We start from the raw sequence: 144,179 nt of genomic DNA on the forward strand, positions 1-144,179 counted from the left end.
AGAATTTCTTCACTATGACTTGCGTGTATTTGTGAATAAAAAACTGAAATTTGGCAAAAATGTTGAAAATTTTGTAATTTTCAAACTTTAAATTTTTGTACCATTAGATGAGCACAATTTTGGAAACATAATTTTTTTTTGTTACGAAGTTAAAAGTTGACCAGCGATTTCTCATTTTTCCAACAAAATTTACAAAACCATTTTTTTAGGGACCACATCACATGTGAAGTGACTTTGGGGGGTGAATATAACAGAAAATACCCAAAAGTGACACCATTCGAAAAACTGCACCTTTCAAGGTGCTCAAAACTATATTCAAGAAGTTTATTAACCCTTCAGTTGCTTCATGAGACCTAAAGCAATGTGGAAGGAAAAAATTAACATTTAACGTTTTTCACGAAAAATTACTTTAGACCTACACTTCTTTATTGTCACAACGGTAACGAGAAAATGGACCCAAAAATTTGTTGTGCAATTTCTCCTGAGTACGCCGATACCCTATATGGAGGGGAAATCCACTGTTTGGGCGCATGTCAAGGGAAGCATCACCGTTTCACTTTTTGAATGCAAAATTGGCTGGAAATGAGAGTGTCCGCCATGTCACGTTTGGAGAGCCCCTGATGTGCTTAAACAGTGGAAACTCCCCCACAAGTGATGCCATTTTGGAAACCACACCCCTCAAGGATCTTATCCAGCGGTATAGTGAGCATTTTGAACCCACAGGTACGTCACAAAATTTGATAACATTAGGTCGTCATATTGAATGTGCCGTCATTAGTGATGAGCGCAAGTGATCGCTACTTCAGCTTGCATCGAGAGCTCGGGTATGCACCGAATATTGTGGTTGCTCGAATTCCTGCCCCTCAAGTTTCACAGCTGTTAGACACCCAAAAAAACCTGCTGGGATCCGCGATACTCCGTGCCTAACCGAGCAACCAATGCAAACTCGAGTAGCGAGAGCTTGCACTTAACACTAGCCGTCATATCATCGTCATCGCCTATTATTGCATTTTATTGCATTGTTGTGGTGACCAAAAAAAAGCTTAAAAACTTCATTCTGGAGTTTTGATTTTTTTCTCGATACGCCGTTTACTGATCAGATTAATTTACTTTATATTTTGATAGAGCAGACATTTATAAATGCAGAGATACCAAATATGTGGGCTTTTTTTTATTGTATTTGAGTGGGACAAAAGGGGGTGATTTGAACTTTTACATTTTTTTTAAACTTTTCTTTTTACCTTTCATTTGCTGCAATATTCCACTTAGGAGACTTGAAGCTGTGATCTACTGACATCGGCCCTGCTATGTGTAGAAAAAATAATCTGCTATGAACGCCGACCATGGGGCGACACTCATAGCATATCTGCAATGACAAGCACGGGCTTCTCCTGCAGACCCCCAATTGTTATGTCAACGCACTGGCGACCCGCGATCATGTGACAGGGGCACCAATGGGCTTGGTTTTGTGACATGCTTCCAACATTCTCATGTTAGATGCGGCTGTCAGAGATTGACAGCCGCATTTAACATGTTAACAGCCGCGGGTGGATCGCAATTCCACCTGCGAATGTTAGGGGCACATAATAGCTGATCAGATCAGCTGTCATGTGCGGGAAGAGATGTGGGTTCAGCGCCGGAGCCCGCATCAAAAAGAGAGAGGCGACCTATGACGTACAAGTACGTCGTAGGTCGTGAAGGAGTTGAAGATTATGTTATTGATGTGTGGCGCTCCAGGGTCCTGGTCATCACAGTAGCATTGCTTTCCTCCTGGGGAGAGTGATGCTACGTTTGGAGGCAAGAAAGGATAACTGTAACCAGGTACCACAAACATGCAACACATTCACACTCCAGGCCACCAGGGGGAGCTTTTAATCCTATTTACTAGGTGACTCCCCATATATTTAACTGTTGGTCTGTGGAGAGGGTTGGTAAGTTCCGGACATCGGTCTGGGGAGGACGGAGGGTTTGCGGAGCTGTGCATGCCGTGGAGCTGCAGCTCCCGGAGGGAGACATTTGGAGGGCGGGGTTGATTGCGGTGGGGGGGCAGGGCATGGGAGGGGATGCCGGAAGGGGGCCAGCCTTGAGCGGGCTGCCTCCTTCTGAGGTGCAGAACACCAGTAGCCAGAACACCGAGGTTGTAAGGACCTTCACGCCTTATGTCAGAGACCGGCAGGACAGCTAGTTGCGCATTGCCTGTCTGCACCCACACCCAGGAGGCGCGGTGACACCCTACAGAGCCGGGTCATCTAGGAGACCCTATAAACAGGCTCAAATCACCAGTCATACGGGTTTTGTCCTATCCTATCCAGGGGACAGAGAGAGAGAGATAACATCTGTGAGGACCTTATGTGAAGCTTCCAGCAGTAAGGGACTACACCACTACAGCGCAAAGGAAGCCTTCTATTTTCCACCTAGATAAGGGGACTCTGGACTTGCCTCCGAACTGACCGGAACCTACCTGCCCTGTGATCCAGTGCGCTGGACTGTGGCTGCTGAAACCAACAGTAAACAAGGTAAAGAGACTGCAATCCTGTGTCCTCGTTCTTCCCTGCACCTCTCACCACCTCACCATCTATACATCGGGAGCCCTGGGGATATACTTCACCTGTGGGAAGATATACCATCTAGCTGCCATAACATCACCCCAGCGGACCCCTTAAAGCAGCGTCGGTCACCCTGACCGAATACCACAGGTGGCGTCACGAACATAAACTTTATCTCTTTAAAGACCTTTCCCTTTTACATGGGCGCCAAGGGCCACGGACTGGGTCACAGCCACCGTGACATTCCCCTGTGAACACCGGACCAGGTTCCGAGTACCCCACGGCCCTGGTGGGTGACTCAGATCCATGCCTGGCAACTAGGAAAACCCGATGTGGAGCACAACAGAGGGCAGAGGACCCAGAGGAAGGAAGCAGAGCCCGGAATACCATGGACAGGTGAGTAACATTGATTACATAGCTTTGTCACTAGTGGGATAAGGGTTATTCCGTGGCACACCTGCCCCAGTTTCCGCTCGCTGGTATAAGCTGTACTCATAATAATAAATGTATACTGGGTATACACACTGATTTGGTCTCAATATGGGGTAATCTAATAGAGTCTTGCTGATAATTATCAATACTTTACCATCAAAATGTAATTTTTCCACCTCCGGTCCAGACCTTACTAATTTTAGTCACTGAAGTCTGATATCTTAGCTGCCCACATCGCTCGCTGGCACAGTTTTTGAATAAATCTCCATTAATGTCACTATGTTCCTGGAAGTGGCTTGTCTATAATAAAGGAACATTTAATGTTAGAAGAAGAAAGGCCAAGCGGTTGGGGAACGGCGTGGAAATTACTAGGTGCATATGGCATCGTGTACAAAACTGCAGTTTAGTCGCTAGCTTTAGAAATAAAGGGTATAGTATTAATTACTAGTGACCAGATATTTTATGTTCTCTTCTATGTATTCAGTCACTAAATTCTACAGTAGTTAGTAGTGGAATCTTACATGCACCCGGGTCACCTCTAACCAAATCCTTGACCCATTTACAAAACAAACTAGGAAACTGTAGGTTAATTACACTGGTCAACAGCATTTTTGGTGCCAAAGATATTTCATCGAATTTGGGGTATTTTTGGGGTGCTGATTCTGAATATGTCATCAGTTTTGCCAGATTGGCTCAAGTTTTTGAGATTTTTGGTATCTTATTTATAGCACTTGTTGGTAAATGCGACGCATCATCTCATTAATTTCTTTGGATTAGTACTTGAACTGAGCAGTTCTCAATATAGTTTTGTGTTAATTAGTGTTCTAAAAGTTTGTTCATAGCTTGATTTTTGCACTAACTTTATGTTGTTGTCTGTTTTCCAGTGAAAAGCATGAACTCATCAAGAAGAAGTTGTCTTAACGATCCAGACTCATTCTGTTACATTTGTGGTGAATACACACTGCCAAAACATAGAAGAAACATAACAGACTTCGTAAAAAAAGTGTATTTTGCCTATTTTGGGGTTATGCTTGGGGACCAAGACAAGTTTTGGGCACCACACATAGTGTGCAAAGCATGTATCGAATTATTACGAAAATGGAGCAAAGGACAAAGAAAAAGCTTCAAATTTGGTGTTCCAATGGTGTGGAGAGAGCCAAAAAATCATCATGATGACTGTTATTTATGGTAAACACAGGTACAGGCACATCTTCACAATGAGGGACAGGCCTTCTTGCAGATTCCATGTTACTCCCATTTTCGTTTCTTATGCTTATTAAATCCTTGCACTTGCACTGCACAGAAATAACAGTCATCATGATGATTTTTTGGCTCTCTCCACACCATTGGAACACCAAATTTGAAGCTTTTTCTTTGTCCTTTGCTCCATTTTCGTAATAATTCCATACATGCTTTGCACACTATGTGTGGTGCCCAAAACTTGTCTTGGTCCCCAAGCATAACCCCAAAATAGGCAAAATACACTTTTTTTACGAAGTCTGTTATGTTTCTTCTATGTTTTGGCAGTGTGTATTCACCACAAATGTAACAGAATGAGTCTGGATCGTTAAGACAACTTCTTCTTGATGAGTTCATGCTTTTCACTGGAAAACAGACAACAACATAAAGTTAGTGCAAAAATCAAGCTATGAACAAACTTTTAGAACACTAATTAACACAAAACTATATTGAGAACTGCTCAGTTCAAGTACTAATCCAAAGAAATTAATGAGATGATGCGTCGCATTTATCAACAAGTGCTATAAATAAGATACCAAAAATCTCAAAAACTTGAGCCAATCTGGCAAAACTGATAGCATATTCAGAATCAGCACCCCAAAAATACCCCAAATTCATTAAAATATTTTGGACACCAGAAAAAAATTTTTTTTTTGTTGACCTGTGTTATATATTAAATATAACATTAAGTTTTTTTGCCCCATCAAAACAAGCCCTATTGTTTCTTCTCATGGAGACAGGCAGTCCCTGAAATGCACCTTGTGGTGTGATATGCAAATTAGCTCCCTCCCTAAAAGGAAGAGTATTGTTTCTCTAGTGCCACCTACTGGAGGTAGCGACCAAAGTTTGACCTTTTTACAAGTCTTCCAACATGCCAATATAGTAAAAACGACCAAAGGCTCATTCACACAAGTGTACAGCGGCAAGCCCACATAACAGCAGCAATGTCTGTCCTGCTCACAAATTAACTGCCTCGGATTTGACTTTGAGGCTTTTTTTCCAGGTCTGGACCAAACATCTGCTATACGGTCTGTGAACAAGTCTTAAGGATATTGGCCTTTTCCAAAAGGAGGAAACTATTCTATTCTTTTTAGAGGGGAGCTAAGTTGTATATAAATTAATAGAATTAATGCAATAGTGCAGGGGCATCCGAAGTGTATTCAGTGGAACCCTGTGTTCTCTGACCGGGATACTGGGATTTTTTTAGACACTAACCTAGTGATGACAGCCTTTTTAAAGGAAATGTGTCATCAGAAAATTTCCTTCTGTTTAAATTAAAATTTGGTGGTTTTTTTTACATTTTTTAAACATTTTTTTCCCAATTTTCCACATCAGTATCTACATAAAAAAATCATTAATCTTGCTATTTTCACACTGGCTGTCAAACTATATATTAGGCTCATAAGTCCTGTTCTGTACACATGATTTTTCAACAGTGTAATTACCAGCACAGACAGGATTACAATGATTGATAACACCTCTACATGCAATAGATAACACAGGATCCACCATTAACAATAGGTGATGTCACAGCTCACCTCCTCCTCCTGTACAATGACTGATAACACCTCAATATAGAGTACATAACACAAGATGAACCGTTCACAAGAGATGTCACAGCTCACCTCCTCCTCCTCCTGTACAATGACTGATAACACCATATAAAGTAGATAACACAGGATCCACCATTCACAATAGGTGATGTCACAGCTCACCTCCTTCTCCTCCTGTACAATGACTGATAACACCATATACAGTAGATAACACAGGATCCACCATTCACAATAGGTGATGTCACAGCTCACCTCCTCCTCCTGTACAATGACTGATAACACCATATACAGTAGATAACACAGGATTCACCATTCACAATAGATGATGTCACAGCTCACCCCCTCCTCCTGTACAATGACTGATAACACCTCTATATACAGTAGATAACAAAGGATCCACCATTCACAAGAGATGATATCACAGCTCACCTCCTCCTCCTGTGTGATGACTGATAACACCTCTATATACAGTAGATAACACAGGATCCACCATTCACAATAGATAATGTCACAGCTCACCTCCTCCTCCTGTACAATGACTGATAACACCTCTATATACAGTAGATAACACAGGATCCACCATTCACAAGAGATGATATCACAGCTCACCTCCTCCTCCTCCTGTGTGATGACTGATAACACCTCTATATACAGTAGATAACAAAGGATCCACCATTCACAATAGGTGATGTCACAGCTCACCTCCTCCTGTACAATGACTGAGAACACATCTATATACAGTAGATAACACAGGATCCACCATTCACAATAGGTGATGTCACAGCTCACCTCCACCTCCTGTACAATGACTGAAAACACCTCTATATATAGTAGATAACACAGGATCCACCATACACAATAGGTGATGTCACAGCTCCCCTCCTCCTCCTGTACATTGACTGATAACACCTCTATATACAGTAGATAACACAGGATCCACCATTCACAATAGGTGATGTCACAGCTCACCTCTTCCTCCTGTACAATGACTGATAACACCTTTATATACAGTAGATAACACAGGATCCACCATTCACAATAGGTGATGTCACAGCTCACCTCCTCCTCCTGTACAATGACTGATAACAACTCTATATAAAGTAGATACCACAGGATCCACCATTTACAATAGGGGAGGTGATGTCACTGCTTATCTCCTCCGTCTCCTGCACAATGACTGATAACACCTCTATATACTGTAGAAAACACAGGACACAAACCCAGCTTTCTGAAACTGGGCACTACATTGCGACCAAAAATCTATTGGTAATCTTCAGATTTCAAGATGCCTTGTACACATTCAAGACACCCAGTGCCAGAGACAGCAAAACAACCGTAAAACATCTTTGAATCTCCACCATACTTTACTGTAGGTACTATGTACTTTTCTTTGTAGGCCTCATTCTGTTTTCGGTAAACAATAGAAGGATGTGCTTTACCAAAAAGCTTTATCTTTGTCTTATCTGTCCACAAGACACTTTGCCAGAAGGATTTTGGCTTGCTCATGTGCATTTTGGCAAACTGCAGTCTAGCTAGATGTCACATAGATTTCTCTTTTATAAATCACTTTGCCTTTTGATAATTTATAAAAGTAAACAATTAACATTTCTAGTTTTAAAAGCATTTTTTCAACACTCGCCTAAAACTTTTGCAAAGTACTGTACATTTAATATAAAAACTTGATTGAACCAATGGGTTATTTTCTGATGGCATATCTTCCTTAAAGAAAGCATTTCTCTTTAGGAATGTCCTAGTTGGCAATTCACAGCTTGGAAGCGGCAGCATCTTACTGCAGTATCCTTACTGAGGAGTCAGCCTGTGTTCTGGCTCACCATCTTCCTACTTGGCAATGAGAGCTGCTTGTACAATGTACCAGATATTCTGGCTTCCTGCAGAACTGAGATGGCTGAATGAGATCTCGCTGCTGCAGTACCTTATTTTATAACAATTTTATGTTCAGAAATGGTGAGTTCTTGTCTGGGTGATATCTTGTGTGAATGGTTTTTACTAAAATAAAAAGCTCAAAATATTACAAATATTCTAAAGTCACACATTGGCCGAGGTACTCATCTGCTTCCCGGTGTAAGGGTATGACAGAGACTGTTGTGTTCCTGAAGATAACAATAGTGTAGCGGGAACACTCAGGCGTTTTTACTCCATTTTATAGTGACAAGTGAAATGTAAAATGTATAGAGTGCAACTAATGTACAGTATTATAGGTACTGATACTGCTGCGTGGGTAATGCAAAGGTAACGCCTAAGGTACCTTTGGTTCACTCAGCTCAGGTATAGGGAAAGTGTACGATATAGTTTAGTGCTTAGGATAGAGATAGACAGTTACGGTATGTACAGTAGGGCAAGATACAGTTAATATTTTAGGAATAGCCCAGAATTGGTAGATGGCTAGGGCAAGTAGAAAAGGGAACTTCTTCCTGGTTTAGTTAGTAAAAAGTTAGAGGGTTCATGAGAGACAAGGCCAAGTTCAAGGTGCAGTGAGCCGGAGGAAAATGAAGCACATATTGCTCTGGAGGTATGAGGTGACACCAAAAGTCCTGCTGACATGTTAGGGGTCGAGTTCCCACCTCTGCACAGGGGGAATCTCGCTCCATCTCCGCTGCGGTCTCCCATTCTTCAACTGCCGCAGTGGAGCCTGCTCAGCGGAGACGTCGGTCCCAGCGTCTCGCTCAGTCTGACTCTGTACAAAGAGTTACTGCTGCCTTTCCTGCTCCTGCCATTGAAGTCAGTGCTAGGCAGCAGCGAGCAGACGCTTCTGAGACTAAGTCCTGCTTTTCTCGTTCTGAGCATGCCCAGAGTAAGATCTCTCAGTGGAGATCGAGGGTCACATGATCAGATACTGCAGCTTAGGCCATTGGTCCTTCAGGAAGGTCCTGTAGGTGCTCACGCTCTGTGGCAGCCTCTCATTGGTCCTTCTAGGAAGGTCCTGTACGTGCTGCAACTATTTAAGGTTCGCATGGCCGCACGGCCATGCGCTAGTATTGTTATTTGTTATGTGCTTTGCGCCAGTGTGGTCACGTGAGAGTGTGTTCAGGGACCCGGCTGAAATAAGCCCCTAGAATGCTGGCACCTCCGGCGAGGAGTTTGTGTTTGTATGTATTCAGGGACCTGGCTGAAATAAGCCCCTAGAATGCTGGCACCTCCGGCGAGGAGTTTTGTGTGCATGCGTGACCACTGACTGCTCTCTGTTTGGGCAGTTAGCCTGTGCCTCTGTGAAGTCTAACAGGGCACAGTGCTTTGCTTTCACGGCTACTCGGTGAATTAACTGAGTTAGTCCATACCGCCATATAGTGCTGCTGTTTGCTAGCAGCAGGTACTCCTGCACGGTGGACCCCGGGCTGCGAACGCACCAATATCAATAAAAACATCTCTATTTACTCGGTGCATTCCGCTAGCCCTAACATGACATTCCTGTAAAATCTGGGGCCTATGGCCTGAAATAGGCATTGAGGAGAGTGCCTTAATCCCTTCCATATAGAGGAAGCTGGATGGGTAACCGTGGATCTCGGAAATACTGCGGTGCCGGATGGGGAATACCTAGGGCTAACAGCACCTGTTAAAGTAGAGATAGTCCGAGCTGAACATAAGAAAATGATTGCAATGTGCTGTGTTGATGAAGCAAGAACAGGAGGCGCTGTGCCCGATACTGCTTGTTAAAGACTAATGTACTTGGACTGTCCAGTAAAGTTGAACTTGTTAAAATGAACCTGGTGTCCCCTGATGTGTGTGCGGCTGGGCCTGGAACTGAGAATGTGGAGACAGTGAAGGCATCCAGCCTGCAAGTTTGTAAAGTGCCAGAGGGTAATGGAGCAGCAGCTTGCCCACAGCTACCGTCCTGCGCACCTTACACCCGCACACTACATGAAAATGGGGGGTCCTAGTTGAGCATGTGGGCTTTATCTATAGGGGCGCTACTCCCTTTTAAGCCGCTTGATGCTGGTGACTTCGGCTTACCAGGACTAGATGTTGTAAAGTTAATTGAGGGAGATCACCACTCAAAAATAAATTATTATTATTATTATTTATTATTATAGCGCCATTTATTCCATGGCGCTTTACATGTAAGGAGGGGTATACATAATAAAAACAGGTACAAAAATCTTGAACAATACAAGTCACAACTGGTACAGGAGGAGAGAGGACCCTGCCCGCAAGGGCTCACAATCTACAATAAATAATTTGATTGGGTTGAAGGGCAGACGGTCAAGTCCTTCTACATCAAACTCCCCCATCTACGTCTGTATGGGCACAATCATGAAGAACAGAAAAGGATATTCCCCAAACTGTTTCTACAAAGCTGGAAGTGACCATTGTTCAAAATATCTTGTATGTGCAAACAATAAGATTTCTCTTCACTGAAACTACGAGGCTGACCCTTTAAAAAAGCCCATAGTTTCATCCCTCCTCCAGCAATCTTTACAGAGGGCATAATGCAGTCAGGAGGGTAAGGTTCTACTGTCAATCACCAGACTCATCCATCAGATAACATAGATAGAGAAGTGTGGTCCATCACTGCACAGAATACGTTTCCTTCAGAGTCCAGTAGTGGCTGCTTTACACCACTCCATCTGACGCTCGGCATTGTGCTTGGTGATGTAAGACTGTTTTACACTAGGTGCAGGGGAGACTAGGGGCTGGATGTGATATACCGAGTGGGGGGGGACTAGTGGCCGGATGTTATACACGGGTGGTGAGGGGCTGGAGATTATACAACAAGGGCAATGGGACTGAAGGAAAAAAATAAATGTAATGTTTGAAATGTGTGTCCAATATTTTTATGAACGTAGTGTGTCTCCTGTCAAACAACAAGCACCATGATGGAACATGAGGGAGTGGGGAGTGTAAGTCAGTGGGGTCTCTCTGATACCCATATTATTTGTCAACGGTGGATCCAACAGACCATTTGGGATTTTTTATTATGAAAGGCGGTCACCACGGATGGATAGAGAGCGCCCTACAGCAGTTTCATATGAGCGTATTACGGACATTATTTGTATTACAGGTGCATGTCCTGGCCCAATCGTGGGTGGAAGGATCTGACCTGTCGAATTCGTAGCTGTGCATTTTGGTGGTATAAGTTTGCACCGCTCCTTATTTTCCTGTTTGCATCTCGTTACGTTAGAGCACTCGGTTTCGTCCCTTCTTGGAAAGCGTTGCACACATAGTTGGCACCGATACAGATAAAATCCACCCGTCCAGCTAGTTGCTCTGAGTGATATCTGGCAGAGCTCCCACTTTCCCCAGACAGACATTCCTCCTGTAATAAGCAGCAGCTGGAGTGCTGTTTCCGGGCCTGCAGCTGAGGAAGGTGTGCGGAGGGTGTGCTGGATCTGTGAGGGGGACTTTAATCTCTGAACGTCATTAAATTCTGCAGGAGGAACCTTTGGGAGGAAGGGTGGGAGTGATGGGGGTCAGCACCTTCTATGATGTAGGAAGCATCTCAAGTGTCAAGGCCTCCCTGCTTTAATTTAGCAGTTCTGTGAGCAACATGCTGGAGTGTGAGCAGGGAGGTGAGAGAAAAAGACTGGAAGGGAGGAGGCAGGAAGATGCTCATGAAATCTGAGCAAGGATATAGAAGCAGAATAGATTAGGTCCGCTATCTCTGCAATTACCTTTCATTTCAGGTACTACCACTACCATCCATTCATCCAGGTTTATTCCACCAATATGTGACCGTAATGAAAAAATATTAGAAAAATTAACCAAATACATTAGATCCGTTCACCTCCTCATCAACGCAAAAACTTGACACTGCAAAGAGGGACACAACAAAGAAGAACCAAAGGTGGCCTTATGTAACACTGCACAAACCTCTTTAACCTTTAATTCATCACAAAGGGTCTATTGGACCCCAAGCGAGTTTTCATCATATTTCCAAAAGTATGGAAGATAGGTAACCAACTAACCATCCATTTCGACACCTTCCTAGCTCAGGCACCACTCCCTCCTTGGTGCATCGTGAGACGTGGTATCGACTACATGTGCTACAGTGATGTGCGAACTAATAGTGTAAGTATTTTGGCAAGACTAACTGTGGGTTAAGCATATGCAAGGGTTTTCCAACAAACCTAAACTCACTCTGATAGCCATGCTGAAGGCCCCCACAACCATTGTATGAAAGTCCACCAAACCCTGAGAATTTCAGTAGTTTAGTAGTATGGTCTACGGAGAATGTTAAAACGTTACAGGTTGATTGGACAAACCAAGTGTTTGAGCATTCACTTTCCAAATGAGCTTCAAAGTTGATAAATGTAAAGCTTTGCACATGGACACTAATAGTTTGTGGGCACCATGTGTTCAAGGGGGAATAAAACTAGGAGAGTCACTTGTAGAGAAGGATCTGAGTTATTTGTAGATCACAGACTAAATAGCAGTATGCAGTGCCAATCAGCGGCTTCTAAAGCCAGCAGGATATTGTCATGTGTTAAAAGAGGTATAAGCTCGCAAAACAAGGACATAACACTAGCACTTTACAAAACGTAAGTGCACCTCATCTGGAATACGCAGTACAGTTCATAGAAAGGACGCCCTAGAGTTAGAAAAAGTACGAAGAAGAGCCACAATACTGATAAGGAACATGAGGATCTTAGTTATGAGAAACGATCAAAAGAATTAAATTTTTTTGGTATTGAGAAGAGATGTCTAATGGAAGACATGGTTAACTTGAAGAACCATATAAATGGCCCATACCAAAACTATTATTAAAAGATGCCTCATCTAAAACCCCATCAAAAGGCAAGAGGGCACTCCCTTTACTCGGAGAAAGAATGGTTCCATCTCCAGAGGAGACCAGGCTTCTTTACCATAAGAACTATTCATCTGTGAAATAGTCTACCTCAGGAGCTGGTCACATCGGATACCGTTGATGGTTTCAAAAGGGGTTTTGATGCTTTTTTTTTAGAAGAAAATAACATTAATAATTATGTAAAGGTGTACAGTTTTTTTTCTGACTGATTGGTCCATTAGATCAACAATTTGGGATCAGGAGGATTACGTCTTCTGAGGCAGACTGGCCCATGCATTGTGGTATTATATATACCACATTCCCTTTATCATTTCCCATCCCTCGGTTGAACTTGATGGACGCTTGTCTTATTTCAACTATATTAACTATCTAGCTGGCCAAGCATCTGAAGTGTTTTGGGTCTTCTCAATTATTCCACCATGGATGATGTTGGGGATTGTAAGGATCAAGCTATTGAAACTTCAACATCTGAGTCTTTGGTTTTCAGGAAAGATAAGATGTTGGCATAGGATCCTGGCATCGGCTTACTCCATTCTCCACACTGAAGGTGAATAAACCAGGCGCTCATGCGAATGGTGGTATCTCATGAGTAAGGGCCAGATGACATATGATTTTACTTTCTAGGCCACCAAAGAAATATCTGAAGTGTATCACGTGGTCCTTCTTGCTGATCCTAAATGCTGAAGTTGTCTGAACATATATGTTTAGTATTTGTAGCACCTTCTCAGATGCCCTCTTTTTTACCTTGTTTAGGGCATCTCTCTGATGTTCATGTAAAAATGTCTGTAAAACGGAAATTACTCCACCGGTCAGTTTTGTTTTCACAGTCAAGGATCAGTGCTGATGGTTTTTTGAGGCCCATTTACTGTCTGACCAGAGGAAAGCACAGATCAGTCACGCTTTGTTAAACTCTTAGCCTATCGATCCAGTCTTGCAACACAAGTAACTTGGAAAAAGGGCAGTCATATCTTTATGCCAATATTTCTGGACTCTTTGTGAAAATGAATTATTCATAACGTTATGACTTTTGAGCTGCTCTCAACTTCATTGTTTTTTATCGTTGTGGTGCCTATGACATAGGGAATTGAGATGGCCAACCATCAGCTGAGGCCTGACCCAGTGTGCCCCATGCTTTCATGGGTAATATGCTTTTTATTGTTGGGCATAGTAAGTTACTGTGTTGCACTGGCTTTATTATATGCTCCTCAACATTGAAATACAATTGTAACACCATGAAGGAAAACTTACGGAATTATGGAAATCACACCATGGATAGACATCTTGATTGCACGTAATTGATCAAACAAATGAATGCAACATTTTCAAAACAGGACTTACATTCCTTGACTGCTATCAGTGAGGTTATTAGTCATTGTCTGAGGAATGTTCTGCTACGCTTCATGCACTTTTGCAAGAAAATCATCAAGATCCGCTGCTGGCAGCTCCTTTTGCTAATGTCAACCAATGACTTCTTAGATGTGCTCGATGAAAGACAAGTCCAGAGATATTGCAGGCCATGGTAGCACTTTTAGGCCATTCTTTGAAGAAATGGCTGTACCACTGGTTGCACAACCAAATCAATGTAACACCAAATTATTACATTGCAAGGGAAGCCGCCAGCAGCAGATCTTGATGAGTGCATTTAGCGTGGTCGAAAATTCCCCACACAACCATTGATAACCTCATTTCTACACATGGCGCTGATACTGCATACTGAACAAATAGAGATGTTTGGAAACTTTTGCTTCCATTTTTTCATCATTTGCACATCAGTAACATGTCTATCCATCCTGTTATTTCCATAGCTCCACCGCTTTTCCTTCTTGGTGTTGTAATTTCAATGTTAACGAGTGTAAAGTCTGCCCTTTTCTTTGAATGCTGTTTGTGGCGTGAGGTTTATCTAGGCAAAAAGTAGAAATCAGAGTCATAAAATGGTCCCAGGGGTAATAGAAGGGTCATCTTTACATGGATTTAGTGAATATTACTGCAAATCTGTTATGCACACTTCCAGCTTCTCCGCTTGCTGTTTTTCCAGTTTAGTGAAATTGGATAAAACTTGTGAGGAGGGACACAACGTGCCTCTTTTCCTTCCTTTCCTTTCTAATCTCTTTTACTTCTGTCCATGTGAGCAGGGAGGGCTTAGTCTGCTGTGACGACCTTGTCAGGGAAACCGTCAAGGGAAACCGTGGCTCACTTCCCCGTGTACACAAGGAGTGGGGGCTCACACAACCTCACCCTTGGCTGCTGACCAGCGGCTAGACGGCTTGGCAAGGAAAGCGTGAGAAACAAGGGGGCGACACCCAAATGTCATCACAGCTGCAAAACTGCTGAGCAGAAAGGGACTAATTACAAAAATATGCACCCTGAGGCCGCGGCACCGCGAATACAGAGGCACATTTTATTCAGCCCCGCCCAAAATCTGCAATGTAAGTTATTTTCTGTCGAGCAGCGTGGGATTTTTCGACTCTTCGGAACTTGGCCGCAGCCCTCAGGAGTGTGCCTGGTACACGTACAAAGCACAGCTGGTTACATTAACCCAAGGCTGTCGGTGTAAAAACAATCACAAGTCACCCTTGATCTTCACACATAACACAGCAGAACTGAAATGAATAAGTTATCAATCATTTGGAAACAACATGGCTCCTGAAAAGGCGTGCAGAAAATCTCACACCGTGCAAGGCTGAGGCAGCCAATTCCAAATGTAAAATATTTTACCTGGACTCTCATGGACTGACGACAATCCTACAAAGTCTACTAGAGATGGTAGAATAGATTTTCGGAGTGTAGGATTCAATCGGACGATTCCTATAGGGTAGACTAAAGCTGTTGGCCAGAAGACTAAATCAATGCCCTAAAAAGTTGTAGTTGCCTCCAATCGAATCACATTAAGGGTAGGATCACACAACCGTTTTCTCCACATCTGAGGAAACAGTCTGATTATTGTGATCAGACTCTGATTAGAGTGGCATCAGTTTTTCTCAGATGTGGAGAGAAAAAACAAGTTTCTTCACCTTCTCCATTCTGTCAGTCCACGAATAGCAGACCACACTCAGATGTCACCTGAGAACACTCCATTTTTTTCATGGACCCATAGACTTGCATTGCCAATTTTTATCTGACACTCCTATCTAAATCGGACATGTCTCCTGTTTTTTCCGCGGACCAATAGATGAAAATCGGTCATGTGCACAGGCCCTTAAAAGGACAGAAATCTTATCGATGGTCTCTTGGACACATCTGTACTTGGGATCACTTGAATCACTATAAACATATATTGAACCTTCGGAAAAACATATCATTTTTTTTTAGTCGATGTGATGTTAGCTCTGCAGTCAATCAGTGATCTTAGAGGCTCTGAGCTGCTTGTGCCGTAAACTTGTTCAGAGCCTCTGAGCGGAGTTATTCACTGCAGCACTGTTGACGTGACACTGCTGTAATAACAGACAAAGGGAACAGCGGTGAAGACTCAGCACCATGCCCCAGGAGGGTGAGTAAAACAAACAAAAAAAATTTTAAAACACACTGCTGCCAGGGGAGAGGGGTTTTCCAATGGAAGAATTTCAGATTTTAAGATACCACCATACACAATACTCTACAAGTCTGTATTGCATACTGTGTAGACTTGCACTTACAAAATGTGTATATCGGTATATCCTCCCTTAAGAGCAGGTCTAGCGTTATGAAGGCGGCTGCCCAATTCCCAGGGCCCCCAGTATCTACAGCAAACATTCGATTGATAATAGCTCTACATTGTCAATCTAAGGCTAGGTTCACATTGCGTTAGGGCAATCCGTTTAGCGCTAGCGCTAGCGGATTGCGCTAACGCAATGTTTTTTTAGGGGCCGCGTTAGGGGTCGCGTTAACGTCCCCGCTCTTGCAGATCCCCGATCAAGCAGCGTCCGAGGCGCGCCACAGATGAACGGCACATCGCTAACGCGAGCCGAAAAAGGCACGCTCTAGCGATGCGCTACAGGGAAACTTCACATTGCTGTCAATGGGTGCGCTAACGGACCCGTTGCACGGCGTTAATTGCGACATTTTCGCCGTGCAACGCTGTCCGTTAGCGTGCACACATTAACGCAATGTGAACCTAGCCTAACTTCCAATGCTGCGACTGCTTAAGGAGCTTCAATAACATCACAGTCATGTGCCGATCATGTCACCACAGGTGCGGGACTTCAGGACCTTTGGTGATATCACGATCATGTGACCGTGATCTCACCGCCCAAGTCCTGTACTTCTGCTTCTGTCTCTGTATGTATGTACATGCATGTGTCTGTATGTATTATTATTACTTATTATATCGCCATTTGTTCAATGGTGCTTTACATGTGAAAATGGGTATACATAATAAAAACAAGTATGATAATCTTAAACAATAGAGGTCACTGACTGGTACAGGATTAGGGAGCAACCTGTCTTCGAGGGCTCATGGTCTATGGGGGATGGGTGGGGGTTTGGTGGGTCAGTGGTTACTGCAGGTTGTGGGCTTTACGGAAGAGTTGGGTTTTCAGGTTCCTTTTAAAGGTTTCCACGGTAGGCGAGTGATGGGCGTTGGGATCTTCCCACTGCGCGGGATGGATCCTGAGCCTTGTCTGCCTCTGTGGTCTCCCATTCTGGCTCAGCCACTGCGGGTGCTGCTGAATATAGACATCAGTTCCAGTGTCTTGCTCATGCGCAGGCTCAGACTCACAGTGTTCGTTTGGTTACTGCTGACTCCAGCCAAATCTATAGCAACCAGCCATAGGCAGCTGAAGCCTGGAGCTCTTGAGTTTGTCCAGAAATCACCTTACTGAGCATGTCCGTGAGATGGCATCCTCTCATTCTCTTTCATTTCTGTGTGCGAGCGACACAGCTCAGTGCAGAGTGGCTCTTTCATTTCTGTATGAAAGTGACACAGCTCAGTGTTTAGAGCTTCTCTTTCGTTTCTGTACTTTTCCTCTCTGTGGAGTAACAGAGGTTGGAACTCAGTGTCCTGTTCACACTGAGCGGTGTTAACCCAGTGTCTACAGGCAATCGCTTGCCGTCTGTTCCGTCATTGTTTACTAGCAGCAGTTTTCCATCTCTGCAAGGTGGACCCCGGGTTGCGCTTTATTATTTTACTAGCTGAAGAGCCCGGCGTTGCCTGGGCATAGTAAATATCTGTGGTTAGTTATAGCGCCTCACTTCTCTTATTTTCCCATCACGCCTCTCATTTTCCCCATCACATCTTTCATTTTCTCCCTCACATCTCTCATTTTCTCCCTCACACCTCTCATTTTCCCCCTCACTCCTCTTATTTTCCCCCTCACTCCTCTCATTCCCCCCTAACACTTGTCATTTCGACCTCACATCTGTCATTTTCCGATCACTCCACTATTTTCCCTCACTCCTCTCATTTTGCACTCACACTTTTTCATTTTCACCTCACACCTCACCATTTTCACCTCAGTATATACATGTTTGTCATCTCCCTTATATATAGTATACACCTGTATGTCATCTCCTGTATATAGTATATACCTGTATGTCATCTCCCCTGTATATAGTATATACCTGCTGTATGTCATCTCCTCCTGTATATAGTATATACCTGTGGGTCATCTCACCTATATATAGTATATATCTGTGTGTCATCTCCTCCTGTATATAGTATATACCTGTATGTCATCTCCTCCTATACATAGCATATACCTGTATGTCATCTCCTCCTGTATATACTATATACCTGTAGGTAATCTGCTCCTGTATATAGTATATACCTGTGTGTCATCTCCTCCTGTATATAGTATATACCTGTATGTCATCTCCTCCTGTATGTAGTATGTACCTGTATGTCATCTCCTCCTCTATATAGTATATACCTGTGTGTCATCTCTCCTGTATATAGTATATATCTGTGTGTCATCTCCTCCTGTATATAGTATATACCTTTGTGTCATCTCCCCTGTAAATAGTATATACCTGTGTGTCATCTCCTCCTGTATATAGTATATATCTGTATGTCATCTCCTCCTGTATTATACCTCGTTCACACGTTATTTGGTCAGTATTTTTACCTCAGTATTTGTAAGCTAAATTGGCAGCCTGATAAATCCCCAGCCAACAGTAAGCCCACACCCTGGCAGTATATATTAGCTCACACATACACATAATAGACTGGTCATGTGACTGACAGCTGCCGGATTCCTATATGGTACATTTGTTGCTCTTGTAGTTTGTCTGCTTATTAATCAGATTTTTATTTTTGAAGGATAATACCAGACTTGTGTGTGTTTTAGGGCGAGTTTCGTGTGTCAAGTTGTGTGTGTTGAGTTGCGTGTGGCGACATGCATGTAGCGACTTTTGTGAGATGAGTTTTGTGTGGCGACATGCGTGTAGCAACTTTTTGTGTGTCGAGTTGCATGTGACAGGTTAGTGTAGCAAGTTGTGTGCAGCAAGTATTGCGCATGGCGAGTTTTGCACGTGGCGAGTTTTATGTGTGGTGCCTTTTGAGTATGTGCAAGTTTTGTGTGAGGCAACTTTTGCATGTGTTGCAACTTTTGTGCATGTGGCAATGTTTCCGCGTGTGCAAGTTTTGCGTGTGGTGGGTTTTCCATGAGGTGAGTTTTGCACGTGTGGCGAGTTTTGCATGTGGAGAGTTTTGCGCGTGGCGAGTTTTGAGCGGCGACTTTTGTGTTTCGACTTTTATGTGGCGAGGTTGGTGTATGTGTGGTGAAATGTGCGCTGAGGGTGGTATATGTGTTCGAGCATGTGGTAGTGTGTGGCGCATTTTGTGTGTGTGTTCATATCCCCGTGGTGGTGTGGTGATTATCCCATGTCGGGGCCCCACCTTAGCATCTGTACAGTATATACTCTTTGGCGCCATCGCTCTCATTCTTTAAGTCCCCCTTGTTCACATCTGGCAGCTGTTAATTTGCCTCCAACACTTTTCCTTTCATTTTTTCCCCATTATGTAGATAGGGGCAAAATTGTTTGGTGAATTGGAAAGCGCGGGGTTAAAATTTCACCTCACAACATAGCTTTGACGCTCTCGGGGTCCAGACGTGTGACTGTGCAAAATTTTGTGCCTGTAGCTGCGACGCCTCCAACACTTTTCCTTTCACTTTTTCCCCATTATGTAGATAGGGGCAAAATTGTTTGGTGAATTGGAAAGCGCGGGGTTAAAATTTCACCTCACAACATAGCCTATGACGCTCTCGGGGTCCAGACCTGTGACTGTGCAAAATTTTGTGGCTGTAGCTACGACGGTTCAGATGCCAATCCCGGACATACATACACACATTCAGCTTTATATATTAGATTTAGCGCAATCCGCCAACCCCAACAGTGAGATAATATGTTGGGGTAGAGAGTTCCAGAGTAGGAGGGATGCACGGGAGAAATCTTGTATGTGATTGTGGGAAGAGGAGATAAAAGGGGAGCAGAGAAGTCAATTTTGTGAGGATTGGCGTTGTGTGCAGGTAATTACCGGGAGACCAGTTCACAGATGTATGGAGGAGACAGGTTGTGGATGGCTTTGTATGCCATGGTTATGGTTTTGAACTGGAGTCTCTGGGTAATGTGGTACCAGTGAAGGGTTTGACAGAGGGGAGAGGCCAGGGAATAGCGGAGACATAGGTGGATTAGTATGGAAGCAGAGTTGAGGATAGATTGTAGGGGTGTGAAAGTGTTAAAATGGAAGTCACAGAGCAGGAGGTTGCAGTAATGGAGGCCAAAGATGATGAGGGCGTGCTCTAGGGCTTTTGCAGATTCTTGATTAAGGAATGTACAGATCCAGGAAATATTTTTGAGCTGGAATTGGAAGCAAGTAGAAAGGGCTTTTAACATGTGGTATGAAGTCCAGGGTTACTCTGAGGCAGCGAGCTTGTGGGACTGGGGAGAGTGAGCAGCCATTTACTGTAATGGATAGGTCTGTTGAGGAGATTGAGTGAGATGGGTGAAAGGTGATGAATTCTGTTTTGTCCGTGTTAAGTTTTAGAAATCTTGGATAGAAGAAGGATGACATAGCGGACAGACATTGTGGGATTCTAGTTAGTAAGGAGGTGATATTGGGTGCAGAGATGTAGATCTGTGTATCGTCAGCAAAGAGGTGATACTGAAAACTGTGGGATTCTATGAGCTGTCCCAGGCTGAAGGTGTAGATGGAGAAGAGCAGGGGTCCTCGAACTGAACCTTGGGGGACACTGACAGATAGGGGGCGAGATGAGTAGGTGGTGCATAAGTAGGAGATGCTAAATATCAGTATGTATGAAGAGATCCAAGATAGAGCCAAGTCTGTGATGCCAAGAGATGGGAGAATCTGTAGTAAGAGGGAAGTGTCAAAGGCAGATGACAGGTCCAGGAGAAAGGAGGACAGAGTAGTGTTGCTTGGATTTAGTGGTTAGTAGGTCATTGGAGACTTTAGTCAGGGCAGTTTTAGTGGGATTATGCGTTCGGAATTTATGTGCATGCATGTGTCTGTATGTATATGCTTGCGCATGCATGTCTCTGTTTGTATGTATATGCATGTATCTGTATGTATGTGCCTAAATGCATGTCTCTGTATGTATATGCTCTTGTACATGCATGTCTCTGTATGTATATGCATGTTATGTATGTATGTGCATGCATGTCTCTGTATGTACAGTATGTGCTACGTGTATGCATGTATCTGTACATATGTGTCTCTATGTCTGTGCTCCATGCATGCATTCATTTGTATGTATGTGCTCCGTGTATGTATAAATGTATGTATGTGCTCTGTGTATGCATCCATCTGTTATTTGTATACATATAGGTGTGTGTGGATATGCTTGGTGTATACTTTTGTGTGTGCTGTGAATATATACGTGTGTGTAAGATGTTGTGTTTGTGTCACATACATCCACATTTATGAATCCCGGCAGTGCAGACAAGAGTTTATAGGTGTAACCATGCAGCAATTGCCCAACAAACAAGCAAAATGTTGCTCATTCATCAGGTGATTGAATTGTTTATGCTGGAACAACAATCATAGCTCTCAGCTCAGCAGCACATCGCCCAGTGTAAACGGCAGATATGATGCTGATAACATGATACTGTATGGGGACTGATTGATCTACTAGTGATCGTTCTGTGCCCATCGTTCTTCCTCCGTCGCTGTGAAGAGTCAGGTAAATGATAACCTGAATATTGACGATGGCGCTTGTTTAATGTCCAGAATTCAGTGCACATAAATGCAACCGAAATGCGCCCTAAAACTGACTAATTACCTGACGAAGCAAGACGCAATCGGGTAATGAAGGAAATATGACTCTCGTATAAGACCTACCGGCTGGTATGAAAATTGCAAGATTTCAAGTTTTTCAAGGATGTATTATTTTATAGGTGCCAAGCGAGGGGTATCAGGAGAAGTTGACCAAGTAATGAAAAACTTCTTTAAACTGAGAGCTCTAGAGTTACTGTATCTCCAGAAATACCCATCATACAGATTTTTCTCGCAGTATAGATATCCTCTCCTAAAGATGCAGAAAATAAATATGTGCTGCGGATTCTTCTGCACATGATGACTATTGGGGCTCATAGTTCTGCAGGTGCAAGTTCCCTCTGTGATACAAGTAGCCTGAGATGTGAATTTATTACCTACATTTGACACTAAAGGGGTATCCCAAAGCTGCAACGTTTTGCATTTTTATGGTCTCCTAGCCCGCTGGAGAACATGCTTTGCGGGATGGATTCAAGCTGTATTGTAAGTAGTTTTCCAGATACTCCAAGTGTTTCCACATAATCCTGTAGACTCTCTGGAGCACCATTAATGCATTCTTCTGTTACTGTCTATGGGTATGAATAGAGGAATCATCCGCTAACTCTTTAACCTCTTTTATGGCATTTTTAATTCTGCAGTTTTCCCTTCATTGGCGTCTAGTTGGAGAACTGACTATTCACAAGGTCGTTATCACTTCCAAAGCACTGCTTATGTCATTTGTCTCTTTTTAGGACATTACATATGTCGATCACTTGAAGCAAATCTGATACTTATGGTCTTTTCATATGTACTATACATAGTTAACCATAGAGCTAAATAAGACCCAAAGCAGATGTGTTAGGGTCCCTTTCCACTTGCGAGAGAAAAAACGGTCCGTAATCTGGACCGAAAAAACGGATGTAACGTATGCGATTGTCATGCGAGTGTCATGCGAGTGCAGTGCGATTTTTAATCGCATTATCCTTTTTTGTAATCGCATCATCCGTATGACATCCGTATTACTGTCCGATTTTTACGCACCGGTGTCCTTTGAAAAGCCGGCAAATCAGTGCTGTGTACAGTAAAATCACACTGACAGGTTAGAATAGAGTAGATATATACACATAGAATAGGTATATATACATATATATCTGTCAGTGAGACACCTATATATGTATTTCTATATTTAATGCAGCGCTAGATAGCATAAAAGCCGCTAATTCAATTGCCGGCTTTTGCTCTCTCCTTCACAAACCCGACAGGATATGAGACATGGTTTCCATACAGTAAACCATCTCATATCCCTTCTTTTTTTACATATTCCTCTTCACTAATGTAACAAGTGTCTGTGTGTCAAATTTGGGGGCTCTGGCTATTAAATTAAAGGGTTAAATCACGGAAAAAATTGGCGTGGGCTTCCGCGCAATTTTCTCCGCCAGAGTGGTAAAGCCAGTGACCGAGGGCAGATATTAATAGCCTAGAGAGGGTCCATGGTTATTGGCCCCCCCTGGCTACAAACATCTGCCCCCAGCCCCCCCAGAAAAGGCACATCTGGAAGATGCGCCTATTCTGGCACTTGGCCACTCTCTTCCCACTCCCGTGTAGCGGTGGGATATGGGGTAATGAAGGGTTAATGTCACCTTGCTATTGTAAGGTGACATTCAGCCAGGTTAATAATGGAGAGGCGTCAATTATGACACCTATCCATTATTAATCCAATTGTATGAAATTGTTAAAAAAACACACACAATATTGCAAAGTATTTTAATGAAATAAACACACAGGTTGTTGTAATATTTTATTGCTCTCTCAATCCACCTGAAGACCCTTGTTCTGTAGCAAATTAAAAATAATAAACCAACAATATACATACCTTCCGTTGATCTGTAATGTCCCACGATGTGAATCCATCTGAAGGGGTTAAAATATTTTACAGGCAGGAGCTCTGCTATAATGCAGCTGTGCTCGTGCCTGTAAACCCCGGGGAATGAAGGTAATGTAGGTCAATGACCTGTAGTTACCTTCATTCGCGGTGATGCGCCCTCTGCTGGATGTCCTCATGAACTGGAGCCTGGGAAAAGTTCCCATGCTCAAGTTCATATGAGGACATCCAGCAGAGGGCGCATCACCGCAACTCAAGATAAGTACGGGACAATCCCTGTTGTGAATTCCGCTCTTGGGCTCCCTCCGGTGGTTGTAAGTAGCACTTTTGTGAGTTCTGCTCTTGGGCTCCCTCCTGTGGTTTTGAGTGGTATAGCTGCTTCTTGGATTTAGCATCAGCAGCTGCTTCCACTGATCGTCTTTCTGGCTCGGCTATTTTAGTCTTGCCTTATCCCTCAATCATTGCCAGTTGTCAATTGTTCCTGCTTGGAGTCATTGCTCTTTTGGATTTCCCTGACACTCTGACCCTTTCAGCAAAGATAAGTCCTTGCTTGTCCTTTTGCAGTCCACTTGTTGTGGACTTATTGTTCAGCACATTCTATGTTTTGCTCATTTGTCCAGCTTATCAGTATGGATCTATTCAGCTAAGCTGGAAGCTCTGGGCAGCAGATTTTGCCCTCCACACCTTTAGTCAGGTGTGGAGATTTTTGCATTTCTCTGCGGTGGACTTTTTCTAGTTTTTATTACTGACCGCACAGTGTTCTTTCCTGTACTATCTATCTAGCTAGAAGTGGCCTCCTTTGCTAAATCTTGTTTCATACTACGTATGTCATTTCCTTCTCCTCTCACAGTCATTATTTGTGGGGGGCTGTCCTATCCTTTGGGGATTTTCTCTGAGGCAAGATAGCTTTCCTGTTTCTACCTTTAGGGGTAGCTAGTTCTCCGGCTGTGACGAGGTGTCCAGGGAGTGACAGGAACATCCCACGGCTACTGCTAGTGTTGTGTTAAGATCAGGAACTGCGGTCTGTATAGTTACCACCTGCTCAGGGCTAGTCGCATGTCGCTCCTAAATCACCGGTCCATAACAAATCCCCTGCTTTCCATTCAGTACCCGGGGTTTTACAGGCACGAGCGAGTGCATTAGCACAGCTCCTGGCTGTAAAATAATTTAACCCCTTCAGATGGATTTACATCGTGGGACATAACGACAGAAGGTATGGAATATTGTTGTTTGTTTTTTTAACTTTGTTTCAGGATGATGGTCTTCAGGTGGATTACCAGTATAATAAAATATTACAACACCCTCTGTCTTTATTTCATTAAAATACTTTGTAATAATGTGTGTGTGTTTTATTAACCATTTCATACTATTTGATTAATAATGGATAGGTGTCATAATTGACGCCTCTCCATTATTAATCTGGCTTAATGTCACCTAACAATAGCAAGGTGACATTAACCCTTCATTACCCCATATCCCACCACTACACGGGAGTGGGAAGAGAGTGGCCAAGTGCCAGAATAGGCGCATCTTCCAGATGTGCCTTTTCTGGGGTGGCTGGGGGGCAGATGTTTGTAGCCAGGGGGGGCCAATAACCATGGACCCTCTCTAGGCTATTAATATCTGCCCTCGGTCACTGGCTTTACCACTCTGGCGGAGAAAATTGCGCTGGAGCCCACGCCAATTTTTTCCGCGATTTAACCCTTTAATTTAATAGCTAGAGCCCCCAAATTTGACACACAGACACTTCTTACATTAGTGAAGAGGAATATGTAATAAAAGAAGGGATATGAGATGGTTTACTGTATGTAAACCATGTCTCATATCCTGTCGGGTTTGTGAAAGAGAAAGAAAAAGCCGGCAATTGAATTAGCGGCTTTTATGCTATCTAGCGCTGCATTAAATATAAATATACATATATAGGTGTCTCACTGACATATATATATGTATATATACCTATTCTATGTGTATATATCTACTCTATTCTAACCTGTCAGTGTGATTTTACTATACACCGCGCTGAATTACCTGCTTTTCAAAGGACACCGGTGCGTAAAAATTGGACAGAACTCGCATGGTGCGAGTGCTGTGCGATTTTTTTCTTGCACCCATTGACTTGCATTGGCGAGTCTCGTCCGAGAATCGCAGCAATACGCAGCATGCTGCGATTTTTTTCTCAGCCGACCCAGATTTTTCTCAGTCCGATTTCGGCTGAGAAAAAAATCGCAAATGAAAAGACACCTATTAAATAACATTGGTCCGAGTGCAATCCGATTTTTTATTGGATTGCACTCGTCCGTTTTCCTCGCAAGTGGAAAGGGGCCCTTACAATGTATTGCGCTAGTATACTAAATATAATAATTGGGGATGTCAGAAAAAAGATCTCTACTTCTTTTCAGAAACAGTGTCGCCTCTGTCCATAGGTTTTATCAGGTATTGCTGATTTTCCCCCTTACAAGTAAGTAAGGCTTAAATTGGTTGTTAAGGTTTGGGGTATAACTCTTCAATCAGTGACTGCAAACAGGCTATGTTACTGCAAACTTGTGAATCTTCTCAGAGCGCACAGTGTATGCTGTCAGGATTCTCCAGTGTTGGGAGCACAAGTATACAATTTCCATATTTCCGACCACTTTTCCACTAGACGTATCACTAGTATTGAGCAAGGCATTGCACGTCTAGTCTACACGTGACTGCATGTCTGCAAATTGCATACTTGTGGTCATGCACTCGCCTAATCCTGGCACAGATGAATCCCATGACCGTCAGCTCCTGGCAAAGGAACCGGAGAATCCTGACAGCGTGTACACTGCGCGCAGTGAGAATTCACAAGCCTGCAGATGTTAGAATCTTTTTAGTTTGTGACTATCCACCATTTTCTTGTGGAGTTCTGGCTGCTGGTCTTTTTCCTCTGGTGCTGGGTTTGTTTTGGGTCAGGTGTTTGTTCCACTCTTTATTAACCAGTACCTGCCTCCCAGTCCTTGCTGGACAACAGTGTTAATCTGCTTGAGCTCTAGCTTGGTGCTTTGCTTTGTGTGTGTTATTTGTGCAGTGCTGGTACCTCTGGTTCTGCTAGCCTTAGTTTCTGTTTTATATTGGTTTCTGCAGCCTTCTCTCTGTTTTCCACTAGGAGGTGACCCGTTTTTGTACCCACTCCTTAGTTCTTTCCCCTTATCTATAGGTCTTCGCTTGAGATTAACCTAGGATCGTCGTTGGGTCTATTCGCAAGGAATGGGTCGCCCACTCCATCGTAGGGTTTCAGCCTAGTCATAGTGCAGGGTCAGTTTTCCCCCTTATACCTTAGTCCTGTGTTGCAGATCCGTAACAGCAGACATAGACCCCAAGCCTGGACATCCCCTTTAGCTGGAATCAGGAATGCTAGACACAGACTGTGGAGAGATGTGGTGCTGTTTCTGGGACAAGAAAAAAAATCTGATCTGTTAACCCCTTCCTGACATCGGACGTACTATCCCGTCGAGGTGGGGTGGGCCCGTATGACCACCGACGGGATAGTACGTCATCACCGATCAGCGGCGCTCACGGGGGGAGCGCGGCCGATCGCGGCCGGGTGTCAGCTGCATATCGCAGCTGACATCCGGCACTATGTGCCAGGAGCGGTCACGGACCGCCCCCGGCACATTAACCCCCGGCACACCGCGATCAAACATGATCGCAGTGTACCGGCGGTATAGGGAAGCATCGCGCAGGGAGGGGGCTCCCTGCGGGCTTCCCTGAGACCCCCGGAGCAACGCGATGTGATCGCGTTGCTGCGAGGGTCTCCTACCTCCTTCCTGGCTGCAGGTCTCGGATCCAAGATGGCCGCGGCATCCGGGTCCTGCAGGGAAGGAGGTGGCTTACCAAGTGTCTGCTCAGAGCAGACACTGGTAAGCCTGCACCGATGTAAGTGAGATCGGTGATCTGATAGAGTGCTGTGCACACTATCAGATCATCGATCTGTGATGTCCCCCCCTGGGACAAAGTAAAAAAGTTAAAAAAAATTTTTTCCACATGTGTAAAAAAAATAAAAAAAAATTCCTAAATAAATAATAAAAAAAATATATATATTATTCCCATAAATACATTTCTTTATCTAAATAAAAAAAACAAAACAATAAAAGTACACATATTTAGTATCGCCACGTCCGTAACGACCCAACCTATAAAACTGTCCCACTAGTTAACCCCTTCAGTAAACACCGTAAGAAAAAAAAAAAAAAAACGAGGCAAAAAACAACGCTTTATTACCATACCGCCGAACAAAAAGTGGAATAACACGCGATCAAAAAGACTGATAAAAATATCCATGGTACCGCTGAAAACGTCATCTTGTCCCGCAAAAAACAAGCCGCCACACAGCATCATCAGCAAAAAAATAAAAAAGTTATAGTCCTGAGAATAAAGCGATACCAAAATAATTATTTTTTCTATAAAATAGTTTTTATCGTATAAAAGCGCCAAAACATAAAAAAATGATATAAATGAGATATCGCTGTAATCGTACTGACCCGTCGAATAAAACTGCTTTATCAATTTTACCAAACGCGGAACGGTATAAACGCCTCTCCCAAAAGAAATTCATGAATAGCAGGTTTTTGGTCATTCTGCCTCACAAAAATCGGAATAAAAAGTGATCAAAAACGGTCACGTGTCCGAAAATGTTACCAATAAAAACGTCAACTCGTCCCGCAAAAAACAAGACCTCACATGACTCTGTAGACCAAAATGTGGAAAAATTTTAGGTTTCAAAATGTGGAGACGCAAAAACTTTTTTGCTATAAAAAGCGTCGCTGGTTTCACACTTGCGTTTTTGTCTGCAGCGTTTTTTGCACAAAAAAACGCATGCGTTTTTTCCCTATATTTAACATTGAAAACGCATGCGTTTTTTTGTACGGGTTTGGTCGCGTTTTCAAACGCATGCGTTTTTTTTCTGCATGCGTTCATTTTCAGAAATACAACCTGCAGTATTTTCTTGCGTTTTTAAGCACATGCGTTTGCGTTAAAAACGCATGCGTTTTTATCGAAAAAAAACAGAAAACACACTGAAAAGCCACCCACCACCATCAAGGTGATAAAGAGATCCAAACCCTAACCCTAACTCTACCCCTAACCTCACCCCTAACCGTTTAATGAACATTTTCTGACAGTCATAGTGCCACGTATTTCAGTGCCACGTATTTCAGTGCCACGTATTTCAGTGCCACGTATTTCAGTGCCACGTATCACGTATTTCAGTGCCACGTGTTTAAGTGCCACGTATCACGTATTTCAGTGCCACGTGTTTCAGTCCCACGTATTTAAGTGCCACGTATCACGTATTTCAGTGCCACGTATCACGTATTTCAGTGCCACATATTTAAGTGCCACGTATTTAAGTGCCACGTATTTCAGTTGCACGTATTTCAGTTGCACGTATTTCAGTGCCACGTATTTCAGTGCCACGTATTTCAGTGCCACGTATTTCAGTGCCACGTATCACGTATTTCAGTGCCACGTGTTTCAGTGCCACGTATTTAAGTGCCACGTATCACGTATTTCAGTGCCACGTATTTCAGTGCCACGTATTTCAGTGCCACGTATTTCAGTGCCACGTATTTCAGTCACGTTTAGGGTTAGGGGTAGGGGTAGGGTTAGGGTTAGGGCTAGGGTTGGAGGTAAAGTTAGGGTTAGGGTTGGGGCTAAAGTTATGGTTGGGGCTAAAGTTAGGGTTTGGATTACATTTACGGTTTGGATTAGGGTTGGGATTAGAATTATGGCTGTGTCAGGGCTAGGGGTGTGGTTAGGGTTACCGTTGGGATTAGGGTTAGGGGTGTGTTTGGGTTAGGGTTTCAGGTAGAATTGGGGAGTTTCCACTGTCCAGGCACATCAGGGGCTCTCCAAGCGCGACATGGCGTCCAATCTCAATTCCAGCCAATTCTGCGTTGAAAAAGTAAAACAGTGCTCCTTCCCTTCCGAGCTCTCCCGTGCGCCCAAAAAGGGGTTTACCCCAACATATGTGTTATCAGCGTACTCGGGACAAATTGAACAACAACTTCTGGGGTCCAAGTTCTCTTGTTATCCTTAGGAAAATAAAAATTTGGGGGGCTAAAAATCATTTTTGTGGGAAAAAAAAGATGTTTTATTTTCACGGCTTTGCGCTATAAACTTTAGTGAAACACTTGGGGGTTCAAAGTTCTCAAAACACATCTAGATAAGTTCCTTGGGAGGTCTAGTTTCCAATATGGGGTCACTTGTGGGGGGTTTGTACTGTTTGGGTACATCAGGGGCTCTGCAAATGCAACGTGACAGCTGCTGACCAATCCATTTAAGTCTGCATTCCAAATGGCGCTCCTTCCCTTCCGAGCTCTGTCATGCGCCCAAACAGTGGTTCCCCCCCACATATGGGGTATCAGCGTACTCAGGACAAATTGGAAAACAAATTTTGGGGTCCAATTTATTCTGTTACCGTTGTAAAAATACAAAGCTGGGGGCTAAAAAATCATTTTTGAGAAAAAAAAAATAATTATTTTCACGGCTCTGCGTTATAATCTGTAGTGAAACACTTGGGGGTTCAAAGCTCTCAAAACACATCTAGATAAGTTCCTTAGGGGGTCTACTTTCCAAAATGGTGTCACTTGTAGGGAGTTTCAATGTTTAGGCATATCAGGGGCTCTCCAAACGCAACATGGCGTCCCATCTCAATTCCAGTCAATTTTGCATTGAAAAGTCAAATGGCGCTCCTTCCCTTCCAAGCTCTGCCATGCGCCCAAACAATGGTTTACACCCACATATGGGGTATCAGCGTACTCAGGACAAATTGCACAACATTTTTTGGGGTCCAATTTCTTCTCTTACCCTTGGGAAAATAAAAAATTGGGGGCGAAAAGATCATTTTTGTGAAAAAATATGATTTTTTATTTTTACGGCTCTGCATTATAAACTTCTGTGAAGCACTTGGTGGGTCAAAGTGCTCACCACACATCTAGATAAGTTCCTTAGGGGGTCTACTTTCCAAAATGGTGTCACTTGTAGGGAGTTTCAATGTTTAGGCATATCAGGGGCTCTCCAAACGCAACATGGCGTCCCATCTCAATTTGAGTCAATTTTGCATTGAAAAGTCAAATGGCGCTCCTTCCCTTCCAAGCTCTGCCATGCGCCCAAACAATGGTTTACACCCACATATGGGGTATCAGCGTACTCAGGACAAATTGCACAACATTTTTTTGGGTCCAATTTCTTCTCTTACCCTTGGGAAAATAAAAAATTGGGGGCGAAAAGATCATTTTTGTGAAAAAATATGATTTTTTATTTTTACGGCTCTGCATTATAAACTTCTGTGAAGCACTTGGTGGGTCAAAGTGCTCACCACACATGTAGATAAGTTCCTTAGGGGGTCTACTTTCCAAAATGGTGTCACTTGTAGGGGGTTTCAATGTTTAGGCACATCAGGGGCTCTCCAAACGCAACATGGCGTCCCATCTCAATTCCAGTCAATTTTGCATTGAAAAGTCAAATGGCGCTCCTTCCCTTCCAAGCTCTGCCATGCGCCCAAACAATGGTTTACACCCACATATGGGGTATCAGCGTACTCAGGACAAATTGCACAACATTTTTTGGGGTCCAATTTCTTCTCTTACCCTTGGGAAAATAAAAAATTGGGGGCGAAAAGATCATTTTTGTGAAAAAATATGATTTTTTATTTTTACGGCTCTGCATTATAAACTTCTGTGAAGCACTTGGTGGGTCAAAGTGCTCACCACACATCTAGATAAGTTCCTTAGGGGGTCTACTTTCCAAAATGGTGTCACTTGTAGGGGGTTTCAATGTTTAGGCACATCAGGGGCTCTCCAAACGCAACATGGCGTCCCATCTCAATTCCAGTCAATTTTGCATTGAAAAGTCAAATGGCGCTCCTTCCCTTCCAAGCTCTGCCATGCGCCCAAACAATGGTTTACACCCACATATGGGGTATCAGCGTACTCAGGACAAATTGCACAACATTTTTTGGGGTCCAATTTCTTCTCTTACCCTTGGGAAAATAAAAAATTGGGGGCGAAAAGATCATTTTTGTGAAAAAATATGATTTTTTTTTTTACGGCTCTGCATTATAAACTTCTGTGAAGCACTTGGTGGGTCAAAGTGCTCACCACACATCAAGATAAGTTCCTTAGGGGGTCTACTTTTCAAAATGGTGTCACTTGTAGGGGGTTTCAGTGTTTAGGCACATCAGGGGCTCTCCAAACGCAACATGGCGTCCCATCTCAATTCCAGTCAATTTTGCATTGAAAAGTCAAATGGCGCTCCTTTCCTTCCGAGCTCTGCCATGCGCCCAAACAGTAGTTTACCCCCACATATGGGGTATCAGCGTACTCAGGACAAATTGTACAACAACTTTGGGGGTCCATTTTCTCCTGTTACCCTTGGTAAAATAAAACAAATTGGAGCTGAAATAAATTTTGTGTGAAAAAAAGTTAAATGTTCATTTTTATTTAAACATTCCAAAAATTCCTGTGAAACACCTGAAGGGTTAATAAACTTCTTGAATGTGGTTTTGAGCACCTTGAGGGGTGCAGTTTTTAGAATGGTGTCACACTTGGGTATTTTCTATCATATAGACCCCTCAAAATGACTTCAAATGAGATGTGGTCCCTAAAAAAAAATGGTGTTGTAAAAATGAGAAATTGCTGGTCAACTTTTAACCCTTATAACTCCGTCACAAAAAAAAATGTTGGTTCCAAAATTGTACTGATGTAAAGTAGACATGTGGGAAATGTTACTTATTAAGTATTTTGCATGACATATGTCTGTGATTTAAGGGCATAAAAATTCAAAGTTGGAAAATTGCAAAATTTTCAAAATTTTCGCCAAATTTCCATTTTTTTCACAAATAAACGCAAGTTATATCGAATAAATTTTACCACTAACATGAAGTACAATATGTCACGAGAAAACAATGTCAGAATCGCCAAGATCCGTCAAAGCGTTCCAGAGTTATAGCCTCATAAAGGGACAGTGGTCAGAATTGTAAAAATTGGCCCGGTCATTAACGTGCAAACCACCCTTGGGGGTGAAGGGGTTAATCTAATATTGAACAATCCCTTTCAATGATATGAAAAACAATATTTTTCCTAATAGGTTTAAAGCTAGAACTTTATTAAAAGAAACCTGTTGATTTTTATTTATTCGTGTCTCAGATTTCAGATTAAAACCAAAAAGAAGAAGCAATTTCTAAGTAGAGTATGCAGTAGGTATATCAATGTGGGCGAGGAACTGGTAATCTGTACATGTACATGTACATGTAGGAAAAAGTAAAAGTAAAAAGGGAGTAGAACTATATATGAGAAAGACAGACCAATTAGAATCCAGTAATGGACCAGGTTTTTTTTATTTATTCACTAATAGTGTGAGTGTAGTCGAAGTGTTACCTAAGTGAAGTGTGTCACCCCCCCCCCCCAAAATGCAGTTTAAATGAGATATACAGTGACATAGGGAACTCAGCCCCTATAGATATCATACTAGCCCTGTGTCTGTTACTGGTACAATTCCTGAGAATAATACTTTTAATCTGAAAGCATGTTTGGGGGCTTCCACCACTCCTGATTGACAGCGCTCGCTTCCCATAGCGAGTGCTGCCTAAAGTCAGCTGGCATATGTGTGAGTGCGCACTGACACTGCCTGTGCCCAGCCATGCAAGCACACAGTGGTCGGAGTGGTCATTCTCTCCCTTGGCTTCTTTCTGCTGATACCGTTCTCTACACTGACCCACATGGAAGTGTAGCAAGTGGCATCAGCAGCGAGGAGCCAAGAATGAGAATGTGCCCTACCACTGTGTGCAAACAGCCGGGCTCAGGTAGTGTCACTGTTCAGACACTGGATGACTTTAGGCAACATTTGCTATGAAGAGATAAACCCTAGCTGGTCTTTCGCTGACTGGATTAAACTATAGTAGTATGGCTGGACATCCAAATAAGACTATCACCAGCAGGAAATACCAGCAAGGGCAAAGTATATAAAGACGCACCCGAAAGATGAGAGGGCAGACAAATACGTAAATCAAAACATGTTACCTTAAAAAGGTTGAAGCAACAATAGCAGAAACTTAACACCTGGAGAAAAAATGTATCTGCTGTGGCTCAGCGGACAGAGAAGCTGACCACAAAGCACAAGTTCAAAGGTTTGAACCCAGACGCATGACAGTCGAGTTTGGTTCCAGGAATGTTGCAACATCGAAGGAAGAGATTTAGAGCACCAAACCATAAACATGAATTGATTTGTACTGTGTGTTTAGTTTGTCCCAATTTTGAGGTCCTCAGAGTTTAAACATAATGAGATCAGTACTATATATCTACTTTTGGGCCACCTGGTATAAATGAAAAATCTCTATGCAATGATACAGTTGCTAAGACTGTTGCCTCTAATGCTAAACCATACATGTAAATGACATACTGTCCATCTAAATTTTCTTTAAAAATGCCCTTAGTACATGAGTTTTGGGGGGGCTATAAGGCTAAGAAATATGTAGACAGGCTACAAATGATATTTACAACCATTTATATGTCTAGCATTGGCTGACGTTGCCTTCTCTGGAGGATTTCAGAGTAGCGGCATATGGAAGACTTGGCATCAGAGCTACAACACAAGGAAGGCAAAAAAGACATGACTGCTGGATACAATGTGCTTCTCCATGCATAGGAATATTATATACTTAATTATACGATCATTGTAATTTTCACAGATATCTTAAAAGGGATGGAAAGGTGTCAGATCCATGAAGAGCAGACACAGGATCTTCAAGACAGCTGCTCCCAAACCTGACTCAAGTATGGTGTCCCTCTTAACTTTTGATTCGACATGCCACAACAGGAAGGAATATGTTTGTCTAGAGTAATGATTTTCTGGTCCTAGTAATGCCACTTATGTGAGGTACCATACTGGGTGATACCATCTTGTTATATCTTTAGCACAAAAAAGCAGTACATTTATACATGTACTACTTTATCTTAATTATGAAAAAAAGATTTGACCTGTTAGTCTACCCCCATTTCCTCTAATCACAGCTAGACACGTACAAGCACATTCCACATGTATGCCTAATTCTGCTGCTATTACCTACAGGGTAATTATTATGCAACACAAATACATATCTGGCATAGTATTTGGAATTCAAAGTCATGGAACAAGTCTAATCTTTATAGCATACCTCCCAACCGTAGTGGATCCAGAAGGACAGTCCAGAAGTTCTGGAGTTGTCCTGCTGTCCGGAAGGTCGGGAATGCCCCAACTTTAACTGTATCTATGTCTTGAGGTCAAACCATGCCTTTCCAGATAGAGTCACCGTATGCTCTCTCGTATATTATTTTTGTAGTAGAATGAAAAAAACGGTCAGAGAAGCGCTAGGAACTCAAGGACACAGGTGTATTAGATGATTCCACAACGCTTTTCAACGATAACCCCGTCTTCATCAGGTGGAGATCTCCACCTGATGAAGACGGGGTTACCGTCAAAACACATTGTGGAATCATCTAATACACCTGTGTCCTTGAGTTCCTAGTGCTCCTCTGACCGTTTTTTTCATTCTACTACTGCACCCATCCTCCATCGGAGGCACATAGCTGGAGCTGCGGTGGACCTTTCATTCCATCCAACTTACCTGCTTCCTCTGCGCTCCCCAGAGACGGCAATACACTTGACTGGTACATCATTTTTGGGCTTATATGCCTACTGAAGGTGAACACTCAGACATAGTAGACTGCGTCTGGGTGTCCATCTCCAGTAGGCATGCACGCCCCAAAATGATGCACGTCAGAGCACATGGTGACTTCGTTTGCACCATTATCATCAAGATCTCCATCGGCGCATCTGCCCTGAATCCCGTTTTGTGGGGGGTTCAGACATAAGCCCAACGAGACCACTGAACATGGTGAAGAACCCAGTGTGAAAGCACCATTGTTGTTTACAGAGCTGACATTTCTTCAAAAGCACTGCAGCGAATAATTGAGATCAACGGTTTTTTAGCAGCTTGTGCAGTCAACTGAGCTCAGTTATCTCCACAGCCAATGCCGGACACCGGGATCAGCAGTGGAAACCCAACGCTGGACACAGGAAGGTTGAGCTTGTAAAGTTTGTTTTTCTTTAAAAAAAAACAGCAATCGAAGGCAAGGGGATACTAAGAGTGGAAAACCCCTTTAATTATGTCCAATATTGCATATATTATAAACATTGCAAAGAGCATGCAAACATTGATATAGCCTATATATTGACTGAGATGCTTCCAATTCAAGCAATATTTACCCTAAAGGACCAAAATAAATATACTTGTCTTTTACCCTGTCCCGCCATGTTAGCTACACTACATTGATGACATTTCATCATGAAAAGTGACTATGGCAGTAAATCAATGGCCAGAGCTGTAATATCAGTAGGGCTGACACATCACTTTTGGCTTTGGCCAATGATTGGTCTCATTTCTGGCAAAGATGTCATTACTGCTGTGTTGTAAACAAAGGCTGGGAATAATCAAAGAACCAACAATGATGGGAGATAGAGAAATTAAGTCATTATATGCTATGTATACCCATATTGAGCATTTTTTAAAGGGAATCTGTCAGGTTTTTGCAATCTAATCTGAAGACAGCAGGAGATAGGGGCTGAAATACAGAATTCAGGGATGTGTGACTTGTCAAAGTGTGTGCTGTTGTTTACTAACTGTGAAGGATTTATCACTAAGAGATTAGCATTGCTGGACTAGTCAGGCAACGCCCCCTCCTGTGATAAGCACCTCGCTATCTATGGACTCCGTAAAGAGAGCCTGGGGTGGGCGGAGTTAGCTTTCTCAGCTCTGCTTCATGCTTAATCTAAAAGCTGTGATTGTGTCAGAACGGCTGCACCCAGTAAACTAAGTGATACATTGTTGGATTCAGCTTCTCTTTTCCTATATTATGCTGTTCTCAGATGAGGTAGCAAAAACCTGCTGACAGATTCCCTTTAAGCCTGGAAAACCCCAACATAGTGAAATAACATGCAATTCGGAGACAAATAAAGTTTCTTCCTTTGTCAGTTGGCTGAAAAATAGTTGGAAAAATGCACAGAATTGAGTCATCCTTCATTTCTAAAACCCCAAAATGTAAAATGCTGATATTAAACAATCCTGTCTGAACGGATACATTTTTTTTTTCCGAATGGAACGGAACTTATCAAAAAGCGCCATTTGAAATAATGAAAAAAAAAGTTCTTTTTTTTTTTTAGCAATGGAGCTGTTACTGATAAAGCTGAAAAAAACAGATTTATATGGGTGCATATACAATATATATTAAAAAAAATGAGGAAAAAATCCCAAGCAGTAGACTGCGAGCACGGCTCTCACCTTCTTGGATAGCACGAGAGCAGGTGTGGAATGCACATCTGGCTGGAAAACTACACGACACAATTCTCTTGCTGACACAGGAGATTTGAGGAGCAATTTCAGTGTAAGGGCTACAGAGCCATGTACTCTGCTGCCTACCGCCAGATGGGAAGGAAAGTATATTGCTAATAATATACAGGAAACACTATTCCTCTTAAAGGGATACAAAATCTTCAAGGTAAAATGGACATCAGTATCGGGGCGCGATCTCATGAGGCTGATTTTCCAATATTGTCCTATACATCCGAATGTGGTTGGTAAAAACCAGTAGGGGACAGATTCTTATCCTTAGATGTTTGTGCAACAAATCCAATGGGTGTGAACCTTCTCTTAGTGTGGCCATCTATTGGCTAACATGGTACAAAGATATATTTTTCCTGTATAAAAATGTTAGTATTTTTTTTGTTTTACAAAAGACACTTTTTTTTAAATTAGAGACAATTCTTCCAGATGGTTTCTGTATCTCCTTTCACGACATTTTTGAGACATAGGAGAGGAGAGGCAAAGATCTGCTGCAGAGCACTTACAGGGCATGTGCAGTGCGAATTATTCCGTTTTGGATGGAAAGTGTTCACACCTAAAAAAAATATGGCACCCGCACCTTACACGCTTCATTACTGCCAAAACTTTACGTTGAAAGGTGAACCTTAGCTTGGTTCCTTAATCCTTATCATTTACCGATACTCCTCTGCAGACACGATGACCTCAGAACAATGGGTTTGACACTGCAATGTTACTAAACGTGTTCTTCCTATAAAGCTTCCTTGTTTGGCATCCATTCCTATATGAATCATCTAAATCAGGCTGAAGTTACATGGCTGCCCTACTTGGCTAATGTTCTAATGTGCAAAATATTATAACAGGCAGTTATCTAATATATTATCTAATTTCTAGTATAGTTCCCTCAAACAGATCGGTTCTCAGAAGGTGATAACATTTTGTGATATAACAAAACGATTAATCAGTCTTAGGTCTAATTATTGCAGTGATATTGGTAAATCACTATGTAATGTTATATGTACAGCAAGGTACAGCAGCTAAATCTAGCGTCTCATCTTGAGGTTGTCTGGTTTAGAAAACCCAACTAAATTAAGAAATTCTGGGTTAATAGAGTCACGTTCTCTATGGAAAATGCTCATCTATTTGGGTAGAACAGAAATGGCTACATAGATTTTCTTTAAGTTTGGAGGACCCAGCATGTCTGTGCTTCACATGGACACCCCATTCCTTGTTGATGAGAATAATGCAATACTTAATTTCTCCTGTGGCGGCACTGCAGGGAAAATGAACACTTGCTATCATGCTCCTCTGCAGATCGTTGATGATCACTGGAGATCCTAGCCCCAAATGATTCATTTTTTGTTGAGGGACATTCTAAAAATAAAGGTTTTCCTAATTTTAGTAAAATTGCAATGACCTGTCAGCTTAAAGTGGGCTTTCTTAGTCAGGCTTTGCTTTGCAAACTCTATTTAACAGGGTTTGTCTGGTGTCCACTTCTTTCTTTCAGAATTCATCTGCAGGGTAGTCGCTGACTGCTAGACAGCCCTGAGGAAAAATCAAAACCAGTAAAAACAATAAGGCCAGAACTAAAAACTGAAGGCACCTATATACAATAAATGAATGTTGGTCAAACTCACCAATATCAGCAGTCTCGGACAACAGTCTAATGTGTTTGGGGGCTCCAAACTCTCTCCCGCCATGATCTCGGAGGAGATAAGCATCTAGCATGTCTGAATTAGAAATGTCGATCCTTTTCTAGATAAGCTTCCACCTGAGCACTCTGGTAGCAGCTCTCTCGTAAAGAACATAGGAGCGCTCGCTCTGCTGGGAGGAGCTGGCAGAAATAGCTGCCAGCTGAACCATCGTTCGTCCGACAGCTATTTATTGTTTATGGAACCCCTTAGTTAAGAACGGCCGAGTTATGGTCCAAGAGATCAAGCAGCACGCATGAACAAAGTGTGGTGAGATGGATGGTCCAAGGTCAATGCAGAATGGGCATCCATGGTTAATAACCAGGGGAATTGTCAGAATTAATTTTTAGTTTACCAAGGTGGTATAGAAAATAGAAGACATGTCACTGACAAAGCCAAACATTTGGGGTAGTTTAATATGACATCAGGATTAATGATTATCCCGTGTTGGGCCAATAAGTAGGATGTTTTCAGCCTGGATGGGGGAGAGGAACATTGACCATGCACAACCCTGCATCCAGGTATGGACTGGGACTGAAATTCAGCCCTGGCATTTGCAATCACACAGGCCCATGTTGTCCCCGTTTCCAAGCACCAGATGGGGAAATATTACTAAGACTTACTACAGGACCAGTATTTCTAATAATGCCTGTGGCCTGCTGGGGTAAGTGACAGAGTCAGCGACTTTGTGCTCCATCACAACTGTTAACAGTATGGGTGTCTTGAAGAGAATACTGATTCTGTTAACAACATAGCAGACAAGGCAGCCCATGACCAGACAGGCCCTTCTGGCATTTGCCAGAATTGCCAGATGGCCAGTCCGGCCCTGCCTGCATCCCAGTACCACCAAAAAGTGCCTGGTTCCAGCTTATGGAATCTTTAAATGACACAACCGATAAATGAAGGTCTGTGTCATTTGTCATAGTTTTGCTTGACACTGTTGCTATGAGGAAGCAGCTCCTGTTTAATTACCAATTAATAAGTAGGACATATTCTTAAACTAGTCTGGCATTTCATGAGTGAACCACACGACTGATATAATCGTAGAAAAAGAGGTCAAGGAAAGCCCAGGTCAATCTTAAAACATACTGTATAGCTCAAGATAGTAACTCAAACTTGTGACTCGTGAACGAAGACATCTTGGATAGAAATGTACACATGAAAATATTCATTAGAGATTAATTATATGGTGGCTGAGACTGATATGTCATGAGAAGACATGTACGAGTGCATTTGTAGGATTAGTCTACTCTGTGTTATTATTTATTTGAGGTTCATGGGAATAATGAGATGGATGAAAGCAACATGAAGTCTTCACGAAAACAGAGAAGGACATGTTGCCATCACAACCTCTCAGTAGTGGAAAGTCAGGCTTCAGGCCTGTAACTTCTATCAATCATATCTCAGCATAGTAATAAGATATTGAAAGTGAAAGTGGTGACCCTCAGGAAGAACTAAGTTAGTAAATTTACACCATGTCTTCAAAGCGTTTTTCACAATTTTTCTTAAGCTAGAAACAATGACAGGAGTGAAACAGTGAACCGCCTTATTATGATGGTCGATTAAAGTCAATTCAGTGGTCAATTCAAGACCCTTCAAGGAAGACTTGGACGCCGTTATTGAAAAATATAATGTTACAGGTTATGGGTACAAGATTCTGTAATGGGACATTAATCCAAGGAACTAGGATGATTGCCGTATGCGGAGTCATCTGCCTCATGAGGTTTTTACCTTCTTCTGGATCAACATATTAGAGTATAGGTTGAAAGGATGAACTTGTGTCTATCTGCAACCTTAAAACGCTGAAAGCATATTCTATTAAAAAATGTAATAAGTTAATTAGTAGTAAAAGTCAGGAAATTTTCATTAGGAAAAAATAGGGATTATTGGTTTGTCTGTCTGAAGAAGAGATGTGGAAGTCATTCCAGATCTGATGGATGTATTGATTTACCTAAGAAAGATTTTGAATATTGTATTTTGAAGGACTATATAGTTGTCATTTTGACTGTTTGGATAAATGCAAAGCATTGACTGTAAGAAAAAAATAGTTTTTTTGGGAAGCATATAGGCAGGGTTGCCAACCGCCCAGAAATTCCACAACAGACTTTAAAAATAGGGCACTTTTTTGCCCTGTACATAAAAAAAATTAAGGTGCCCGTGAATTTTTTTAATCTGAAGAAACTTATACACAATATTTTGAGTGTAATTATCATCATTTTACAGTTAACAGTGAATGCAGCTTATCAGAATTATTGACTGTAGATACTTATCACCGATAATCATAGTGATTTATTATAGTTCAAATTTGTTCTAAAAATATTGCCTTTCCATGATTTTTTGATAAGCCATCCAAAAAAAGTCAAATTGGCAACTGTGCATATGAGTTTCGTTGTACGAGCATGAAGGGTGTAAACATACATAACGTTTACAAGGAAAGATTTGCGATATTTCAGCCATGCCATGCTTCAACATGAGTAAAAGCTTGTTCCGGTTAAACCCTGATTTACATGGTTGAGTTACAACACCATCATGGAGTGGAGTATCAGGTCAAGTGTCATAAGCCATAGATCTGAAACTGACCTTCTTATAATCATATATACCCTTTATTTGTAGATGGCGAGAAACTGTGGCTAGCTTATGGTTTAGGGAAAAGGCCAAAGCGATAAAGGCAGGGGCGTAACTCTGCTGGGTGCAGGAATGGAGCCTAGGAGGACCCAAAATATCCACTTGCCTCATATGAAAAGATTAATACTAATGAACACCTGTAATATTTGGGGACTGTAATAAGAGATTATGCATTAGGGCCCAATAGTTTTAAATTAAGACACTGGCTAAAGGGTAGTTCCCTGTCCTTCAGGGAAGACTACTTACCTCCCAGTATGGCGTCATTCTTCCAATTGCAGCAATGGATACACTGGCTCAACCTGGCATACAGTTTATGTTATATTACCACTGCAGCCCATCAGTAGCTGCAGCGGCCTTGTGACATTGTTTTTGTCAGGGGAAATAGAGCTGCGATCAGAGGAATGGCACCTTATTAGGAGTTCAGAATTCAATTTTTTATTTTTTTAGGAGAACAAACACCATGATCGTCTAGCTTTGGTGAAAAACCGGGCACGAGAACAAGTTTATGTTATGTTACCACTGCAGCCCATCAGAAGCTGCAGCGGTCTTGTGACATTGTTTTTGTCATGGGAAAAAGAGCTGCAATCAGAGGAATGGCACCTTATTAGGAGTTCAGAATTCAATTTTTTAATTATTTTTTTAGGAGAACAAACACTATGATCATCTAGCTTTGGTGACAAACTGGACGTGAGAACAAGTTTATGTTATATTGCCACTGCAGCCCATCAGCAGCTGCGGCGGTCTTGTGACATTGTTTATGTCATAGGTAAAAAGAGCTGCGATCAGAGGAATGGCGCCTTATTAGGAGTTCAGAATTCAATTTTTTATTTTTTAGGAGAGCAAACATCATGATCGTCTAGCTTGGGAGACAAACCGTGTGCGAGAACAACCAAGCTAATTATCTTGAGGGATCAATCAATGAAGGATTAATCTTTGATATGAAGCCCCCTCTATTCTATGTAGACCATTTTTAGGAATGTCACATTGTGAAATATGAGGCATTGTCTATTATTTCTCAGCGTTTTGCATTCCTGCACATAGTTGAGCTCTATGAAGTCTGTGTGAAGGGGTTAATGCAGAAGAGACCTGAGGGGCATGGAGCATGTGTTGCTAGGAGGAAATTGAGGGAGTTAGGTTCTGGCTGGCCACCAGAGCAGAATGACTGCTTCTATTGTAGGCTGTGTGCTTCCTGCCTGGGAAAAGAGAGGGAGGCCTACAAGACTTGTGCAGCCTCCCACGCAGTGCAGGGATATGAGCGTCTGTCGTGTGTCAGTACAGCAACACATTATCTACTGAATGCCACTTCTTTCCCACTCACGACTGCTTCTGCTGTTTTCTCACTTCATTTTTTTTCCACTCTTTTTTTTTTTTTATTCTCGCCTCCCTTTTTTTTTTCTGGCTGCTGTCTGAGCCCTGCAAGCAGTCATTTGGTTTCTTATTTCTTATCACTGTAGCTGAACTGGCTGGGAGATAATTATGGGTTTCTAGTTAAAGAGACGATTTTATCATCGTGTCGACTTATTGAAATAAGGCTGCATTATATATTTTGCAGCCAGCACAGCAAGTTTATAGGTTGTTTTTTTTGCAGCCCTGTTGTTTTTCTTATCTATGTCATTGTCACAGTGTATGTATGTATATACTGTGATAATATAAGTTATGGATGCCGTGACGAATCCACGCCTCAACATTGGAAATGCAACAGCAAGAGGGAATTATGGAAATCATTCAATCGATAGACATGTTAATGATATGCAAATGATGAAAAATGGAAAAATATAAATAAAAACTGCTCGTTTTTTTCAGTATTGCGTATGAGAGGCATAGGCGGAAATCCCCCTATTTACAGTACTGGCTGCTATCAATGAGGTTATTAATGGACGTCTGAGGAATATTCTGCCGCGCTGAATGCACTTTGGCAAATTATCAAGATCCGATGCTGTGTAATTGCCATCCCAGGTGGGAAACAAGTCTACAGATGCTGCAGGCAATGATAGCACGTTTAGGCCACGCAGGTTGCGCACCGAGCACGACCATCAGGCAGCCTCGTGTGGTGTTGAAAAAATGGCTCCGGGACACTTTGGAGAAATGGCCGTACCATTGGTACCACGATCAAATCAATGTAATTCTGAGCTACTAGTGTATGTCGACTGAAAACTAGAGTGGTCCGTCTATCATACATTATGCCACTCCACACCATCGTCCTGGGAGTAGGAGCGGTGTGACGTTCCCTCTTCAAGGCCTCATTATGGCATTATCCATGTGGTTTCCACACCAATCTCCATCCATCATTACATCCAAAACAAAAGCTAGACTCTTCGTTGAAGAGGATAGACCTCTATTCCAGTCTCCATTGCAGTTTTGCTCTGCACCATGATAACCTTGGAAAGTGGAGGCATTCGGTCAAGCAAACACCTGTAGTTGGACATCTGGCCAGTAACCCAATGTTGTGCAAATGCCTTCTCATGGTTTGTGTAGACACTGTGTGACGTCTTAGGCTTGGAATGCGATGTCTAATTTTACTTGCACTACAGCATAGAGCAATCGTGGAACCAGTGGTGCGGACAATTCTCCAAAGTGTCCGAGGAGCCATTTTTCAACTTGACCACGCCATGCTACTGTGAGCAGCCTACTTTATCTTCTTGCTGTTGCAATTGAAACATTGAAAAATGTATATAAACACGCGCATCCAAGTTTTCAAGTCTGATAGTGCTTTCCCCACCGAGGTGCAACAAATAACATGGAGTACTGAAAACTCTTTCCAAAAGAAGAAAATCCCCAACCAATTCAACTCTAAGCCAGAAGCCTATACCTGGGTCCTGGAAAAGTTGCCATTCTTGAAGTTTATGTCTGTCTGTTGTCCAATATCCGTCTAGGCTGCCATTCCCTGAAGCTTACCAAGCATTTCCTGTAGCTTTAGGTCATAAGAAAGTCAGAGTTGCATTGCAGTGACTCCTTAAAGGGAATCTGTCACCCCATTTTTGGCCTATAAGCTGCGGCCACCGCCATCAGGAGCTTATCTACAGCATTCTGTAATGCTGTAGATAAGCCCCCGATGTAACCTGAAAGATAAGAAAGACAAGTTAGATTATAGTCACCCAGAGCCTATTTTGGTGCAGTGCGGTCCGAATCGGGACCGCCCCTGGGTGAGTATAATCTAACTTGTTTTTCTTATCTTTCAGGTTACATCGGGGTCTTACCTACAGCATTACAGAATGCTGTAGATAAGCCCCTGATGGCAGTGGCCGCAGCTCATTGGCCAAAAATGGGGTGACAGATTCCCTTTAAAGGTATCCCCTAAAAATTCCTGTTATATAGCCCAATCTACACCCTTCTAACCTTCCTTTTATCAAAGGCCTGAAAAGTACAACCAAAAATTGCTGGCCTAATTAAAGTCTACTATATAAAAGAAGAAGCCACCTCTCCCCAATAAATTCCCTCCTGGATTGATCTGTTATGACATTTTCAATTTTTTTTATATAGGAATCTTTCCAACTAATCAATCATATAACTTCTAAATAGTGTCAGAAACTATTACTTTACATAATTCATTAAATAGGGTTCTTGTTTAGACAAGGTCATTTGCCTTTTAGGTGTGTATTTGCTTATTGCATAAGGTCCTGTGGTTGAGATACCCCTATGAAATTGCTTATTTGCCCTGCAGCCTAGTACGGAGAACTCGAACTTACAAAACCAGGACCTGGTTTCTGGGCAGAGTACAACATCTCCATTAGTTTAGAGAGTCCCAATAGGAAATCTTGAAAGGGTGCTTCTATGGGAATTGAAACTCTATAAACCCTTCTTTGACAAAAATTTCAAAAGTTATGGCTTCAGTAGCCTAAAGTCGAGAAAGCCACTAACCTTCTATTACATTGTTTCTCACCATTCTGAAACCAAGTATCCTCAACTTAAAAAATTAGAGTAGGTCCAAAGCTACTATTTGGACTGCTAAAATATCTCCTTCATATTCAGTATGGCGTGTACTTTCTGGACATGCCACAGGTTGGACCTCTGGTCTCTAAACCAGTGTTCATAAAAATTTCTCATCAAGGTCCAACTAGATAGAGAGATCATATCAAAGTGTTGCGCCTACTAAAACCCAACTATTGAGGAAAAACAATTACTCCGCTAGATATGGCATGTACACCCTGAACTGCGGGTATCACATATTGACTATTTAGATACTAAACTATAGCAGCATGTTACAGACTCCCTATTAGAGACCAAGTAAGTAGTAAGTTGCCTGTGGGAGATTTAGTTTAAAAGAGTTGTCCACTACTCGGACAACCTGTTTGTTAATTACTATAGTCCCCCATGTAAAATAGAAACTACCTGTACTCACCTCTGGTGCTGATCCAGCGGCATCAACCATGGGTCTCCCGGGTGGTCACATGACATTATGTCATGTGAGTCCTGCAGTCAATCATTGGGAAGTGAGCCCTGCAGTCAATCAGCAGGAAGTGAGCCCTGCAGTCAATTTCACGCAAGTCCCGAGAGATCCGGCGCCGACATCACTGGAATGGCACCGGAGTACAAGCTGTTTTTACTTTACATGGGGGAATATAGTAAATGAGAAGGAGTTGTCCTTTATAGTCTAATGAGTCTTGACCCGTATCAGTATCTTTTGATTGTCGTAATGGCGTGGAATTTTCTTACACTAGTTGAAGACCATTTCAGTATAGACAGGACTGACAAATGACATGGATGAGAATCCCTAGGATAGGTTTTGAATCCTTACTTTAAAACTCCACCATCGATGTTCTCACCAAACTGCAGGTGCTTCTTTCTTAATCCAAGGCAGACTTTTTCATTTGAGAGTAAACAAAGTGAGGACGGAGGGAAAATGAGAACTTGTTAGAATGATTTAATGCCCTTAATCCGGAGAGTCTGCTCTTGAGCACATTAAGCTAAAAGTAAATATGCTCAAACAAACTTGTCAAACAAGGCTGGATCTAAATATGGTCCCAATGGAGAGAAAGCGTACTTTGTTGGAATTACGCGAACAGGACGACTCTTTATCAATATGAAGGATCGCTTGTCATTGATTATTCAATCTATAATTACATATTTTGTAGCTTAAAGGGTTTTTCCTTTGTGTAACATTGATAGCCTATACATTAGTTCGGTACTTTACAGCAATGTTATTTGCTTACTGTATAATTAGGATATGCGGGTATTGTAGGGCTGCCCTCCTTTATTTTTCCATTAATTTTGTCACGGACACCAATTTCTCAAGGTACAAATTCAATAAAAACCTTTCACAGGCTGCAATACACATCACAGACATTTACTGGTCACATACAGACACAAATGCTGTGAATTTCTCCCAGCGGAGTAATGCAAACTCCAATTTGTTTGGTCATTACGAGTTACAAATCTTGGGAAATATAAAGAGAGATGTATCTGAATATAGTATATGATAAGGGGAAAAGGTCATTGATAGAAAGTACTAACCTACCTTGGGTCTGACCTGGAAGGATGTCAACATAATCCTCATGGGTCATGGATCAGGGGAAAAAGATATAGAGAGACTCTGAGAACTTCATACATTTTACAGAACCAGAGGTAAGAGGTAGATATAAGCTAATCAAAATCACTTTGAAATTCACCATTTCTTGCTTTTCCATTTGCGCAAATCCAGCAAAATAGCAGCTGGTTAGACAACCATGTTGCTGTATTCAAAAGGCCCAAGAGTTGTTTAAAAAAATTAAATAAATACTTACCCCTTCATGAATCTTACCTAATGTTCACACAGGTCCCACTTAGTCATTCTGATCTTCAATCACAGGCCACCCTTCTGCTTCTTCTTGCCACAAGTTTCATGGGGACTTTGGATACTCCAGCACATACTAGGCTTTATGGCATTACGTCTTTGTTGCCTGACACACATCATTGCGTGGTGAGGCCTGGTGGGCAATGGAGTTTGGGAAGACCCAATGGGACCTGAGATGTGAAGAAGATTGATGGCTTGTGAGTGAAGATCAAAATGGCCAAGCGTGTAGCTACACGGACATGATGATGACCGAGGAAAGTTGAGTTATTCATTTTTCTTCACCCTATATTCATTATTCCGTGGGTCTGTAGAGACCCAAGAGCATGATAAGTTATATTTGATTTTCATAAGACCAAATTTCCCAGCCAAATTTGAATGAATTGCCAAAATGGGGTTGTAGGACTTATCATTTAAGTCATACTATAGGACTGGACTATTTTATGTTATGTGTCTCGATGAAAAAGTAATCTGAAAGTAGAAATTGAGCCTAATGATGACATCCACCTGAATATTGATTGTCCATAAGTCTGTATAACTTTTCATGTTCTGTAACATGTTGGGGCTCTGCTTAAAGAGGGAACCAAGACGAAGACTCTCCAGACACCTAGTGCTGAGATACAGTAGGCGGAATTAGTACTGAGGGATACAAGATCTACCACTAAGTATGAGTAGAGAGGAACTTTCTGATTTTACTCCAACCAACGTCAGTCACCAAGCTAGGATGCTTGAGTGGTGGGACACAGCCATGAAAACTGGCACCATCAATGGTCCCCCGTGAAGACTAATCTTACCAAAAGCTGGACCAACTTATATTCCTTCTATACAAGATAATGTATAGATTCCATAACACTTTAATTAAGTGATATAAAATATAATAATCGCCAGGCAGTAGAACCTGAATCTAATTTTTGGAACCAGGTATAATTTATTATTTTTGGAACCAGGTTTCAATTCCTCTTTTTTCTGTTTTTCAGTTGATTTCTCTAGATGATTCTTAGTGGAAGCCATATACATAATGAGAACCAATAGCAAATCTCTACATTAAATTGGAAAAATAAAAACTTGTGATTGTGTTCTTACTATTATCAAATCCCAACGTTTTTGCCATGTAAGAGGCACATGTGATACATCCAAGTTCCTAGCATGGCTGATGATTCCGAGCGCGGACTGGATGTATTTAGCAAGCACATGGGATTTATTCTTCCATCACCGGTCTTCTGAGAGCTGTTACCAAGCGGAAAGCAAGCTCCAGGCTCTGCGATTTATTAACAGCGCTGTCACAGTCTGTTAAACTGAACCATAAGAGCTGTCAGGTGACAACATAGTCACAGCTCTCCTCTCGGGCTGACCTTTCCCTCTACACTTCTAATTCTGAAAGCTGGCTGCTTATTACAGCTTGGCATAAAATTGTCAGTCTCAGGCTCTCAGAGCATATGCAAGCTTTTACCCTTTAAGTACTAAATCGAAAAGTTTCAAATATTTGTTTATCTGGGTTTAAATTGATACAAATCTTATGATATTAACATATATGTCCTTCATAAAATTATCATTAAAGGCGTTGACTCATGAAGACGGCCTTAATTGAGATTGAAGCTGGCAGGGAAATCCGCTGATGGCTGTGGGTCCAGCTTCGAAAACCCCTCTGGAGCTTTCATTGCAGATTCTGGTATATTTGACAAAAAATGAGCAATACTGACCCCATTATAGGGTATGTTGGGCGCAAATAGGAAACTAGAATTTAAGTTGTCACAGATCCTTTCTGTCCTTCTGTTTCGATGACAGAATAGAAAAACAAAATTCCTCACATAGATGTGAACTAAACCTTACAAATGCAAACTTTTACCTATTTGGGGTAAAAAAAAATCCAACGTGCAAAATACAGACCCAAATATGTTGACTGTTATACCCCTTAAGTTCACACATTTTGGTGCTGCCTGAGTATCAGAAAATAAAATCTAAAGCAGGTATAAAATGGTTTAGCTTATCCCACTGGTGTCACCAGTTTCTCAGGGGACGAAACACTGATTGTCAGGACAGTTACGCAATTAACAGACAAGTGATGGATGAAGATGCGGCTGCTTCCACTACTAGGCCAGCTATTGGGGAACTCAACATTGAGCGTATAGTATATACACCTCTGATTCCAGCGCATGGAATATACAGTATATATATATATATATATATATATATATATATATATATACCCCGGTATGGCCACTGCCAACTCCACAATAACAAAATTAAACTACTAGCAGCCACCACCAATCGTTTATACAGGCTGATAGAACACCCGTTACAGGTAGCGTATGGCTTCAGGGTTGCGGTTTACAGAGCAAGAGGAACAAAGCTATTACACTTTATATATTTAATCCAAAAAGGTAGGCAGTGTTTAAAAAAATATCTAAAGATGATACTAGATTGAACAAAACAATACAGTGTATAAAATTGCATATGATAAAAGGGATAGCCAAAGAAAATGAGTAAACTTGATGTCACAGAAACGGCTCAGAGCTTAGCGGAGAGAGGTACTCCTTAGGAAAAGAGATAGAGCCCACAGCAAGCTGAACCTTCTAGGACTGACAAAATATACAAACCAAATTCTGCTTTTTATTAGATCAAAGTTACACCCACATATCTCCCATTGGTGAGCCCATATGGTGGCCGGTTGTGGGATGTGCTACGTCTTTTTGAATTTTATGAGATCCCCAACTTACAGGATATCTTTGCCCATGGAGGTCCCAGGCTGTAGATATTGTCGTCATGTTTCTTATCGCAATTTTACCTGTCTATAGAAATTAAATATGGCATGGATAGCACCATTCATTGGACCAATATTAGGTTGGAGGAGTTCTGTCGGCCTTACGGTGATTGTTATGACCCCAATGGCGAGGGTCTCAGAGGAACGTGGAAGTCTGCAGAATACAAAAATCCAGCTCATAGGGCAGTGGTAACTGGGTTGACCATATATCTACTCCTAACGCCAACACTAGAAGTAGCCGGGGATCATTCCTACGTTGATTCTAGATGACACGCGCCAGCCGGAGAATCTGGCTACCCCTAGTAGAGGAAAACAAAGACCTTTCTTGCCTCCAGAGAAGGGGACCCCAAAGCTGGATAGAAGCCCCCCACAAATAATGACGGTGAGGTAAGAGGAAATGACAAACACAGAAATGAACCAGGTTTAGCACAGAGAGGCCCGCTTACTGATAGCAGAATAAAGAAAGGTAACTTATATGGTCAACAAAAACCCTATCAAAATCCACACTGGAAATTCAAGAACCCCCGAACCGTCTAACGGTCCGGGGGGAGAACACCAGCCCCCTAGAGCTTCCAGCAAAGGTCAGGATATAGATTTGGAACAAGCTGGACAAAAATACAAAACCAAAACAAATAGCAAAAAGCAAAAGGCAGACTTAGCTGATATAACTGGAACCAGGATCAGTAGACAAGAGCACAGCAGACTAGCTCTGATAACTACGTTGCCAGGCATTGAACTGAAGGTCCAGGGAGCTTATATAGCAACACCCCTAACTAACGACCCAGGTGCGGATAAAAGGAATGACAGAAAAACCAGAGTCAAAAAACTAGTAACCACTAGAGGGAGCAAAAAGCAAATTCACAACAGTACCCCCCCCTTAGTGAGGGGTCACCGAACCCTCACCACGACCACCAGGGCGATCAGGATGAGCGGCATGAAAGGCACGAACTAAATCGGCCGCATGAACATCAGAGGCGACCACCCAGGAATTATCCTCCTGACCATAGCCCTTCCACTTGACCAGGTACTGAAGCCTCCGCCTGGAGAGGCGAGAATCCAAGATCTTCTCCACCACGTACTCCAACTCGCCCTCAACCAACACCGGAGCAGGAGGCTCAGCAGAAGGAACTACAGGCACAATGTACCGCCGCAACAAGGACCTATGAAATACATTGTGAATAGCAAACGACACAGGAAGATCCAGACGAAAAGATACAGGATTAAGGATTTCCAATATCTTGTAAGGCCCAATAAAACGAGGTTTAAATTTGGGAGAGGAGACCTTCATAGGAACAAAGCGGGAAGAAAGCCACACCAAATCCCCAACGCGTAGTCGGGGACCCACACCGCGGCGGCGGTTGGCAAAGCGCTGAGCCTTCTCCTGTGACAACTTCAAGTTGTCCACCACATGATTCCAGATCTGCTGCAACCTATCCACCACAGAATCCACCCCAGGACAGTCAGAAGGCTCCACATGACCCGAAGAAAAGCGAGGATGGAAACCAGAGTTGCAGAAAAAAGGCGAAACCAAGGTGGCGGAACTAGCCCGATTATTAAGGGCAAACTCAGCCAACGGCAAGAATGTCACCCAATCGTCCTGATCAGCAGAGACAAAACACCTCAAATAAGCCTCCAAAGTCTGATTGGTTCGCTCCGTCTGTCCATTAGTCTGAGGATGGAAAGCAGACGAAAACGACAAATCAATGCCCATCCTACTACAAAAGGATCGCCAGAACCTGGAAACGAACTGGGATCCTCTGTCTGACACAATATTCTCAGGGATGCCGTGCAAACGAACCACGTTCTGGAAAAACACAGGAACCAGATCGGAAGAGGAAGGCAGCTTAGGCAAAGGAACCAAATGGACCATCTTGGAGAAGCGATCACATATCACCCAGATAACGGACATGCCCTGAGATAGCGGAAGATCAGAAATGAAATCCATGGAGATATGTGTCCAAGGTCTCTTCGGGACAGGCAAGGGCAAGAGCAAACCGCTGGCACGAGAACAGCAAGGCTTAGCTCGAGCACAAGTCCCACAGGACTGCACAAATGACCGCACATCCCTTGACAAGGAAGGCCACCAAAAGGACCTGGCCACCAGATCTCTGGTGCCAAAAATTCCCGGGTGACCTGCCAACACCGAGGAATGAACCTCGGAAATGACTCTGCTGGTCCACTTATCCGGGACAAACAGTCTGTCAGGTGGACAAGACTCAGGCCTATCAGCCTGAAATCTCTGCAACACACGTCGCAGATCCGGAGAAATAGCTGACAAGATAACTCCATCTTTAAGAATACCAACAGGATCAGCGACTCCAGGAGCATCAGGCACAAAGCTCCTAGAAAGAGCATCGGCCTTCACATTCTTTGAACCTGGTAAATACGAGACAACAAAATCAAAGCGGGAGAAAAACAATGACCAGCGGGCCTGTCTCGGATTAAGGCGTTTAGCAGACTCGAGATACATCAGATTTTTGTGATCAGTCAAGACCACCACACGATGCTTAGCACCCTCGAGCCAATGACGCCACTCCTCAAATGCCCATTTCATGGCCAACAACTCCCGATTGCCCACATCATAATTTCGCTCGGCAGGCGAAAATTTCCTAGAGAAAAAGGCACAAGGCTTCATAACAGAGCAACCAGGGCCTCTCTGCGACAAAACGGCCCCTGCCCCAATCTCCGAAGCATCCACCTCAACCTGAAAGGGAAGTGAGACGTCAGGCTGGCACAAAACAGGCGCCGAAGTAAACCGGCGTTTCAACTCCTGGAAAGCCTCCACGGCAGCAGGAGCCCAGTTAGCTACATCGGAGCCCTTCTTGGTCATATCCGTCAAAGGTTTCACAATGCTAGAAAAATTAGCGATAAAACGACGGTAGAAGTTAGCGAAGCCCAAGAACTTCTGAAGACTCTTAACTGACGAGGGCTAAGTCCAATCAAGAATAGCTCGGACCTTGACTGGGTCCATCTCCACAGCAGAAGGGGAAAAAATGAACCCCAAAAAGGGAACCTTCTGTACACCAAAGAGACACTTTGAGCCCTTGACAAACAAAGAATTTTCACGCAAAATTTTAAAGACCAACCTGACCTGCTCCACATGCGAATCCCAATTATCAGAAAAAACCAAAATATCATCCAGATAAACAATCAAAAATTTATCCAGATACTTCCGGAAAATGTCATGCATAAAGGACTGAAAAACTGAAGGCGCATTGGAGAGCCCAAAAGGCATCACCAAGTACTCAAAATGACATTCGGGCGTATTGAATGCGGTTTTCCATTCATCACCTTGCTTAATGCGCACAAGGTTGTACGCACCACGAAGGTCTATCTTGGTGAACCACTTGGCACCCTTAATCCGGGCAAACAAGTCAGACAACAGCGGTAAAGGATACTGAAATTTGACAGTGATCTTATTTAAAAGCCGATAATCAATACAAGGTCTCAAAGATCCGTCCTTTTTTGCCACAAAAAAGAATCCCGCACCAAGAGGGGAAGAAGACGGACGAATATGTCCTTTTTCCAGAGACTCCTTGATATATGAACGCATAGCGGTATGTTCAGGTACCGACAGATTAAACAGTCTTCCCTTAGGAAATTTACTGCCTGGGATCAAATCTATAGCACAGTCACAGTCCCTATGAGGAGGCAGTGCACTGGACTCAGACTCACTGAAGACATCCTGATAATCAGACAAATACTCCGGAACTTCCGAAGGCGTAGAAGAAGCAATAGACACAGGCAGGGAATCCTCATGAATACCACGACAGCCCCAACTTGAGACTGACATAGCCTTCCAGTCCAGGACTGGATTATGGGTCTGTAACCATGGCAGCCCTAAAACGACCAAATCATGCATTTTATGTAAAACCAGGAAACGTATCACCTCGCGGTGTTCAGGAGTCATGCACATGGTAACCTGAGTCCAATACTGCGGTTTATTTGCTGCCAATGGTGTAGCATCAATACCCCTAAGAGGAATAGGATTTTCTAATGGTTCAAGAGTAAATCCACAGCGCTTAGCAAATGAGAGATCCATGAGACTCAGGGCAGCACCTGAATCTACAAACGCCATGACAGGATAAGATGACAGTGAGCAAATCAAAGTTACAGACAGAATAAATTTAGGTTGCAAATTACCAACGGTGACAGGACTAACAACCTTAGCTATACGTTTAGAGCATGCTGAGATAACATGTGTAGAATCACCACAGTAGTAGCACAAGCCATTCCGGCGTCTATGAATTTTCCGCTCATTTCTAGTCAGGATTCTATCACATTGCATTAAATCAGGTGTCTGTTCAGACAACACCATGAGGGAATTTGCGGTTTTTCTATCACATTGCACCGAATTAGGTGTCTGTTCAGACAACACCATGAGGGAATTTGCGGTTTTGCGCTCCCGCAACCGCCGGTCAATTTGAATAGCCAGTGCCATAGTATCATTCAGACCTGTGGGAATGGGAAAACCCACCATAACATTCTTAATGGCTTCAGAAAGGCCATTTCTAAAATTAGCGGCCAGTGCACACTCGTTCCAATGTGTCAGCACGGACCATTTCCGAAATTTTTGGCAATACACTTCAGCCTCGTCCTGCCCCTGAGACATAGACAGCAAGGCCTTTTCTGCCTGAATCTCAAGATTGGGTTCCTCATAAAGTAAACCGAGCGCCAGAAAAAACGCATCAAGATCAGCCAATGCCGGATCTCCTGGCGCCAGCGAAAAAGCCCAATCCTGAGGGTCGCCCCGTAAGAACGAAATAACAATTTTTACTTGCTGAGCAGAATCTCCTGATGAACAGGGTCTCAGGGACAAAAACAATTTACAATTATTCACGAAATTCCTAAACTTAAACCTGTCTCCGGAAAACAGTTCAGGAATCGGTATTTTAGGTTCTGACCTAGGATTTCTGATAACATAGTCTTGTATGCCCTGCACACGAGTAGCCAGCTGGTCCACACTTGTAATCAAGGTCTGGACATTCATGTCTGCAGCAAGCATAGCCACTCTGAGGTAAAGGGGAAGGAGAAAAAAAAAACTCAAAATCTTCTTTCTTATAATCCCTCTTCTGCAATGCATTAAACATTTAATACTGGCCTGGCAAACTGTTATGACCCCAATGGCGAGGGTCTCAGAGGAACGTGGAAGTCTGCAGAATACAAAAATCCAGCTCATAGGGCAGTGGTAACTGGGTTGACCATATATCTACTCCTAACGCCAACACTAGAAGTAGCCGGGGATCATTCCTACGTTGATTCTAGATGACACGCGCCAGCCGGAGAATCTAGCTACCCCTAGTAGAGGAAAACAAAGACCTTTCTTGCCTCCAGAGAAGGGGACCCCAAAGCTGGATAGAAGCCCCCCACAAATAATGACGGTGAGGTAAGAGGAAATGACAAACACAGAAATGAACCAGGTTTAGCACAGAGAGGCCCGCTTACTGATAGCAGAATAAAGAAAGGTAACTTATATGGTCAACAAAAACCCTATCAAAATCCACACTGGAAATTCAAGAACCCCCGAACCGTCTAACGGTCCGGGGGGAGAACACCAGCCCCCTAGAGCTTCCAGCAAAGGTCAGGATATAGATTTGGAACAAGCTGGACAAAAATACAAAACCAAAACAAATAGCAAAAAGCAAAAGGCAGACTTAGCTGATATAACTGGAACCAGGATCAGTAGACAAGAGCACAGCAGACTAGCTCTGATAACTACGTTGCCAGGCATTGAACTGAAGGTCCAGGGAGCTTATATAGCAACACCCCTAACTAACGACCCAGGTGCGGATAAAAGGAATGACAGAAAAACCAGAGTCAAAAAACTAGTAACCACTAGAGGGAGCAAAAAGCAAATTCACAACAGGTGATGTAAGTGAATGCTTTTTGTTTGTCCCTTCACTCCAATGCCGAAGATATCTCTCCCATAAATATCGGATTGATGCAAACCTCAATATTCATCACTGACCACTGGCTCAAAAAAGTCTCAGGGCCATGCTTTGACTAGTGGAAGCTTATGCCTGGTGAAGCATTTTCCCCTACCTCTGTGTAAATGAATCTCAGTTTTGATGTCTTTTTCCCTCATAAAATCTCTTGTTGTTGCAGCGCCCCAGAGTCCTGGTCGTTGCAGTACTGATGCTCCGCCGCTAAGGGGGGCTATGGTACGTCTGATGGCACTGAAGGAGTTCACCTGACCAGGTATCACAGACACCAATACACTTCACAGTCTGGCCTCCAGGGGGAGCTAAGGGCGCTATGTATTAGGCCACTCCTCACAGTCTGGTAAAACTGGGGGTTGGATAGGAAGTTAGAGAGAAGCTTACTGGATTGGAACCAGGCAACATCCTGTGGCAGAGGGTGTTGCAGGGGAAGATTCAGGGGGGTCCCTGTCAGGGGTGGGATCCTGACAGAGGCCTAGCGAACAGAGAGAACGTTACGGGACCGCGCCTGCACCTGATCGCGGCAGTACCCTAAGAAAGGACAAGAAGTGAGGTTTATTGTGCTGAGTGAGAAACGAGATCAACGCAACAAGGAGAAACACCAGTAGGAGTCGTGCTGTAAGACGAGGCAACATCCTACTGAGGCGCGCAGCCGGTGGCCAGAACGCCGAGGAAGTATAGAGCTCCAGGCCTAACTTCAAACCTACGGCAGGACAGTCAGTTATAGGCGGGCTGTCTCACCCAAATCACCTAAGAAGACATAGGGGGCAACAACAGGAGAGGGGCGACACTAGGGTCCAGGAAGAGCTCCTACCCGTCATACGGGTGCGTCCTAGCCATATCATCTGGGGGACGAAGAAGAACATCATAATCGAGTTGTGAGGGAACTTCAGAAACAGACACAACAGTTGTGGGGACAATCCCGTAAGCACAGCAGGGGAGGACCACAACACACAAGCGCTAGAAGGTAGGCACAGATTTCCACCTGCAAAGGGAACTCTGGAGGTGCTATCGGACCGGCCGGACTTGCGCAGCCCGGTTAACCGTATTCCGGATTGAGGATCCTGAAGCCTTCAGTAAAGAGGTAAAGAGACTGCAACCTGGTGTCCTCGTTATTTACTGCGACCTGCACCGCACCATAACATCATCATCACCCACACCTTTCATTGGGCGCCCCTCAGCAGGTTCACGGACCGGGTCTAGCCACTGTGACAACCCCAGGACAGAGACTCAGAGGCCCGGTACCGGGTACCCCTCGGCCCTGCGGCAGTGGGGGCGCTACATTGTCAATACCTGTTCACTTCAAACGGCCTCTACTTCAATGAAGGTATGAAGTGTCAGCTCTCTCTCACGTCCACAGTTATAATTAGTTTCTCCCTTCTCCAGCTATAATTAATCCCATATGTCCAATGTGAGGGTAATATGTCCCTTCTTCTGCGGTGTCTTATGGATTTTAATTTTTCTGTATGACGGCCAGATTAAAATGTATTATAGTAAACTTGTCACATGGAGGGTTGTTGTGCATACACCGTTTGCAAATCTCCACACACTTTGCCAAAATATAAGGATTGGTGCAAAAGGAAAAAGAGTCACTTTTTTGTGCAAATGCACTTTGGGCAAATTTTGCAAGTTTTTGACACCAGAAAGCTTTTTACACATTACATCTTCAGCAGTTATGATTTTCCATTCTAAGTTCTTAGGCATTAACCCCTTAATGACCAGGGGTACTTCAGTTTTTGCATTTTCGTTTTTTTTCTCCCCTTCTTCCCAGAGCCATAACTTTTTTATTTTTCGGTCAATATCACCATGTGCAAAAGTGCAATTCCACAGTTGTTTTTTTTTTTTTTTACCATGCTCACTAAATGCTAAAACTGACCTGCTATCTTGATTGTCCAGGTCATTGCAAGTTCACAGACACCAAACATGTCTAGGTTCTTTTTTTTATCTAGGTAGTGAAAAAAATTCCAAAGTTTGTTAAAAAAAAAAAAAAAAAAGCAAATTGTGCCATTTTCCGAGACCCGTAGCGTCTCCATTTTTCGTGATCTGGGGTTGGGTGAGGATTTATTTTTTGCGCGCCGAGCTGACGGTTTTAAAGATACCATTTTGGTGTAGATACGATATTTTGATCACCCTTTATTGCATTTTAATGCAATGTTGCGGTGAGCAAAAAAAAACACAAATTTTAGCGCTTCTACTTTTTTTCTCGCCATTTAGCGATCAGATAAATTATTTTTCTTATATTGATAGATCGGGCGATTCTGAACGTGGTGATACCAAATATGAGTGTGTTTTATTTTTTTATTGTTTTGTTTTGAATGGGATGAATTGGGGGTGATTTGAACTTTTATAAATTTCTATTTTTTTTATATTTTTAAAAACATTTTTTTTTTTACTTTTTGCATGCTTCAATAGTCTCCATGGGAGAATAGAAGCTGCAGTTGTCCGGTCACCTCTGCTACACACAGGCAATGATCACATCGCCTGTGTGTAGCAGAAATGCTCACTTGCTATGAGCGCCGACCACGGGGTGGCGCTCATAGCAATCTGGCTATAACAACCGTAGAGGTCTGCTGGAGACCTCTGGTTGTCATGCCAACCCATCAGTGACCCGCGATCATGTGAGGGGGCCACCAATGGGCGGGATAAAGGATGCTCTTCCGGTAAGCGCTAGTTAAATGCCGATGTCAGAAATTGACAGCAGCATTTAACTAGTTAACAGCCACGTGTGGATCGCAATTCCACCTGTGGCTGTTGCGGGCACATGTCAGCTGTATAGATCTGCTCAACGCCGGAGCCCGCACCAAACAGGGGGAGTCCGACGTGGACGTATTATTAGGTCCAACGTCGGAAAAGGGTTAATATAATAGTATCTGCTGTTCTCTGAAAGATTTCTGCAAAGATTTTGCAGGTGACTGTGGGATTTCTTGCCCTTTCATCTTGAAGAGCTTATGTGAGGCCAATGTTGGGGAGTGGCCGGGCTCACAATATCTTTTCTAGTTTATCCGAAAGGAAATCTAGGATAAAAACAAAATAAGCAAATTCCCTGCAGTAAGTAAATAAGACTAGTAATAGTGCAAGTAAAGTATTAAGATTTCCCTTCACTGGAACTAAAGAGCTGAGGCTGAATCCTGGAAAACAAGCTCATAGTGTTAGCCCGCCTCCATCAAACTGTACACCGGGGGGCACAATGCAGTCAGGGGGTAAAGTTCTCCTGGAATCACCAAAACCAGTTGTCCATCAGATGCCAGAGAAATGTGATCCGTCACTGCACAGAACACGTTTCCATTACTCCAGAGTCCAGTGGTTTGCGGCTTTACATCACTCCATCCAACGCTCGTCATTGTGCTTGGTGGTGTAAGGCTGCATGCAACTGCTCTGCCATGGAAACACATGTCCCGAAACTCCTGATTTTTTGTTAATGATTGCAGAGGTTTGGGACTTGTGGCTGAGTTCCTGCAGTTCCTCTCACTTCACAATATTATTACTCACAGGCGACAGTGGAGAATTTAGAAGGGAAGAGATGTCCTGAATGTACTTGTTACCCCGATGTTTCCTATTACTGGACCGCGCTGGTATCAGTTAACTGTTGTGGATTCTGTTTGCGGGCTCCCTCTGGCGGTTACTGCTGGTACTGGGTGACTTTGGTGGGTTGCGGCCTTTGGTTTCCATCTGTCCATCAGAGGCTGGGTGTTTCCTATTTTACCTGGCCTCTCTGTCATTTCCCTTGCCGGCTATCAATGTGTTCAGATGTGCTCTGTTTGGTTCCTGCCTACCTGCTCCCAGATCTTTCAGGATAAGCTAAGTGCTGATTTTCAGTTGTTTGGTTTTTTGTCCAGCTTGCTTAGAATGTCTCTTTGTTAGCTGGTTGCTCTAGTGGACTGAGGTTCTCCCCATGTGCCATGAGTTGGCACATGGGTTCTTGTAATCTCAGGATGGTTTTTTTGATTAGGGTTTTTTGCTGACCGCTCAGTCCCCTTTTGTGTCATTCTGCTTTCTAGTTTTCAGCGGGCCTCTATTTGCTAAAGCTATATACATCATCTCTATGTGTGTGCCTTCCTCTCATTTCACCGTCAATACATGTGGGGGGCAACTATATCTTTGGGGTTAATTCCTCTGGAGGCAAGTGAGGTCTTTGTTTTCTCTGCAGTACTAGTTAGCTCTTAGGCTGGTGCGTGGCGTCTAGAACCAACGTAGGCACGCTCCCTGGCTATCTCTAGTTGCGTTTGTCAGGCGTAGGGCAGCGGTCAGCCCAGGTTCCATCACCCTAGAGCTCGTCCGATATTTATTATTACTTTGCTTATCCTGTGCTATCCCTAGCCATTGGGGATTCATGACAGTATAGCCGGCCCACAAAGTGTTAATTGTTTGGGCTGAAGCAGGAGAAAAAGAAGTGTTCAAGGAAAATTTTTTTTTTTTTTTTCCTTCAGAGTTTTGCTGCCTAGCCCTTAATTGCTGTCTAGCTGCTTCTTACCTCCTCTTAACCCTTGAATGGCTCTGATCTTAGCTGTTTATCATGGATGTCCAGAGTTTGGCTTCCAGCCTGAGTAATCTCGCGGCAAAGGTTCAAAACATACAGGATTTCGTTGTTCACACTCCCATGTCTGAACCTAGAATTCCTATTCCAGAGTTTTTTTCTGGAGATAGATCTACCTTCCTGAATTTCAGGAACAATTGTAAATTGTTTCTCTCTTTGAAATCTCGCTCCTCTGGAGACCCTGCTCAACAGGTCAAGATTGTTATATCGTTCCTACGGGGCGACCCTCAGAATTGGGCATTTGCATTGGCACCAGGGGATCCTGCATTGCTCAGTGTGGATGCGTTTTTTCTGGCATTGGGATTGCTCTATGAGGAACCTAACCTAGAGATTCAGGCTGAAAAGGCTTTATTAGCCCTCTCTCAGGGGCAGGATGAAGCGGAAATATATTGTCAGAAATTTCGGAAATGGTCGGTGCTTACTCAGTGGAATGAGTGCGCCCTGGCTGCAAACTTCAGAAATGGTCTTTCTGAGGCCATTAAGGATATTATGGTGGGGTTCCCTGCGCCTACAGGTCTGAACGAGTCTATGGCTATGGCCATTCAGATTGATCGGCGTTTACGGGAGCGCAAACCCGTGCACCAGTTGGCGGTGTCTTCTGAACAGGCACCTGAGACTATGCAATGTGATAGAATTCAGTCCAGAAGTGAACGGCAAAATTATAGGCGGAAAAATGGTTTGTGTTTTTATTGTGGTGATTCAGCTCATGTTATATCAGCATGCTCTAAACGCACAAAAAGGGTTGATAAATCTTTTGCCATTGATACTCTGCAGTCTAAGTTCATTTTGACTGTGACTCTGATTTTTTCACTGTCTTCCATTTCCGTCGATGCCTATGTGGATTCAGGCGCTGCCCTGAGTCTTATGGATTGGTCATTTGCTAAACGCTGCGGTTTTAGTCTAGAGCCTCTGGAAGTTCCTATTCCTCTGAAAGGAATTGATTCTACACCTTTGGCTATGAATAAACCGCAGTATTGGACACAAGTGACCATGCGCATGACTCCCGTTCATCAGGAGGTGATTCGCTTCCTTGTACTGTATAATTTACATGATGTACTAGTGCTTGGTCTGCCATGGTTACAAACTCATAATCCTGTCCTGGACTGGAAAACAATGTCTGTGCTAAGCTGGGGATGTCACGGGGTTCATGATGATGCACCTCCGATTTCTATAGCTTCATCTACTCCTTCGGAGATCCCTGCGTTTTTGTCGGATTATAGGGATGTTTTTGAGGAGCCTAAGCTCAATTCGCTCCCTCCCCATAGAGAGTGTGACTGTGCTATAGAATTGATTCCTGGCAGTAAGTTCCCTAAGGGTCGTTTATTTAATCTGTCACTGCCAGAGCATACTGCTATGCGGAATTATATTAAGGAGTCCTTGGAAAAGGGACATATTCATCCATCTTCGTCCCCTCTGGGAGCAGGTTTTTTTTTCGTGGCAAAAAAAGATGGTTCCCTGAGGCCTTGTATAGATTATCGCCTTCTGAATAAGATTACAGTCAAATACCAGTATCCATTGCCATTATTTACTGATTTGTTTGCTCGCATTAAGGGGGCTAGGTGGTTCACTAAAATAGATCTTCGTGGTGCGTATAATCTGGTGCGGATAAAACAGGGTGATGAGTGGAAAACCGCATTTAATACGCCTGAGGGCCATTTTGAGTATTTGGTAATGCCTTTTGGACTCTCCAATGCTCCGTCAGTCTTTCAGTCCTTTATGCACAATATTTTCCGTGAATATCTGGATAAGTTTATGATTGTGTATTTGGATGATATTTTGGTGTTTCAAGTTTTGCGGGCCAATTCTCTGTTTGTGAAGGGCTCAAAGTGTCTCTTCGGAGTCCAGAAGATTTCTTTTTTGGGGTACATTTTTTCTCCTTCTACTATTGAGATGGATCCCGTTAAGGTTCAGGCTATTTGTGACTGGACACAACCTACATCTGTTAAGAGCCTTCAGAAGTTCTTGGGGTTTGCTAATTTTTATCGTCGGTTCATTGCTAATTTTTCCAGTATTGTTAAACCTTTGACTGATTTGACTAAAAAGGGTGCTGATGTTGCTGATTGGTCTCCTGCGGCCGTGGAGGCCTTTCGGGAACTTAAGCGCCGGTTTTCTTCTGCTCCTGTGTTGTGTCAACCAGATGTTTCACTTCCTTTCCAGGTGGAGGTTGATGCTTCCGAGATTGGAGCGGGGGCGGTTTTGTCACAGAGAAGTTCTAATGGCTCGGTGATGAAGCCATGTGCTTTCTTCTCTAGAAAATTCTCGCCCGCCGAGCGCAATTATGATGTGGGTAATCGGGAGCTTTTGGCCATGAAGTGGGCATTTGAGGAGTGGCGTCATTGGCTTGAGGGTGCTAAACATCGCGTGGTGGTCTTGACTGATCACAAGAATCTCATTTACCTTGAGTCTGCCAGGCGTTTGAATCCTAGACAGGCTCGTTGGTCGTTATTTTTTTCTCGTTTCAATTTCGTGGTTTCATACCTGCCAGGTTCTAAGAATGTGAAGGCAGATGCTCTTTCCAGGAGTTTTGTGCCTGACTCTCCTGGAGACACTGGGCCTGCTGGTATCCTTAGGGATGGGGTAATATTGTCCGCCGTATCCCCAGACTTGCGACGCGCATTGCAGGAGTTTCAGGTGGATAAACCGGATCGATGTCCACCAGAAAGACTGTTTGTTCCGGATGATTGGACCAGTAGAGTCATCTCCGAGGTCCATTCTTCTGTGTTGGCTGGTCATCCTGGAATATTTGGTACAAGAGATTTGGTGGCCTTCCTTGTCTAGGGATGTGCGTACCTTTGTGCAGTCTTGTGAAGTGTGTGCTCGAGCTAAGCCTTGCTGTTCACGGGCTAGTGGGTTGTTGTTATCCTTGCCCATCCCGAAGAGGCCTTGGACGCACATTTCCATGGATTTTATTTCTGATCTCCCGGTTTCACAGAAAATGTCCGTTATCTGGGTTGTGTGTGACCGCTTTTCTAAGATGGTTCATTTGGTGCCCTTGCCTAAGTTGCCCTCCTCCTCTGAGTTGGTTCCTTTGTTTTTTCAGAACGTGGTTCGTTTGCATGGGATTCCGGAGAATATCGTTTCTGACAGGGGATCCCAGTTTGTGTCTAGATTTTGGCGGACGTTTTGTGCCAAGATGGGCATTGATTTGTCTTTCTCGTCTGCATTCCATCCTCAGACGAATGGCCAGACGGAGCGAACTAATCAGACCTTGGAAACTTATTTGAGGTGTTTTGTTTCTGCTGATCAGGATGACTGGGTTGCTTTTTTGCCACTGGCCGAATTTGCTCTTAATAATCGGGCTAGTTCGGCCACGTTGGTCTCTCCTTTTTTTTGTAATTCGGGGTTTCATCCTCGTTTTTCCTCTGGTCAGGTGGAGTCTTCGGATTGTCCTGGAGTGGACGTGGTGGTGGACAGGCTACATCACATTTGGAATCAGGTGGTGGACAATTTGAAGTTATCTCAGGAGAAGACTCAGCAGTTTGCTAATCGCCGTCGCCGCGTGGGTCCCCGACTTCTTGTTGGGGACTTGGTGTGGTTGTCTTCTCGTTTTGTCCCTATGAAGGTCTCTTCTCCTAAGTTCAAGCCTCGGTTCATCGGTCCTTATAGGATCTCGGAGATTCTTAACCCTGTATCTTTCCGTTTGGATCTCCCAGCATCGTTCGCTATTCATAATGTGTTCCATCGGTCGTTGTTGCGGAGGTATGAGGTGCCTGTTGTTCCTTCGGTCGAGCCTCCTGCTCCGGTGCTGGTGGAGGGAGAATTGGAGTATGTTGTTGAAAAGATCTTGGATTCTCGTGTTTCCAGACGCAAACTCCAGTATTTGGTTAAGTGGAAGGGTTATGGTCAGGAGGACAATTCCTGGGTGGTCGCCTCCGATGTTCATGCGACTGATTTGGTCCGCGCCTTCCATAGAGCTCACCCTGATCGCCCTGGGGGTTCTCGTGAGGGTTCGGTGACCCCTCCTCAAGGGGGGGGTACTGTTGTGGATTCTGTTTGCGGGCTCCCTCTGGTGGTTACTGCTGGTACTGGGTGACTTTGGTGGGTTGCGGCCTTTGGTTTCCATCTGTCCATCAGAGGCTGGGTGTTTCCTATTTTACCTGGCCTCTCTGTCATTTCCCTTGCCGGCTATCAATGTGTTCAGATGTGCTCTGTTTGGTTCCTGCCTACCTGCTCCCAGATCTTTCAGGATAAGCTAAGTGCTGATTTTCAGTTGCTCAACGCCGGAGCCCGCACCAAACAGGGGGAGTCCGACGTGGACGTATTATTAGGTCCAACGTCGGAAAAGGGTTAATATAATAGTATCTGCTGTTCTCTGAAAGATTTCTGCAAAGATTTTGCAGGTGACTGTGGGATTTCTTGCCCTTTCATCTTGAAGAGCTTATGTGAGGCCAATGTTGGGGAGTGGCCGGGCTCACAATATCTTTTCTAGTTTATCCCAAAGGAAATCTAGGATAAAAACAAAATAAGCAAATTCCCTGCAGTAAGTAAATAAGACTAGTAATAGTGCAAGTAAAGTATTAAGATTTCCCTTCACTGGAACTAAAGAGCTGAGGCTGAATCCTGGAAAACAAGCTCATAGTGTTAGCCCGCCTCCATCAAACTGTACACCGGGGGGCACAATGCAGTCAGGGGGTAAAGTTCTCCTGGAATCACCAAAACCAGTTGTCCATCAGATGCCAGAGAAATGTGATCCGTCACTGCACAGAACACGTTTCCATTACTCCAGAGTCCAGTGGTTTGCGGCTTTACATCACTCCATCCAACGCTCGTCATTGTGCTTGGTGGTGTAAGGCTGCATGCAACTGCTCTGCCATGGAAACACATGTCCCGAAACTCCTGATTTTTTGTTAATGATTGCAGAGGTTTGGGACTTGTGGCTGAGTTCCTGCAGTTCCTCTCACTTCACAATATTATTACTCACAGGCGACAGTGGAGAATTTAGAAGGGAAGAGATGTCCTGAATGTACTTGTTACCCCGATGTTTCCTATTACTGGACCGCGCTGGTATCAGTTAACTGTTGTGGATTCTGTTTGCGGGCTCCCTCTGGTGGTTACTGCTGGTACTGGGTGACTTTGGTGGGTTGCGGCCTTTGGTTTCCATCTGTCCATCAGAGGCTGGGTGTTTCCTATTTTACCTGGCCTCTCTGTCATTTCCCTTGCCGGCTATCAATGTGTTCAGATGTGCTCTGTTTGGTTCCTGCCTACCTGCTCCCAGATCTTTCAGGATAAGCTAAGTGCTGATTTTCAGTTGTTTGGTTTTTTGTCCAGCTTGCTTAGAATGTCTCTTTGTTAGCTGGTTGCTCTAGTGGACTGAGGTTCTCCCCATGTGCCATGAGTTGGCACATGGGTTCTTGTAATCTCAGGATGGTTTTTTGATTAGGGTTTTTTGCTGACCGCTCAGTCCCCTTTTGTGTCATTCTGCTTTCTAGTTTTCAGCGGGCCTCTATTTGCTAAAGCTATATACATCATCTCTATGTGTGTGCCTTCCTCTCATTTCACCGTCAATACATGTGGGGGGCAACTATATCTTTGGGGTTAATTCCTCTGGAGGCAAGTGAGGTCTTTGTTTTCTCTGCAGTACTAGTTAGCTCTTAGGCTGGTGCGTGGCGTCTAGAACCAACGTAGGCACGCTCCCTGGCTATCTCTAGTTGCGTTTGTCAGGCGTAGGGCAGCGGTCAGTCCAGGTTCCATCACCCTAGAGCTCGTCCGATATTTATTATACTTTGCTTATCCTGTGCTATCCCTAGCCATTGGGGATTCATGACAGTTAACGCTTTACCACCAGCCGATCTGTCATTCATTTGTAAAGGCAGTTGGCATGGCAAGGGGCAGGAGACTGTACCCCAGGGCCAATGCGGCCAGATGTTATACACCAGGGCCAAGGGGCTGATGTTATATAATGGGGGCAGTGGGGCCGAATGTTATACCCCAGGGCCAATGGGACTAATGTTATATACTGGGAGCAATGGGGCCTGATGTTATACACCAGGGCCAGTGGGGCTAATGTTATATACTGGGAGCAATGGGGCCGGATGTTATACACCAGGGCCAATGGGACTAATGTTATATACTGGGAGCAATGGGGCCTGATGTTATACACCAGGGCCAGTGGGGCTAATGTTATATACTGGGAGCAATGGGGCCGGATGTTATACACCAGGGCCAATGAGACTGATGTTATATACTGGGGGCAACAGGGCTGGATGTTATACACTGGGAGCAACAGAGCCGGATATTATACACCAGGGGCAATGGGGCCGGATGTTATACACTGGGGGCAATGGGGCTGAAGGAAAAACCTGAAATCTGTGACAAAGAGGTATATCCCAATACTGTTCTCCATATAGTACATATAAAAATCCAATTCATGAATATCCATGAAGTCTTCATCCGCCGCACATTAATTTACCTTTGTGTTACAGTATGTCCGGTAATAAATTACATTATGTTAATGTGAATCCTTTCAAGACAGACGCTCCACAAGGCACGCATGCCATAATTATATCAATAATCCGAGTCTCACAATTGATAATTACGCCAGCCACTTCTGTAAAACCCTTTATTAATTATGAAAGATGGAGACACATCAGGTTTCCCGCGTGCTGCTCGTGAACCCATGTAGAGCACCGAGCAGCTTTCCAGAGTAAATGACTTCAAAACTAAATCCTGTATCAGGCAGAAAATGTAAGATCCTTGTGTTTGGCCATTACTGGAATAATGACATCCTCTTGATGTCATACACACGTGTGCCAGTAATGAAGAGCTTATGTGGATTGCAATGTCCGTTACTGCAATCAATATTGTACTTTTTGTCTTTCTTGTGTTTTGTAGAAATATATTTCTGGAGGATCACTATAATGGAATATCTTCCTTAAAGAGAACTTGTCACATTGAAGACACAGTCCGATCTATGGGAAGTCGGTTATCGAGCAGGAGGAGACGAGCCGTGTGCTGTCCTTGTTTAACATTGCAAAGCATAGGAGAAGGTTTATAATTTATTTAGTTATCCACCTGTGAAAAACACTGATGACACTGAAGAAAACATTGATGACATTGATGGAAAACACTGATCCAGAAGAAGCTCGGGGTCCCTGGAAGAAGCTCAGGGCAAAACGCGCGTTGGGGTGAGGGGCAACTTCCGATCTACCCACCATTGCCTTCATTGTACTCCGTTTCCAGAGTCCAGGTATTGTAGTCTTTCACTGTCTCTACTGTGCTATTGCATTTTACTTATGACATGAGCGGGGTTGTACTTTATCTAGTCTTTGTACTCTACCCCCCTGGTCATTTTTCTCTGCTGCATATGACATCTTACTATAGTATAGTTGGCACAGTTATTTTTCTAGCATTTATGATGCCACTGGAATAGGTTTTATCTGCCCACCTCATTGCTGCACTGTGCTTACTAATACTTCTACCTGGTCTGATGCCTTCTCTGTGAATCTCACTTCTACTCTTTACTTTATTTGTTGGGTATTTGTTGGAGTCCCCCTTACTGGGTATTTTGTGTATTTCAATAAACATTTAAGTTTTAGGCCTTGTTCACACGATCCTTTTTTCCCTGTGGATTTTTCAGGTCCTGATTTGTGAAAACCGCAGTGCAAAACCTGCGGTGGTTTTCACTGCGGCTTTCAGTCCTTTTTCTTCTGCGGATTCCACTGCGGGTTTCCAGCAGCTTTTTCCTATTGGTGCAGGTGGAAAACAGCAGCGGAATCCTCAGAAAGAATTGACATGGTACTTCTTTTTTTCCGCAGAAAATCAGCGCGGATTTTCCGGCGGAAAAAAGGATCGTGGGAACAGCGATACATTGTACTGTACCCTGCATGGAAAAAGGATGTGGATCCGCAGCTGCAAATCCGCTGCGGATCCGCAGTAAAAACCGCATCGTGTGAACATAGCCATATATATGGATCTCTTCGTTTAAGCCTAATTGTTTACTACAGTTTGGCTATTTGTTGTTCTAGTGAATAAAAGAATATTCGAGCATCCACTCTACTGCTCATTTCACGCATAGTACAAGGGACCTCCGTCCTTATGATTAGTGGGGATCCAATAGGTCGTACCCCCACCAATCATACATTTAACACCTCTGCTGAAGAAAGAAGATAAATATTGATGGTGAGATTACCCCTTTTAAAGATGAGGAGGAATAAGGTGAATTTCAGGACCATTATTTTATTTAACAATCCTGATTTTTGGAATGGAGAGTTCTCACAAAATACTTTTATGCATACCACAACTGTCTATATAATATTGCCATCTAAGCAAATCTTCCCTCTCCAAGGTATCAAGTCTGAGTATTGATTGAGTCCTAGACAATATGGAACCCTGAATCTTCACGGAGGGAGAAATCGGTACAGTCTTCCAGACTCGACATCCTGAGGTCAATATTTGCTGTCTGTGTTGGCCAGCCAGGAGTCCACAGGCGCTTACTCAGTAAGGTAAAGAAGAGAACCCCTGTTCAAAATATGCCGAGCAGAAAATGGAATATCCCGGGATTCAGCTGGACAAACATCGAGTTAGGAATAAGACGATCTCACATTACCGGGCAGAAGTTTGGGAGGATTGTGCAGCAGGTGTACTCTCACTTAGTCTCTTACGTTTAGTACATTTCTCTGCCATTTTTAAGACCATTGTGAGTGAATTTCAGTCCATCCACATATATTCGGTACAATGTCACCCTACATTGCATATACTGTGATTTAGCAACTTTTCCTGGAATGATTGAAGACGTGAGTCTAGAACCTGATGACACATGATAGACAGCACCAACCAACTCGCCTTTAAACTCATCGGACAAACTGAATTGTCCCATAGATGTAAATATGTAAATAGTGACAGTCTTTTTACAGGGCTGTGGATTATGTTGGCGCCATATACACTCACCGGCCACTTTATTAGGTACACCTGTCCAACTTCTTGTTAACACTTAATTTCTAATCAGCCAATCACATGGCGGCAACTCAGTGCATTTAGGCATGTAGACATGGTCAAGACAATCTCCTGCAGTTCAAACCGAGCATCAGTATGGGGAAGAAAGGTGATTTGAGTGCCTTTGAACGTGGCATGGTTGTTGGTGCCAGAAGGGCTGGTCTGAGTATTTCAGAAACTGCTGATCTACTGGGATTTTCACGCACAACCATCTCTAGGGTTTACAGAGAATGGTCCGAAAAAGAAAAAAAATCCAGTGAGCGGCAGTTCTGTGGGCGGAAATGCCTTGTTGATGCCAGAGGTCAGAGGAGAATGGGCAGACTGGTTCGAGCTGATAGAAAGGCAACAGTGACTCAAATCGCCACCCGTTACAACCAAGGTAGGCCTAAGAGCATCTCTGAACGCACAGTGCGTCGAACTTTGAGGCAGATGGGCTACAGCAGCAGAAGACCACACCGGGTACCACTCCTTTCAGCTAAGAACAGGAAACTGAGGCTACAATTTGTACAAGCTCATCGAAATTGGACAGTAGAAGATTGGAAAAACGTTGCTTGGTCTGATGAGTCTCGATTTCTGCTGCGACATTCGGATGGTAGGGTCAGAATTTGGCGTAAACAACATGAAAGCATGGATCCATCCTGCCTTGTATGGAGCATCTTTGGGATGTACAGCCGACAAATCTGCGGCAACTGTGTGATGCCATCATGTCAATATGGACCAAAATCTCTGAGGAATGCTTCCAGCACCTTGTTGAATCTATGCCACGAAGAATTGAGGCAGTTCTGAAGGCAAAAGGGGGTCCAACCCGTTACTAGCATGGTGTACCTAATAAAGTGGCCGGTGAGTGTAAGTAACGAGCAATAATAAAATATAACGTTTTGTTTGCAATACAAGTGCCCAGGGTCAGGACGAGGGATAGGCAGGGTGGGCAGCTGCCAGCATCCACTGCTGTACAGGAAGCAAGAGGAGACGGTGGGCGCGGTGTACAGGAAGCCGGGATCAGGTGAGTATAAGCCTTTCTTTATATTTTACCAATGAATGGGGGACATATGAGGGGCTGGCTATGGGGGACATATGTGGGCCTGTCTATGGGGGACATATGTGGGGCTAGCTATGGGGGACATATGTGGGCCTGTCTATGGGGGACATATATGGGGCTGGCTATGGGGGACATGTGGTGCTGGCTATGGGGGACAGGTGGGGCTGGCTATGGAGAACATAGGAGGGATTGGCTATGGGGGACATGTGGGGCTGGCTATGGAGAACATAGGAGGGATTGGCTATGGGGGACATATGAGCGGCTGGCAAAGGGGGGACATAACAGGGGCTGGCTATGGGGAACATAAGAGTGGCTGGTTATGGGGGACATAAGAGTGACTGGCTATGGGGGACATATGTTTGCCTGTCTATGGGGGACATATGCGGGTCTAGTTATGGGGGACATATTTGGGCCTGTCTATGGGGGACATATGTGGGGCTGGCTATGAGGGACATATATGGGACTAGCTATGGGGGACATATGTGGGCCTGTCTATGGGGGACATAAGAGTGACTTGCTATGGGGGACATATGTGGGCCTGTCTATGGGGGACATATGAGCGGCTGGCTATGGGGGACATATGAGCGGCTAGTGGTTTAAGGTTAATTTAATCTCAAGTGATCTGGCATAGTGAAAAAAGGCATCATGTCTAGTTGTTGGGGGAATTAATTGCAATATTGCCAGTGGTATAGGATGGTGAAATTAAATAATTAGACATTTCTTGTGGTTAAGGTTGGTGGAAAAAAATTGTAATATTTTTGATGGTCTAAGGAGGTAAAGGTGATAAATGATACAGGTACATCCCTTGTGATCCTGGTGGTTTAGGGAGTGGAGATAAATAAGACAACCCTGACGATTTAGGGTGGTGGAGATAATTAAAACATGCCTGGTTTTCTTTGATGGAGGGGATAAATAAGAAGTCCCTGGTGATCTAAGGTGGTCAAGATAAATTCACAGACCTATTGTTCTAGGGTAGTAGAGATAAATAAGACATTCCTGGTGATGTAGGGTGGTGGAAATAAATAATACATCCTTGGTGATCTAGGGTGGTGAAGATAAAGAAATTAAAATAAATAAAATATTTCTTGAGGTCTAACGTGGTGGATGAATTGATTGTAATATTTCTGGTGGACTACTACCCTGGTGATCTAGGGTGGTGGAAATAATATTACATTCCTGTTGATCTAAGGTGGTGGAGACATCTCTCGGAATTTAAAGTGGTGAATATAAATCCATCCCTGGTGGTCTATTGTGGTGGAGGAATTAACTGTAATATTTCTGGTGGCCTACGGTGGTAAAGGAGATATATCACACAGGATATCCATGGCTATCTTGGTGGAGATAAATATGACATCCCTAGTGATCTCGGGTGGTAGAGATGAATAATTCATGTCTGATGGTCTATGGTGGTGAAGGAATTAATTGTAATATTTCTGGTGGCCTATGGTGGTAAAGGAGATATATCATACAGTACATTTGTGGTCATCTAGGATGGTGGAGATAAATACAACACCCCTGGTGATCTAGGGTGGTGGTGATGAATAATCCATCCCTGATGGTCTAAGGTGGTGTAGGAATTAATTGTAATATTTCTGGTGGTATACGGTGGTCAAGGAGATAAATGATATAATACATCCCTAGTGATCTAAGGTGGTGGAGATAAATAAAAAATGTATTGGTTGTCTAGCAGTCAAGGATGGTTTTTGATTTTTAATATATGATCCAGTTTACAATGATTTGTAATTCTGATTAGTTTTTATATGTAAAGATTATATAGTGGTAAAAAAAAGAAGCTAACAGTCTTTTATGACCCCGACCAACTATTGAGCTGTTGACCATACAGCTAAAGAAATATAAAGTTATGATCCTTCATCATCCTTGCACCATCATCAACCTTCTCCCCGATGTTTTTGTTTTGCATCCACTTATATTTTTCTCGGGGACGTAACTGGCTATGGAATTTTATGTGTCGTCATGGCAACAGACTACTAGATAGACAGTGAGTGGCAATTAGGCTGAATACGAGAATGTCTGAGTATTCTCCTAATTTTTTTTTGTGGGATGTGATGCCCCCTCTAGCTGTTTTCCCCTTATTTGAAAAGATTCTCCACCTGAATTTAGATTTTATAAGACAATGGGTAATGACAACGCATGATAGGGATTAGTCTTGTCAAAATTCCCTAACACTTCTCAGCGCAAGTTAATTGGTGTTTCTTAGTTAAAAGGAACCTGTCAGGTTACATGCACAGTCCTTTCTACAGGCAGCACAGCATGGAGCAGGATTAATATATAGTTTGTGTAAAACAATTCAGTGTAACTTGCTGCATAGCTTCTTCCTTTTCTGGGCTTTGGAGTCCAGTAGGCGGTCCTAATAAGTGATTGTCAAATAAGTGTTTGGTCACCTAAAAACATGCAAGATTTCTGGCTCTCACAGACCTGTAACTTTTTCTTTAAGAGGCTCCTCTGTCCTCCACTCATTACCTGTAGTAATGTCACCTGTTTGAACTTGTTATCAGTATAAAAGACACCTGTCCACAACCTCAAACAGTCACACTCCAAACTTCCAAACTCCACTATGGTGAACACCAAAGAGCTGTCGAAGGACACCAGAAACAAAATTGTAGCCCTGCACCAGGCTGAGAAGATTGAATCTGCAATACGCAAGCAGGTTGGTGTGATGAAATCAACTGTGGGAGCAATAATAAGAAAATGGAAGACATGCAAGACCACTGATAATCTCCCTCGATCTGCAGCTCTACGCAAGATCTCACCCCGTGGGGTCAAAATGATCACAAGAACAGTGAGAAAAAATCCCAGAACCTCACAAAGGGACCTAGTTAATTACCTGCATAGAGATGGGACCACCGTAATAAAGGCTACCATCAGTAACACACTACGCCGCCAGGGACTCAGATCCTGCAGTGCCAGACATTTCCCCCTGCTTAAGCCAGTACATGTTCAGGCCCATCTGAAGTTTGCTAGAGAGCATTTGGATTATCCAGAAGAGTATTGGGAGAATGTCATATGGTCTGATGAAACCAAAGTAAAACTGTTTGGTAGAAACAAAACTCATCGTGTTTGGAGGAGTCAGAATGCTGAGTTGCATCCAAAGAACACCATACCTACTGTGAAGCATGGAGTTGGCAACATCATGCTTTGGGGCTAATTCTCTGTAAAGAGACCTGGATGACTGATCCGAGTACATGAAAGAATGAATGGGGCCATGTATCGTGAGATTTTAAGAGCAAACCTCCTTCTATCACTATCCACTATCCCATAGAATGTAAGTCCGCAAGGACAGGGTCCTCTCTCCCCTCTGTACCAGTCTGTCACTGTAAAGGTGTTTACTGTAAATGATATCTGTAACTCTGTTTGTAACCCCTTTCTCATGTACAGCACCATGGAATTAATGGTGCTATATAAATAAATAATAATAATATCAGCAAAGGCACTGAAGATGAAACGTGGATGGATCTTTCAGCACACCGCCAGGGCAACGAAGGAGTGGCTTTGTAAGAAGCATATGAAGGTCCTGGAGCGGCCTAGCCAGTCTCCAGATCTCAACCCCATAGAAAACCTTTAGAGGGAGTTATTATTATTATTATTTATTGTTATAGCGCCATTTATTCCATGGCGCTTTACAAGTGAGGAGGGGTATACATAATAAAAACAAGTACAATAATCTTAAACAATACAAGTCATAACTGGTACAGGAGGAGTGAGAACCCTGCCCGCGAAGGCTCACAATCTACAAGGGATGGGTGAGAATACAGTAGGTGAGGATAGAGCTGATCGTGCAGCGGTTGGTTGATCGGTGGTTACTGCAGGTTGTAGGCTTGTCGGAAGAGGTGGGTCTTCAGATTCTTTTAGAAGATTCTGATGGTAGGCGAGAGTCTGATGTGTTGTGGTAGAAGGTTCCAGAGTAGGGGTGATACGCGAGAGAAATCTTGTATACGATTGTGGGAAGAAGAGATAAGAGGGGAGTAGAGAAGGAGATCTTGTGAGGATCGGAGGTTGCGTGTAGGTAAGTACCGGGAGACGAGGCCACAGATGTATGGAGGAGACAGGTTGTGGATGGCTTTGTATGTCATCGTTAGGGTTTTGTACTGGAGTCTCTGGGCAATGGGGAGCCAGTGAAGGGATTAACAGAGGGGAGAGGCCGGAGAGTAGCGGGGGGACAGGTGGATTAGTCGAGCAGCAGAGTTTAGAATAGATTGGAGGGGTGCGAGAGTGTTCGAGGGGAGGCTACAGAGCAGGAGGTTGCAGTAGTCGAGGCGAGAGATGATGAGGGCATGGACTAGGGTTTTTGCAGATTCTTGGTTGAGGAATGAACGGATTCGTGAAATATTTTTGAGTTGAAGTCGGCAGGAAGTGGAAAGGGCTTGGATATGTGGTTTGAAGGAGAGATCAGCATCAAGGATTACCCCGAGGCAGCGAGCTTGTGGGACTGGGGAGAGTAGGCAGCCATTTACTGTAATGGATAGGTTCGTTGGGGGGGTCGCGTGAGATGGGGGAAAGATGATAAATTCTGTTTTGTCCATGTTAAGTTTGAGAAATCTAGCGGAGAAGAAGGATGAAATAGTGGACAGACATTGAGGGATTCTGGTTAGTAGGGAGGTGATATCTTGTCCAGAGATGTAGATCTGTGTGTCATCAGCATAGAGGTGATACTGAAAGCCATGAGATTCTATGAGCTGTCCCAGGCCAAAGGTGTAAATGGAGAAGAGCAGGGGCCCAAGGACTGAACCTTGTGGGACTCCGACAGATAGGGGGCGAGGTGAGGAGGTGGTGTGTGAGTGGGAGACGCTGAATGTCCGGTCTGTTAGGTATGAGGAGATCCAGGATAGGGCCAAGTCTGTGATGCCAAGGGATGAGAGCATCTGTAATAATAGGGAATGGTCCACTGTGTCAAAGGCAGCCGACAGGTCGAAGAGGAGGAGAACAGAGTAGTGTCGCTTGCTCTTGGCAGTTAAGAGGTCGTTGGTGACCTTAGTTAGGGCAGTTTCAGCGGAATGGTGTGACCGGAAGCCAGATTGTAAGCGGTCAAAGAGGGAGCAAGAAGAGAGATGGGAGGACAGTTCAAGGTAGATGGGTTGTTCCAGTAGTTTTGAGGCATAGGGGAGAAGTGATATAGGGCGATAGCTAGATACAGAGGATAGGTCAAGAGAGGGCTTTTTGAGGATAGGTGTGATGGAGGCATGTTTAAAGCTTGAGGGGAAAACACCAGTTGTTAGTGATAGGTTGAATAGATGGGTTAGGGTTGGGATGAAGATTGTGGTGAGGTTGGGATGAGGTGGGATGGGAGCGGGTCAAGTGCACAGGTGGTGAGATGCGATCTTGAGAGTAGAGTGGCGAGTTGATCTTCTGTAATGGTGGAGAAGTTGGTTTTGGGGGTGGAGAGTAGGGAAGTTGGGAGGAAGGGCTCTGGGGCTTGTTGACCAAAACTGTCTCTGATGTTATCAATCTTCTGCTTGAAGAATGAGGCAAAGTCTTCAGCGGAGATAAGTGGGGAGGGAGGAGGTGCTGGGGGGACGGAGGAGAGAATTGAAGGTGTTGAATAACTGTTTAGGGTTGTGAGACAGGGAGGATATGAGAGATGAGAAGTAGGTTTGTTTTGCTGTGGCGAGTGTGGTCTTGAAAGTAGTGAGGGACTGTTTGAATGCGATGAAGTGGTCGTTGGAGTGGGATCTTTTCCATCTGCGCTCAGCAGCCCTGGAAGCTCGCCTCAGTTCTTTGGTCAGGCTGGTGTGCCAGGGCTGTCTGTTGATTTTGCGAGCTTTGGTATGTGTAAGTGGGGCAGCAGATTCCAAAGCTACAGCTATTGTGGTGTTATGTAGAGTGGCAGCGTCATCCGCATTGTGTATGGAACTTATGTCTGTGAGAGGGAGGAGGGATTCAGAGAATTAATGTAGGTCAAGATGTTTAAGATTTCTGCAAGGGTGTGAAAGTTTGTGGGGTGGGGATTGTAGACATGGAGTGGAGAGAGATGAGAATGTGAGAAGGTTGTGGTCAGAGAGAGGAAGATGAGGTCCAGTGTGTGACCATCTTTGTGAGTGGCTGCAGAAGACCATTGAGTGAGGCCGAAGGAGGAAGTGAGAGATAGAAGTTTAGTGGCAGCTGAGAGGGAAGTGTCAATGGGGATGTTGAAAGGAGTTGGAAGTCCGTGTTGCCCAAAGACAGGCCCAAAACATCACTGCATGGATGAATGGGCCAACAGACCACCAACAGTGTGTGCCAACCTTGTGAAGACTTACAGAAAACGTTTGACCTCTGTCATTGCCAACAAAGGATATATAACAAAATATTGAGATGAACTTTTGTTAATGACCAAATACTTATTTTCCACCATAATTTGCTAACTAAATCTTGCCAAATCAGACAAGGTGATTTTCTGGATTTTTTTTCTTATTTTGACTATTTATATGCACATGATGAAAACAAAATGGAAGAAAGGTTTAGCATTGAATATTTGGATGTGGAATTAGTGGTACGGCCGATTTCTCCATAGCGTTCCAGGAATCTTTTTTCAACACAGTCCCAAGCAGAATGTTGCTCATGCTCCTGTAAGCTGCCTGTGTGGCCTAAACTCACTGGCCTGCTGCATCTCCAGACTTGTACTCTCATCAAGCACATCTGGAACATCATTTGTCGGCATTTGCAAAAGTAACTGCCAGCAGCGGATCTTGATGATTTTGACCAAGTGCATTCAGTGCAGCAGAATATTCCTCAGATGACCATTAATAACCTCACTGATAGCAGCCAAGGCTCGAAGTGCCGGAATTTACGCACGTGACGCTAATTCTCCATACTGAGTAAATGGAGATGTTTTTAAAATTTTGTTTCTATTTTTTTTTCAATATTGAGGAGTGTACATTTCATTAATTTTTTTTGGCGGGGGCATGATCTATCATATTATGATAGGCCATTAGTGAAGAGCAAGTATACTCGTTGCTCGGGTGACCTCCGAGTATTTATGACTGCTCGGAGATTTAGTTTTCATCTCGGCAGCTGAATGTGATTTACAGCTATTAGCCAGGCTGAGTACATGTGGGGGTTGCCTGGTTGCTAGGGAATCCCCACATGTAATCAAGCAGGCTAGTAGCTGTAAATCATTCAGCTGCCATGATGAAAACTAAATCTCTGAGCACTCATAAATACTCAGAGGTCACCCGAGCAACAAGTACAACTCGCTCATCACTATAGGCCATCTTGTTCAATATGTGACAGCATTTTTATGTAATCTAATTAAAATTGTATTTTTAGACTTGATTAAATGTAAGTGTGAATCTGTTATTTTCCTATTTTCTTCTGGTTTCTACTTGGCTCATTTTTGGAAGGATTTGATAGAATCTTGTGTCTTTCAGATCGGATTTATTTTCGTGCACTTCCGTTTTTGTCTGTAATAGTCTGTAGAGAAAAAATATATTCTGAAAAGGAATGGTAAAACCTAGTGATCAACTTAAGGTACCTTCACATTAAACGATTTACCAACGATCACGACCAGCGATACGACCTGGCCGTGATCGTTGGTAAGTCGTTGTGTGGTCGCTGGGGAGCTGTCACACAGACAGCTCTCCAGCGACCAACGATGCCGAAGTCCCCGGGTAACCAGGGTAAACATCGGGTTACTAAGCGCAGGGCCGCGCTTAGTAACCCGATGTTTACCCTGGTTACCATTGTAAAAGTAAAAAAAACAAACAGTACATACTCACCCTCTGCTGTCTGTCACACGTTCCTCGCCGTCTGCTTCCCGCACTGACTGTGATTGCCAGCCGTAAAGTACAGCACAGCGGTGACGTCACCACTGTGCTCTGCTTTTACTTTCCGGCCGGCAATCACAGTCAGTGCGGGAAGCAGACGGCGAGGGACGTGTGACAGACAGCAGAGGGTGAGTATGTACTGTTTGTTTTTTTTACTTTTACAATGGTAACCAGGGTAAACATCGGGTTACTAAGCGCGGCCCTGCACTTAGTAACCCAATATTTTCCCTGGTTACCATTGTAAAACATCGCTGGCATCGTTGCTTCTGGTGTCAAACACGACGATACACGCCGATCTGACGACCAAATAAAGTTCTGAACTTTCAGCAACGACCAGCGATATCACAGCAGGATCCTGATCGCTGCTGCATGTCAAACACAACGATATCGCTATCCAGGACGCTGCAACGTCACGGATCGTTGTCGTTCTCGTTGCAAAGTCGGTTCGTGTGAAGGTACCTTTAGTCATACAGTACCAGGAGGAATAACAAATAAACGGCACATGAAAAAGTGTTCTAAGAAAAGAGACTCCAGAATTATTTCATTGGGAATGAAAGTATATGTGAGGAGAGATGGCAAAACATCTGTATGCAGTATTTAAAGAGAACCGAACCTTAAAGTCCCCCAATAAAAATGATACCTATTTGTAAAGATCCAATGTGACAGTCATGAGAAATCTAGTGTAGAAGCCATATACAAATCAGGCAGGAAGAAGTGCACTGGGGGCGTATCAATGCACCTGGACTGTTTCTTCCAGGTGCACTCACACACCCCCAGTGCACTTCCAGCCCGATTTGCATATCATTTTCTCATGACTGACACATCAGATTTTTACAAAAATTGTATAATTTTTATTGGGGGACAAGTGCCTGTACAGCCATACCATTCCTTCCACATATAAAAACGTGCTAACAGGCTCTGATAGGAGATAGATTTTACCCTTAAATATAACTTTATAACTAATATAACCACTATATTCCTTTGTCATTTTTATTACTACTATTATGTAGAGCACTGACATATTCTGCAGTCCTTCCAAGATAATTTAATCATTCACATTAGGTTTCTGCTTCAGTGGAGCTTACAATCTAATTTTTCTGCCATACACGCACATACTAAGGACAATCACATGGGAGGATAATTAACCTGTCAGGATGTAATCTGTGAGATCAAGTCTGACGCAGATGGAAAACAACCAAAAAAACAATGAATGGACCGCCATAATGTCGCAAATTTGGGTGACCCAAAAATGTTTTGGACAGCCGCTAAGTCTGCAAACCCCATCGAGTGCAACCCTCAAATAACTGCAAGGAATAGGCAATAAGACTGGTGACTGAATACTATACACTTCAGTGGAAATGTCACAGTACATTGGCTGCACTTCTGGGAATGAAAAATCCTTGATAGTATAAACTAGAGCATTTGTATTCAACCAACGCATTTCGGCACCAGACTGACACTTTTTAATGGTTAAAAATTAGGGGTTTTTTTTCACCTTGAAAAAGGCTCAAGGTTGGAGCTCAGGAGGTGTCCCATCCCTCGTTCCATTTTGATAGGGACTTAGGGTACCGTCACACAGTGCCATTTTCATCGCTACGACGGCACGATTCGTGACGTTCTAGCGATATCGTTACGATATCGTAGTGTCTGACACGCTACTGCGATCCGGAACCCCGCTGAGAATCGTACGTCGTAGCAGATCGTTTGAAACTTTCTTTCGTCGTCTAGTGTCCCGCTGTGGCGGCATGATTGCATCGTGTGACACAGGTTGTATACGATGTGCGCACAGTAACCAACGGCTTCTACATCGCAAATACGTCATGAAATTATCGCTCCAGCGCCGTGTATTGCAACGTGTGACCGCAGTCTACGACGCTGGAGCGATAATCATACGACGCTGCAACGTCACGAATCGTGCCGTCGTAGCGATGAAAATGGCACTGTGTGACGGTACCCTTACTCTCCCCTATACCATCCTGTTGTGTGTGCATTGTGCCGTCTGCTGGAACAACCCCTGTTGGGTTATGACATTATCACCAACCCATACTTTTTTTCCGGTGAACCCATGGCTCATGCTGAGGCTTTTGCTTTTCTGATCCAGTCCCTCATGGAAGAGGTTTCTGGGTTGCGGACTCAGGTGGTGCTGCAGCTTCAGCAGGTGACGGGTTCTTGGTCTCGACTCAAGTTCTGGCTCAACCAGAACCTAAAGTATTTCTCCCTAACAGATTTTCTGAAGGGAGAGGTAAATTTATGGTCTTAAAGAAGCCTGTAAATTGTATTTCAGGCTTCGCCCTCATTCTTCAGGTAGTGAGGAACAGTGTGTGGGGATTATAGTCTCCCTTTTCAAGGGTTATCCCCAATACTGGGCCTTCTCCTTGACAACTGATTCACCACCTTCGCGGTCAGTGGACAAGTTTTTTGTGGCATTGGCGCAAGTGTATGGGGATCCTGATGGCGTCTCCCTGGTTGAGTCTCAACTTCGTAAGATCAAGCAGAGGGGGTGGCTGGCTGAGGAGTACTGCTCGGAGTTTCGGAGATGGGCTACTGGCATGCAGTGGAATGACTCTGCTCTTAGGATCCATTTCTATCAGGTCTGTTGGCTAGGCTTCAGGATACTCTGGTGCAGTATGCTACTTCTGAGTCGTTGGAGGCCACCATGGCCCTTGCTGTCTGGGTGAATAGATGCCTCAGGGAAAGACATATACCAAATCTACCCCCTGTTGTTCTTTCTAGGGAGGAGGACACACTGGTGCAGACTAACGAACCCACTCAGGTGTGAGGAGCCTCCTCTCAAACTAGGTTGCCTGTGGTTCACTGTGGGACGGGGGCACATTTTTTCTGTGGTCTGATCAGTATATTAATATCTGCCCAGCTTGCACCAAAGTATGTACTCCATCTGAAAAGCTGCGCTCCCCTGGTTGTGTGGAGGGAGACGACCAGGGTGTGTACATTTCCTCCGTCTTTTTGTCTCAGTGTACCATTCCGGCTAAAGTGCTGGTTGGTGGGGTAACTGAGACTATGCCGGTGCTTGTGGATAGTGGAGCTGGAGTCAATTTGGTGGATTTTTGCTTTGTTCAGACCCATGTTCTGACCGGTAGGTCGCTGGCGAGACCCATTATCGTTCGGGCAATTGACTCTGTTCCTATCAGCCAGGGGAGTGTGACCCCAATCGTAGATAATATTAACCTGCATATAGAGACTCTTCATGAGGAGTCCCTGTCGTGCTACATCTTGCTATGTCTTAGGCCTTCTCTGGCTGAAGAGTCACAACCCAGTCATAAATTGGCGGTCCAGAGAAGTAGTCAGTTGGGACCATTTTTGTAAGGACTGCTGCTTGGGAGCTACGATGTCATTGCCATCTCCATGGGCCTATGTTTGCCGTAACCTTGAGAATCAGGTGCCTGTGGAGGTGAATCCTAGTGGTGGGAGACGTAATTTCCAGTGAAGTCCAGTGTTGAGGGTCCAGAGGCCCCTAGTTCAAAGGGGGGTACTGTCACGGTTCATTACCAGATTTTTGTCAGCTCTGGTTCGCTATAATTTTAATGTAGTTTTTTCCTTTCAGGCCAGCAAGGGTTAAATGTCAGTTTCCTTGCTGGCAACTGTTGTGTTGCTCGTCAGCTGATGTGGGTGGTGACCACTCCCACCATCCTTTAAATAGTCCTTGGCAGAGGAGCCTGGAGCTAGGTGTTGTGTATTTACCTTGTCTGTCTCGTGGTTGCCACTGTCCCCTGTGTTTGTACCATCTGCAGTGGTGAGGCTAGCGTCCAGTGCACTAGCCAGGGTATTGCGAGATGACAGTTAGGGACGAGGTACGTGACGGCAGCGGGGGGAAGGACCCGCTTAAGGCATTAGGGGAGTTCAGAGGCAGGCTCAGGTTGGAGCTCAGGAGGTGTCCCATCCCTCGTTTGCTATTGTTAGGGCCTTCCTCTCCCTTTTACCATCCCGTTGTGGGTGCATTGTGCCATCTGCTGGAACAACTCCTGTTGGGTCGTGACAGCAAGCGGCAATCCTAAGAGTCAATATAGACTCTATAATGAGCCTTGTCACATGACTTAGGATAAAACACAAAACCAATCCTAAGTCATGTGATATGGCTCGTTGGAGAGTCGATACTGACTTTTAGGATTGCTACTTCCTATAATTGGCACTAGAGTTCTAGTCCTCTTCCTTTCTGAAAAGACAATTTGCTTATTTCCCAAAGGCTTAAAAGTCTCCTCACCTCAGCATGTCAGGCTTGACATTTCACTCTCCGCAAGGAGGAACCTTACCCCTTGGATCGCAGACTATGTGGGAATACACCTCAAACCAGTAACAGTTGTCAATTTATTCATAAATAGTCAAGGGGGATTATAGAGGGACGGCCCAGTGCAAAGCTATGAGAAAAGATGCTCCTGAATTGTAGTTTCATGGGAAATACAAATATCAAATCTTATCATATTGGAGTAATGTGAAGGTTGTTGGGTCATCAATGTAAAGTGTTGGGCTGATGGGATGGGATGACTTATGAGCACAATTATTTAGGTATATGTCTGATATTGTATGACAATACATAAAGTTAATTGCAAAAAAGGGGAGAATTTAATTCTACGTCTAATGTGATACTATACATTGATTTCTGACCGGTGTCATCAGTCACTGAAAATCCTCCGTACATAAACATCCCACTCTAAAAAAAATAAGGCTTCAGATGAGTAAGCGGCTGTACACCTCTGCACGGTGTTCCACGACTTCGTCAAGGATAATAGGATTACTTATTAATGTGCTACCTTTCGGAAGCACACCAGAAAAAAAGTAAAGATGTAAGTGCATTCTGAGTGGGTGATACAGTCATTATGTCTTCTATGCCATTAAGAAGATTCATAAAAATGGCTCCTCCGTAGACAAGACGTGATGGTGGGGGATGCTTCGTACTTGAAAAGCACTAAAGGGAATATTTTGCTGCTTTGTGATGTCATCTTTTTTTTATTTTGCACATCCAAGAACGGCCTTAGTACAAGAGAGAGGAAATAATGCAGTCTATCTGACAAAGCAGTCTGTAGTCTTAGACGAGACTGAACGCTTCCAGATGCTGAGTTGGAGAACGAGTATGAAGAAGATGTCTTCTTCTTCTCCTTTCCATTGGCTCATCCCTTTTGATAAAAAGTCTTTGTTCTCACATAGAAAGCCCCTGTGATCATTCCTGTAATTTCATACTTCTGTGGGCTGCCTGTTACTACATGTGCCTTTGCAGGGAAAATAAATCCAATCTTGCTCCTTGTCTTCTATCTTGTGCCAACCGAAGATTAAAAGCGAGAGAACATCTCTTATTAACTATCAATAGAGGGGTGATGGAATTGGTCCAATTATGTGTTTCTGTAGCACTCTTGACCCGATGCAATGACAGATAATTAATGTGACACGTTATTGGAGCGCCCCCAGACGCAGGGCCGCGGGGCACTCGGTACCGGGCCTCTCAGTCTCAGTCTTGGGGTTGTCATGGTGGCCTGACCCGGTCCGTGACCCTGCTAAGGGGCGTCCAATTAAAGGTGGTGGTGCGTGGTGCGAGGAAATAACGAGGACACAGGGTTGCAGTCTCTTTACCTCTTTACTGAAGGCTTCAGGATCCGCAATCCGGAGCACTGCTAACAGGGCTGGCTGAGACCGGCCGGTCCGAAGGCACCTCCAGAGTTCCCTTCACAGGTGGAAATCAGTGCCTCCCTACTAGCGCCTGTGTGTTGTAGTACTTCCCTGCTGAGCACCACGGGATAGTCCTCACAACTGTTGTGTCTTATTCTGATGTTCTTTCCCACAACTCGTATCTTTTCTGATGTTCTTCTCCGTCCCCCAGATGATATGGCTAGGACGCACACGTATGACGGGTAGGCCTGGAGTTCTTCCGGGACCCTAGTGACGCCCCTCTCCCACAGTTGCCCCCTATGTCTGCTTAGGTGATTTAGGTGAGACAGCCAACCTATAATTAACTGTCCTGCCGCTGTTTGAAGTAATGCTTGGAGCCCAATACTTCCTCGGCGTTCCGGCCACCGGCGACGCGCCTCAGTAGGATGTTGCCTCGATCTTACGGCACGACTCCTACTGGTATTATCTCCTTTTTGCTGCGATCTCGTTTCTCACTGTTTCACAATAAACCTCGCTTCTTGTCCTTTCTTAAGACACCGCCGCAAATCAGTGCAGGCGCGGTTGCGTAACGTTCTGTCTGTTCGCTAGGCCTCTGTCAGGATCCCACCCCTGACAGGGACCCCCCTGAATCTTCTCAAGCAACCCCTTCTCTTACTAGGTGTTGCCTGGGCAAAACCCAGTCAGCTTCTCTCTCACTTTCTATCCAACCCCCAGTTTTACCAGATTGTGAGGAGTGGCCTAATGCATAGTGCCCTTAGCTCCCCCTGGAGGCCAGACGGTGAAGTGTATTGGTGCCTGTGATACCTGGTCAGGTGAACTTCTTTAGTGCCATCAGACGTACCATCACTCCCCTTAGTGGCGGAGCGATGTTACTGCAACGACCAGGTCTCTGGGGCGCTGCATTATAGCAGTCAAATTTATGGGCAATATGGTAGTCCTGCAAGTTCGCTGCCTGTAGACATCCATGCCGCCCTCAAGATTCTAGGGTATAGCCATCGTCATAGCTAGCCTTCCTATTGAGGGATGCTAGAATCAATAAGAAGAGACATCCATTAGATGAGGAGCATAATAATGGTGTCATGTTCCGTCTCGTGCCATATTCTGCACTTAAGGCACGAAGAATTCTAGGCAGTAGCGCAATCGGAAGCTTGTGGGACCCAATGCAAAATCTCCCATTATAGCAGCTTTTGGCCCCCACAAGGCTATAGTGTCCTAGTACGATTGCAACCCATTAACCTATTATAGTTACTCCCCTGACAGTAGAGGTTATGGGTGCCATTATATCGGCTCACCACTTTGTAAATTGCATGAGAACTTTCTTCTCTTCTTATTGACTATAAGAATATTGGTCCAGGTGACAGTCACATCCTTTCAGGTCTTTTTGTTTAAGGGAGCTTGTCATCAGGTTTGTCCCATATGGGATAAGATTAAGAACACCAGCTTTCAGCCTTGATATACAGCATTCTAATATGCCTCCAATCCGGCCTGCAAGACAAGAAAAAGACCTCTTATAATAGTCACCTACGGGGCAGTCCGGTCCTGTCATTCACACAATCTCTCCGGCATCAAGCTTCTGCACAGTGGTACTTCTCTCTGCCCTGTCGAGGGCAGATCAACATACTGCAGTGCGCATGTGCTGCAAAAGGTCAAAAAGCCCCGGCACATGCGTAACACAGTACTTTAGAGATGTATGCCGCCACAGGAGCGTGATGCCGTGGACACTGTGTGGATGACGTAGGACATGTCATCCAATCGAAGCAAGAAGGAGGATGGCATCGCAAGAAGAAGGGAGGCGCCGGACCAACACAGCGATGCCCATCGAACCCGACCTCCCTAAAGGTCTTTTTCTTGTCTTGCAGGCCGGAGTAGAGGTATATATACAGTTTATTAGAATGCTGTATATCAGGCCTGAAAGGTGGTGGCCTTATCTCATGTGGGACAAACCTGGTGTCAGGTTCCCTTTAAAAGCATTAATTTTTGGCTAAAATTAAAAAAAAAAAATCACTATCATCTAGCTTCCAAAGCCTCTATATATCACTATACGCTAAACCAATGTAAAAAACCTAAAAGAATATAATTTTTAGCTAAGAAAACATACATTTCAGCAAATAAAATGCCCCAAGAGTTGTCAGTTTCCTTTATCTAGTGACTAAAATGAACAAAGCCCCTTGCACAGTGTTGGATGAGACAATAAAGTTGAAAGCAAACGTTACCTGAACGGATGCTGTTTGTTCCATTATTCCCATTGTTCTGGTACATGAATTTGGATTTCCAGAACTAAAAGTCCATTTTGTCGACTGCTGATCTGCAACATACAATCAGTGGTCATTCAACGGGCTTTAAAAAAAAAAAGCTCAACGCACTTCTATGTGCACAGAACAAACGTTAATACGATTGTTCTGTGCACATAAAAAACCTGGTCGGCAGCACATCATCATCAATGTGCTGTCGAAAATTATTTTTATACTCATTTGTCCAGTGATTGTAGGTCAGTCTAAAATGGCTCTAAATGGACCCTAAGGTTTAGCTTCCTAACCTGGACTTGTAAGTTATTTACTTGGAGGGCCTGCTACAGGATAATCATTTTTCGTCTTAAATAACCAGTTAGATATCTGATATCTCATATTCCAATGACTTTTGTATTCACCTTATTAAATATGGTGGTGTACTCGACTAGGTGCTGATGAACAAAGAGTCAAAAATAGTCCCAAACCTCAAATTATATTTAATTCAACTATAAAGATGGCCATACACCCACAATCACTGTTCAACCGGCATCAATCCTTCCAGTGTCGGACTGGGATTTCAAAGGCCCACAAGTAACATTGACTTTGAGGGCCCTCTTTTTAGCTACATACAAATATTGCTTTACTCTTTATCACAAACCTTTTATACATTAGGCTAGGTGGTTTGTTAAATGATTGGCAGGCATTAGTCTTAGATGTAGGGCCACCTTCATTCATTTCGAATGTTCAGATCCTAGGGGAGAAGTGCGGAGGAATGATTGTTGTTCACTTCCAAAAATCTTCAATTGTGGACCAAAAAACTCGTCACCTTGCTAAATATACCAGTATATATCACCTTCTTATAGAGAGTACACAACATTCACATGGCAATGGAATTGTTAACATCCGTCCTCACATGTTCCGGATCTGGCGTTTTTCACTTCTTGACTCTTGATCCTACCACACTTCTCCATTCCTAGACTTCATATAAAAAAAAATTTCAACAGAAGCAAATCAGGGAATTGCGCAAGCATGGCCTATGCAAAGTTTTCCTGCCAAAAAAAAAAAATAGAAAATAGGGATGAAATCCAGTGATCTGTCAAAATCCTAAAACGGAACAGATGGGCTCCCAATGTTCCTAACTGCAGCATCGTGTAATTACCATCTTTAATTTTTCTTTTTGCAATAAATTTTACAGGTTGATATGGGGGCTGGATAAGTATTTTTTAATAAATTGCTCCCCTTACACCTGTAATAACAACGTAATATAGTGTTCTGATTACAGAAAGGCTGTGGGAGAAATAAGGCAAACTAGGTGAGCAACATAAGCTTATAATAGGCTATAACAGGATATAGATTAATACTTTATCTATATACATTGGGAGAAATAAGTATTTGATCCCTTACTGATTTTGTAAGTTTGCCCACTGACAAAGACATGAACAGTCTATAATTATAAGCGTAGGTTAATTTTAACAATGAGAGATAGAATATCAAAAATAAAATACAGAAAATCACATTGTATAAATTATATACATTTATTTTCATTTTGCAGTAAGAAATAAGTATTTGATCCCTCTGGCAAACAAGACTTAATGCTTGGTGGCAAAACCCTTGTTGGCAAGCACAGCAGTCACATTTTTTTTGTTGTTGATGATGAGGTTTGCGCACATGTCAGGAGGAATTTTGGTCCACTCCTCTTTGCAGATCATCTCTAAATCATTAAGATTTTGAGGCTGTCGCGTGGCAACTCAGAGCTTCAACTCCCTCCATAGGTTTTCTATGGGATGAAGGTCTGGAGACTGGCTAGGCCACTCAATGACCTTAATGTGCTTCTTTTTAAGCCACTCCTTTGTTGCCTTGGCTGTATGTTTTGGGTCATTGTTGTCACACTCTCGCTCAGACTCGTTGGCGTGGGGGTGCGGGGGTGTGGCCCCACTGTGCCACAGACCAGACTAAGCAAGACACAGAGTGCAGTGCAGAGCAAAGCAAGACACAGAGTACGCACAGCAGAGAAAGCAAACCAAGACAGGGATATAAACGAACACAGGAACAGGACTAGACTAGGACAGAGTCAGGAATGAGACAAGACACGGAGACACGGACACAAGCCAGGGTACGATGCCCCACTGGGCTCCATCCATTCTCCCATTGATGCGGTGAAGTAATCCTGTGCCCTTAGCAGAGAAACACCACCAAAACATAATATTTCCACCTCCATGCTTGACAGTGGGGACGGTGTTTTTTGGGTCATAGGCAGCATTTCTCTTCCTTTAAACACGACGAGTTGAGTTAATGCCAAAGACCTCAATTTTTGTCTCATCTGACCCCAGCACCTTCTCCAATCACTCACAGAATCATCCAGGTGTTCATTGGAAAACTTGCCCATGCTGGAGAGGTTAGAGTCTGGCTGATTAATTGAGTCTTTGGACAGGAGTGTTTTATAAAGGTGACTATGTAAGACAGCTGTCTTTTATGCAGGTAACGAGTTGATTAAGAGTGGTTAACTGGTCTGCAGGAGCTAGAACTCTTAATAGTTAGTAGGGGATCAAAAACGTATTTCTCACTGCAAAATGCAAACAAATTTATATAATTTACACAATGTGATTTTCTGGATTTTATTTTTCATATTCTATGTCTCAATATTAAAATTAACCTACCCTTAAAATGATAGACGTTCATGTCTTTGTCAGTGGTCAAACTTACAAAATCAGCAAGTGTTCAAATACTTATTTCCCCAACTGTAGATATGGATATGACAGCCTTATGGGGCCATGTGAAACATAATTAAAGGGTTATTCCCATCTTTATAAATGGAGATTGCCAGGTAGAGCTTGTAAATACTCCCAGAATCCCAGGAGTAGGTGCAGTGTGACTATTTGTGAAGGTTTCTTCGTGGCGTTGCCGAGGTGGTCTCCAAACCAATCTCTGGATATCATTGCATCCAAGATAAAAGCATGTCTCATCGCTGAAGAGGACAGACCTATAATAATTATAATAATACCCACTCCAGCCTCCATGCTCTGTTGCTCTGCACAATGCTAGCCTTTGAAAATGGTGACGCAAAGTCAATACAACACCTGGAGCTGGATGACTAGTTCGTAGCCCATTGTCGTTGTACTTCCAGGATTATGTTGTGCAGTGGCATAATCTGCGATAGCCAGACCGCTTTAGTCTTCATTCCAGGTGCACTAAGAGCCTGCATTGCCTAAATGTGCTACCATGACCTGCAGCGTCTCCGGATTTTTCTTAGGTTGACAACATCTGGGACGTTATTGGTCAGCAATTTCACTAGGAGCTGCCAGCAGCGGATCTTGATGATTTTCCAAAGCGCATTCAGTGCAGCAGAACGTTCTTCAGACAACTATAATAATAACATCACTAGTGGCAGCCAAGGCATGTAGCATGTATATTCCATTTCTTATCTTTTCTATATAATTATGGGCATCAAGATAGTATTGTTGCTTTGCAGCACTGGGGCCCTGGGTTCTAATCCCACCATTAACAAGTTCTACAAGGTGTTTGTATGTTCTCCCTGTGTTTGCGTGGGAGTTATGCCTGTGTAGCAACTCACTCAGGAAAATAGGTTATACAGTAAAAAACTGCCACTGACCCTGGTGGTTCCTGTACAGACTAGATATCCCGATTCTGCAGTCCCTATTGATGCCTTTGTGTGCAGAGATATCCCTAACTACAGACTAAAAGATGACAACTCGTACCTCAACTGCCTAACAGGCTGTCCAATTGCCTAACTTTCCTCCTAAATAACCGGAGGGCAGAGCAGAGTGTGAATTACCTACAAGAGGAAAGTGTGTTGAACAAAGGAAAGATCCCAGAGTGAGTAAAGTAAATAACGAGATACCAAACAAAGAATAAAGCAAGTACTGATAACACATATACTGCCTATTTCTTAAAGATAAACAGAAGATAGGAGAAATGTATAGCAAAGAAACAGAAAAGCGATAACTGTTGTGTATCCGCTTTTTGGGCTCCCCTGGTGGTTGCTGGTGGTACTGGTGACTTGTTTGCACTTTGCTTCTTCTGTTCACCTGCTTCCATCAGTGTTTGGGAGTTTCCTATTTAGCCTTGCTCTCCAGTCATTTCCTTGCCGGTCATCATTGTAACCAGAGCCTTCGGTTGCATGTTCCTGCTACTAGTCTGCTGATCAGCTAAGTGGACTTTGTCCTTTTGTTTTGTACCTTTTGTCCAGTTTGCAGTTTTTGTAATTCTCTGTAGCTGGAAGCTCTTGCGGGCTGAAATTGCCACTCCTGTGTCATGAGTTGACACAGGAGTCTTAAAGTAATTTCAGGATGGTTTTTGAAAGGGTTTTCAGTTGACCGTGAAGTCCTCTTTTGTATCCTTCTGCTATCTAGTAAGTGGACCTCTCTTTGCTAAATCTACTTTCATACTGTGTATGTCTTTTCCTCTTAATTCACCGTTATTACATGTGGGGGGCTGCTATCATCTTTTGGGGTATTTCCCTAGAGGTAAGCCAGGTCTGTTTCTTCCTCTACCAGGCGTAGTTAGTCCTCCGGCTGGCGCGTGGCATATAGGAAGCCGTAGGTATGCTCCCTGGCTACTGTTAGTTGTGTGGTAGATTTAGCTCACGGTCAACTCGAGTTTCCATCACCCGAGAGCTCGTTCGTTACTTATATGTTTCTTACGTTCCCTTGCCATTGGGAACCATGACAGTATGACCGGCCTGTGTTAAACTTATTGGCAGAAGAAAGGAGAGAAAAAAGAAGTCTGTACATTTTTTTTTTTTTTTTCCCTTTTTCCTCTATGCTTGCTCCATAGTTGGATCTGTTGTATTTCAGCTTTAATTACAGCCTTTGCCTTTCTCTCCTTATAATCCTTGAATGGCTCTGAGCTCACCTGTTTAAAGATGGATCCTCAGAGTTTGGCTGCAGGTTTAAATAATCTTGCTACGAAGGTTCAAAATTTACAAGATTTTGTTATACATGCTCCTATTTCTGAACCTAAAATCCCTACACCAGAGGTGTTTTCCGGAGATAGATCTCGGTTTTTGAATTTCAAATATAATTGTAAATTATTCCTTTCTCTCAGACCTCACTCCTCAGGAGATCCTGTCCAGCAGGTTAAGATTGTAATCTCTTTGCTGCGAGGTGACCCTCAAAATTGGGCATTTTCATTGGCACCAGGGGATCCTGCGTTGCTCAATGTGGATGCGTTTTTCCTGGCTTTAGGGTTGCTTTATGAGGAACCTAATTTGGAGATTCAAGCTGAAAAAGCTTTGATAGCCCTATCTCAAGGGCAAGATGAAGCGGAGATATACTGCCAAAAATTTCGTAGGTGGTCTGTGCTTACTCAGTGGAATGAGTGCGCCTTAGCGGCAAATTTCAGAGAGGGCCTTTCTGATGCCGTTAAAGATGTTATGGTCGGGTTCCCTGCGCCTACAGGTCTGAATGAGTCCATGACAATGGCAATTCAGATTGATCGGCGTTTGCGGGAGCGCAAACCCGTGCACCATTTGGCGGTATCTTCTGAAGAGACGCCAGAGAAAATGCAATGTGACAGAGTTATGTCCAGAAGCGAGCGGCAGAATTATAGGCGTAAAAATGGGTTATGCTTCTATTGTGGTGATTCTGCTCATGTTATATCGGCATGCTCTAAGCGTACTAGGAAGGTTGACAAGTCCATTTCAATTGGCACTTTACAGTCCAAATTTATTTTGTCTGTAACCTTGATTTGTTCATTATCAGTTATTACCGTGGATGCCTATGTGGACTCTGGCGCCGCTCTGAGTCTTATGGACTGGTCCTTTGCCAGGCGCTGTGGGTTTGATTTAGAGCCTCTGGAAGTCCCTATACCTCTGAAGGGTATTGATTCTACACCTTTGGCTTGTAATAAACCACAGTTCTGGACGCAAGTGACTATGCGTATGACTCCAGACCATCAGGAGGTGATTCGCTTCCTTGTGTTGTACAATTTACATGATGTTTTGGTGCTTGGATTACCATGGTTACAGTCTCATAACCCAGTCCTTGACTGGAAGGCTATGTCTGTGTTAAGCTGGGGATGTCGGGGGGCTCATGGGGACACTCCTATGGTGTCCATTTCGTCATCTATTCCATCTGAGATTCCGGCATTTTTGTCTGATTATCGTGATATTTTTGAAGAGCCTAAGATTGGTTCACTCCCTCCTCACAGGGATTGTGATTGCGCCATAGATCTGATTCCTGGCAGTAAATTTCCAAAGGGTCGTTTGTTTAACCTATCTGTACCTGAACATGCTGCTATGCGCGAGTATATTAAGGAGTCCCTGGAAAAGGGACATATTCGTCCTTCTTCATCACCTTTAGGAGCCGGTTTTTTCTTTGTCTCTAAAAAGGATGGCTCTCTGAGGCCTTGTATTGATTATCGTCTCCTGAATAAAATTACAGTCAAATATCAGTATCCGTTGCCTTTGCTGACTGATTTGTTTGCTCGCATAAGGGGGGCTAAGTGGTTCTCTAAGATTGATCTTCGTGGGGCGTATAATTTGGTGCGAATTAAGCAGGGGGATGAGTGGAAGACCGCATTTAATACGCCTGAGGGCCATTTTGAGTATTTGGTAATGCCTTTCGGCCTTTCTAATGCACCTTCTGTCTTTCAGTCCTTAATGCATGATATTTTCCGTGAATATTTGGATAAATTTATGATTGTGTACTTGGATGATATTTTGATTTTTTCTGATGACTGGGAGTCTCATGTTCAGCAGGTCAGGAGGGTTTTTCAGGTTTTGCGGGAGAATTCTTTGTGTGTAAAGGGTTCAAAGTGTGTTTTTGGGGTTCAAAAAATTTCATTTTTGGGGTATATTTTTTCCCCTTCTTCTATTGAGATGGACCCTTTCAAGGTTCGGGCTATTTACGACTGGACGCAGCCTACTTCTCTGAAGAGTCTCCAGAAATTCTTGGGCTTTGCTAATTTTTATCGTCGATTTATAGCTGGTTTTTCTGGCGTTGCTAAACCTCTGACGGATTTGACTAAAAAGGGTGCTGATGTTGCCAATTGGTCCCCTGCTGCCGTGGAGGCCTTTCGGGAGCTTAAGCGCCACTTTTTGTCTGCCCCTGTGTTGCGCCAGCCTGATGTTTCTCTTCCCTTTCAGGTTGAGGTCGATGCTTCCGAGATCGGAGCGGGGGCGGTTTTGTCGCAGAAAAGTTCCGACTGCTCAGTGATGAGACCTTGTGCGTTCTTTTCGCGAAAATTTTCGGCCGCCGAGCGAAACTATGATGTTGGTAATCGGGAGCTTTTGGCCATGAAGTGGGCATTTGAGGAGTGGCGTCATTGGCTTGAGGGTGCCAGACATCAGGTGGTAGTTTTGACTGATCACAAGAATTTAATTTATTTGGAGTCTGCCAGGCGCCTGAATCCTAGACAGGCACGTTGGTCGTTGTTCTTTTCCCGGTTTAATTTTGTGGTCTCGTACTTACCGGGTTCTAGGAATGTGAAAGCAGATGCTCTTTCTAGGAGTTTTGAGCCTGACTCTCCTGGGAATTCTGAACCTGCTGGTGTCCTTAAGGATGGAGTGGTTTTGTCTGCTGTCTCTCCAGATTTGCGACGTGCTTTGCAAGAATTTCAGGCGGATAGACCTGATCGTTGTCCGTCTGGTAGACTGTTTGTTCCTGACGAGTGGACCACTAGAGTCATCTCGGAAGTTCATTCTTCTACTCTGGCAGGTCATCCGGGAATTTTTGGCACCAGAGATTTGGTGGCTAGATCCTTCTGGTGGCCTTCCCTGTCTCGAGATGTGCGTGTTTTTGTGCAGTCTTGCGATGTGTGTGCTCGGGCCAAGCCTTGTTGTTCTAGGGCTAGTGGGTTGTTGTTGCCCTTGCCTATTCCGAAGAGGCCTTGGACGCACATCTCTATGGACTTTATCTCGGATCTCCCTGTTTCTCAGAAGATGTCTGTCATCTGGGTGGTGTGTGACCGTTTTTCTAAAATGGTTCATTTGGTGCCATTGCCTAAGTTGCCTTCCTCATCTGAGTTGGTCCCTCTGTTTTTTCAAAATGTGGTTCGCTTGCATGGTATTCCGGAAAACATCGTTTCTGACAGGGGTACCCAGTTCGTGTCTAGATTTTGGCGGGCAGTCTGTGCCAGGTTGGGCATTGATTTGTCCTTTTCGTCTGCATTCCATCCTCAGACCAATGGCCAGACGGAGCGAACTAATCAAACTTTGGAGACTTATTTGAGGTGTTTTGTGTCTGCGGATCAGGATGATTGGGTTGCCTTTCTGCCGTTGGCGGAGTTTGCTCTTAATAATCGGGCTAGTTCTGCCACTTTGGTTTCTCCTTTCTTTTGCAATTCAGGGTTTCATCCGCGTTTTTCATCTGGTCAGGTTGAATCTTCGGATTGTCCTGGAGTGGATGCGGTGGTGGATCGGTTGCATCGGATTTGGGGACAAGTGGTGGATAATTTGGAATTGTCCCAGGAGAGGACTCAGCAGTTTGCTAACCGTCGTCGTCGTGTTGGTCCCCACCTTCGCGTTGGGGACTTGGTGTGGTTGTCTTCCCGTTTTGTCCCTATGAGGGTTTCTTCTCCCAAATTTAAGCCTCGGTTCATCGGTCCTTATAGGATTTTGGAGATTCTTAACCCTGTTTCCTTTCGTTTGGACCTCCCGGCATCTTTCGCTATCCATAATGTGTTCCATCGGTCGTTGTTGCGGAGATATGAGGTACCGGTGGTTCCTTCTACTGAACCTCCTGTTCCTGTGCTGGTGGAGGGTGAATTGGAGTACGTCGTAGAGAAGATCTTGGACTCCCGTATTTCCAGACGGAGACTTCAATATCTGGTTAAATGGAAAGGCTATGGTCAGGAAGATAATTCTTGGGTAACTGCCTCTGATGTTCATGCCTCGGATTTGGTTCGTGCCTTTCATAGGGCTCATCCAGATCGCCCTGGCGGTTCTTGTGAGGGTTCGGTGCCCCCTCCTTAAGGGGAGGGTACTGTTGTGTATCCGCTTTTTGGGCTCCCCTGGTGGTTGCTGGTGGTACTGGTGACTTGTTTGCACTTTGCTTCTTCTGTTCACCTGCTTCCATCAGTGTTTGGGAGTTTCCTATTTAGCCTTGCTCTCCAGTCATTTCCTTGCCGGTCATCATTGTAACCAGAGCCTTCGGTTGCATGTTCCTGCTACTAGTCTGCTGATCAGCTAAGTGGACTTTGTCCTTTTGTTTTGTACCTTTTGTCCAGTTTGCAGTTTTTGTAATTCTCTGTAGCTGGAAGCTCTTGCGGGCTGAAATTGCCACTCCTGTGTCATGAGTTGACACAGGAGTCTTAAAGTAATTTCAGGATGGTTTTTGAAAGGGTTTTCAGTTGACCGTGAAGTCCTCTTTTGTATCCTTCTGCTATCTAGTAAGTGGACCTCTCTTTGCTAAATCTACTTTCATACTGTGTATGTCTTTTCCTCTTAATTCACCGTTATTACATGTGGGGGGCTGCTATCATCTTTTGGGGTATTTCCCTAGAGGTAAGCCAGGTCTGTTTCTTCCTCTACCAGGCGTAGTTAGTCCTCCGGCTGGCGCGTGGCATATAGGAAGCCGTAGGTATGCTCCCTGGCTACTGTTAGTTGTGTGGTAGATTTAGCTCACGGTCAACTCGAGTTTCCATCACCCGAGAGCTCGTTCGTTACTTATATGTTTCTTACGTTCCCTTGCCATTGGGAACCATGACAGATAACCCTTAGCTGGAACTTCACAGACTGGCTCTAAACATAACAGAATGTCAGAACATCCACAAGAATCCATCACCAGCAGGAAACACCTGCAGGGGAACAGAAAATAAAGCTGCACCCAAAAGTTGATAGGCAGACAAATGAAAACACTTGTGTTAAGCTAGACAGACAGGAGCCAGAATAACAGAACACAAGCACTCAGAGAAAAAGTATGTCTCCTGTCTCTTGGCGAAAAGGGTTTGAATCCAGGAGTATGACATTGTGTTTATTCCAGGCTCTCTGGTTTCCTCCCAAACTCCAAAGACATACTGATAGGGAATTTAGATTGTGAACCCCAATGGGGATTGTGATGATGATGTCCGTAAAGCTCTGTGGAATTAACAGCGCTATATAAGTGAGCAAAATAAATAAACTAACAAGTTTATCCATCCTGTTTATTCCATAATTCCATTACTTTTCCTTCTTGGTGTTGCAACTTCCATGTTGAAGAGTGTATTATCGGAAGTGATTCCTTTGTAAAAATGAGAGATTCTCCACAATAAGACTGCAGAGGATTAAAAGGAACCTGCCAGCATGGTTTTACTTATAGAAGTATTGGTATGGCAAAATAGTAGCTGATCATCCAATAAAAATGATACTTTTTTTGTAGGCATATGATGTTCATAAGAAATGTACGTTAAAAGCCATATGCAAATTAGGAGCTGGAAAGGCACTGGGTGTGTCAATGCACTAAAAAGATACCATCCATGTGCATAGACACGTCCCCAGTGCACTTCCTGCCTGATTTGAATATGGCTTCTGCAATAGACTTCTCATGACTGGCACATTGGGTCACTGCAAAAAAGGTATCATTTTTATTGGGGGACACGCTGCTATACCACTACTTATATATTGTAGCTGACTTGTTCCATTTAGACAATTCATATTATCTTCCCCATTCATGGCATGCAACCTCACAAGACAGGTGCTTAGATTTATGGTCTTACATTTCAGGAATTCAGTGCAAAATCTGCATCAGAATGTATATCACCTGACATGGTCATTATAGCCATATTGTCTTCTTATCTCAAAGATAAGACTTTCTGCCCCCCCCCCCCCCCAGGCACCAGGAACTAAGTGCACCTGCAGCCTCCGCTCCTACAGCTATGCCATTGCTCGCTCTACATGCCATGCTGCATCATCGGTAAAGGGCGATTCATGTGTCAATCACCGAGATCTTGAGGATTGGTTCAGTAAATTGCCGTCCTCACCCTCTTTTTGAATGTCACCCCAAGGCTTAGTTTAGTCATGCAACAATAAGAACATGAGCGCAGACACTAATCTCACAGGTGTCAGTCCAGTGCACCTGCACGTGGGGACATGCATACAATTATCCTACTGGGCTATTGCCACCGACATTTCTTGGGTAGCGTTTAGGAAGAGACACAGTACATGTCCCCAGAGATAGTTATTAGAGAGCCTGATTATTTATTTCAATACATTCCAGTCTCTATAAAACATGCAGATAGTATGTGATGTTGTGACAAGTCAGGTGCATTTTAAAATGAAAACTAAAAGCAGAAGAAAATGCATAAAAATACAAAATATCCCAACACTTCCTCCTATTATTTGTATTATACAAATTCTCTATGTATGTCAGGAACTCAGCCATTTTTCTCCTTCCTTTACACAGCCATGTGTCTGGCTGCAGTAGATGCCTCCCCCCTCTGCCCTGTCTGCAGCAGGAACCTCCCCCCTCTGCCCTCACTGCAATAAGGCAAAAAATAGCTTAGCTCCACCTCTTGTATAATGATCCAGCCAATAGGCAATCAGCAAAAGGTTAACGCCTGTGTTCCCGGCTTGATATCTGTAAGATATCTTCTGCAACAGAACAACAAACAGTGAGGACAATGATATGTCTGGGCTAATATGAATATTTATTTCTAGTTTTAGTATTCCTGTAAACTAGTCTTCTAAATATTCTTAAGGTAAAGGTAGGTCCACTCCAAATAGCAAGTTTTCGACTACTTTTCATCAGACACAGCTTAATACAGTATCAAATACAAAATGCAACTACTGAGGATTTTTCTCCCCATAATGTTTCATAAGTCCAAAGATATATTTTTCCTATAGTCTAAAAATTATCTGCGATCACTGCAAATTAATATTTGGTGTGTTCACAATTTGCCCCCCAGTTACTTTTTATCTGTGCCCTTGGACCCTCGCTTGTTATTGCAAGCCTATGGTGCTCCTCAGAGACTGAATGAGCCCTTAGGCTTGCACACACACACTCACGCTCATAGTGCATTGCTCTTAAAGGGAGGGGGGCTCTCACTTGTCTGTTTAAAGGTGTGTTATTTGTTCAAGGCTGTCCAAACATTTGCCTAGTGCTGGCAGCCCTGGAATGTGCTGGGAGAGAGCAGGCGGCATGTCCCAAGCGTGGGAACATTTTCCCCTACTCAACCTCTGCAAGCTTGTTCCCCTCAGGCAGAGATTCAATAAAAACCAGCGCCAGAGATCTATTGCACTGATAATGACAGCTTCAGTCAGCATTCAGACAGCAGCTAGGCTGGGAGGGGTGTGTAGGCAAGGCCAAGAAACACAGAGTGGGAGAGAAAAAGGGGGGAGGACGGAAGAGAGAGACAAGAGACAGAGCAGAGGTGTAAGAACATATCTGCGGGGGAGAGAGAGCCCTAAATTATCCTGATAATCTGGAGTTTTCTGGCTGAATATCATTGCACAACATTCTGTGCTGGGAACTTGAAAAGCTTTTCACGTCCTATAACGTTTCGTTCATGGATGGATTTTAACTTATCAATCAACTCATGTAATAAAAAAATAGAATTATTATAATTGCACCATACTTAATACGCATGCGTGGTCTTTGTCTTAAAAATGGGTTCCGATACAGCAATTTTTTAAATTACAGAACCCATTGTGGAATTTGGTAAAAGGAGTAGAAAACCCTTTAATCATGGATCCAAGAACGCTTGAAAAAAGAAAATGTAAAAAATTGATACTCAACTCCTGCACCAGCGCCGCTTTTCCTTGCCCTTATACTCTGCCGAAAGCAACAGTGCGGTATTGCAAATTAGCGGACACTAAGATGTGAATGCTGCAGCCAAAAAGAGTTTCACCTCTTGACGAAGTGCGTTAATTTTTACATTACATCCGAATGAGGCCCCGGGGGTTGTGCAGCGGTAGACATCCCTTTTTAGAATCTACTATATAATTGTCTAAGGGGTACTTCCGTCTGTCTGTCTGTCCTTCTGTCTGTCTGTCACGGATATTCATTGGTCGCGGCCTCTGTCTGTCACAGAAATCCAACTCGCTGATTGGTCGTGGCAAAACAGCCACGGCCAATCAGCGACAGGCACAGTCCAGCGCCAAAATGGCCGCTCCTTCCTCCCCGCAGTCAGTGCCCGCTCCATAATCCCCTCCAGTCAGCACTCACACAGGGTTAATGACAGCGCTAACGGACCGCGTTATGCCGTGGTGTAACGCACTCCATTAACGCTGCTATTAACCCTGTGTGACCAAATTTTTACTATTGATGCTGCCTATGCAGCATCAATAGTAAAAAGATCTAATGTTAAAAATAATAAAAAAAATAAAAAATCATTATATACTCACCTTCCGGCGCCTTTCCCGCTCCTCGCGATGCTCCGGTGACCGCTCCATGCAAGCGGCAGGTTTCCGGTGCCAAGGATGGTATGCGAGAAGGACCTGCCATGACGTCACGGTCATGTGACTGCGATGTCATCACAGGTCCTGCGCTCATACCAACCCTGGGACCGGAAGCTGCCGTGTGCACCGCACACAGGGCCAGGACTTCAACGGGCCTTCGGAAGGTGAGTATATGTTTATTTTTCATTTTAAATCTGTATACTACGTGGCTCTGTGCTGTATACTCCGTCGCTGTGCAATATACTACGTGGCTGGGCAATATACTACGTGACTGGACAATATACTACGTGGCTGGGCAATATACTACGTGGCTGGGCAATATACTACGTGGCTGGGCAATATACTACGTGACTGGGCAATATACTACGTGGCTGGGCAATATACTACGTGGCTGGGCAATATACTACGTGATTGGGCAACATACTACGTGGCTGGGCAATATACTACATGGCTGGGCAATATACTACGTGACTGGGCAACATACTACGTGGCTGGGCAATATACTACGTGGCTGGGCAATATACTACGTGACTGGGCAATATACTTGGGCAATATACTACGTGGCTGGGCAATATACTACGTGGCTGGGCAATATACTACGTGACTGGGCAATATACTACGTGGCTGGGCAATATACTACGTGACTGGGCAATATACTACGTGGCTGGGCAATATACTACGTGGCTGGGCAATATACTATGTGACTGGGCAATATACTACGTGGCTGAGCAAGCACCACAAACACTATTCAGTGTAATAAAGTCCAAGTAATACAAAAGTATATTGCAAAAATATTTATTAGTAATTTACAAAAGATCAAATGGCAGAAACATGGCTAAAAAGTGACAGATCTTACCACTACATAAATGGCGGTAAAAGAGCATGTGGACGCCCTGGGAGACATCACTAAATTACAGATATCAGTAAACAAAGGCCATAAATAAACAAAGGCCATAATGCACAGTGGCAGTGTCTCCAGTCACATACCTGATGGAGCAGGGACACACACACTCTCCCGCCCTCCCCAACGCGCGTTTCGGAAGTGGAACTTCCTTCCTCAGGGGGCATGGGCAATATACTACGTGACTGGGCAATATAATACGTGGCTGGGCAATATACTACGTGGCTGGGCAATATACTACGTGACTGGGCAACATACTACGTGGCTGGGCAATATACTACGTGGTATATGTTTATGAATATAGGTTTATTTTTCATTTTAAATCTGTATACTACGTGGCTCTGTGCTGTATACTCCGTCGCTGTGCAATATACTACGTGGCTGGGCAATATACTACGTGACTGGGCAATATACTATGTGGCTGGGCAATATACTACGTGACTGGGGAATATACTACGTGGCTGGGCAATATACTACGTGGCTGGGCAATATACTACGTGACTGAGCAACATACTACGTGGCTGGGCAATATACTACGTGGCTGGGCAATATACTACGTGACTGGGCAATATACTACGTGACTGGGCAACATACTACGTGGCTGGGCAATATACTACGTGACTGGGCAATATACTACGTGGCTGTGCAATATACTACGTGGCTGGGCAATATACTACGTGACTGGGCAATATACTACGTGGCTGGGCAATATACTATGTGACTGGGCAATATACTACGTGGCTGGGCAATATACTACGTCGCTGGGAAATATACTACGTGACTGGGCAACATACTACTTAGCTGGGCAATATACTACGTGGTATATGTTTATGAGTATATGTTTATTTTTCATTTTAAATCTGTATACTACGTGGCTCTGTGCTGTATACTCCGTCGCTGTGCAATATACTACGTGGCTGGGCAATATACTACGTGACTGGGCAATATACTACGTGACTGGGCAATATACTACGTGGCTGGGCAATATACTACGTGGCTGGGCAATATACTACGTGGCTGGGCAATATACTACGTGACAGCAATATACTACGTGGCTGGGCAATATACTACGTGACTGGGCAATATACTACATGGCTGGCCACCAATATACTACGTGGCTGGGCAATATACTACGTGACAGCAATATACTACGTGGCTGGGCAATATACTATGTCACTGGGCAATATACTACATGGCTGGCCAATATACTACGTGGCTGGGCAATACACTACGTGACTGGACAATATACTACGTGACTGGGCAATATACTACGTGGCTGGGCAATATACTACATGGCTGGGCAATATACTATGTGGCTGGGCAATATACTACGTGGCTGGGCAATATACTACGTGGCTGGGCAATATACTATGTGACTGGGCAATATACTACGTGGCTGGGCAAGCACCACAAACACTATTCAGTGTAATAAAGTCCAAGTAATACAAAAGTATATTGCAAAAATATTTATTAGTAATTTACAAAAGATCAAATGGCAGAAACATGGCTAAAAAGTGACAGATCTTACCACTACATAAATGGCGGTAAAAGAGCATGTGGACGCCCTGGGAGACATCACTAAATTAAAGACATCAGTAAACAAAGGCCATAAATTAACAAAGGCCATAATGCACAGTGGCAGTGTCTCCAGTCACATACCTGATGGCGCAGGGACACACACACTCTCCCGCCCTCCCCAACGCGCGTTTCGGAAGTGGAACTTCCTTCCTCAGGGGGCATGGGCAATATACTACGTGACTGGGCAATATACTACGTGGCTGGGCAATATACTACGTGGCTGGGCAATATACTACGTGACTGGGCAACATACTACGTGGCTGGGCAATATACTACGTGGTATATGTTTATGAGTATATGTTTATTTTTCATTTTAAATCTGTATACTACGTGGCTCTGTGCTGTATACTCCGTCGCTGTGCAATATACTACGTGGCTGGGCAATATACTACGTGACTGGGCAATATACTACGTGACTGGGCAATATACTACGTGGCTGGGCAATATACTACGTGGCTGGACAATATAATACGTGGCTGGACAATATACTACGTGGCTGGGCAATATACTACGTGGCTGGGCAATATACTACGTGACTGGGCAATATACTACGTGGCTGGGCAATATACTACGTGACTGGGCAATATACTACGTGACTGAGCAATATACTACGTGGCTGGGCAATATACTACGTGACTGGGCAATATACTACATGGCTGGCTAATATACTACGTGGCTGGGCAATACACTACGTGGCTGGGCAATACACTACGTGACTGGGCAATATACTACGTGACTGGGCAATATACTACGTGGCTGGGCAATATACTACGTGGCTGGGCAATATACTACATGGCTGGCAATATATTACGTGGCTGGGCAATATACTACGTGGCTGGGCAATATACTAAGTGACTGGGCAATATACTACGTGGCTGGGCAATATACTACGTGACTGGGCAATATACTACGTGACTGGGCAATATACTACATGGCTGGGCAATATACTACGTGGCTTGGCAATATACTACGTGACTGGACAATATACTGCGTGGCTGGCCAATATACTACGTGGCTGGGCAATATACTACGTGGACATGCATATTTTAGAATACCCGATGCGTTCGAATCGGGCCACCATCTAGTGGGATATAATAGGCAAATCTTACACTGAACTTCATCAAGAACTGAAGAATGAAATGTGCCAATTTTTTAAACAGGTTAGTACATTTGGCACGCTGTTGACAGCTATGTGTTGATGAGAATTTGCACGATTGTCTGGCTTTCAGTTTAATAAATTTAACAGATGATTTTTTTGTACAATTTTGTCACATGAAACAATTTTTTGAGCAACTTACATTAAAAACTGGAGCTACTCAATTGATAAATTCCCACCATGGAGCTTTCACAGTTAACCGTATGGCATTTGGTTAAGATGGATTTATCAAAAGCAAAGATAAAGTACATGGCTATAAGGTGTAGCAGAAGCTCTATATCTCCTTCTTCATATCTATCTATCACCTTACTCCTCCTATCAAGTACTGCACTGCCCTACATTTCCTCCCTCATATCTATCACCTCACCCATCCTCTCTAGTACTGCACCACCCTACATTGTCCTGTCCTCCCTCACCTCTGTCTACCACACTAACCATTCTATCTAATGCTGCACCACCCTTCATTTCCTCCCTCATCTCAGTCTATCACCCTATAGTGCTGCACCACTCTACACCTCCTCCATCATCTCTATGTACCACCCCACAAGTCCTCTTCAAGGTGCTGCACCACCCTACTTATCTTCCTCATCTAAGTCTATCACCCTATCCATCCTCTCTACAGTGCTGCACTGCCCTACATCTTCTCCATCATCTCAGTCTATCACCCTATAGTGCTGCACCGCTCTACACCTCCTTCATCATCTTTATGTACCACCCCACCAGTCCTCTCCAAGGTGCTGCACCACCCTTCTTATCTTCCTCATCTCTATCTATCACCCTACCCTACCCATACTCTCCACAGTGTGGTACCACCCTACATCTCCTCATCTCAGTCTATCACCCGACCCATCCTCTCTAGTACTGCACCACTCTACATGTCATGTCCTCCCTCACCTCTGTCTACCACACTAATCATTCTATCCAGTGCTACACCACCCTTCATTTCCTCCCTCATCTCAGTCTATCACCCTATAGTGCTGCACCACTCTACACCTCCTCCATCATCTCTATGTACCACCTCTCCAAGGTGCTGCACCACCCTACCTATCTTCCTCATCTCTATCACCCTACCCATCCTCTCCACAGTGCTGTACCACCCTACTTATCTTCCTCATCTCTGTCTATTACCCTACTCATCCTCTCCACAGTGCTGCCCCACCCTACTTATCATCCTCATCTCTGTGTATCACCCTACCCATCCTCCTCACAGTGCTGCCCCACCCTACTTATCTTCCTCATCTCTGTCTATCACCATTGCCATCCTCTCCACAGTGCTGCACGGCCCTGCTTATCTTCCTCATTTCTGTGTATCACCCTACCCATCCTCCCCACAGTGCTGCCCCACCCTACTTATCTTCCTTATCTCTGTGTATCACCCTACCCATCCTCTCCACAGTGCTGCCCCACCCTACTTATCTTCCTCATCTCTGTCTATCACCTACCCATCCTCTCCACAGTGCTGCCCCACCCTACTTAGCTTCCTCATCTCTTTGTATCACCCTACCCATCCTCCCCACAGTGCTGCCCCACCCTACTTATCTTCCTCATCTCTGTGTATCACCCTACCCATCCTCTCCACAGTGCTGCACCACCCTACTTATCTTCCTCATCTCTGTGTATCACCCTACCCATCCTCTCCACAGTGCTGCTCCACCCTACTTATCTTCCTCATCTCTGTGTATCACCCTACCCATCCTCTCTACAGTGCTGCCCCACCCTACTTATCTTCCTCATCTCTGTGTATCACCCTACCCATCCTCCCCACAGTGCTGCCCCACCCTACCTATCTTCCTCATCTCTGTGTATCACCCTACCCATCCTCTCCACAGTGCTGCCCCACCCTACTTATCTTCCTCATCTCTGTCTATCACACTACCCATCCTCTGCACAGTGCTGCCCCACCCTACTTATCTTCCTCATCTCTGTGTATCACCCTACCCATCCTCTCCACAGTGCTGCTTCACCCTACTTATCTTCCTCATCTCTGTGTATCACCCTACCATCCTCTCCACAGTGCTGCCCCACCCTACTTATCTTCCTCATCTCTGTGTATCACCCTACCCATCCTCCTCACAGTGCTGCTCCACCCTACTTATCTTCCTCATCTCTGTGTATCACCCTACCCATCCTCTCCACAGTGCTGCCCCACCCTACTTATCTTCCTCATCTCTGTCTATCACACTACCCATCCTCTGCACAGTGCTGCCCCACCCTACTTATCTTCCTCATCTCTGTGTATCACCCTACCCATCCTCTCCACAGTGCTGCTTCACCCTACTTATCTTCCTCATCTCTGTGTATCACCCTACCATCCTCTCCACAGTGCTGCCCCACCCTACTTATCTTCCTCATCTCTGTGTATCACCCTACCCATCCTCTCCACAGTGCTGCCCCACCCTACTTATCTTCCTCATCTCTGTCTATCACACTACCCATCCTCTGCACAGTGCTGCCCCACCCTACTTATCTTCCTCATCTCTGTGTATCACCCTACCCATCCTCTCCGCAGTGCTGCTCCACCCTACTTATCTTCCTCATCTCTGTGTATCACCCTACCCATCCTCTCCACAGTGCTGCCTCACCCTACTTATCTTCCTCATCTCTGTGTATCACCCTACCCATCCTCTCCACAGTGCAGCACCACCCTACTTATCTTCCTCATCTCTGTGTATCACCCTACCCATCCTCTCCACAGTGCAGCACCGCCCTACATCTCCTCCTCATCGCTGTCTACTACCCTACCCATGTTCTCTGTTTTACTAATGATCTAAGACTAACATTTTCCATAATCCAAACCTTTAACTTCCATCTCCATTACTTTTCTCGTGCTGCACCAGTTCTCTGGAATGCAATACTCAAGACAATCAGGCAAATTTTAAAGAGGACCTTTAAAATGTAAAGTGATTACCTCCTCTAATTGTCACTGTTCCACTGATTCTGGAACAGTTTTTATTTTTTTTTGTGCCCTTCCAAAGTTATGCTAACGAAAATAAAGATGCAGATTTTCAACTTCAACCAACTGGGTGAATACCACAGAACCTCTCCGTGGGTGTTTTCTTTTTCTGCTCTGTGACATAAGTTCTTTGGTACAAATACACGTGATTGATGGGAAAATTTGATTCTTTATTACCGGGGTCATAACTTTGGAACAGAGGGGCACAGAAGAAAAAGAAAAACTGTTCCAGAATCATTGGAACAATTGCGATTGGAGGAGGTACATATATGAGGCTGTAAGTTCGGGTCGGAAGACTCACAGTCAGTCCAGGCATTGCTGTACATGGCAAACTGAACCCAACCTTACATATGTACCCTTATTCATTATAAAAAGTGGCTGGACTATACATTATAAACAGTTTTTTTCCTTTTGTGTCATCCCTATTTTTTGGAAGACGCAGGACCCTCGCTACCCTTGTTTCATATGTGTTACTCTGTAATGTCTGATATTGGTTGTTCATGAACCTTCTGAATTGTAAAATTCTGTGGAATATGTTGGTGCTATGTACAGATTATCTTAGATAATATATATAAAAGGGGCACAAGGGGGTGTTTGGTAACTTTTACTATCAGTAATGTGTATTTTGTAAATGTTTGTAGACATATGTATTTGGAGTCAGAAAGTTGCACATAGTTGTATACGCAGCAGGTAAGGAAGCGCTTGCTAACTGTGAACCTTTATTAGCCTGCCTTGGAGAATGAATTAATCTCCACTGCCAAGACTTTCATCCCACACAAACCTGCTGCTAAACCCACAGAAGCTCCTGGTTATTGGCACACATGTCACGGCGTCGTATGAGACGTGTATGGTGGTATCAGCATGCAGGCTATTACATGTTTTCAAAATAACCCAGGAGTGCATCATTCTCCTGCTGAAAGAAGTGTTGACCCTGACAAAGAAGCTCAGTCTTTCTCATTTCGCCGCGGGTTTGCTGCGGGGCAATGATCTTAGACCTGCGTACACCGCAGAACCTATACTTTTTGAGGTTGTATTGAATGGGATGCAAGGAAGTTTTGTTATGTATGGTTGTAATGGGGAATGGTTCTTTAAACTTCTTTTTACACCATAGGGAAAGGGAAGGATACCTGTTATCTGTCCCCTTATGTCTAGTGGCCAGGACCAAATCTAGAAAAGGGCAGGGTGCCAACCAATATAGAATTTTGAAGGTCGTTAAAGTGAACCTGCACCCTGGTACTGTACTCATGTATACTTGCCTTAACTGGTGTCCTCTATTTGCCTCCCCCTGCCTCAAATCGGCGCTCCATTCCTCATGCTTCCAAGATGGCCACCACATTGACATGGAGAGTGCAGTGGTAATTCTAAGCAACATCTCCTTTAGTTTTCTATCCTACAGCAGAGAAGAGGTAGGGAATGTGTGGATTAGACTTACCACTATACTGCCCACCATTGTGGTGCCCATCTTGGAATCAGAAGAAATGGAACGCTAATCTGAGCAGAGGAGCCCAATGGCGGCAAACTGAAGGGACCAGGTAGAGCAACTATGCCTGAGAAACGTATAGTCACTTTTAAATCCCAGGGTGCAAGGTTGCTTTATTGGGTCAGCCCTGTGTACATGCAGTGGATTGTGTCAGAATTGACAAAGAAAGATGGATCTGGAGACTCAGGAACACTCTAGAAAGTGGTCATTGCAGTTGGCCTTAAGAAAAAATGTGTAATTCTCTGTAGACTAGTCCATGAAAGCCAGGGAGTGAGGAAGACTATCTGGTTTCTGTACCATAGTAGTGATAAAACAAATGCGAGCTCCTGGGGAAAGGTACAGGAAAAAGGTGGAGCATTTTGTGAAATACGCTTCTATGGGTTATGAGCATTCAGAATGGAGGACAGAATGGAGAGGAGTGCGATATCAAGTACTAAGAGCAGACTAGAGACAAAAGGTCATAAGGAGCAGGAACAGGCCAAGTGTAGTGTTGGCCTCCTAGTCTCCTCATAACAAGCAAAAAACATTGGTGACTGCTACCCAAAAGAAGCTTCTCTGGTTCCTCCAAGATCACAGGATGCACAGATCAAACATAAAGAAGAAAAGTCAGCAGGACCATCTGAGACAAAGCAGCGAAAAGAGGCTTTGCTATATTCAGCCGGGTCCTGGTGTACCGATGTCCAGAATAAAGCGTAAAACTATTGAATTGTGTTGTGCCAGTTACAAATAAGAATTATTCAGACACTGCTTAAGGCCTCACTCAGAAATTCCATGTTGAACATAAATGTCGTATCCATTTCTCTCACGGTTACCACAGGTACACATCATAATCTATTGTGCTATTTACATATAACATGTCCTTGTTTTTGCATGGACCATGTGTCCGTGCAAAACTCACAGAGACTTATCTGTTTTTGTTGAAGAGATACTAATTACTAACTTTATTGTTTTTCTATGTTGGAAGATAAATGGAACAATAGCATTAGTTTTATATCTTATCTATGATAAAAGCCATGTTCAGTGTTACCCAGACGTTCTTATTCTTCTTCCTTTCTGTACTTGGGTATTTCTCTAGTAGGATGAGTCACCAGTGATTACTCTTGCTGGTACTTTTTGGACTATTGTTTGAAACGTTTGTGCTTTTCAATGTTGTGCACTTTAATCCTTTTAATAAGATGTTTTAACACTTCTAGAGTATAGTTATTCTGGCATGCTTATTCCATTCTCCAGAGTGCCACATTTGCCTTATCTCCCTAATGCTGCCTTCTTCTTAGATCTTTGTACCTCATCTCTGGACATTCTCTGCTTCACTAGTTGTAGATATACAAATCTTATGCATCATTCTATGTTACATTTGACACCATAATTACCCTGCATTGTATTATTGCCCTTTTGGGTTCATTTCTCTTTTCACCTCATAACATCGTTCCTGTCACACGCAGCCTTGCTATCACTAAAATGATTACACTAGTTAGCAGGTCACTGCCTCCAATAACATAAGCAGCATAGTCTTCTCCTGCCACTGGCAAAATTCCAATGTTTGGACTGAGTAATAGCATAAGGATAGATACATGAAAAGTTTTGGATGTTGTTTTTAAAAGAGATGGATTTGCAGAATTATATAATCATATTATATCTATTAAAATTCCACCCTTCATTTAGTACTAAATTCAGACTCAGGTATATATGCATTGTTGTCGTGCCCATGGCCATACCCCTAGAACAGAACAGAAAAAAAACAGCTATACTTACCTTTATCTGTTCACAGTGCTAATCTACTGCAAGATGCAAATGTAACATGCCCCCATGATAAATGGTGGTGGCAGCACAGGTGAAAAATGCTGATGTAGAACCACTCATATCATAGTATTATAAATTCACACAGATTAGGCTTCTATATGTTGCTAGTCACCCAAATACATCCCCATAGAATTTTAGACAGATGGATTACGTACTATGAACTCAGCATAGAAAAAATAATGATTCTCAGAGCTATATAATAAAATACCATAAGATAAGTAGCATAGCTACCCGGGGTGAGTGGATAGAATGCAAATGAACATCAGTCAGTATTGTAAAACCCTGCAGAGAATCATAGTCCACAGTTTGTTCTGTAGTTCAATGATCACTTTTGGCCTCCTGCCTACAGAACAGATCATCTTCCTGTGTGTGGTGGGCATCAAACTGTGTGTGGGGTGATTACTATGGGGACATCATACTTTGTGAGGGGGCTGTTGGGACATTATACTGTACGTGTGGGGGACTTTAGGGCCATCATACTATATGTGTGAGGGATTGTGGGGGTATCATAATGTATGTGGCAAGCTGGGTGCATAAAAGGATTGTTGGAGCCTTTATACTGCATATGTAAGGCTGTGAGGGCTATCATAATGTGTTTGGGGAGCTTCAAACTGTCTGTGGGGGATGTGGAGACATTATACTCTGTGGGGGTATCATATTGTATGTGGGAAACTGTGTGGGAATCAGGGAACATTATTCCTTTTTAGGAGCACTCGGGGGAAAGTATTAATGTTAAATGGGCCCTTAAGTGGCAATAATATATTATAGGGGCAATCAAAGTATTGTAGCAGTGAAAGGGGTATGATGACTTAAAAAGGGGGACAATGTAAGAGTAATATTACTTTCTAAGGCACTCACAGATAGCAATAATGTTCTCTAGGAGGCAATGTTACTGCCTAGAGGGCGTTTTACTATGTTAAGGGTACAGAGGGGGGAATTATTACTGAGGGGCACTGTTTTTGTGTCACACAGAAGTAACAGGACACTTACAGCAGTAGCGGCTCAGCATTGGGGCATCAGCACGTTGGTGAGTTTGTGTAAGCTGGGTATATATGGGGACAGATCTAGAAATGTGAGAAGTCATGTGTCTTTGTTGCAAACTCTGCAGACGAGTCGAGGGCAGAAGAAGTTGTCATGTTGGTATGGGCCAGATGGAAAAGAAGAGAAAAGTGAACAACTCCATCAGAAGCAACATCATCTATAAGTCACCATTAATAACTGTACAGGGGGGAATTATTACTGAGGGGCACTGTTTTTGTGTCACACAGAAGTAACAGGACACTTACAGCAGTAGCGGCTCAGCATTGGGGCATCAGCACGTTGGTGAGTTTGTGTAAGCTGGGTATATATGGGGACAGATCTAGAAATGTGAGAAGTCATGTGTCTTTGTTGCAAACTCTGCAGACGAGTCGAGGGCAGAAGAAGTTGTCATGTTGGTATGGGCCAGATGGAAAAGAAGAGAAAAGTGAACAACTCCATCAGAAGCAACATCATCTATAAGTCACCATTAATAACTGTACAGTGAGATCTTATACAGTATGTTCCGTAGGACTGGTTTCTACTGTACCACTATATGGTCACTGTATGGCAGCAGTATCGGTATTGGTCCCTGTATAATGATTTTTTTCTCAGGAGCAGAATGGTCATCTGCTGAAGTTCCTCTTTACCCACTAAAATTAGGGTCCGCTACCATAGTTTTAAAATGGTTACTTAGGTTATGGTCCCACTTAGATGTGTTTTGCCCACCTCCCTGTGCTGAACCCCTAGTACACCTCTACAGATGACAGTCCTGCACCATACCAGCCCTATGGTGTCGTGCAGAGTTTTACAATGTTTTATCTTGCTCCATTCTACATATATGTGAATTTGTGTTTCCCAACTTTTTTAGTGACCTACGCTTATTCTTATTTTTGACCAGTCTAATATTGTGTATTCCTAATCGCTGCAGCCCAAATTCAAACCATTAGGTAGTATTTGATGTGCAAATTGCCTCTTCAGCTAGGAAGAGAACCAGACATCTTCCTCTCTGAAGAGGCAATTTGCATATTTAATGTCCCAGAGGAGCATGCAAGGGTTAAGTCTCCTCATACTGTCATGCCAGACCTGGCATGTCACTCTCCACAAGGAGGAAACTTATCCTTTAGACCAAAGTATTGGATAGTGACCAGGGATTTCTTAATCTTCAAGGTGCTGAAGTTGAGTATGGGCGACCATTGGTTGAAGCCATCAGGTTGTGTTTCAATATTTAGATTTGTGAGTCAGAGATGTATGGATAAGCAATAAATTCTCAATGATGGGTGCCGGGACATGGCACAACTGGAAAAACCTTCAGCAAATTTATGTCCACCCAGCTCCCAAAACCCAAGTAAAGAAAAGAAGCAAGGTCAATATACTATAGCGTAAGAAGCAGATTGCTAAAGTCATGAACTCTCTTTCTTCTTATACAATATCTGAAAAACAACCCAGGAAATGTGATTGACAGGTGACCCACGCGAGCATAAGCACCCACATGAGATTGATGTTGACATGTAGGGTCTGAAATAGCTTCCATGCAATTATGGAAAATGACAATCTTGCACCCTGAATCCATAAAGGGGTTTTGCAATATATACACACATTAAAAATGAACTTGGGGAAATGAATGTCATAGTCATATAGAATTAAAAGTGGTTGTTCTTCATGAAGTGAATCTTTTTATTATAGGAGGGAACATAAGACAAGTTTTATATAGTGTTTCTAAGTTATGAAAAGTGTAGAAATTGACATGCTCTTGCCATGGAGTTAATGGAAAGAAAAGATTGTAGAATGAGAATTATGTTTTAGATAGATAATGATAGATGCAGGAATACAGGGCATGCCATAAATGTCATGTGGCACCCCAGGGTCCTGGTCGTCACAGTGGCATTGCTTTCCCCTTGGGAAGAGGGATGTCACGCTTGGGAGTGATGAAGGATAACTTTCACCAGGTAAATCGTGCATACAACACGTTCACACTCCAGGCCAGAAGGGGGAGCTCTAAACTTGGTTTAGGGTGAACTCCCCTATAAATACATTCTGGTTGGAGGGAAAGAGTGAGTTCCTGTCAGAGTGACAGAGGAGAGAGCAGACAGACATAGAGCGTCAGAAGGTCTGAAGGGGCCCTGTAGTCTGAGGTACTACAGCTCCTGGAGAGAAAGATTGCCAGAAAGGAGCTTGTCTGGGAACATCAGCTTAGGCGGAGCTGGTACGATAGGAGAATAGCTGAGCAGGCGTGGGGGTCTGCAGGTCCTGGCGGAAAGAGGAAACCGAGAAGGAAAGAACAACTTGTGGAAAGAGGACAGGAGAGTGACACCAGGGGAGCAGAGCAGTGATTTGGCTACCTCCCTGGATAGCGCAGTTTCCGGTAGCCGGAAGACCGAGGCCGTGTCGGACTCTAAGGGACATAGTTGAAACCGGCAGGACAGCTGAACTGCAAGTTACCTGTCCGCCTTTACAGCCAGGAGACACAGTGATAATTAGAGGGCCCGGGTCATCCTAGAGACTCTGTAAAAAGGCCCAGTTCACCTGTCATACGGGTTTGTGTCCTAACCTATATGGGGGACAGAGAAGAACTGTGAGGACCTTATCAGAAGCCATAGGCAGTAAGGGACTACTACACCACTGCGCTTTGAGGAAGGCTTTCATCTCCACCTGGTAAAGGGGACTCTGGATTCGCTTCCAAGTCGGCCAGACCCTGCCTGTCCTGTGATCTGGTGCCCTGGACTGCGGTTGCCTAAAGCTACAGTAAACTAGGTAAAGACTACAAATCTGTGTCCTCGTTCTTTACTGCACCACCCACCACACCATCGGTGCCCTACACCTGGGAAGCCCTGGGGACCTCGCTTCACCTGTGGGAAGCATTACCATCTTGCTGAAAAAACATCACCCCAGAGGACCCCTTTAAGCAGCGTCGGTCCCTACTGACCGAACACCACAGGTGGCGTCACGAACACAAACTTTAATCAATATTCCTATAACATGGGCGCCCAGGGCCACGGACCGGGTCGACGCCGTGACACGTCCCCTTGAGTACTGGACCCGGTACCAAGTGCCCCACGGCCCAGGCGGGCGACTCAGTCACATATGGGATTCTCAGTTATTGGTTGCAAAGCGATTCACCAATTTCCTTCTACTGCATTCTCCATATATTTCAGTGGATTGTGGCTGAAAATAAATGCAACTTTCCACTCCAGTGTAAAAAATTGCACGCACTTCAATGGGCCCCCCCAAATCAATGTTTGGCCTTGACAGTTGGGTCTAGAGCTGTGATATCATATTCTTCATGGAATGTACTAAAACTGAGCCTAGAACTGTGATATCACAATGAGAATAATGTCTATGTAAACCTGAACTTAGAGCAGGGATTGTCATGTGTGTGACTCTTTGTTAAATGCACAGAACTTCTAGAAAAAGAAGAATAAAGAAAGCGATGCTATCATGAGGCTTCATGGGTGTCCTCATTATGGCCAACGGCTGCTGGTCAAGGCTCCTCCTGCTTGTAAACTGGCTCTAGCCTTATAATCAAATTCAGTAAATCCTAATGAAAGATGAGAACGCTGATGAAGAATTGCTTCCTGGCCAAGAAATGTGTCATCATTACACAGGTCAGGAGTTTCTTCAGGTCGGCTGCTGTAAGAAAACTTAAAGATCACGTCATCAACCAAAATACAGATGAAAAGAGACCAACCTACATAGTAGGTGACGCAGACTCCACTTCCACCACTGCAGAAAGTGGAGATTATCCTTCCGATGCAAAGTGTGCCCAAGATGCACATGAAGGGCTATCACAAAATGGACCACCGGACGGTCTAAAAAGAAAATCACCAACCATGGACAATCCAACCGGGATGATCCCACCAGCCAAAAGACCTGCTACAGAAAACATTTCTAGTCCAGCTACAAAAGGTAAAAAGGTTTGGAACCCCACAAGTGGAGATGTCCGATTCCTGGAGTCAGCAGGACATCGCCAACCTGACTCCAGAGCAGTTATCCATCCTGAAGAGCCAGGGGAAAAGAGGCATGTTGGACGATGACATTATCATAATGGCCCAGGAGCTGCTGCAGAGTCAGTCAGGGCTTTGATGGTCTGCAGCCCACTGCAGCTCTTCTATTGCAAGGGTAAAAGTGTACTAAAGAAGGCTGTACAAATCCACTACGATGAGAACAGGGTGCACTGGCTCACAATGTGGCTGACAGCTTCAACACTTGATATCTGTCTCCATCCATCCGTCAGTAGAATATTAACATCTACAGTGAAGTAGTCGATGAGCACCTGAAATTTCTCAATGTGGATCAGCAGAAAAATAGCTATGACTGCGGGGTATTTGCTATAGCATTTGGCTATGAGCTTCTGGCAGATGACGGTGAACCCAGAGCAGTGTATGATGACAAGATGATGAAAGATCATCTAATAACCTGCCTGCAGAATGGCAGGATCATCAGATTTCCCAAAAATGTCAAGTAGTGACTCCATGTCTATAATGGAAGACATGTAGATTCTATGACGGTCCAAGAGATCTCATTGATCTTCAACTGGACATGAAACAACCACCAAAACAGACCAGGATCTTGTATATCACAAGGGCTGCCATTTCTACCAGACTCATGATAACCACCATTGACCACGGGTTTTGGTCCGAGCCCACAGACTAGTTTGCACCAATAAGTAACCATGTACTTTCCTATAGAATAAATAAAAAATAATATAAGAGGGCGGGTGGGTTCTGCTATTATTGGGAGACATCTGATCTACATTGTTTTTACTTCTTGTTTCAGAAAGAGCATAAAGTGACAAAATTCAACCATCAAACGTAGGCCTAGACATGGTTAGCAACGGACGCCCTTACAGAACCCTAAATAACACAACGTCCTTGTTACAGCATTAATAAAACATCATGTCATGTGATAATGTGTGTATAAATAATAATTCCATATAGTAATTATAGCAAGAATCAAAGGTTCTGGATAATCAAGCACCTCAACCCTCCGGGCCCCATAACTTTGCTGTCTGTAGTTCCAACTACAGGGGATTTTTAATTTATTTTCTTCCCTTAGTCCCAGATTCCACTGCCAGGAACATGTGTTGGACTATTAAGGGATAGTAATGTTGTGTCATTTTTATGTTTCACAATATTTAGGGTGTTTTGTTTCTATTGGATACAGCGATTCGTCCACAGCCATTGTCTTCTGCTCTACATAACCATCGGATCGCTGTCTGTACCATGGACCCAGAACATTGCAGCCAATCAGATCCTCCATGTCTCCAGAGGTCTGTAATGGACAAACTGAGGCGCAGAGACCTCCTGATCTCACCAGTGACTACAGCAGTGAAGTATCAGCACCAATAAACCTTGAATCGTCCCTCTGACCCAGGCCCAGAAAAATAACCTGTGTGATGTCAGGGTCATGTGATCATCACATGGGGTGTTAAATACCTGGCAATTAGAGTCAGTGGGGGTGGTGTGTTGGGAAAGGTGGAACTCCCATGTAGCTCCTGGAGGAGCTAAGGATGCTGTGTGTGTTGCCTGCAGGGCAAGGACTCTGTTAAACGTTACCTTTTGTTTTGTTTTACCAATATGCCAGAAAGGGTCTGTTTATTTCCCATGAACCCTGCTTAAGTTTATGCTGTCAATAATAAATGCTTCAACAACAGCTGCAGCAGCGACAGCAGCAGGATGCGCTAACACGACAAATGGAGCTCCTCTCAGAGGCTGTTCATGTAAAGCCGGCGGTCTCCTCTCCATCTCCAGGTGATGAAGCGCACGTCCAGAAAACAGTAAGATGAGTCATACAGAAAAGCCTTTTTGACTGCGTTCGAATGCTCATCGGGGAGCGTGACAAACCACCACACTCCCAGATATTCGATCTGTTGCACCTGGTTCAAAAGTGGCTGCAGCCAGAGACTTCAACTCCGGCCCAGATGGTTGAGCGTGTGGTGATTGACAGGTTTGTCCACTCCCTCCCCAGGCCAATGCAGACCTGGGTGGCCAAGGGCGACCCCCAGAATGCAGCCGACTTGGTCGGCCTGGTTGAGAGATACCAGGTTGTGGAGAAATCCCTCCCTAGACCTCGCTACTTCCCTGTACTGGGATACTCAAAAGGGGGTGGGCTCACCACGGAAGGTGGACTCTGGAAGTCTGGTGACCCTAATCAGGGCATCCGCTGCATACATGGAGACGCCAAGGACTACTCTGCAGCCCGAGTAACCATGGGAACATCACATGTGATGATAAGTTCCATGAGGTTGGGGTACTAAAATACTTAATCCATCCTGTCATGCGGGAAAAGATTTTGCCCTGTTTTGAGTGTTCCGATCAAAAGCCAGGCCCCTCTAAAGGTGACTCTGTCAAAATCAGAGGTGAAGGAGCCCAACAAACAGGCTCTCCATGCATGTGTTGTGACTATCACACAGCGGCGACACATGCAGCTGCGGAGCCAAACAGCTGATCAGCCGGACGATCCAGGAAGCCGGTTTCCCTCTGCAGTTTATTTGGTAAGCGCTATAGCTTGCCAAACAAGCCCTGACCCGATCAAATTTGCTCATCCTCTAGTCAGGAGGACCTAAATGTTACTCAGTGATCCAAAAATGTGCTAAAAGTTTGCGGCAAATTTTTGGCACATAGTAAGAAGATTATTAAGTGGTGTCAAACGGCACAAATATTGCAGTACTAGATGGTGGCCCGATTCTAACGCATTGGGTATTCTAGAATATGCATGTCCACGTAGTATATTGCCCAGCCACGTAGTATATTGCCCAGTAACGTAGTATATTGCCCAGTTATGTAGTATATTGCCCAGCCACGTAGTATATTGCCCAGTCACGTAGTATATTGCCCAGCCACATAGTATATTGCCCAGTAACGTAGTATATTGCCCAACCACGTAGTATATTGCCCAGCCACGTAGTATATTGCCCAGTTACGTAGTATATTGCCCAGCCACGTAGTATATTGGCCAGCCACGTAGTATATTGCCCAGTCACGTAGTATATTGCCCAGACACGTAGTATATTGCCAAGACACGTAGTATATTGCCCAGCCACGTAGTATATTGCCCAGCCACATAGTATATTGCCCAGTAACGTAGTATATTGCCCAGCGATAAAGTATATTGGCCAGTCACGTAGTATATTGCCCAGCTACGTAGTTTATTGCCCAGCCACGTAGTATATTGCCCAGCAACATAGTATATTGCCCAGCCACGTAGTATATTGCACAGCCACGTAGTATGTAGTGTATTGGTCAGCCACGTAGTATATTGCCCATTAATGTAGTATATTGGCCAGTGACATAAAATAAAAAATAAACTTATACTCACCTTAGTCCTGGCTGATGTGTACGGTGCACGCGGCAGCTTCCAGTCCCAGGGTTGGTATGACTATCAGCGCAGGACCTGTGATGACGTCGCGGTCACATGACCGTGACGTCATGGCAGGTCCTTCTCACGCAGGTGCGCAGGACATGTGATGAAGTCGTGGTCACATGACCGTGACGTCATGGCAGGTCATTCTCACGCAGGCGCGCAGGACCTGTGATGACGTTGCGGCCACATGACCGTGACGTCATGGCAGGTCCTTCTCGCGCAGGCGCGCAGGCCCTGTGATGACGTCACGGTCACATGACCGTGACGTCATGGCAGGTCCTTCTCCCATAGCATCCTTAGCACCGGAACCTGCCGGCGGACAGGACGTGACGTCGGAGGGTGAGAATAACGTTTTTGGTTTTTTTTATTATTATCATTAGATCGTTTTACTATTGATGCAGCATTTGCAGCATCAATAGTAATTACTTGGTCACACAGGGTTGATAGCTGCGTAACCGGAGTGCGTTACACCGCACTCCGGTAACTCTGGCATTAACCCTGTGTGAGGGCTGACTGGATGACTGGAGGGGAGTATGGAGCAGGCACTGACTGCGGGGAGGAAAGAGCGGCCATATTGCCGCCGGACTGCTACCGTCGCTGATTGGTCGTGGCAATGGTCGTGGGCGTTTTGCCGCGACCAATCAGCGACTTGGATTCCATGACAGACAGAGGTCGCGACCAATGAATATCCGTGACAGACAGAAGGACAGACAGATGGAAGTGAGCCTTAGACAATTATATAGTAGGATTGTCACCCAGGAGTACAGAGGAATAACCTCACTTTTCTTTATGGAAATCTCTGCTGGAATCGGCATTAATGTCTGGATGCATAAATTGTGAATTTCAGACTGCCTCTCCATGTTTTTATACAGATTGCTTTTACAATAACAAGGCTTGGAATGAAAGGTGTTAATGAGGCAAGCGGCTAATTATGTCACTAATTGTGCTGTCAGTAGACGCAGGCTGCTGGACGTCATGTTGCTTAACACCGAAACTTTATTAATCCGGAGCAGAGGCCATAAATTTCCCGTATAGATTAGTGAGTAGTCAGGATGAGCACACGGGATACAATGCATGTTTTCCACACTCCAGTTAGTCATTAGCAAATTAACAGATACCAATAATAGAAGCGGGAGCACGACTGTGTCCCATGCCCATTCACTGCACACAAGAACTCCCTGACCCATAAATAATAACTAGAATCCAAGGAAGCTGCTGCCTTTTACAGGTGTCCGATCTGAATGCATCACCCTGAACAAGCACTGCCCTCTACCTGCTATTAGACAGATTAGATTAGGCTTGCAATTATTAGGATAGACCTATTTTTGGAAAGTTTTAATTAGTTTCTGTGCCCTAAAAGGTGATAATTTTTCTTAACAATCTGCAAATCAGCATATTCAAAAAGTATGTCATTTTACTCCTCCACAAAATGTACCTCAATGTTCCTGCCACTTAGTGTGTCCTCTCTGTTTAATTTATTGTCCGCTGCCTGTTGTCAAGTTTAATCCATCTGTGGCAGCAGAGACGCCAAGACGGATTGCAGGAAGTGAAGGAAGCACTTTGTCTCTCTGCTCCTGCTCTCTTGTCTGCCATAGTGCACACATACATAACAGAGAGGCTTTTAATTCATGGCAGGCAACATATTTTGCAATAGCAAGAACAATTCATGCTTAGAAGTGAAAGAATGTTCTAGATCCTATAGTGATAAAAGAATGCTGATGGAGAGAAGCAGCCTACTCAAAAAGAGTGGATGATATGAAAAATTAGACAGTTCTTAAAAATGTTAGACTGGCTCATTTTTCATGTTAGCCACTCTTTTCCTCATCCACTGCAGTAAACACGCGGTTTTAATTTATTGTGAAGAGTGATGGCAGCAAGACCATGCTTTTTTGTGTAATGACAGGTGGCCGTGGGAATACTCGGTACCGAACCAGTTCTTAAAGGGATGTGTCACGGTGGCAGTGACGCGGTCCGTGGCCCTGGGCGTCCAATGAAAGATGTGAAAAAGGGATATAAAGTTTATGGGATTAAATGTTTGTGATGATACCTGTGGTATTCGGCAATAAAGGTGATGTTAGCTGATGCTGCTTAAAGAGACCGCTGGGGCTGATGGTGATGCAGCAGAGTTGGTACAGCTCTCTATAGGCAGAGCTTTATTCCCAGGGCACTTAGGTTGTAAAAGATAAAGATGCTGATGGTGGATGTGGTAGTAGCTGTGGTGCAAGGTGGATGGCGCAGTAAATAAGTGTGAGGACACAACGGAGTGCAGTTTCCAAAGTTTTACTCACAGTTCTTAGTTGCCCAAACCGGTGTGCGGTGTCCTCCAGGTCTGTGGTCTAGCCAGTTCTCAAGCAATTTGGGTGCACTTTCCAGAACCCTCTTCTATGTTCCTTTCTCTGGCCGTCTTTCTGCACTGGCTTCGCCTCTCCTGCCCTGCGCCTGCCACACAGTGTCCCAAGCCAGCAGCCTCGGATCTTGTGTGTGCACTAAATCCCCCTAGATCCTATATGACTGCCTTTTCAGCGAATGTGTGCAGATGTGGCTGTGCTTCTTACAAAAGCCATAACCTCTGGTTAGCTAGCTGAGTCCTTAGTTTCTCTACAAGAATGGGGCCGCTCCCCTGACTGCGACCTGGTCCCTCCACCGACTTTGGTCAGCGTGAATGCGAGCCCCACAGGTGGACTTCTCACTACCCATGCCTCTAGGACCCCTTCTGTCCTTCTGGGAGCTTCCTTCAATCTCTCCCTCTAAATTCTCTCTTCAAGCTGTCAGGAGCTGCAGACCCTCATGTCTGCTCTGCTCCCCTCCTCTTACAATCTGCCTAACTTTCCCACCTAATTAGCTCCTCCCCTACTCTACCTAAGAAACCCACTCCTCCAACACCCCTTCCTATCCAGACTGGGATGAGGCCATCCTCCCTTAGGGTACACCCAGGTGCCCTGACTGAATTGTCTAGTGTTGGACGCAGGTGTAGGGTTCTGTGCCATGCCCCCTCCTTACCTGAGAGCGGAATACCACATCTCTAGATGAGGTGCAGTACTCTGTGGTGACTGGACTCCAGGGGCGCCACACAGGTATGCTGTAAATCCTACTTATTTGCATTTAGTAACTGTGCTCTGAATGTTAGTTGGCTCTTTGATACAATTTGGCTTGTGATAAAGCCCAATTATTGTCCTAGACAAACCTCAGTGTCCGTGGGTTTCTGGCAAGTAGGGCCAGCTCCAGGCATATGTGGACCTATGGGTCTCCAGAAACCTACAAAGTCACAGTTGGCTTCCTGTCTTCCAAACCCTTACCTCAAGAGGCATAGAAAATGTTCACAGATTGCCATAAGCCCCACCAGCCAAGTTGGCCCTGGCCTCTGGCCATGTCTGATTGATGGTGACACAGATCCTTTCTGCAGGTTACTCACTTTCTCACTTTTCATTGCGGTGAACTACTGTCGGAGTTTGTATTTTTGGAACCTGTCACCTGATTCATGCTGTCCAAATCACAGGCAGCATGATTCAAAGCCTGAATGTACAATTGCAGCCAGGTATATGTTCTCCGAAATGCTCTTGCAACCTACTGTCGCACAGGGGCCCAAGAGGTAAGGGAGACAATTTCCAGCTCCAAAACATGGGGAATTGTGCATTATGATGAGCTATTGGACTGTAAAGGGACCATATATTGTTCTTGCACAGATGCCTGTTTCTGTTTCTGTCCACCAGTCCATTTCAGAGAATGTATAATTTCAGGGTCTGGCTGAGGACCAAAGTCATAGAGGAGACTAGTCCGGCACCGCCCCTGAGGAACTTCTCCCAGCCCCACTAGAGGCAATTGACAGGCCTCTCACATAGCATATCTTCTCTGAAACTCTGGAGGGTTTAAGAGAAAGGGAACAGCTGGCTGCAATTTTGCCTCTGGGTGACAGGTTCCTCTCAAAACTGGACTCAAATGTAGGGAAAGTCCTTTTTGTATAACTGTGATATTGATATAAAACTATGAAAAGATGGTGGATGTGGATAGAGGAGAAAACACAGCAACAAATGAATACTGCATCAGACTACACACAGGGTTTGTTTGTAGTCTGTCACTATGGAGATAAATGGCTCTGCATGGCAGCTGCATGCACACAAGAGTAGGGTATTGTAAAGGCTTTTTGCAAAGTTGCCTACTTTGTTAGTGCAGATAAAGTGACAGCTAAAATGTAAAAAAAATGTAATCTCAGCAATGGACAACATGGTTCAAAGACATTTCTTATAACATTATAGCATACATAGCTTATTCCCCACATATATACTGTTATACTGTATCCATATACACAACTTCTGAATGGCAAATATAATAACTATGCATTAGACCAGAACTAATGACCGAAGAATGACCAGGTCTCTACACTTCGGCTGCCATTGTAGAAGCCTAATATATAAAATGTGTCGCTCAGTCACTCATTCCCTGTGGTTTCATCAACTACAAAGGATTTTGAAGAAGTCCTAATTATTTCCTTGATTGAAATGGTTGTAACAATTCTTAAGCTTACAAATTAGAAGGCATTGTTCTCCGGCTGAGATGTTCCCTTCCTTGAACTTCTGCTAGAGAGGTCATGGAGAGGCGAATCGCGTGTGCCTGTTTGCTAAGGGAAGACGCGACTTATGCAGATTTAATGTATTTGTTTAATGTGCTGGAGCTTAATATTCTCAAGGTGTAACCGGTTTCACCAATTGCAGCCATATAAATAAAAAAAAAGAAGCAATCCCAGATGTTAGTGTCAAGAGTGACCTCGGGACCTACCAGCCCTGGCCTTGCTTTTTGAGTCATAGGGCTACCACTTTATCCTGCTTTTGGGTTTGTTCCTTAAAGTATGACGGCCTAAAGACTTGTGTGCAAAAACCCAGTATTACAACATTGTGATGCAAACTGCGATGACCCTCTGGAAACACATGACAGTGCTTGTAGTGAAACTGTCTATTGCTGAGTATTTTTAGCACCACAGTCCCTGACTGAGTCTAACAACAAATGTTTCTTCTGGGGACTTATTGGACCTATCCTCAGTCTCCACATGGTGGACCCTGTATAAGACACCCAAAAGGTGGGTGCTGGGTATTAACTATAGATGGGCTTATCTATTTGTGGGACTCCAGTCCACCAGCCAGGTTGGTAGTCTATGGCTGCTGAGCGTGAGGCTCTCATATCTCTTACCTACCAGATCCACAGCACAGCTCTTGATTAGCTATGCTGGCATGAAGTAATCTGTGCATCAAGGAGCAATTATGGTTAATCAAAAACCGCACCAGACTAGTAGTCTTGCGAATCGATCCGCCCATCTCAAGGCTATTAACCAAACAATAATGACTCATTCTGGATATGTACATTGCCTCTTCAGAGAGGAAGAGAACTTGAACTATAGTAAAAAATTATAAAAAAAATGTAGTTACTCTTTAATACATTTAATGTGCTGATGAACAAAACAATTTGTTTGTTTTTTTACACTGCCTTGAGGCTGAGGTCAATGTCTCACCAACTCCACCTGTCTGGAGAAAGTTGGCAAAGAACCACCAGGGAGTATGAACTGTAGTGGCCTTCCCTTCCGTCACTCTCTTCTCTTTTTCTCCACTTTCCACCAGCACACTGCACCCTCTGAAACCTTAGGTTCCTGGTTCTACATACTGTATTTATAGTCCTTCTAGGTCTTCTTCCCATGGAAACCACCAGCTCCTTTCTTGCGCTCACCAGTTCAAGCTACACCTTTAATGACAAATAAATGATGAATAAGTGAAAAAAATGACTAGATGCCTCCCTTGATATCAATATTAGAATACTTGAGGGGGTTATCGGTGGCAGCCGCCAGCCAGAAGACCTCACTTGCAGAAGTCAATAGGAGGTGGATATGTAGTACCCTGCAGCAGCCACTATCAGAAGACAGCCAGCTCCGCGAGTGAGTACTTCCGAGCAGGTGGCCGCCACCAACTCCGAAAACAGCTGATTTGCACCGTCAGACCCCGACTGATAAGACATTGATAACCTATCCTAAGCATAGGTCATCAATGCTAAAGTAGTGGACAACCTGTTTAAGCATAACTATTTCTTGTGCTATGCAAATTAAGATTTCTCATGTCGTCTTTCCTGACCCCCATGATTACTACCCATGTCTAAAGTTCATTTAGTAAAAAACAAGAACAATCCTGGTTTTTCCCCAGTTCAATCCTGTATGACCAACCATGCAGTAAACCCTATCTGGACATATAAAGCAAGGTCAAGATTTTACAATGTACACAGGCTTATTGGCCAAGTAAACATCACAATACGCGCCATCAAAGAATAAAATTTAATCTTACAAGGAGTTCCCCCAGCATTAAGAACTCTCTGGCTGTGAAACCATGACACTACTGAGGAGGAAGCCTGGCTGTAATCCCAGGGACACGTCCCATTATTTCCTTCATTCACCAAATAGATCATTTGTGCCAAATATGCGAGTATGACAATATCATGCAGGCAATGGCTGAAAGCAGACGGGCTGAGCAGGTGGCCTGGGATCACGTACGATGTCTAATCCTACACGTATCACAAATTCCATGATCAGTAGAATTTTTTCACAGTGACTGATATGTGTAAAAGGGCATTTCTATCAGAAGCATACATACTTGTCTTCACTCCCTTCTGAAAAATTGCAGAAAATCACGTTAAAATTGTGTCTGGGCGACTTCATGACAATTCTTATATCCACAATTATAGTTCATTCAGATGTGGTCAAACATTTAGTTTAAAGTGAGTAGCTCGAAAATGGGTTTTATTGGGTCTACCGGAGGAAAAAAAATTTGAGGGCCCACCCTTAATCTATACAAGATATGTGCATGCTAATCTTAAGACCACAAGACACATTAGACAACCCTGAACCCACTGGTGTCATTGACGTATATAATGGCTTCTCTCCGGCCTCTCCCCTGATGGATGATGTTGGAGGAGCTAAGGATTCATCATGTCCGATTTTGGACTGCCAACCCTTTTGAATGATCGTCTAAAGCATTGTTCACCGGCATCTGTCTAGTTGTTCCCATTGCACACACAGGACTTATCATTGATACTTGATAACAAAATTAGATTGTGAACCCCAATGGATAGATGACAAAGCTATGATCTCTGGGGAGCTGACTGCTTAGACTTCCACCAGTCATGAGAATGGCAACCCCGTTGTGTGTGACCACCACTTATATAGACAGTAACTGGTGTAGTGATTGCACATGCTCACCATCACTCCATCAACACAGAGGTTGGACTCTCAGTAATCATATATTGTATCATCTATCATGTGAATATGATGAAAAAACCCTTTAAAGTAGATCTGTCACTTACCATAAATAAGTATTTTTTTCATCTGGAGTAAACGCCGCAGTTCTCCTGTATCCGACAATGTTTTTCTTTTGTTCTTGCGCCTCTCCGTTCGTGAGATATGGCCACCTCTTCCCTGTATGTAAGTCGTCTGTTTAACCAAATGGGCGTGACCGTAAACTCTTCTCTGTGGGAGTCATATCTAAGACCACGTGCCAGTTGGACTAAAAGGCTAGATTTATATGCAGGAAAAAAGGGGCCATATCTCAGGAACAGAGAGGCGCAGGCAGGGCTGGCCTGAGGGATTACAGCGCCCTAGGCGAAACTATTTTGTTGCGCCCCTACTACTTTTAACATACCTCCCAACTTTTGTAGAAGGGAAAGAGGGACAAAGTTTGCGGTGCGCTTTGCGGGCAAATTTAAGGGTTTGTTGTAATCAGATGACCACCTCCCCCATGAGTATTAAGACATGATAGATGTAAGTCTCTGCTTGGTACCACCTTTGTATGAGACAGAGTGGAGAATGATTGCACACAGATTGGTAAAACTATGGTCACCTATTTGTTTGAATGACCACCATGTTACACTCGATTGGGACATACTGTATGTATCTGACAACACTTGCAGAAATAAATGCAGCTTAGGCTACGTTCACATTTGCGTTGTTGGGTGTTGCGTCGGCGACACAACGCACAACGCATGCAAAAACGCATTGTTTTGTGACGCATGCGTCCATTTTTGGCTTGATTTTGGACACAAAAAAAATGCAACATGCAGCGTCCTGTGCGCCCTGACGCTTGCACCAAAAATGACGCATGCGTCACAAAACGCAAGACAACGCATGTCCATGCGCCCCCATGTTAAACATAGGGGCGCATGACGCATGCGCCGCTATGCATCGCCGAACCTGCGCCCGACGCAACACTAATGTGAACGTAGCCTTATTCAGCATAAAACAATGACAGATAACCAGATTCAAACAGTGTATCCTTTACTGTGATTCTAGCTGTTGATTTGATAAATCCCTGTTTCATCTTCTGCTGCTCAGCTAGTCTTCTCGATGATGAGCTCTGTATAACCGCACCCTTCCGTTGTTTGTCAGTTTTCTGCCTATACTGTGCTTTAATAGAAAGCTGGAAATAAATGGTAGGAGGTGGGGATAGCCAGAGCTTATAATTATTTGGATGACCACAAAGCAGGAGCTCATTCCTGAAAGGACTAACAGAGCCACAGCAGCAGATAAAACCGTGTTTTATCAAAACTACAGTAAGAAGCTAAGTGACATCACTAGCACCAGGGTATCTATTGCTATATTATGCTACAGAATCTCCCTGGTGACAGATTCTCTTTAACATGGCTGTCTGATCTAATAATATTGATGAACTCTCTGTAGGACAAGTCATCAATATCAGATCATTGAGGGTCCAACACTCAGCATCTCTGCTGATCTACTGTTATTAGCGCTGCAAGAAATGATGCTCAGCTCCTATTTAAAGAGGATCTATCACCATTTCAAAAGTGTTGAGTTTCTGCTCATATTTTATTCCCACTGCTCCCTTGAATACAGTATTCCTTTCTTTTTTAATCCATCATATGGTTTCAGAGATCTGGGCCTTTTTATGTTGTACGAATTTCTATGGTCCTTAGGAGCAGTGCTCACAAAGTTCTAATGCAGAGCAACCTAAGGACACACCCCTGAGGAACCCTTTAAGCCACACCCCTTAAAGTGGTAAAACCATAGCCATTAGCAATAAATAAGAAGGCCAATAGATTTCTCTATATGGGGGATTGTAAAAATACAGAAAAACTACACATGCAGAAGAGAAGTAGGATTAAAATAAGAGCAAAACTGGACACCTTTGACTTGGTGATAGTTCTTCTTTAAGAGTTGATTGTGGGGGTGTCAGGAAACGGACCTCAATTGATCTCATATTGATGACCTATCTGAATGACACCCCATTTAACAGCTATTTCTTTAAATACTTCCATAACATTTCATTCTTCGAGCTTGCTTTGTCACCAATGTCCTTGACCCAACTCTCGTTATCCTCGCAGAAGTAAGGGTGTGACCTGATATTTCCTGCATGTATGACCTGTCACCTTGACTTTAGCTCCATCATCTAGAGGCCATCCCTGTCCATTAGCTTCTGCACCTGAAATATTAGCAGAAAAGCCAAAGTATCATTGTTCTTTCATTACCTGAAACCTCTGGGAAAAAGGCAAAATTCCGAATTGGATTTTTTTCCCTCTTGTCTTTTTTTTATGAGCCCTATTGTCATGTGCTGAGAGTTTACAGGATGAGGTGTGACTATCTGCAGATACAATTACAGTCTTGTCTGTGTGTGTGCTCTCCAGGTTAACATATCCCAGATGTGCTGGGTGTCTCATTGCTTGCTATGTAAAGAGAGAGATGCAGCCAACGAATCAGTGGGAGCAGCGCAACAGCTTGTCGGAGCTTAGACACAAAGCTCCTTGCTTATTTATTTTCTGTGCAGGCAGCACTCCCTGCGGGAAAGGGAGGAAAAGCAGCTGGTGGAGGCCAGGAGGTATCTCATCTCCTCTCTTGGTCATTGAGGAGCATCGTTAACCATTTCTTGACAACACCTTAGGGTTTATACCCCTAGAGATGGAAGCACAAGCGAAACACATTTTATTTTTTTTTATATATATATTTGTTGCAAGGAAGGCAATACATTATCAAGAGTTTTATTTAAAGGAAGGGGCACCTGCGGTACGGAGTGTCACCCCAGCTCCATACAAATTTTCCCAATTTCTGCAATACACATACAGATTGGCGCATGTCGAAAAAAAGTGGCCTGAGCAAGGCTGTTTGGCACTGAGCCAATGCCAGCTCAATAGTCCCATAGCAGTCATGTATCCTGTGGCACCATTGGCAATATGCCACTAGACAGACGTGGCTAGAAGGTAGGAGAAAGAAGAGCAATAAATAGGGTCTTATCCGGTTAAAATTTATTAGGTTATGCTAAACTGAGTAAGTTGTGATCACACAATTTTAGAGCATATGATTCCAGTTGCTTCAGGTCCACGGATCATCAGACCAGATATGACCATAAGTATGGAGATTGAGGTGTTCCGCACTGCTGTGGGGTGAAATAGCAATTCCAGGTACACTCTGGAAGGGTATGCGGCTTTTTATTTGTCGCTTTTGGAAATTAACATACTTCTTCTTCAGAAAGAAAAAAAAAACATATTTTTTTTGTCCTGAAGAATGTTAACTTCGAAACACATCGACAAATAAAAAGCTGCATATCCTTCCGGTGTGTACCTGGAATTGCTATTTCACCCCACAGCAGTGCGGAACACCTCAATCTCCATACTTACGTTCACTAGGCAGATATGGTCAATCGTTAGTTTCTAATATATATAGTGGAACAAGTATATTGGTCAACTCTTGAGGACCAAGTTAGGCCACCAAAGGTCATCCAGAAAGAGTCTATGGATCATAGAATTGGGCTATGCACCTGCAGCGCCCCAGAGTCCTGGTCGTTGCAGTGCTGTGGCTTCGCCGCTAAGGGGAGCCATGGTACGTTCGATGGCACTGAAGGAGTTCCTCCAATCAGGTATCACAGACACCAATATGTTTCACAGCAGGGCCTCCGGGGGGAGCTAAGGGTGCTATTCATTAGGCCACTCCCCACCATAGTGGGTAAACTGGGGGTCAGGCAGGAAGTTAGAAGAGAACGCTGACGGGATTGAACGGAGCAACACCCTGTGGCAGGGGGTGTTGTGAAGGGAGAGACTGTAGGGTCTCTGCCAGGGGTGGGATCCTGGCAGAGGCTTGGCATTGAAAGAACGTAACGGGTCCGCGCAGGCTCTTGGAAGCGGCGGGACTCAAGGAAAGGACTAGAAGCGAGACAGATTGTGCTGAGTGAGAAACGAGATCAAGCAGAAGGAGAATACCAGCAGGGGTTGTGCTGAAAGAGGCAGCACCTTGCTGAGGCGCAATACCGGTGGCCGGAACGCCGAGGGAGTGGATTAGAATACAGCTTTAAGCCTTACTCCAAACAGCGGCAGGACAGTCGGTCTCAGGCGGGCTGTCTACCACATATCACCTATGAAGTCTTGGGGGGCAATTGCGGGAGAGGGGCGTCTCTAGGGTCCCGGAAGAACTCCAGGCCTACCTGACAAACGGGTGCCATTCCAACCTGAATACAGGGAAGGGGTGGATTACAGAGGAACATCAAATCGAGTTGTGAGGGAACTTAAGAAACAGACACAACCGTTGTGGGGTTACTTTCCGTGAGCACAGCAGGGAAGGACTACAACACATAGCGCTAAGAAGGAAGGCACAGATTTCCACCTGAGCGGAGAACTCTGGAGGTGCCATTGGACCGGCCGGACTTGCGTAGCCTGGTGAACCGTATTCTGGACTGAGGACTCAGAGATCTCCAGTAAAGAGGTAAAGAGACTGCAACCTGGTGTCCTCATTATTTACCGCGACTTACACCCCACAACCGCACCGCTACATCGCTACCATTACTACCACCTATTACACCGGACGTCCCCCACTGACGGACAGGGCCACGGACCGGGTCTAGCCACCGTGACAACCCCGAGACTGAGACCCAGAGGCCCGGCTCCGGGTACCCCTCGGCCCTGCGGCGGTGTGGGGGCGCTCCACACCTCTGGAGAGAGAGTATGTAGACCATTTCTATGACACATACACTCTTGCTGTATGACGATCCTTAGATTAACTAGATCTGCGTGATTTCTGTACAGACATTTTTGCTATCATTATACAGGTAATGGGAGGTCTTGGTGTCATTACCAAGGAGGGTGGGGAGAGTATGAGCTGTGTGGAACTGCTCTGAGGGGCTCCTGATGTGGTTCCATTATTAGAGGTTAATGTGACTATCAAGGTAAGGTTGAGGACCACTGCCCTTGATCATTGGTGACCTAACTTGGGCCTCAGGTTTAGTAAGCCCTTTGTGTTCTGTGTTGTCTCTGTTCATACTTGTTTGTGTGGGTTTCTACTGTGTAAAAAAAAGGTTTCTAGGTAAATGTCTCACACAAAAATACATTATTTGCTTCTTCAGCTGCTCTGCATTTGCGCCTTCACACCCATCAAACATTTTATCAAGTTCAATGATTCGTGACACGCTCCCGGAGATGAAAGCACCAGCGGAGACAATGAGCCTGTATTTACCGAGGTTTATGATGACTTCAATTAGAGCGGTGCGCTTCCCTTATTAACACAAGAATAATCCATGTGTAATGGAGAAAGAAATTGCCGTCTGAAGGTGATGGGTGTGATCGGTACACATTTTTAGTAGCAGTGTGAACACTTTTGTGTGCGTCTAAATAATGGCTCATGCTAGAAAAGTGCTGTCAATATGTCAACATGTAAATCATCTATGTTCGCCGGTCATCTCCCTTCAGGCTCTATATATTGTAATAGGACCTGACACCTGAGACATTAGTAAAATAATGGGCATGTCATAGAGTCCAATAATGGCAAAGTTAGAAAGCAGTGATGAGGGAACGTGCTGGGATAAGGTGTCATCCGAGCATTTTCGTGAGTTGACCGAGTGACTTCGGCGTTCTCGAAAAATATGTTTGAGTCCCCACGGCTGCATGTCTCCCAGCTGTCCTAGGCCGCAACACATGCAGATATGGCCTGTTTGCTAGTCATGTGTTGCTGTCAAACAGCCACGAGACATGCAGCCACGGGGAGTCGAACATAGTATTCGAGCACACCAAGACACTCGGTCAGCTCACGAGCATGCTCAGATAACACCTTATCCCAGCACGTTCGCCCACCATTATTAGAAACAGATAGTGGGTGCATTTATATTTCCATACACTCCATATGATCTACTACTTCATGCAGATCTTTTCAACCTTTTCTGATTTTTGTATTAGACTATGTTTACAAGTGGCGTTTTTGCAGCATTTTTTGATTAGTAAAAAACTCAGAAAATAACTGAATTTTTTGCTGCGTTTTTCAGGCAGATTACATATCTGATTTGTCTACATTACATGTTAATAAAGTTTTATTCACCAAAAATGAAGAACCCCCCCCCCCACACACACACACACACACACACAAAATTTGCCCTGTGTTTTTGAAGCATTTTAGCACTTTCTCATTGATTTCCATCAATGGAAAAAACACTGCTAAAAACTCTGAAATGCTTAAGATTTTCAAAAATGCTGCAGTTCTCCCATTCAGTTAGGAAAAAAAATAAGCTGTGTCTGCATGAGATTTCTGAAATCTCACAGCTTTTAATGGTAATGTAAAAAGCAGCATCTTTTCTGAAAAAAAAAGTAGCAAAAAAAATCGCTGCAAAAACACCACATGTGACTATAACCTTACAATACAATTTAATGGGTGAGGATTTTAAAAAAAATTGTGTAAACCTGACGAGTTTTTGGAGCAGAAGCTGAATGGAAACTCCAAAAACCTCTTCTAAAACACAAATCCTTGAAAACTGGAAGTTTACGCTTAGTTTCTGCTCCAAAAACAAAGCAAAAAGACTCTGTATGAATATGTTCTTAGGCCACATGCACATGTTCAGTATTTGGTCAGTATTTTACATCAGTATTTGCAGCCAAAACCATGAGTAGAACAATCAGAGGAAAAATGTAAAAGAAACACGTCACCACTTCTGTATTTATCACCACTGCTGGTTTTGGCTTACAAATACTGATGTAAAATGCTGACCAAATACTGAATTGGTGCACATGGCCTTAGGGTATGTGCACACGCTGCGGATTTTGCTGCGGATCCGCAGCGGATTTGGCGCTGCGGATCTGCAGCAGTTTTCCCAAAGTTTACAGTACCATGTAAACTATGGGAAAAAAAAAACGCTGTGCACATGCTGCGGAAAAATCATGCACCAATAGGAAAGTGCAGTTGAAAACCCGCAGAGGAATCCGCAGAAGAAACCGCGATAAAATCCGCAGTGAAAACCACAGTGGTTTTGCACTGCGGATTTTCCAAATCCGCTGCGGAAAAATCCGCAGCAGAATCCGCAACGTGTGCACATACCCTTAGAAGTGGATCATCTCCAAAAATCCTCTTCAAAAACTATTTAAAAAACTCTTGGAAAACTTTTCCTGTTCATTTCTATGGGAAATCCACTTTGCTTTTAGGGTATGTTAACACGTTGCGGATTTGGCTGCGGATCTGCAGCTGTTTTATACCTATTCCTTTATAGGAATCCGCAGGTGTAAAAACACAGGTGGAATCCGCACAAAAACCGCGGTAAATCCGGATCTGAATCTGAATTCTGAATCTGCGTCGAAAAATCCGCACACGAATCCGCAATGTGTGCACGTACCCTTATATGAGTTTTTCAGGACATTTATTTTTTCGGAAGAGATTTTGAAAAACCACAGTGTGGAAGAAAAACATATGTTACTTCTTCAAAGGGAATCCTTATGGAATCTGCTCCAAATTGTCCAATCCAAAAGCTGCAAAAAAAAAAATGATTCAGAAAAATACTTTTCCAAGAATACGCAGTATCGCTTCTTTAATTACCCCTGTATATATTTTTTTAAGGCCGGGGTCACACTTGCGAGTACAATGCGAGAAACTCGCACAAGTCTCTCGCCTCAATACCCGGCACTGCCGCCGACAGTTCGGACCGGAGCGTTCAGCTGCATAGAAATACATGCAACCACACACTCTGGTCCCGAGTGCCGGCAGCAGTGCCAGATATTGAGGCGAGAGACTCGCGTGATTTTCTCGTATTCTCGCAAGTGTGACCCCGGCCTAAGATTGTAAGCTGTCTTACGGTAATAGAGAAGATATTATGAAGATAAAATAGGTCTTCCTTTTTCTTTATTATAAGTAAAAACAAAATCATCTAATAAAAAAATATAGTTACATTAAAAATGCTTTCAAAACTCTTCAAATGTTCTCCAATACCACTTCAGGAAAAGAAAAACTTTTCTAAAAACTCCCCAAAAAAGAGATTTCCTAAAGCAGTTTTTGCAGAAACGGATCCACCTTCATTGTAATTTAGGCGTGTAATGTTTGGGGCTTTCCTCTGTTTAGACAGTTGAATGTTGGGATGAATGAATATGTATTATTATTATTATTATTTATTATTATAGCGCCATTTATCCCATGGCGCTTTACATGTGAGGAGGGGTATACATAATAAAAACAAGTACAATAATCTTAAACAATACACGTCACAACTGGTACAGGAGGAGAGAGGACCCTGCCCGCCAGGGCTCACAATCTACAAGGGATGGGTGAGGATACAGTAGGTGAGGGTAGAGCTGGTTGTGCAGTTGTTTGGTCGATCGGTGATTACTGCAGGGTGTAGGCTTGTCGGAAGAGGTAGGTCTTCAGGTTCTTTTTGAAGGTTTCGATGGTAGATGAGAGTCTGATTTGTTGTGGTAGAGAGTTCCAGAGTAGGGGTGATACGCGAGAGAAATCTTGTATACGATTGTGGGAAGAGGAGATAAGAGAAGAGTAGAGAAGGAGATCTTGTGAGGATCAGAGGTTGCGTGCAGGTAAGTACTGGGAGACGAGGTCACAGATGTATGGAGGAGACAGGTTGTGGATGGCTTTGTATGTCATGGTTAGGGTTTTGTACTGGAGTCTCTGGGAAATGGGGAGCCAGTGAAGGGATTGACAGAAGGGAGAGGCCGGGGAATAACAGGGGGACAGGTGGATTAGTCGGGCAGCAGAGTTTAGTATAGATTGGAGGGGTGCGAGAGTGTTAGAGGGGAGGTCACAGAGCAGAAGTTTACAGTAGTCAAGGTGGGAGATGATGAGGGAATGGACTAGGGTAGAAGTGGGGTATTCTAACAAAACCACATTTTCTTAAAGGGAACCTGTCACCCGCCCCCAGGCGTTTGAAACTAAAAGAGCCACCTTGTGCAGCAGTAATGCTGCATTCTGACAAGGTGTCTCTTTTAGTTATTGGTGCTGTAACTGCAGAAATAATTTGTTCTGTAATTAGTCCCAAATACCTTTCTTCAGTCCTGGAGGCAGGCGTTTCCCCCCCTGCTGCAGACGCCACACAGCCGTCACTCAAGTCTTCTTGGCGCCGGGCGCTGCCGCCTCCTCAGCGCTGTTTTGAAATGAGCCGGCGCCTGCGCTCTTTTCTCCTGCCTTGGGTAGGCGCAGTGAGCACTGCACGTCCTCTGTCCTCATATGCAGTCTAGCTGACTGCGCCTGTGCGGCCGCCATGCCTGTGAATCCCCGCCCCAGGCACATGCAGGGCGGCCGCACAGGCGCAGTCAGCTAGACTGCATATGAGGACAGACGGGCAGCGCTCACTGCGCCTGCCCAAGGCAGGAGAAAAGAGCGCAGGCGCCGGCTCATTTCAAAACAGCGCTGAGGAGGCAGCGCCCGGCGCCAAGAAGATTTGAGTGACGGCTGTGTGGCGTCTGCAGCAGGGGGGGAAACGCCTGCCTCCAGGACTGGAAAAAGGTATTTGGGACTAATTACAAAACTAATTATTTCTGCAGTTACAGCACCAATAACTAAAAGAGACACCTTGTCAGAATGCAGCATTACTGCTGCACAAGGTGGCTCTTTTAGTTTCAAACACCTGGGGGGGTGACAGGTTCCCTTTAAATTCTGGAGATAATCCAACTTGTTGAACTCAATTTTCAGGAGGTCCTGGAGTAAACCTCAATGTTACTCTGGCCATTTTCCACCCCATTTTCCACCCATGTTTTTGCTTCTGAAGGCAAGGGCTCAGACTAACACCGTGCACATGAAACCTTCCATGATTGCTGCTTTCCAGAAAGCTTCTACACCACACGGGGAATTTAACAACTTGTCCAAGACGATTCCCTTTTTTGCAGGTGAAACCAGAAAGTCTACCAAACTAATTTCTAAATTGTGATCAGGCTTGGACTGGTCCACAGGAGAACAGGAGAATCCTCCGGTGGGCCGCTGTGCTGGAGTGGTCACCACCCTCTTATATGAGCAGCACTTGGCACAATATACTGTACTTGTATCACTATGTACAGACAGAAGCGGCATCATATTAATTTACCAATCTATAAAGTTCTTTGTTATATACATTTGTCATTGAGGATATTGTCACATTTGCATATAACTGAAAAGTGGGGCCCTGGAGTTGGTTACAGAGGCCTGGTACACTGAACTTCTTCTTTCCAAAGACGTTGAGGGCACCAGGCCTCTGATCTTACTTGGCTATTGGAACTATAAAACTTTCACACCACTAATCTAATCCAATTAACGATTCAGTCTCTTAAGGCCCCGTCACACATAGCGATTTACCAACGATCACGACCAGCGATACGACCTGGCCGTGATCGTTGGTAAGTCGCTGTGTGGTCGCTGGGGAGCTGTCACACAGACAGCTCTCTCCAGCGACCAACGATCAGGGGAACGACTTCGGCATCGTTGAAACTGTCTTCAACGATGCCGAAGTCCCCCTGCAGCACCCGGGTAACCAGGGTAAACATCGGGTTACTAAGCGCAGGGCCGCGCTTAGTAACCCGATGTTTACCCTGGTTACCAAAAAAAACAAACACTACATACTCACCATCTGATGTCCGTCAGGTCCCTTGCCGTCTGCTTCCTGCTCTGACTGAGTGCCGCCGTACAGTGAGAGCAGAGCGCAGCGGTGACGTCACCGCTGTGCTGTACTTTCACTTTCACTTTGCGGCGCTCAGTCAGTGTGGGAAGCAGACGGCAAGGGACCTGACGGACATCAGATGGTGAGTATGTACTGATTGTTTTTTTTTACATTAACGCTGGTAACCAGGGTAAACATCGGGTTACTAAGCGCGGCCCTGCGCTTAGTAACCCGATGTTTACCCTGGTTACCAGTGAAGACATCGCTGGATCGGTGTCACACACACCGATTCAGCTATGTCAGCGGGACCTCAACGACCAAAAAACGGCCCAGGCCGTTCCGACACGACCAGCGATCTCGCAGCAGGGGCCTGATCGCTGGTACGTGTCACACATAGCGAGATCGCTACTGAGGTCGCTGTTGCGTCACAAAACTTGTGACTCAGCAGCGATCTCGCTAGCGATCTCGCTATGTGTGACGGGGCCTTTAGTTCAGTTTGTTTGCTTTTTTCAATGTTAATTTATTATTCCGTGCCCCTCTTTTTTTGGTTGTTGTTTGTTTGTGCATATATTTATGTCTCTTCACATAGTTTTGGCTGAGGAAGAGACCTTAGAAGTCCTGAAAGCTTGCTTTGTAACATCATTTCTTTTATGTTTGTTAGCCATTAAAAGGTATCATAATAACTACAAGATTAGCTTGTTTTTCACACTGAGAGCATTATTAAAGATCTGTTTTTGTTGGGTGCACATTTGGAGATTCTTCATTAGGATCCATGAGCTTCAAGTTATGCCACGGCCGACATCCTCACGTCAGCTCCAAACAGTGAACGCCAAGGCTCCATTCACTTTATAGCACCCATTCCCAAAACTTCAGCTCAGCTGATTGGTCTGGGTTGCTGGGACCCCCAATCTTCTCTTATCTTAATAATAAGTCATCAATATCACAACCACTCTAAGGAAAAACAAAATAAATAATATATCTTAATATTGAGATTGCCCGAGCCAGAATCCAATAGTTGAGATTTGTCACGATGGACAACGAACCTTTCGAAGTTAGAGAATGTGTAGAATATCTCTGAGATTTTTCCATTGTGCTTCAGTGCTCATCTATCTCATACTTTTCTAATGAATAGTTTCTGCCCTGGTTAAATACCGGTCTTTCCAATAAATCCGGCCTTTTGTATTTTCTTACAAACGCATCTTATGGATTTTATTATTTGCTTAGGTGACAAACACATTAGCTCCTTCGAGTCAGCCCGGCAGCAAGCCATCACTCACTTTTGGCCCCGTTTATGATATCGTATAAATCTTTGGCGCCAACCCCAGTGTGAACTAATAAACCATGCCTCCTATTATTACAGTCAGCGAGATGTAGGCTTTCCATTGTAGTGTAAAAACAAAGTGCGTGTGTATTAAACTTGTTCAATAGCCCATAGGCACAATCAGCGTCGCTCACAAATGAGGGATACTGTATCCTCGTTATTCATAAACACATAGATCAAATAACCACAAACAGCGCCTGCTGGTTAATATGTCCGCGGAACAGAGGGACAACAGGATCGCAGCTCGGTCCAAAAATTAACAACCTCTACATTTTGGCAAATTTTTACAAACTGCGCTCCATCTAAATGTATCTAAGCTTGATAGGAAAAAAACACTTTTACATTTAACTAATGCAACATATAATAAATCTAAAGGACAGTTAAAGGGGAGTTCTGAACATGTCTGATTTAGTAATTATTAATCTTCACCACGAAAAAATAAGTAATAATAATTCTAGAGAATCATTTCTTAGCATTCTGTTATTGCTCTTGGAAATTTATGAAGAAATTGACAACTTGGAGTTACCAGTTAGGGGCGTGTCACTACATAGGCTCTGATTGGTCAATGCTCAATTTTGTATGGACACACCCCCAACTGGTTACCTCCCCCAAGCTGTCAACTTCCAGGAGGAATAACAGAAGATCAGCTCAACTCTGAGTTCTAAGGCTAGTTTCACACTAGCGTTAACTGCAATACGTCGCAAATGCGTCGTTTTGCCGAAAATACGCATCCAGCAAAAGTTCTTGCTGGATACGTTTTTTCATCATAGACTAACATTAGCGACGCATTTGCGACGCATTGCCAAACGTCGCGTCCGTTTTGCGACGCTTGGGCGTGTGGTAGCGGACCGTCGGGAGAAAAAAACGTTTTTTGCTCCCGACGGTCCACTTTTTCCGACCGCGCATGCGCGGCCGGAACTCCGCCCCCACCTCCCCGCACTTCCCCGCACCTCACAATGGGGCAGCGGATGCGTGGGAAAAATGCATCCGCTGCCCCCGTTGTGCGGCGGAGACCACCCTAGCGTCGGGAACGTCGGCCCGACGCACAGCGACGGGTTGTTCCCGACGCTAGTGTGAAACTAGCCTAAGAAAGGATGATCCAGAATCGGTAGATTACAGAGAATTCAATTATTACTAAAACAGACACGTCAGGAGAAATAACAGGTGCTATATTAATGTACTCTATAGGCATTGATGGAAATTGATCACTGGAACTTCCAATATCCTTCCTTCATCCCCAATTCTTCCACATGGAAGAAGATTAGAAGTAGATTGTTTATTATGGTTTAGATTTTACAACTAATGATCACTTTGCCTGTGATGAAAAAAAATACTGGTTCCTATGGGCCAAAAGGTTCACTATACTCCTCAGTCGTTATTATGGTACCATTTACTTCATAGCAAAAAAATATATACAAGGCAATGCAAATGCTTCACAATATAGAAAATGTTTCAATGAAAAAATGTCTGTATATTAAGTATCTATTTGTGTTTTCCCTTTCTAATTTATTTATTTTTTATATCATTAGGTTTATGGCCCAGTTAAAGTGAATGCCCACCATTAAAAGAGAACCCGTCACTTGCTTGAAAAGTTTGAGTTATATATCTGGTAACAATGCCTGAGCTCCCCTGATTCTGACACTTTTTTCCATTTTGTGCTGAGTCGCTCCATTGCAGAAATATTTAGACATCTTTGTTGCTTTTGGAGCGCAGTATGTGAGATCCCTGCTTCCAGTCCAACTGGGCTTTTCTTCAGAGTCTTCTTTGGGAGTGTGCGCTTTCCTCTTTCCTTCCAGATGCTTCCAATCGCAGAAAGATTGGCAGCCTCAGGGAGGGAGGAGTGAAAGTGCACGCACCCAGAGATAACTCTGAAGAAAAGCCCAGTTGGTCTGCAAGCAGAGATTTCACATGCTGTGCTCCAAAAGGAACAAATGTGAATATCTCTGCAATGGAGCGACACTTCGCTAAAGGGAAAAATGCAGCAGAATCGGGAGCTCAGGGATTTTTACTTTATTTTTGAGCAAGTGACAATTTTATTTTTTTATTAGGCCTTACATTCTATGCTGAACAATGTCCTGATATATCTTTCTAGAGAATCACCAAGAGGAGCTTACAAGCATCCTGCAAATGATATACTGCATGCATGGTGCTAAATAATAAAATAGTAATAAGCAGTACTCTTTTATTACTGAGCCTAAAGGGATTGTATTGCAGAAATGAGAGCACCCGTATATGTTAGACTAAACTCAGCAGAACCTGCCAATCGATTGGATTGACCTCCCAATTCTCCCCCAACACATGATATTGGGGTAGGGACAATCTAACGTGTTGAATATCAGCAGGAGGGTCCTGGTTCTACAATTCCAGGCTGGCCGGAGGAGTGAGTTTGCCTGCGTGTTTAATGTGAAGTTGCTAATAACTGTGCCTGGTATAGAGACTGTTCATGCGGTATGCCTCTCAGTGATAGAGCATTTTTGGGGGAGAGAATGGCTTGCAGCAGGGTCAATGATTGTATTGCCCCTCTGGACGACACCTTTAAATTTATGGGCAAAGTGGCAGCTGAAAACTAAGCCGAATGCGACTATAGCAAGTTAATGATGGCCCAATAAATATACATTAAATAAATCATTTACTGAAAAAAATAAAATGCTTCAACCTCAGAGGAAAAATCATTTTCTGCATGCAGATCTCCGGTCAGTTCTGTCTGCTTCCTGCTCATGTATGAAGTTGCTAATTCCTCCTCTGCCCTCTTATAAATATTGCATAGCCAGAGAACGGCTTGTCTACCTAGCAGCAGAATCGTGGAGTGAAAGCTCACGTAGGAGACAGGATTCTTGTCTCATTAGTAATGTGCTTAGGATATTCTTTGCTACTTCCAGCCCTGAAATAAAAGGTCGCCTCACCCCTTTATGCTTACAAGGGCCCGGTTGACACATCGCCCTCTGACCTGCGTGACATTGTGATGTCATCGGCAATGTGTTCCTGCCCAATTTCCTCCTTAAAGAATAAAAATCAATGTGATACTGACCTTAAATAACCAGACTAAGCCTACAAAGATATCACTCTTCATCTGGTTTATATGTATACGCTAATGGCTCAGATGGCTTTATATTATATGTTTGTCTATAATATCTATTTACCTTTATTTCATGTTCATTTTTATCCTCCTATTTTATATCATTTTTATTACCTTCCTGCAGGGACTTGCAACAAGGTGTTTGTTACATTCACCGATTCTGAACATCATACAACCATACAAGTGAAGTAAGAGGGTTTTGTTTTTAGTTTTTAAGTACACCCAGTACAAACTGTGCCGAAATCTAAAAATGAATGTTACATGAAGACAGGACAGATATAAGGTAGTATGAGTAAAAGGGGCTTGTTTGTGGTCCATAATTAGGGGTATAATGGACCACAGAGCAGACACAAAACAGTAGACTTTTTTAAAATCAAGACTATAGATGTAGCATGTGGAGACCCCTGTTGTTTTAAATGTATAAAAATGTACTGTATTTTATGTGTTATCCTCTGGGAGGCTGCAGTTCCTGTTAGTCATTGGTGACAGAGTTAACTGTAGGGCCGGCCCATAGTGGGGAGGAGGATTAGGGACCTGTATGTTACATCCTGTTTGGAGAGTGAGTTTACAGAGAGCTAGAAATAAGAAAGGACACCTTTAGAGGAAGATGATCTTCCCTGTGTGTGTGGTTGAAACCAGGAAAAAAGAGCAAGTTTCAGCAAGGGATCTTCAGTGGCAGCAGTGTTCTTCCTTAAGCAGCAAAGTTGGGGCACCTACAGCAAGAGACTGTCAGGACTCTGAACATTTTTTATTACCTTTTGTGCATTACTGCCCTTTTCCAAGATGGCGTCTTTGGTCTCATGTGCACTGTGTCTTCCTGCTATAAAACTCCACCCCAGCCTTCAGTCTGTGCTAGAGTATTCTGCCTTGCATCCAGCTCCTGACTCTGGTGACTCCCTGGCTATATACCTGCTCCTGTGAACCTGTGTGGTGATCCTGTTACTCTGCTTTGAGTTCCTGCTGCATACACCAGTTTCCAGTAATCCTCCTTCATCTGCTGCTCATGTTTACTTCCATCTGCATTTGCTGGACATGTAAGCTGTTGCTGCTCTGCAAAAACCTGAGACTTTTACCCAGGCCTCCCTGGTTGAGCTAAGATATTATTTGAACTGCCTTATAAGCATATCTATCTGTGTTTGGACTAAAATAAGGACTTATTCGTGTCAAGTATCCTCAAGAATAATTGTGCTTCATAGACTTTCTGCGTGATTGCATTTTCCTCTGAAGTTTCCTATAGACTGCTAAGCTGCGTTTAATATTTACACCAAGTGTTGTGGACTTAAGTTTCTCTCTGCACCTGTTTGAATCACCGTGTTATAATATAGACTTTACCACTTATAAAACTGTGTCCTGTAGTTGTCTTGTTCCGCGCAAAGAGTCTCCTGAGTTATCCCCTATAATTATTACAGGATACTCTAGCCACAAAAGAAGAGACTGCTGGAACAATGACTGCAGAGAGCAGATTAGAGCAGGTGTTTTCCATAATTAGATCACTGCAGAAAGATGTGGAAGGTCTGCAAAAGAAGTTTCGAAGCTTTGAACACAATCAACAAGTGTTTGGACAGACTTTGCAGGACTTAAGCACCCGCATGGCAGCCTAGGAAACCAAACTTGCTGGCATAGAGTCCCAGTATGGACGGGCTTTTCAGGACATAAGCACGCAAATAGCTGCACAAGCGACTTAACCTCTGGGCAACCGCCACCAGCTAGCCCACCTAACTTGCCCCCATTCAGATTTAATGGTGATTGCGACAAATTTCGTGGCTTTGTGAATCAATGTATGCTATATTTTGATGTGCATGCTGACCGTTTTCCTAATGATAGATCCATAGTATTGTGTGTAATAATGCTGCTGACCGCACGAGCGCTCGCCTGGGCGAATCCGATGATTGAGTCTCGTGACCCACAGTTAAATAACTTGGATGATTTCTTGGCCGCTATGGCATTAATGTTTGATGACCCTAATCGCCGTACTACCGCTGAATCTGCTTTATTGTCTTTACGCCAGGCTAAACGTTCTGTTATTGAGTATGCTACTGAATTCAGGAGATTAGCGGTAGATACCAATTGGGACAGTTATGCACAATTGCCTATTTTTAAAAGGGGTCTGTCTAGTATTGTAAAAGATGAACTAGCTCGCTCTGAGTCACCACAAGAGCTAGAGACATTTATACAGCATTGTGTGCGCATAGACATTCGCCTTACTGAGCGTAGGCAGGAGAAGTTTGCTGCATATAACCGTATTTCTAACTTTTCCCTTCCTTCCAAAGAGCCTGCAGGTAAAACATCTCGGGAGGAGGAGGCGGTGCCCATGCAAATTGATTCCGTTCAGAGGCACGAGATCAATGAGCGCCGGGAGCATCGCCTTCGTGAAAGTCTATGTTTCTACTGCGGCCAGTCTGACCACTTCTTGATCAATTGTCCTAAGTGTCCTAGACGGCCTAACAAGGTGCTAGCAGCAGTAGGGGAGTATGACAACTGTGATGATGAATCTGACATCTCTGAATGTAGCCTGCCTTTAAATGCTGTATTCCATTCACCTTCTATGACTTCACCCCCCAAGGAGCTTAAGGAAAAGAACTCTCACTGTTCTCTCCCTATTAAGATCCTGTGTTCAGGACAGTGGATTTCCAGTGCAGCTATGATTGACTCTGGTGCAGGTGGCAATTTCATGGATGTCGCATTTGCCAAGGAACATGGTATTGAAATTCAGCAAAGAGCCTCTCCAATTACCATGGAAACAGTGGATGGGTCACCTTTAATCTCTGGGCCTGTGGATCAGGAGACCGTACCCCTTGACATTTTGTTGGAGCCTAATCATCAGGAGCAACTTTCTTTCTTGCTAATTTCTTCTCCTCATTTTCCTGTGATTTTAGGCATTCCTTGGTTGCGTTCTCAGAACCCAATTATCAACTGGGAGACCAAGGAGATTATCTTTCCAACAAGGAGCAACTCAGCGTTCACAGAAGCTGTCCCTGAGTCCACGGCTACGGAACCACATGTACAGGTATTTTCTTTACCTCCAGCATATAAAGAGTTCTCTGACATCTGTGACAAGAAGAATGCAGATCAGCTTCCTCCACACAGGCATTATGACTGTCCCATTGAGCTGCTTCCTGGGGCAGCTATTCCTTTTGGTAACGTATACCCTTTGGCGGCACCTGAGCTTCAAGCCTTAAAGGAGTATATTGATGAAAATCTGGCCAAAGGCTTCATACGTCCTTCTTCCTCACCAGCAGGGGCACCTATATTTTTTGTAAAAAAGAAGGATGGGACCCTGAGACCCTGTGTTGACTATCGGGAACTCAATAAGGTAACCGTACGAAACCATTACCCTTGGCCTCTGATTCCCAAATTACTGGAAAGAGTCCGCCATGCTAAGGTGTTCTCTAAACTGGATCTTCGTGGGGCTTACAATTTGGTGCGTATTCGTCCAGGGGATGAGTGGAAGACAGTATTCAGATGCCGGTATGGACACTTTGAATATCTTGTGATGCCCTTTGGGCTTTGTAACACCCCTGCAACGTTTCAACACCTTGCTAATGACATTTTCAGAGATTTGTTGGACCAGTTTGTGGTGATCTATTTGGATGATATACTAATCTTTTCTGACTCTTTACAGGAACATGAAGAACATGTCAAAACTGTTTTAAGACGTCTGAAAGAGAACCATCTGTATATTAAGCCGTAGAAATGTGAGTTCCATCGTTCTGAGATACAGTTCTTAGCTTATATCATCTCTCCCCAGGGGCTGAACATGGAATCTGGTAAGATTCAGGCTATCCTTGACTGGCCGGAACCCAAGAACGTTAAGGAGGTCCAACGTTTTATTGGTTTTGCAAATTTCTACAGACGCTTCATTCGAAATTTTTCTGATATTGTCCGTCCCATTACTTCCTTGACAAAGAAGGAAAAGTCCTTTAAGTGGTCATCACAGGCTCAAGAAGTTTTTGATCGGCTAAAGATCTGTTTCACATCAGCACCGCTGTTGATACACCCAGATCCAACACTTTCTTTCATTGTGGAGGTGGACGCTTCTGATAATGCTTTGGGGGCTATTCTCTCCCAAAGAACTGGAGAGAAGGGTCTGCTATATCCTTGTGCTTTCTTTTCCCGTAGACTAACCTCAGCAGAGAAGAATTACGACGTGGGAGACAAGGAATTGCTGGCTATTATTGTGGCTTTCAAAGAATGGAGGCATCATCTGCAAGGAGCTGCACAACAGACCATAGTGCTAACTGACCATCGCAATTTAGAGTTCCTTAGATCCGCTAGATGTCTTTCTCCTCGTCAGGCTCGTTGGAACTTATTTTTAAATCAATTTAACTTTGTTATCTCGTACCATCCAAGTTCTCGTAATGGGAAGGCTGATGCTTTATCCCGAATCCATGCTGCGGATTCCGTACCTGGAGCCCCGTCCAAGACCATTCTATCTGATGCCAATTTCATCGGAGTTATCCACGATCAGGACTTGTGGAAGGAGTGCAGGGAGGC

General features: G+C 43.9%; 1 long non-coding RNA gene across 1 annotated transcript; it reads left to right on the forward strand.

Annotated features, from left to right (window-relative positions):
- The first annotated feature begins 15,270 nt into the window (after positions 1-15,270).
- On the forward strand, positions 15,271-69,170 carry LOC143768827 (uncharacterized). The gene is made up of 3 exons (XR_013214057.1): positions 15,271-16,017; positions 67,120-67,474; positions 68,573-69,170. It is a non-coding gene; the product is annotated as an uncharacterized LOC143768827 (long non-coding RNA).
- The last annotated feature ends 75,009 nt before the right edge of the window (positions 69,171-144,179 follow it).

Source organism: Ranitomeya variabilis, chromosome 4 (assembly GCF_051348905.1).
Source record: "Ranitomeya variabilis isolate aRanVar5 chromosome 4, aRanVar5.hap1, whole genome shotgun sequence".
NCBI classification, from domain to species: Eukaryota; Metazoa; Chordata; class Amphibia; order Anura; family Dendrobatidae; genus Ranitomeya; species Ranitomeya variabilis.